The sequence below is a fragment of the Amblyraja radiata genome, chromosome 30 (genome assembly GCF_010909765.2).
Source record: "Amblyraja radiata isolate CabotCenter1 chromosome 30, sAmbRad1.1.pri, whole genome shotgun sequence".
Taxonomy (NCBI): domain Eukaryota; kingdom Metazoa; phylum Chordata; class Chondrichthyes; order Rajiformes; family Rajidae; genus Amblyraja; species Amblyraja radiata.
Window position 1 is genome coordinate 6911460 of NC_045985.1, and position 117304 is coordinate 7028763.

At 45.9% G+C, this 117304-nt stretch overlaps 4 protein-coding genes across 5 annotated transcripts in view; 1 reads left to right on the plus strand and 3 right to left on the minus strand.

The window, feature by feature from the left end:
* Positions 1-4588: 4588 nt before the first annotated feature.
* LOC116990105 (prostate stem cell antigen-like) lies at positions 4589-53141 on the minus strand. 2 transcript variants are annotated; one of them, XM_033047635.1, is made up of 3 exons: positions 53003-53141; positions 5725-5832; positions 4589-5078 (listed from the first exon to the last, which is right to left on the minus strand). In XM_033047635.1, the coding sequence occupies exons 1-3, from the start codon at positions 53052-53054 to the stop codon at positions 4945-4947; spliced, it is 294 nt and encodes a 97-aa protein (XP_032903526.1). In that variant the 5' UTR covers positions 53055-53141; the 3' UTR covers positions 4589-4944. The 2 variants fall into 2 exon arrangements, with proteins under 2 accessions (XP_032903526.1, XP_032903525.1); XM_033047634.1 differs by lacking the exon at positions 53003-53141 and adding an exon at positions 10055-10281.
* Positions 53142-106433: 53292 nt separating this feature from the next.
* On the plus strand, positions 106434-109815 carry LOC116989937 (E3 ubiquitin-protein ligase TRIM39-like; the record flags this gene model as incomplete). The annotated part of the gene is made up of 2 exons (XM_033047490.1): positions 106434-106915; positions 109788-109815. Coding segments are annotated over 2 exons (510 nt in total), but the record flags the coding sequence as incomplete, so codon positions are not given.
* Positions 109816-110376: 561 nt separating this feature from the next.
* On the minus strand, positions 110377-113199 carry LOC116989938 (general transcription factor IIH subunit 4-like). Its single transcript, XM_033047491.1, has 3 exons — positions 113123-113199; positions 111183-111389; positions 110377-110740 (listed from the first exon to the last, which is right to left on the minus strand). Exons 1-3 carry the CDS (start codon positions 113197-113199, stop codon positions 110569-110571), a joined length of 456 nt encoding a protein of 151 aa, XP_032903382.1. The 3' UTR covers positions 110377-110568.
* Positions 113200-114496: 1297 nt separating this feature from the next.
* The window catches only part of LOC116989939 (nuclear factor 7, brain-like), a 209072-nt gene continuing 206264 nt past the window's right edge, over positions 114497-117304 (minus strand). Inside the window, exon 7 of the mRNA XM_033047492.1 lies at positions 114497-114623. Within this exon, the coding sequence (XP_032903383.1) occupies positions 114497-114623 (127 nt within the window). The remainder of the gene's footprint in view (positions 114624-117304) is intronic.

Genomic DNA, 117304 nt, shown 5'->3' on the forward strand with positions numbered 1-117304 from the left:
ACTCTCACTCTCTCTCTCTCTCTCTCTCTCTCTCTCTCTCTCTCCCTCTCTCTCCCCCTCTCTCTCCCTGTCTCTCTCTCTCTCTCTCCCTGTCTCTCTCTCTCTCTCTCTCTCTCTCCCCCTCTCCCCCCCCCTCTCTCTCTCTCTCCCTGAAATCTGTAGAATGATCCCAACTGGAAACGTCACCAGATTGTTCTCCAGAGATGCTGCCCGACTCGCCGAGTTACGCCAGCACTCTGAGCCTTTATTGAAAATCCCTTGTGATTTTGACCATGGGATGGTCTTACAGAGGCAAGGAAAAGACCCAATTACTGATGACTGCTGATTGCTCCCGGCAGTTTGTAACGGGTTATTCGTGTTGTGTAACAGCCTTCAGTTGTGGTAGACTGCCTCGCAGAGATGTGGTCTGTTTCACGAAAAACTAATTGGAAGTCGGAATTGAAACTGAAAGCAGAAAAAGATTATTCGCGTGGTTTGGACATTGTTGAACCCTTGGTTAAATTTGAGAAGACTTGGGGGAAATGTATTCAACACTTTCACACAACATAAATTACTCCCTCTCTATAAAACTATTTTACCTCTATAGGGTGGAACGGACATGACGACAAACAGACTTAAATTGTTGAAATTCTCAGCTCAGATTCTGTTTTGCTTTGTTTTGTTTTTCTTTAGTTTAGGTGGGGTTTTGTTTTTCCCTTTTTTTTTTCTTTTTTTTAATCTTTTTTGTTTTTTTTCTACATATATAAGTTTTCTTTTAAAGATTTAATTATATTTACATAGAGACCGGGGGGTCTCTATTCACTGTGTATTTTGACACTGGACTCATATTTAGGTTATACCTGGTATTAATGTAATCCTGATCCCTCTGTATCAATATCTCAGTCACTCTGTACTCACAGTCACCTGATTCTGCGGCTTTGCCCTGACAATATAATAACTCTGGCACTGGCCACTCAAATCAGCTGCCCTGGACACTTTAATGACAGTTTTTACTGTATTTTAATGTTGCTGTTTTACCTGCTGTTAACTGTTTCATCAGGGATTGTTTTTACTGTTATTATATGTGAAATGTTTAAGATTTATGTGCGATGCTCCGGTATTCCCTGGGAAACGTCTTCTCATTTTGCACTGTACAACTGTTGCTTTGCAAGATGACAATAAAGGTTGATTGATTGATTGATTGATTGATATCTTTGTTATGTTTATCAATATCCATCCATGTTCTCCAGAGATGCTGCCTGACCCACTGAGTTACTCCAGCACTTTGTACCTATCTGTGTTCTCCAGAGATGCTGCCTGACCCACTGAGTTACTCCAGCATTTTGTACCTGTCCATGTTCTCCAGAGATGCTGCCTGACCCGCTGAGTTGCTCCAGCATTTTGTACCTATCCATGTTCTCCAGAGATGCTGCCTGACCCGCTGAGTTACTCCAGCACTTTGTACCTATCTGTGTTCTCCAGAGATGCTGCCTGACCCACTGAGTTACTCCAGCACTTTGTACCTATCCATGTTCTCCAGAGATGCCGCACAGATGGAACAGTTTAATAACAACACATTAAAATCTGCCCTTCGGCCACTCGGCAACCTGGGCTGATCTGATCTGACGACCCTCTCGCTAGCCCTGGGTGGAACACTGTTGACGGGCAGTTTATGTAAATGATATTCCATTGTGACGTCATATGCGGCTAACTGCCAGTGGACACTGCTGACAAGCAATTTATGTAAATGAGATCCACATTTTCTCAAAGTGGCATTTTGTAAAGTTTTAAATGTGAATAACTTGTAAAATATACCATCAATGTGAACGAAACGTGATACACCATACCACAGGAAAATGGCGAGGAAAGTGGTCCAAATGTTTTAGCGCTCTAGTGTACTGCTTTGGTGTAATTCAGGCTAAAGTGGAATAAAGACCTAACTTATTCAACCTATCTCTGTAACTTAGTTGTTGAAACCCAGGCAACATTCTAGTAAATCTCCTCTGTACTCTCTCTATTTTGTTGACATCCTTCCTATAATTGGGCGACCAAAATTGTACACCATACTCCAGATTTGGTCTCACCAATGCCTTGTACAATTTTAACATTACATCCCAGCTTCTATACTCAATGCTCTGATTTATAAAGGCTAGCATACCAAAAGCTTTCTTTACCACCCTATCTATATGAGATTCCACCTTCAAGGAACTATGCACGGTTATTCCCAGATCCCTCTGTTCAACTGTATTCTTCAATTCCCTACCATTTACCATGTACGTCCTATTTTGATTTGTCCTGCCAAGGTGTAACACCTCACATTTATCAGCATTAAACTCCATCTGCCATCTTTCAGCCCATTTTTCCAAATGGCCTAAATCACTCTGTAGACTTTGGAAATCCTCTTCATTCTCCACAACACCCCCCTGTCGCTCCCTCCCTCCTTCCATAACCACTCTCCACTCCCTACCCCCATCCACTCCCTCTCTCTCCCTGATCCCCCACTCCTCACCTCTCCCCTAACCCACTCCACCCCACTAAACACATTGTTTAAATAACATTTCTCCTCCTCCCCTCCCGCACTCGCTCCCTCTCCTTACAACAATTTTAAAAATATCTCATTGCACTGGGTGTAACACTGTTGACGGGCAATTTATGTAAATTAGATCCCATTGTGACGTCATAGCTGCTAACTGCCATTGCAGATGGAAGACATTTTTCTCAAAGTGGCATTTTGTGAAGTTTTAAATGTGATGAACTTGTAAAATATACCATAAATGTGAACAAAATTTGATACACCACACCACAGGAGAATGATGACTGCTACCCTATCCCACTCCGCCACTAAACACAATATTTAAATAACAATTCTCAATCAAACCCATGTGCGGGGGGGGGGGGGGGGGGGGGGGGGGGGGGAGGTGGAAAACGACTCTGCTCACCTCCCCCCATCCCACCTCTAAACAATTAAAATCTCGAATTAATTTTGTAAATGATCCCCCCACACTATTCCACCCCGCCACAATGAACAGCGCAATGTTTTTTAAATGAAACCTCACATTGGGGGTGATGTCCCCCCATCCCACCCCCTCACAGGGATAATTCTAAATGAGATTAGCGATCCCAGATTTGCAATTTAATGAGATTCCATTGTGATGTCATAGCTGCCAACTGCTACTGCACTTGAAGTTATTATTATATGAAGTTAAAAATGTGAATAACTTGTAAAATATAACATCAATATGAAGGAAACTGGGATAAAACACACCACGACAATTGTGTGTAAGGTGGTCCAAAATTGTAGCACTATTGTGTACCGTTTTGGCGTAATTCAGGACATCACATGCACACAGACAAGATGAGTGTTTTAGTAATATGGTAGAAAGTGAGGTTTTGTAAAATTTTAAATGTCTATATCTTGTAAAATATAACATCAATCTGAACGAAACTTGACACAGGACAATGGTGAGCAAGGTGGCCTTTTAGTGCTACAATGTACCGTGTTGGCAGAGTTCATATCATGATAAGCTGGCAAACAAACAAACACGCTCACTCACAGACAAGATGAGATTTACAATTGTACCAAGGCAATGAACCTACAAACCTGGACGTCTTTGGAGTGTGGCAGGAAACCGCAGCACCGAGAAAACCCACACAGTTACAGGGAGAACGTGCAAACTCCATACAGACGGCACCCATGGTCAGGATGGAACCCGGGTCTCTGGCGCTGCGAGGCATCAACTCTACCGCTGCGCCACCGTGCCGCAGAATTACACAGTGTAGTAATAATAACATGTGAGACAGTTTATTAACTTGCTTTGAAGACTTTGATAGAGGCTTTGACAGATTCTTGATTAGTACAAGTGTCAGGGGTTATGGGGAGAATGGGGTTGAGAGGGAAAGATAGATCGGCCATGATTGAAGGGACGGAGTAGTCTTGATGGGCCGAATGGCTTCATCCTGCTCCTGGAACTTATGAAAGAAAGGAATACACTCACATTTTATTTTGAAAATCAGTACTTTATTGAGATGCGGCAACAGATGAACAGAGTAGTAATAGTACACGCTCCAAGTTACATAATTATTATTATTATACAGATCATTAAAATATTGCAAATAGCAAGCATGGTGTATTAGACAAAAGACAATAGGTGCAGGAGGAGGCCATTCGGCCCTTCGAGCCAGCACCGCCATTCAATGTGATCATGGCTGATCATCCCCAATCAGTACCCCGTTCCTGCCTTCTCCCCATATACCCCTGACTCCGCTATCTTTAGGAGCCCTGTCTAGCTCTCTTTTGAAAGGATTAGCTTTGCCTTTGTCAACTTGAAGGAGGTTGTCCATGTGCTGCCATCATAACATGCTTGTCTAGCCTCCTGAGATAAACACAATGTTATAAGATCATGCAGTAGGTGATAGGAGCAGAACTAGGCCATTCGGCCCATCAAGTCTACTTCGCCATTCACTCACGGCTGATCTATCTCTCCCTCCCAACCCCATTCTCCTGCCTTCTCCACATAACCCCTGACACCCGCCCTAATCAAGAATCTATCTATCTCTGCTGTAAAAATATCAATTCCCTTGGCCTCCACAGCCTTGTGTTGGAGTTACTGAAGCTGTATGTATATATATATATATATATGTAACCTGCTCCAAAACATAATTCAAATCAATAACAAACTAAATAGTAAATTGGAAGATTGAGGAATTACAGAACCCATAGAACTAACCACCATCGATGAACTAATCCTGAACCTGGATGAGGGTTACTGATTTTGGAATGAAAAGGATTTGCACATCTGTTAGATTAAGTTGCTCATCTCTTGGAAATCAAGTGTTAAAACTCATTATCCCTGATCTTCAGACAAAAAGCACCCAGAAGATTGCACTGTGCATTATTATTATGCACTTGCTTCACATAAATATTGCAAACCAGACTGAGACCAGAGCAGGGAACAGAAGAAGAGATCATTTAACTTGGTCACTCGCGTTGCAGAGGTCAGTATCACAACAGCTGACAGAGACTGAGGCTCCTGGGACAGTTTGCTGGACATTACAATCAGCAGGGCGAACACATCCAGCGCCGTAAGCCTTTACACCAGCTGGAAAAACAGAATGGACAGTTAAATAATTTCTATATTCATAGTTCATGTATCATTGTAGAGTGTTACAGCGTGGATACAGGCCCTTCAGCCCAACTTGCCCACACCGGCCAACAATGTCCCAGCTACACTAGTCCCACCTGCCTGTGCTTGGTCCATATCCCCCAAACCTGTCTGATCCAAGTACCTGTCTAACTGTGTCTTAAACATTGCGATAGTCCCTGCCTCAACTACCTCCTCTGGCATCTTGTTCCATACACCCACCACCCTGTGTGAATGCCACTGAGTTTTCACATTTCTATGAGTGAATCAGCTATTTATTCACAGAATCGTACAGTCTTAACATCTTTACGAGGATGTTGCCAGGTCTAGAGGGTGTGAGCTATAGGGAGAGGTTGAGCATGCTGGGTCTCTATTCCATGGAGCGCAGGAGGTTGAGGGGGTGATCCTCAATAGATTGGGTAGATACTCAGAGTCTCTTGCCCAGAGCTGGGGAATCGAGGACCAGAGGACATAGGTTTAAGGTGAAGGAGAAAAGATTTAATAGGAATCTGAGGGGTAACCTTTTCACACAAAGGGTGGTGGGTGCATGGAACAAGCTATATCTCTAAATAGAGGTGTGCATCTCAAATTCATTCGTACTTACAAGCCTCTGCAACCAGAAGGAAGCATTGCTGCCCCGCAGTGCAGTTAACAGTATCAGTCACGCATCTTTCCGTTGATCCTGAGCAGGAGTAACACTCCAAAGTGTTACCTGTACATTGAGAACAAAACACAAGAGGTTGTGTGAGAGACACCTGTAGCTCGTTCTGCCGCTGCTCTGAAAACGAGCAACTCCTTTCAATAAACATAGAACAATACTGACACAAAATGCTGGAGTAACTCAGCGGGTCAGGCAGCCGCTCTGGAGAAGAGGTACAGGTGATGTTTTCGTCGAGACCCTCCCAAATCCCAACTGGTTGTAATGGTTTAAAAGTCGTCTTCTCGACTCTCATTGTTTGTAACTCATTCTCACCTCGCCCACAGCTAACAATGGCACGTTTCTTCTTTCATTTTTACTTTTTTGCATATCTTTCATTCATCTATCTTCAATCCATGTATTACTAAAACTCTCGTCTTGTTTGTTTGGATGTCTGCGTGTGAGTGAGACCTTCAAATCACACTAAAATGGTACACGATAGTGCTACAATTTTTGGACCACCTTACTCACAATTGTCCTGTGGTGTGTTTCCATTAAGTTTCGTTCAGATTGATGTCATATTTCACCAGTTATTTCACATATTTTATTTCAAAAATCCAAATGTTTCTTTCTGCAGCTTTGACTTCACAATGGGAATGTAACCCTACCAGCTGCAATGTTGAAATCCCGGGACACTCAGTCCTGCCAGCACTAGCATGTGCAATTGCCATCTACAATATTGCAATCCCTTTTTTATATATTCCTGGCAGCAAAGATTTTTTTAAGAGCAATTACATTTTTTTAAAGTCACAGTACCATGAGCTCAGCCAGCTAGCAAGTGCAATTGCACTTTTTTTAAGTTGTAAATGAGGGAGGGTGAATAAGGCGAAATAAGCAGCCCCTGTGTAGTTGGAGGCTATGGATGAGTAGTGGAATATTGCGTTGGGGGAATGGGTTGTGTGGGAGGACCAGTCCTCCCATCTGACTGGGACCCAACGGGTCCGAATTGGTCTATTATTATATTACTAAATCTATCATTTTGTTTCTATATTTGTGTGCCAGTTTTGTAAACGGTACATGATAGCGCTAGAATTTTTATACCACCTTACTCACCATTGTCCTATGATATGCAAAAAAATAAAATTTGTTCAGATTGATGCCATAATTTGCAAGTTATTCATGATTAAAACGAAAAAAACACTTGAAAAAACCTGACTGCCCTTCAACAGTGTTCCACCCCACAATGACATCACAATGGGATCTCATTTTTTTGAGGAAGGATCAAGGGTTAATGCGTACGTGACCAGGAGCTAAGTGTTGAAACATGACGTAGCTAAATTGCGGAATTATAGAAATTTGAGAAGTAATATCTGGACACAGTACAGGGATCTGGTACGAGAATTGGGAAGTGACACAACAATAGAGATGTACAGAATATAGATAGGTCCACATATGGCCATGTTGGAGCTGATCATAGGACAAATTGTGATTTTGTAAGTAACGGAGGGCGTGACTGAGGATAGGGAAAAGGGGAGGGAGGGAGTGAAGAGAGAGGGTGAAGAGGAGGGAGAGCCACGCCTGCACTGTTGGGGGCTATGGGTGAGTGGTGGAATATTGCGTTGGGGGAACGGGGCCCAACGGGTCCCACTTGTTTGTTTTATATCTCTCTACATCACCGTCTATTTCCCTCCTTCCCCTTTCACCTGACTCTCAGTCTGCAAAATGGACTCGACCCAAAACATCACCTAATCCTTCTCTCCAGAGATGCATGCTGCCAGTCCCGCTGAGTACATAGACGGGACTGGACCTTGGAGAGGAGGGAGAGGGAGGTGGGGATGGAGGGGATGGACAAAAGGGAGAGATGGGTGGAGATGGAATGGGGAAAGGGAAGGAGAGAGGGGGAGGGGAGAGGAGGGGTGAGGGGGGGGGGGATGAAGAGGGGGAGGGGAGATGCGGAGGAAAGAGGGGTGTGGAGAGGGAGGAGGGGTGAGGGAGGAGGGGAGAGGTGGAGGAGAGAGGTGGGATGAGAACAAATATAACCATATAACCATATAACAATTACAGCACGGAAACAGACCATCTCGGCCCTACACGTCCTTGCCGAACAATTATTTTCCCCTAGTCCCATCAGCCTGCACTCAGACCATAACCCTCAATTCCCTTCTCATCCATATACCTATTCAATTTATTTTTAAATGATAACATCGAACCTGCCTCCAGCACTTCCACTGCCTCCACCACATTCCACACAGCTACCACTCTCACCAATGCCTTGTACAATTTTAACATTACATCCCAACTTCTATACTCAATGCTCTGATTTATAAAGGCTAGCATATCAAAAGCTTTCTTTACCACCCTATCTATATGAGATTCCACCTTCAGGGAACTATGCACAGTTATTCCTAGATCCCTCTGTTCAACTGCATTCCTCAATTTGCTACCATTTACCATGTACTTCCTATTTTGATTTGTCCTGCCAAGATGTAGCACCTCACACTTATAAGCATTAAACTCCATCTGCCATCTTTCAGCCCATTCTTCCAAATGCCCTAAATCTTTCTGTAGACTTTGTAAATCTACTTCATTATCCACAACACCCCCTATCTTGGTATCATCTGCATACTTACTAATCCAATTTACCACACCTTCATCCAGATCATTGATGTACATGACAAACAACAGTGGACCCAACACAGATCCCTGAGGCACCCCACTCGTCACCTGCCTCCAACCCGACAAACAGCCATCCACCATTACTCTCTGGCGTCTCCCATTCAGCCGCTGTTGAATCCATCTTGCTACTCCTGCATTTATACCCAACAGTTGAACCTTCTTAACCAACCTTCCACGAGGAACCTTGTCAAAGGCCTTACTAAAGTCCATATAGACAACATCCACTGCTTTACCCTCATCAATTTCCCTAGTAACCTCTTTAAAAAATTCAAGAAGATTAGTCAAACATGACCTTGCAGGCACAAATCCATGTTGACTGTTCCTAATCAGACCCTGTTTATCCAGATGCTTATATATATTATCTCTAAGTATCTTTTCCATTAATTTGCCCACCATGGAAGTCAAACTAACAGGCCTATAATTGCTAGGTTTACTCTTGGAACCCTGGAACCCTTGAACTCTTGGAACAACGTGCGCAGTACGCCAATCCTCGGGCACTATTCCCGTTTCTAATGACGTTTGAAATATTTCTGTCATAGCCCCTGCTATTTCTACACTAACTTTCCTCAATGTCCTAGGGAATATCCTGTCAGGACCTGGAGACTTATTCACTTTTATATTTTTCAAATGTGTCAGTACTTCTTTTTCTTTGAATTTCATAGTATCCATAGCTACTCTACTAGTTTCCCTTACCTCACATAATTCAATATCCTTCTCCTTGGTGAATACCGAGGAAAATAAATTGTTCAATATCTCCCCCATCCCTTTTGGCTCTGCATATAGCTGTCCATTCAGTCTCTCTAATGGACCAATGTTATCCCTCGTTATCCTTTTGCTATTAATATAGCTGTAGAAACCCTTTGGATTTACTTTCACCTTACTTGCCAAAGCAACCTCATATCTTCTTATAGCTTTTCTAATTTCTTTCTTGAGATTCTTTTTACATTCCTTATACTCCTCAAGCACCTCATTTACTCCATGCTGCCTATAATTATTGTAGATCTCTCTCCTTTTCCGAACCAAGTGTCCAATTTCCCTTGAAAACCAGGGCTCTTTCCAATTTACATTTACAAATACATTGATGTTTTATTAAATGGTACAACAAACTGAACAAAGTAGTTCAAACTTCTTGGTATAGGATAAAATCTTAACTGAATACAATATAATATTTCTACATTCATATTGCATTCATATTTCTACAAATATGATATTTGTATTATATTAAAATGGCAATATAGTTTTATTAGCCATGCGAGAGAGGCTATGGCAAAAATATTGTGAAACAATTTCAGATTTATACTTGCACAAGAATTCAGTGCACACACACATTTGTAACAGCATAAAATATTGCAATATACAAGATTTCTGCGCATACAAACTACTAAAAATTAGATGGAACATTGGTCTCGACCTGAAACGTCACCATTCCTTCTATCTGGGACATATAACAATAAAACACTCTGGACTTGACAATAACTAACTCCATATTCAGTAACAAACTCTCTACATGTGAACGAACACACAGCTTAATGTTTAACCAAGAATTCCAATCCCACTTGAGAATCTAAAATGCCTTTCCACAGTTAAACTAGAGGACAACAAAATAGTTATATTTCCTTACCCGGAGAGGCACTGAGAATGAGACCAGCTACCAGGACCACAAGGCAATTCATCTTTGGATTTGAACAGCTGAGCTTCGAGGGCAAGAGAGCGAACTGGAAAAATTTCAAACAGAAGTTTTCAGATTCCCTGAAATCTGTAGAAGGATCCCAACTGGAAACGTCACCAGTCCGTGTTCTCCAGAGATGCTGTCGGACTCGCCGAGTTACGCCAGCACACTGAGCCTTTATTGAAAATCCCTTGTGATTTTGACTATGGGATGGTCTTACAGAGGTAGGGGGAGGAGGCAAGGAAAAGATCGCGTTACTGATGACTACATGATAGAGTAAACCTGAATTACTGGAAGAGATGAGAATGAAACCATAATTGTGAAAGAGATACGCACGAAATGCTGGAGTTACCAAACGGGAGAGAAGGAATCAGGGCAGTTGATGCAAGGAACATCAGGTGCTGGTAACAAACATCTTCCCACAAAGTTCCGGAGTAACTCAGGTGGTCAGGCAACATCTGTGGAGTAACTCAGGTGGTCAGGCAACATCTATGGAGTAACTCAGGTGATCAGGCAACATCTGTGGAGTAAGTCAGGTGGTCAGGCAACATCTGTGGAGAAACTCAGGTGATCAGGCACCATCTCTGGAGTAACTCAGGTGGTCAGGCAACATCTGTGGAGTAACTCAGGTGGTCAGGCAACATATGTGGAGAAAACTCAGGTTGATCAGGCAACATCTCTGGAAGTAAACTCAGGTGTGTCAGGCAACTCTGTGGATAACTCATGTGGGTCAGGCAACATCTGTGGAGTAACCTCAGGCTGGTCTAGGCAACATCTGTGGAGTAACTCAGGGTGAGTCAGGAACCATCTGTGGAGTAACTCGGGTGATCAGGCGACATCTCTTGGAGAACGTAGACTGGTGACGTTTCCGTGTCCGGATCACTTCTTCCAGATCTTAGGGAACGTGGCGGTAGATTGCTGCCAGTTCCTGCTTTTAGCCCCAAATACCCGTTGATTCCATTAGCCCGAAGGAGCCAAATGTCTTGAAGAGCGCAAAAAAAAATTATTATTAAATGTAAAAGCAAACACAAAAAGTAAAACACAGAAACTATCAATAAAGAAACAATACAGAAGAACTCTTACGCCCCTTTGCTATTCGAAAGAAACCTCATCCTGTCCACACACCATGGTCCTAGCTTTTCCTCTCTCTCTCTCTCTCTCGCTCTTTTCTCTCCCCGAAGGTGAAGCTCATGATCTCACGGTAGAACCCTGTATTTATATTATATATATGTTATCTCCAAGTACAACATGGTGAAACCAAACTGTCTCAAAATGGCCTTTATTAAAATCTGACAATGTCCACTTTAACCACATGAGATTTTGATCTCAAATTGTGGAATACAGAAGCAAATAAATAAATAATATCCCAGACATTATATATTTGAGGGTGCTGTATTTAGCTGCAGACATTTCAAACTAGGCTGTGTGGGTTGTCAGCAAAGATACCAGAGAGATACTACGATCTTTGTTTGTCAGTGTTGCAGGATAAGTACAAGTCTCAACATACAAAGTGTAAAAGTCAACAACTACTCCCATCCAGCCTGGGTGTGGTCATATTTCACATGATGAACGGCCAGGTTATTGATTCATGCACATGCAAGCACACAGCAGATTTCAACATGTGCCCCACGCCGGTCGTGTTCTTAAAACCTGTGCGGACCAACTTGCTGGAGTTTTTATGGACATTTTCACCTCTCATTTCTGAGGTCAGAGATAATATATATAAGCATCTGGATAAACAGGGTCTGATTAGGAACAGTCAACATGGATTTGTGCCTGGAAGGTCATGTTTGACTAATCTTCTTGAATTTTTTGAAGATGTTACTAGGGAAATTGACGAGGGTAAAGCAGTGGATGTTGTCTATATGGACTTCAGTAAGGCCTTTGACAAGGTTCCTCGTGGAAGGTTGGTTAAGAAGGTTAAACTGTTGGGTATAAATGCAGGAATAGCAAGATGGATTCAGCAGTGGCTGAATGGGAGAAGCCAGAGGGTAATGGTGGATGGCTGTTTGTCGGGTTGGAGGCAGGTGACTAGTGGGGTGCCTCAGGGATCTGTGTTGGGTCCTTTGTTGTTTGTCATGTACATCAATGATCTGGATGAAGGGGTGGTAAATTGGATTAGTAAGTATGCAGATGATACCAAGATAGGGGGTGTTGTGGATAATGAAGAGGATTTCCAAAGTCTACAGAGTGATTTAGGCCATTTGGAAAAATGGGCTGAAAGATGGCAGATGGAGTTTAATGCTGATAAATGTGAGGTGTTACACCTTGGCAGGACAAATCAAAATAGGACGTACATGATAAATGGTAGGGAATTGAAGAATACAGTTGAACTGAGGGATCTGGGAATAACCGTGCATAGTTCCTTGAAGGTGGAATCTCATATAGATAGGGTGGTAAAGAAAGCTTTTGGTATGCTAGCCTTTATAAATCAGAGCATTGAGTATAGAAGCTGGGATGTAATGTTAAAATTGTACAAGGCATTGGTGAGACCAAATCTGGAGTATGGTGTACAATTTTGGTCGCCCAATTATAGGAAGGATGTCAACAAAATAGAGAGAGTACAGAGGAGATTTACTAGAATGTTGCCTGGGTTTCAACAACTAAGTTACAGAGATAGGTTGAATAAGTTAGGTCTTTATTCTCTGGAGCGCAGAAGGTTAAGGGGGGACTTGATAGAGGTCTTTAAAATGATGAGAGGGATAGACAGAGTTGATGTGATCAAGCGTTTCCCTTTGAGAATAGGGAAGATTCAAACAAGAGGACATGACTTCAGAATTAAGGGACAGAAGTTTAGGGGTAACATGAGGGGGTACTTCTTTACGCAGAGAGTGGTAGCGGTGTGGAATGAGATTCCAGTGGAAGTGGTGGCGGCAGGTTCGTTGGTATCATTTAAAAATAAATATGATAGGCATATGGATGAGAAGGGAATGGAGGGTTATGGTATGAGTGCAGGCAGGTGGGACTAAGGGGGAACGTTGTTCGGCACGGACTTGTAGGGCCGAGATGACCTGTTTCCGTGCTGTAATTGTTATATGGTTATATGGTCTGAGGTTCCCACCTGCTTTAAAAGGGCATCAATAATACCAGTGCCCAAGAAGCGCAAGGTGACGTGCCTCAATGACTATCGACCAGTGGCACTAACGCCTGTGGTGATGAAGTGCTTTATGAGGTTGATCATGGAGCAAATCAACTCCTACCTCGACAAAAACATGGACCCACTGCAGTTCGCTTACCGCCACAACAGATCAACGATGGATGCGATCTCGCTGGCCCTCCACTCCGCTCTGGACCACTTGGACAACAAACACTCATATGTCAGGCTGTTATTCATTGACTACAGTTCAGCATTTAACACAATCATCCCATCCAAGCTGGTTACCAAGCTCTCAGATCTGGGTCTCTGCGCATCCCTCTGCAATTGGATCCTCGACTTCCTCATTCACAGACCACAGTCTGTCCATATTGGTGAAAATGTGTCATCCTCGATAACAATCAGCACGGGAGCACCTCAAGGCTGCGTGCTCAGCCCCCTGCTGTACTCACTCTATACTCATGACTGTGCAGCCGGATATAGTGCAAACTCCATCATCAAGTTCGCCGACGACACCACTGCTGTGGGACGTATCATTGATGGGGATGAGTTCGAGTATAGAAGGGAGATTGACCGATTGACCAAATGGTGCCAGCACAATAACCTGGCTCTCAACACCAGGAAAACCAAGAAACTGATTGTGGACTTTGGGGGGTAGGATAGGGATCCACAATCCCGTTTATATCAACGGGTCGATGGTGGAAAGGGTCAATAACTTCAAAATCCTGGGCGTGCATATTTCCGAAGATCTTTCCTGGTCCCAGCACACTGATGCAATTATAAAAAAAAGCACATCAGCGCCTCTACTTCCTGAGAAGATTACGGAGAGTCGGTATATCAAAGAGGACTCTCTCGAACTTGTACAAGTGCACAGTTGAGAGCATACTGACTGGTTGCATCGTGACTTGGTATGGCAACTTGAGCGACCAGGAGCGGAAAAGAATGCAGAATGTTGTGACCACTGCCCAGTCCATCATCGGCTCTGACCTCCCCACCATCGAAGGGATCTATCGCTGTCGCTGCCTCAAAAAGGCCGACAGCCAACATCATCAAGAACCCACACCATCCTGGCCACACACTCATCTCCCCGCTACCTTCAGGTAGAAGGTACAGGAGCCTGAAATCTGCAACATCCAGGTTCAGGAGCAGCTTCTTCCCCACAGCCATCAGGCTACTAAATACGACATCAAACAAACTCTGAACTATAACAGCCTATTGCAGTTTATCTGTTTATTTATGTGTGTATATATGTGGTCTATGCTATATAGACACACTGAACTATTCTGTATCTGTATTTACAATACTCTGTTCTGCTGCAGCAATCACGAATTTTATTGTCCTATCTGGGACACATGACAAGAAACTCTCTTGACTTTACTTTTTGACTTGAATCTATCTATCTCTGCGGTAAAAATATCAATTCACTTCGCCTCCACAGCCTTGTGTTGGAGTTACTGAAGCTGTATATATATATATATATATGTAACCTGCTCCAAAACTTCATTCAAATCAATAACAAACAAAAAAGCAAATTGGAAGCAGAATAAGGCCATTCTGCCCATCAGGTCTACTCCGTCATTCAATCACGGCTGATCTATATCTCCCTCCTATAACCATTCTCCTGCCTTCTCCCCATAACCTCTAACACCCCTACTAATCAAGAATTTATCTCTGCCTTAAAAATATCCATTGACTTGGCCTCCAAAGCCGTCTGTGACAATGAATTCCACAGGATCACCTCCCTCGGACTAAAGAAATTCTTCCTCGTCTCCTTCCGAAAGGAACGTCCTTTAATAAGCGAACTCGGTATTACAACTGCCCAGGTCATTTCCGATAAACACTCTCGCCAGCTGAGCGACTGTGTGTACGGACCTGCGTATTCATTTCAGTGAGATTTGTAAATAAACTAGACTAAGTGGGACCCGTTGGATCCCAGGTTCACTCGGGAGGGCTGGTCCCCCAACGCTATATTCCACCTCTCCACTAATTCCAATATTGCTGGCCAGTGGGGGGGGGGGGGGGATTCCTGGAGCGCTAGTATGGGTGTTGTGGGCTGAAGGGACTGGTTTCCAGAGGGCTAGAATGGACATTGTGGGCCGAATGGATCCTTGGGCTGGAGGCTCAATCACTCAAGCAAGGTGTGCTGGCAGCTCACTCACTCACGGCTGGTGGGCTGGCAATTGACTCACGGCTATTCCTTGAAATTCCATTTCAGGCAGGGTGCCAGGCCGCCAAGCTCAAGTGAAGTGTTTTACCACTTCAGGCAGTGTGCAAGGCCGCCAAGCTCAAGTGCAGTGTTATACCACTTCAGGCGGGGTGCAAGGCCGACAATCGCAAGTGCAGTTTGATGCCACTTCAGGCGGGATGCAAGGCCGCTAAGCTCAAGTGCACTTTTCAATAAGGCAACACAGCTGTTGCATTTTCAAACCAAAGGCAAAGGCCTCACACTAGCATTTTCAAACCAAAGGCAAAGGCCACACACTTTAGCATTTTCAAAGCAAGCAACACTATAGCATTTTCAAAGCAAGCAACACTTTTCGCAAGCATTTTCAAAGCAAAAAGCACTTTCAGGAAGCATTTTCAAAGCACAAAAAGCAAGCATTTCCAAACCAAAACACACTCTTAGCAATCATTTGCAAAGCCAACAACACTTTTAGCAATCATTTGCAAAGCCAAAAACACTTTTAGCATTTTCAAACCAAAAAACACTTTTGCATTTTCAAACTACATTTTCAAACTACATTTTCAAACCACATTAAGGGAACTCACAGTTTAGTGGAATTGTGTTCAGTGTTATTCACAGCTCAGACTGAGAGACGTGACCCTCTAGATCCCCCCATCTTGCAGAGACTGAATGAGTCACTCAACACTTCCGAGTTTTATAGTTCCCTCCCCCTCCCACCGGAAGGGACGTGGCCTTCATGGCGTGATTGACAGGAGAGAGAATCTCAACTTTATTTAAACATTAAAAAGACTTTTATTTTTCACTGATGGGAAAAATCCTGTTGTCCTGCCCAGCGGAGGGGGACTCTGAGTAAGATGGTCAAAAATCACAGCCGTAAGTGGCAGTGTTTTTTCTAAAATCAATATGCAGTGCAACAGGATGTAGTCAAGATGAGACTTTTAGTAATATAGATTAATCCGTCAAATATGTCAGCAGTCGGCCACAACGTACTGCAGGCTACACTAGTCCACAATTGTATCTATTTAAATTATTGACTCAATATAGCGCCAGCCCTGAAAACGCAAGAATGCCTGGAACGAACCTGTCAATGGTCGAATTGAGTGGTCAACCAATTTGAGACAGTCCTTACATTCCTATGGATTGAAGGAAACGAGGAGAAGGTGCTGTGTGTGTTGGGGTGGTGGGGGGGGGGGGGGGGGGGGGTTGGAAAGTCCAGATTGGATTCCAACAGGCTGGTTAAACTTTCCAGGTGGGTTGGCTTAAATAAAGATGCTGTTGCTTGAACCTCTGTGGTTGGTTCCTCCCTTCGGCCACTTGGTAACCTGGGTTGATCTGGTCTGACAGCCCTCTGGCTAGCTCGCTGCGTGTCTGATCCTAACGCAGGCTTAATTCTGCTTCTACCACTTATTGTGAGGCCACGCCATTTACCAAGTTGCTGCCTCACACCGCCACAGACCCGGGTTCGATCCTGACCATAGATGCTGCCTGTACAGAATTTGTACGTGTTCCCCGTGACCTGCGTGGGTTTTCCCAGGGGGCTCCGGTTTCCTCCCGCACTCCAAAGACGTACAGGATTGTCAGTTGTGTTCTAGAAGGAACTGCAGATGCTGGAAAATCGAAGGTAGACAAAAATGCTGGAGAAACTCAGCGGGTGCAGCAGCATCTATGGAGCGAAGGAAATAACTCCCTTGTCAATTCTTCCCTTCCCTCCCGTACCACCCCCTCCCCGGGTACTTTCCGTTGCAACCGCAAGAAATGCAACACCTGTCCCATTACCCCCCCCCCCCTTGACTCCATTCAAGGACCCAAGCAGTCGTCCCAGGTGCAACAGAGGTTCACCTGTATCTCCTCCAACCTCATCTACTGCATCCGCTGCTCTAGATGTCAGCTGATCTACATCGGTGAGACCAAGCGGAGGTTGGGCGATCGTTTCGACGAACACCTCCGCTCGGTCGGCAAGAACCTACCTGACCTCCCGGTGGCTCAGCAATTCAACTCCCCCTGCCATTCCCAATCCGAGCGGGAAGCCAGAGGATGGGGTAACATTTAAAGAGCAACAGAAGATAACTAAAAAGGCAATACGGGGAAAAAGATGAGGTACGAAGGTAAACTAGCTCGGAATATAAAGGAGGATAGTAAAAGCTTCTTTAGGTATGTGAAGAGGAAAAAAATGGTTAAGACCAAAGTTGGACCCTTGAAGACTGAAAAGGGTGAAATTATTATGGGGAACAAGGAAATGACAGATGAGTTGAACAGGTACTTTGGATCTGCCTTCACTAAGGAGGACCCAAACAATCGTCCTGATACAGTAGTGGCCAGAGGATCTGGGGTGACAGAGGAACTGAAGGAAATCCATATTAGGCAGCAAATGGTGTTGGGTAGACTGATGGGACTGAAGGCTGATAAATCCACAGGGCCTGATGGTCTGCATCCCATGGTACTTAAGGAAGTGGCTCTAGAAATCGTGGACGTATTGGTGATCATTTCCCAATGTTCTATAGATTCAGGATCAGTTCCTGCGGATTGGAGGGTAGCTAATGTTATCCCACTTTTTAAGAAAGGCGGGAGGGAAAAAACAGAATTATAGACCAGTTAGCCCGACATCGGTGGTGGGGAAGCTGCTGGAGTCAAACATAAAAGATGAAATAGCGGCACATTTGGATAGCAGTAACAGGATCGGTCCGAGTCAGCATGGATTTATGAAGGGGAAATCATGCTTGACTAATATTCTGGAATTATTTGAGGATGTAACTGGGAAAATGGTCAAGGGAGAGCCAGTGGATGTAGTGTATCTGGACTTTCAGAAAACATTTGATAAGGTCCCACATAGGAGATTGTTGGGCAACATTAGGGCACATGGTATTGGGGGTAGAGTGCTGACATGGATAGAGAAGTGGTTGGCAGACAGGAAACAAAGAGTAGGGATTAACGGGCCCCTTTCAGAATGTCAAGCAGTGACTAGTGGGGTACCGCGAGGCTCGGTGCTGGGACCGCAGCTATTTACAATATACATCAATGATTTAGATGAAGGGATTAAAAGTAACATGAGCAAATTTTCAGATGGCACAAAGCTGGATGACAGTGCGAACTGTGAGGGGGATGCTATGAGAATGCAGGGTGACTTGGACAGGTTGGGGGAGTGGGCAGATGCAGTGTAATGTGGATAAATGTGAGGTTATCCACTTTGGTGGCAAAAACAGGAAGGCAGATTACTATCTAAATGGTGCCAAGTTGGGAAAAGGGGAAGTACAACGGGATGGGGGTCCTTGTTCATCAGTCTATGAAAGTAAGCATGCAGGTACAGCAGGCAGTGAAGAAAGCCAATGTGTTGACGGTCTGCATCCCATGGTTGGCTTTCATAACACTAGGAGATGAGTATAGGAGCAAAGAGGACCTCCTGCAGTTGTACAAGGCTCTAGTGAGACCACACCTGAAGTATTGCGTGCAGTCTTGGTCTCCAAACATGAAGAAGGACATTTTCTTGCTATTGAGGGAGTGCAGCATAGGTTCAGAATCAGAATCAGAATCAGAATGCTTTATTGTCATTGCCTGTGTCACAAACAACGAGATTACTGTGTCTCTCCATTTAAAAGAACTTCAAACATTCACATACTCATACTTCTTACACTCCCTCCCTCCCCAAACCCACCCATGGATTCACATTTACATAAATTAACTGTATCCCACCCCCCCCCTCCTTCCCCATAACCCGCTCCCGAGACAGAGTTCAGTTCCAAGATTGCTGATGGGTAAAAGCTGTTCTTGAGTCTGGCAGTGCGTGACTTTAGCGACCTGTACCATTTTCCCGAGGGCAGCAGCGTGAAAAGGTGGTGACAAGGATGTGTAATGTCTTTCACGATATTACAGGTCCTGCTGCGGCATCTGGAGTGGTAAATGTCCTCCAGAGGGGGCAGGGGGAGTCCAATGATACCCTGGGCAGTTTTTATCACCCTCTGGAGAGCTGATCTGTCAGCTGCTGAACAGTTCCCAAACCAGGCAGTTATGCAGTAAGTCAGTATGCTTTCTACCGAACAGCGGTAGAAAGACTCCAGCAGTTTAGAGTTCACGAGGTTAATTCCCGGGATGGAGGGACTGTCATATGCTGATAGATTGGAGCGGCTGGGCTTGTATACTCTGGAGTTTTGTGGGATGAGAGGGTATCTTATTGAAACATATAAGACTATTAAAGGTTTGGACACACTATAGGCAGGAAACATGTTCCCAATGTTTGGCGAGTCCAGAACCAGGGGCCACAGTTTCAGAATAAGTGGTAAGCCATTTAGAACGGAGATGAGGAAAAACTTTTTAACACAGAGAGTTGTGTGTGTGTGGTATTCTCTGCCTCAGAGGGCGATGGAGGCTGGCTCTCTGTTGAAATAACTCCCTTGTCAATTCTTCCCTTCCCTCCCGTACCACCCCCTCCCCGGGTACTTTCCGTTGCAACCGCAAGAAATGCAACACCTGTCCCATTACCTCTCCCCTCGACTCCATTCAAGGACCCAAGCAGTCGTCCCAGGTGCAACAGAGGTTCACCTGTATCTCCTCCAACCTCATCTACTGCATCCGCTGCTCTAGATGTCAGCTGATCTACATCGGTGAGACCAAGCGGAGGTTGGGCGATCGTTTCGACGAACACCTCCGCTCGGTCCGCAAGAACCTACCTGACCTCCCGGTGGCTCAGCAATTCAACTCCCCCTGCCATTCCCAATCCGAGCGGGAAGCCAGAGGATGGGGTAACATTTAAAGAGCAACAGAAGATAACTAAAAAGGCAATACGGGGAAAAAGATGAGGTACGAAGGTAAACTAGCTCGGAATATAAAGCAGGATAGTAAAAGCTTCTTTAGGTATGTGAAGAGGGAAAAAATGGTTAAGACCAAAGTTGGACCCTTGAAGACTGAAAAGGGTGAAATTATTATAGGGAACAAGGAAAGGACAGATGAGTTGAACAGGTACTTTGGATCTGCCTTCACTAAGGAGCACCCAAACAATCGTCCTGATACAGTAGTGGCCAGAGGATCTGGGGTGACAGAGGAACTGAAGGAAATCCATATTAGGCAGGAAATGGTGTTGGGTAGACTGATGGGACTGAAGGCTGATAATTCCACAGGGCCTGATGGTCTGCATCCCATGGTACTTAAGGAAGTGGCTCTAGAAATCGTGCACGTATTGGTGATCATTTTCCAATGTTCTATAGATTCAGGATCAGTTCCTGCGGATTGGAGGGTAGCTAATGTTATCCCACTTTTTAAGAAAGGCGGGAGGGAAAAAACTGAATTATAGACCAGTTAGCCTGACATCGGTGGTGGGGAAGCTGCTGGAGTCAAACATAAAAGATGAAATAGCGGCACATTTGGATAGCAGTAACAGGATCGGTCCGAGTCAGCATGGATTTATGAAGGGGAAATCATGCTTGACTAATATTCTGGAATTATTTGAGGATGTAACTGGGAAAATGGTCAAGGGAGAGCCAGTGGATGTAGTGTATCTGGACTTTCAGAAAACATTTGATAAGGTCCCACATAGGAGATTATTGGGCAAAATTAGGGCACATGGTATTGGGGGTAGAGTGCTGACATGGATAGAGAAGTGGTTGGCAGACAGGAAACAAAGAGTAGGGATTAACGGGCCCCTTTCATAATGTCAAGCAGTGACTAGTGGGGTACCGCAAGGCTCGGTGCTGGGACCGCAGCTATTTACAATATACATCAATGATTTAGATGAAGGGATTAAAAGTAACATGAGCAAATTTGCAGATGGCACAACGCTGGATGGCAGTGTGAACTGTGAGGGGGATGCTATGAGAATGCAGGGTGACTTGGACAGGTTGGGGGAGTGGGCAGATGCATGACAGATGCAGTGTAATGTGGATAAATGTGAGGTTATCCACTTTGGTGGCAAAAACAGGAAGGCAGATTACTATCTAAATGGTGTCAAGTTGGGAAAAGGGGAAGTACAACGGGATGGGGGTCCTTGTTCATCAGTCTATGAAAGTAAGCATGCAGGTACAGCAGGCAGTGAAGAAAGCCAATGTGTTGATGGTCTGCATCCCATGGTTGGCCTTCATAACACTAGGAGATGAGTATAGGAGCAAAGAGGACCTCCTGCAGTTGTACAAGGCTCTAGTGAGACCACACCTGAAGTATTGCGTGCAGTCTTGGTCTCCAAACATGAGGAAGGACATTTTCTTGCTATTGAGGGAGTGCAGCATAGGTTCAGAATCAGAATCAGAATCAGAATGCTTTATTGTCATTGCCTGTGTCACATACAACGAGATTACTGTGTCTCTCCATTTAAAAGAACTTCAAACATTCACATACTCACACTTCTTACACTCCCTCCCCCCCAAACCCACCCATGGATTCACATTTACATAAATTAACTGTATCCCACCCCCCCCCCCCTCCTTTCCCATAACCCGCTCCCGAGACAGAGTTCAGTTCCAAGATTGCTGATGGGTAAAAGCTGTTCCTGAGTCTGGCAGTGCGTGACTTTAGCGACCTGTACCTTTTTCCTGAGGGGAGCAGCGTGAAAAGGTGGTGACAAGGATGTGTAATGTCTTTCACGATATTACAGGTCCTGCTGCGGCACCTGGAGTGGTAAATGTCCTCCAGAGGGGGCAGGGGAGTCCAATGATACCCTGGGCAGTTTTTATCACCCTCTGGAGAGCTGATCTGTCAGCTGCTGAACAGTTCCCAAACCAGGCAGTTATGCAGTAAGTCAGTATGCTTTCTACCGAACAGCGGTAGAAAGACTCCAGCAGTTTAGAGTTCACGAGGTTAAGTCCCGGGATGGAGGGACTGTCATATGCTGATAGATTGGAGCGGCTGGGCTTGTATACTCTGGAGTTTAGAGGGATGAGAGGGTATCTTATTGAAACATATAAGACTATTAAGGGTTTGGACACACTAGAGGCAGGAAACATGTTCCCAATGTTTGGCGCGTCCAGAACCAGGGGCCACAGTTTCAGAATAAGTGGTAAGCCATTTAGAACGGAGATGAGGAAAAACCTTTTAACACAGAGAGTTGTGTGTGTGTGGAATTCTCTGCCTCAGAGGGCGGCGGAGGCTGGCTCTCTGGATGTTTTCAAAGAGTTAGATAGAGCTCTTAGGGATAGCGGAGTCAGGGGATATGGGGAGAAGGCAGGAACGGGGTACTGATTGTGGATGATCAGCCATGATCACATTGAATGGCGGTGCTGGCTCGAATGGCCTACTCCTGCACCTATTATCTGTTGTTTATTTAACTAGTCCATGAACTTGAATTACTAGTCCGCTTTTGTTATCATTGAGGTCTTGGCCCATCTCCACGTACGTGACATTTATCCCGCAGCTCTTACCCAGTCTTTTAATGGGAAAAATTACAGGTGTGTCCTGGAAATTGTCCATTGAATTGAAGGTACACTCTGTTCCCCATCGATGTGTGACTAATGCAGAATTGTCAAACCTGTTGAGCACAATTTCCGGGAATAACCGTGATCTTGCCGATTTGCTCAGCGGGGTGGAATGTCGCGCTTCAATGGGTGGGTGGGTCGGCACGGTGGTGCACTGGTAGAGTTGATGCCTCACTGCACCAGAGGCCCGGGTTCCATCCTGACCACGGGCGCTGCCTGTACAGAGTTTGCACGTTCTCCCCGTGACCTGCGTGGGTTTTCCCCGGGTGCTCCGGTTTCCTGCCGCCCACACTCCAAATACCTGCGGGCTTGCAGGTTAGAAGCCGGGTCACTGGCGCTGTGAGGCGGCAACTCCGCCGCTGCTCCACCGTGAGAGGTTGAGGTAACTGTGCCTCCTCAATCTCCCTCCTGTCCTCCACTCCATCACATTAATCTCTCCCTCTCTTTTCCCCTTTATCCCCCCCCCCTCTCTCCAGTTTCTACGCCTTCAAGATACAGCCCATGGTCACTGGAGTCAGGAGATGTGGGGAGAAGGCAGGAACGGGGTACTGATTGTGGATGATCAGCCATGATCACATTGAATGACGGTGCTGGCTCGATGGGCCGAATGGCCTCCTCCTGCACCTATTGTCTATTGTCTACGTAAACAACCCTCCTGGATTGATGGACACGAGGAGAATGTGCTGTGTGTGTGTGTGTGTGTGTGGGGGGGGGGGGGGGGGGGGGGGGGGGGGGTTGAAAGTCCAGATTGGATTCCAACAGCTGGTGAAACTTTCCAGGTGGGTTGGCTTAAATAAAGATCCTGTCGCTTTAACCTCTGTGGTTGGTCCCAGTCTGTGAGGGCACACAGTTGGGAGCCGGGATCGGGTGACCGGGCAGTGATAATGACGAGAATCTGCAACCATTTGAACCGCAGCCAAACTAGAGGCTTCAGTCAGGAGTGGGTCGCAGCTCCCCAGCTGACGGGACCTGTTCTCGCTCTCCTTGAAGGAGGCGCCGCCCGCTCAGCTAACACCTGCACCAAGAGCCTCTGCTAACAAGGGCTGGTGAACTGCGCCGGTCAACATGCACTGGGCGAGATGGCTGGGGAAACGCACCACACCCACCGCAAACTTGGAACACCACACACCCTCCACTCAATCTATCCAATACTAAAGGGCAGGTATTTCACAGTTAAATGTCTTATATCAGATTGGCGGCTCCTTCACAGGGACAACCCTGGACTCAGTTTTCCTCAGAGATGAATCTTTGCCTTAACGGTACATCCACGCCACCTGTAGGTGAAGCAACAGCCCACATCACACTGATACAGTCGCTGTATCAAATGTTTCAAACACAAGTAATATTTCCTTGTTCCAGTAGCAAACACATTAAGGATTAAATGAAAATAATAAATTCTTTAACTCTATGAATATCTCATAATTGCAGATGAATGAACTGAACTAGAACTGGGACTGTGTGAATAGTGTGTGAACAGCAGAACAATAAGGAGCCTGAAGAGGGGTCTCGACCCGAAACGTCACATATTCCGTTGCTCCATAGATGCTGCCTCGCCCGCTGAGTTTCTCCAGCATTTTTGTCTGCCTTCGATTTCCCCAGCATCTGCATTTCTTTCTTAAGCAGAACAAGGACAGGAAGCTGTTGAGTTGACAGAATTCTAGATCACTTCCTTCGTGGAATAGTTCACAATTTATACACAGTTTATACCAAAGATCTTCTAGGGAGGTTTCACGGCAGTCGGGTCACGACCCCATGACCCGTACTGTTGCTACGTTACTCCATGTGGATAACACGCGATGAACCGCAGGTAATAATAATAACTAAAATAACTTTATTTATAGAGCACTTTAAAACAACCACAGTTGCAACAAAGTGCTGTACATGACTGATCATGGACAAGAAATTATTACATAACAATAAAAACATTAAACGAAGGACTAAAAACAATAAACAAATTAAAAAACATTAAAAGCACTAAAAACAGGAGCAAAGGCTCAAGCAGTGTCGAAAGCCAAGGAATAAAAATGTGTTTTAATACTGGTATTGAAGATGGACAGTGAGGGGGCCTGTCTGATGTGCAACGGCAGAGTGTTCCAGAGTGCCGGAGCAGCAACAGAGAAGGCTCTATCCACTCTGAGCTTCCGCTTAGACCTCGGTACATCCAGGAGCAGCTGATCAGCTGACCTGAGGCACCGGGCAGGAGCGTATGGGTGGAGCAGTTCAGAGAGGTAAGGGGGGGGGGGGGGGGGGGGGGGGTGGGTTGGAAAGTCCAGATTGGATTCCAACAGGCTGGTTAAACTTTCCAGGTGGGTTGGCTTAAATAAAGATGCTGTTGCTTGAACCTCTGTGGTTGGTTCCTCCCTTCGGCCACTTGGTAACCTGGGTTGATCTGGTCTGACAGCCCTCTGGCTAGCTCGCTGCGTGTCTGATCCTAACGCAGGCTTAATTCTGCTTCTACCACTTATTGTGAGGCCACGCCATTTACCAAGTTGCTGCCTCACACCGCCAGTGACCCGGGTTCGATCCTGACCATAGATGCTGCCTGTACAGAATTTGTACGTGTTCCCCGTGACCTGCGTGGGTTTTCCCAGGGGCTCCGGTTTCCTCCCGCACTCCAAAGACGTACAGGATTGTCAGTTGTGTTCTAGAAGGAACTGCAGATGCTGGAAAATCGAAGGTAGACAAAAATGCTGGAGAAACTCAGCGGGTGCAGCAGCATCTATGGAGCGAAGGAAATAACTCCCTTGTCAATTCTTCCCTTCCCTCCCGTACCACCCCCTCCCCGGGTACTTTCCGTTGCAACCGCAAGAAATGCAACACCTGTTCCATTACCTCCCCCCTCGACTCCATTCAAGGACCCAAGCAGTCGTCCCAGGTGCAACAGAGGTTCACCTGTATCTCCTCCAACCTCATCTACTGCATCCGCTGCTCTAGATGTCAGCTGATCTACATCGGTGAGACCAAGCGGAGGTTGGGCGATCGTTTCGACGAACACCTCCGCTCGGTCCGCAAGAACCTACCTGACCTCCCGGTGGCTCAGCAATTCAACTCCCCCTGCCATTCCCAATCCGAGCGGGAAGCCAGAGGATGGGGTAACATTTAAAGAGCAACAAGAGATAACTAAAAAGGCAATACGGGGAAAAAGATGAGGTACGAAGGTAAACTAGCTCGGAATATAAAGCAGGATAGTAAAAGCTTCTTTAGGTATGTGAAGAGGAAAAAAATGGTTAAGACCAAAGTTGGACCCTTGAAGACTGAAAAGGGTGAAATTATTATGGGGAACAAGGAAATGACAGATGAGTTGAACAAGTACTTTGGATCTGCCTTCACTAAGGAGGACCCATACAATCGTCCTGATATAGTAGTGGCCAGAGGATCTGGGGTGACAGAGGAACTGAAGGAAATCCATATTAGGCAGCAAATGGTGTTGGGTAGACTGATGGGACTGAAGGCTGATAAATCCACAGGGCCTGATGGTCTGCATCCCATGGTACTTAAGGAAGTGGCTCTAGAAATCGTGGACGTATTGGTGATCATTTTCCAATGTTCTATAGATTCAGGATCAGTTCCTGCGGATTGGAGGGTAGCTAATGTTATCCCACTTTTTAAGAAAGGCGGGAGGGAAAAAACAGAATTATAGACCTGTTAGCCTGACATCGGTGGTGGGGAAGCTGCTGGAGTCAAACATAAAAGATGAAATAGCGGCACATTTGGATAGCAGTAACAGGATCAGTCCGAGTCAGCATGGATTTATGAAGGGGAAATCATGCTTGACTAATATTCTGGAATTATTTGAGGATGTAACTGGGAAAATGGTCAAGGGAGAGCCAGTGGATGTAGTGTATCTGGACTTTCAGAAAACATTTGATAAGGTCCCACATAGGAGATTATTGGGCAACATTAGGGCACATGGTATTGGGGGTAGAGTGCTGACATGGATAGAGAAGTGGTTGGCAGACAGGAAACAAAGAGTAGGGATTAACGCATCCCTTTCAGAATGTCAAGCAGTGACTAGTGGGGTACCGCGAGGCTCGGTGCTGGGACCGCAGCTATTTACAATATACATCAATGATTTAGATGAAGGGATTAAAAGTAACATGAACAAATTTGCAGATGGCACAAAGCTGGATGGCAGTGTGAACTGTGAGGGGGATGCTATGAGAATGCAGGGTGACTTGTACAGGTTGGGGGAGTGGGCAGATGCATGACAGATGCAGTGTAATGTGGATAAATGTGAGGGTATCCACTTTGGTGGCAAAAACAGGAAGGCAGATTACTATCTAAATGGTGTCAAGTTGGGAAAAGGGGAAGTACAACGGGATGGGGGTCCTTGTTCATCAGTCTATGAAAGTAAGCATGCAGGTACAGCAGGCAGTGAAGAAAGCCAATGTGTTGATGGTCTGCATCCCATGGTTGGCCTTCATAACACTAGGAGATGAGTATAGGAGCAAAGAGGACATCCTGCAGTTGTACAAGGCTCTAGTGAGACCACACCTGAAGTATTGCGTGCAGTCTTGGTCTCCAAACACGAGGAAGGACATTTTCTTGCTATTGAGGGAGTGCAGCATAGGTTCAGAATCAGAATCAGAATCAGAATGCTTTATTGTCATTGCCTGTGTCACATATAACGAGATTACTGTGTCTCTCCATTTAAAAGAACTTCAAACATTCACATACTCACACATCTTACACTCCCTCCCCCCCAAACCCACCCATGGATTCACATTTACATAAATTAACTGTATCCCACCCCCCCTCCTTCCCCATAACCCGCTCCCGAGACAGAGTTCAGTTCCAAGATTGCTGATGGGTAAAAGCTGTTCTTGAGTCTGGCAGTGCGTGACTTTAGCGACCTGTACCTTTTTCCCGAGGGCAGCAGCGTGAAAAGGTGGTGACAAGGATGTGTAATGTCTTTCACGATATTACAGGTCCTGCTGCGGCATCTGGAGTGGTAAATGTCCTCCAGAGGGGCTGGGGGAGTCCAATGATACCCTGGGCAGTTTTTATCACCCTCTGGAGAGCTGATCTGTCAGCTGCTGAACAGTTCCCAAACCAGGCAGTTATGCAGTAAGTCAGTATGCTTTCTACCGAACAGCGGTAGAAAGACTCCAGCAGTTTAGAGTTCACGAGGTTAATTCCCGGGATGGAGGGACTGTCATATGCTGATAGATTGGAGCGGCTGCACTTGTATACTCTGGAGTTTAGAGGGATGAGAGGGTATCTTATTGAAACATATAAGACTATTAAGGGTTTGGACACACTATAGGCAGGAAACATGTTCCCAATGTTTGGCGAGTCCAGAACCAGGGGCCACAGTTTCAGAAAAAGTGGTAAGCCATTTAGAACGGAGATGAGGAAAAACTTTTTAACACAGAGAGTTGTGTGTGTGTGGAATTCTCTGCCTCAGAGGCCGGTGGAGGCTGGCTCTCTGGATGTTTTCAAAGAGTTAGATAGAGCTCTTAGGGATAGCGGAATCAGGGGATATGGGGAGAAGGCAGGAACGGGGTACTGATTGTGGATGATCACCCATGATCACATTGAATGGCGGTGCTGGCTCGAATGGCCTACTCCTGCACCTATTGTCTGTTGTTTATTTAACTAGTCCATGAACTTGAATTACTAGGCCGCTTTTGTTATCATTGAGGTCTTGGCCCATCTCCACGTACGTGACATTTATCCCGCAGCTCTTACCCAGTCTTTTAATGGGAAACATTACAGGTGTGTCCTGGAAATTGTCCATTGAATTGAAGGTACACTCTGTTCCCCATCGATGTGTGACTAATGCAGAATTGTCAAACCTGTTGAGCACAATTTCCGGGAATAACCGTGATCTTGCCGATTTGCTCAGCGGGGTGGAATGTCACGCTTCAATGGGTGGGTGGGTCGGCACGGTGGTGCACTGGTAGAGTTGATGCCTCACTGCACCAGAGGCCCGGGTTCCATCCTGACCACGGGCGCTGCCTGTACAGAGTTTGCACGTTCTCCCCGTGACCTGCGTGGGTTTTCCCCGGGTGCTCCGGTTTCTTGCCGCCCACACTCCAAATACCTGCGGGCTTGCAGGTTCGAAGCCGGGTCACTGGCGCTGTGAGGCGGCAACTCCGCCGCTGCTCCACCGTGAGAGGTTGAGGTAACTGTGCCTCCTCAATCTCCCTCCTGTCCTCCACTCCACCACATTAATCTCTCCCTCTCTTTCCCCTTTATCCCCCCCCCTCTCTCCAGTTTCTACGCCTTCAAGATACATCCCATGGTTACTGGAGTCAGGAGATATGGGGAGAAGGCAGGAACGGGGTACTGATTGTGGATGATCAGCCATGATCACATTGAATGACGGTGCTGGCTCGATGGGCCGAAAGGCCTCCTCATGCACCTATTGTATATTGCCTACGTAAACAACCTTCCTGGATTGATGGAAACGAGGAGAATGTGCTGTGTGTGTGTGTGTGTGTGGGGGGGGGGGGGGGGGGGGGGGGGTTTGAAAGTCCAGATTGGATTCAAACAGCTGGTGAAACTTTCCAGGTGGGTTGGCTTAAATAAAGATCCTGTCGCTTTAACCTCTGTGGTTGGTCCCAGTCTGTGAGGGCACACAGTTGGGAGCCGGGATCGGGTGACCGGGCAGTGATAATGATGAGAATCTGCAACCATTTGAACCGCAGCCAAACTACAGGCTTCAGTCAGGAGTGGGTCGCAGCTCCCCAGCTGATGGGACCTGTTCTCGCTCTCCTTGAAGGAGGCGCCGCCCGCTCAGCGAGTGGGCAAACGTGGAGCCCACCCGTAATATGAGTGGGAGCATTTTGTCAATCAGACTTGGTGGACAGTTGGGGTGGGGGATCTGGGAGAGAGAGAGAGAGAGGGAGCTGGCGATGCCGCACAGATGGAACAGTTTAATAACGACACATTAAAATCTGCCCTTCGGCCACTCGGCAAGCTGGGCTGATCTGATCTGACGGCCCTCTCGCTAGCTCGCTGCGTGCCCGATCCTAACGCAGAACCTCCACAAAACCTTTGTGCTTCTGGTAACACCTGCACCAAGAGCCTCTGCTAACAAGGGCTGGTGAACTGCGCCGGTCAACATGCACTGGGCGGGATGGCTGGGGGAAACGCACCACACCCGCCGCAAACTTGGAACACCACACACCCTCCACTCAATCTATCCAATACTAAAGGGCAGGTATTTCACAGTTAAATGTCTTATATCAGATTGGCGGCTCCTTCACAGGGACAACCCTGGACTCAGTTTTCCTCAGAGATGAATCTTTGCCTTAACGGTACATCCACGCCACCTGTAGGTGAAGCAACAGCCCACATCACACTGATACAGTCGCTGTATCAAATGTTTCAAACACAAGTAATATTTCCTTGTTCCAGTAGCAAACACATTAAGGATTAAATGAAAATAATAAATTCTTTAACTCTATGAATATCTCATAATTGCAGATGAATGAACTGAACTAGAACTGGGACTGTGTGAATAGTGTGTGAACAGCAGAACAATAAGGAGCCTGAAGAGGGGTCTCGACCCGAAACGTCACATATTCCGTTGCTCCATAGATGCTGCCTCGCCCGCTGAGTTTCTCCAGCATTTTTGTCTGCCTTCGATTTCCCCAGCATCTGCATTTCTTTCTTAAGCAGAACAAGGACAGGAAGCTGTTGAGTTGACAGAATTCTAGATCACTTCCTTCGTGGAATAGTTCACAATTTATACACAGTTTATACCAAAGATCTTCTAGGGAGGTTTCACGGCAGTCGGGTCACGACCCCATGACCCGTACTGTTGCTACGTTACTCCATGTGGATTACACGCGATGAACCGCAGGTAATAATAATAACTAAAATAACTTTATTTATAGAGCACTTTAAAACAACCACAGTTGCAACAAAGTGCTGTACATGACTGATCATGGACAAGAAATTATTACATAACAATAAAAACATTAAACGAAGGACTAAAAACAATAAACAAATTAAAAAACATTATAAGCACTAAAAACAGGAGCAAAGTCTCAAGCAGTGTCGAAAGCCAAGGAATAAAAATGTGTTTTAATACTGGTATTGAAGATGGACAGTGAGGGGGCCTGTCTGATGTGCAACGGCAGAGTGTTCCAGAGTGCCGGAGCAGCAACAGTGAAGGCTCTATCCCCTCTGAGCTTCCGCATAGACCTCGGTACCTCCAGGAGCAGCTGATCAGCTGACCTGAGGCACCGGGCAGGAGCGTATGGGTGGAGCAGTTCAGAGAGGTAAGGCGGGGGGGGGGGGGGGGGGGGGGGGGGGGTGGGTTGGAAAGTCCAGATTGGATTCCAACAGGCTGGTTAAACTTTCCAGGTGGGTTGGCTTAAATAAAGATGCTTTTGCTTGAACCTCTGTGGTTGGTTCCTCCCTTCGGCCACTTGGTAACCTGGGTTGATCTGGTCTGACAGCCCTCTGGCTAGCTCGCTGCGTGTCTGATCCTAACGCAGGCTTCATTCTGCTTCTACCACTTATTGTGAGGCCACGCCATTTACCAAGTTGCTGCCTCACACCGCCAGAGGCCCGGGTTCGATCCTGACCATAGATGCTGCCTGTACAGAATTTGTACGTGTTCCCCGTGACCTGCGTGGGTTTTCCCAGGGGGCTCCGGTTTCCTCCCGCACTCCAAAGACGTGCAGGATTGTCAGTTGTGTTCTAGAAGGAACTGCAGATGCTGGAAAATCGAACGTAGACAAAAATGCTGGAGAAACTCAGCGGGTGCAGCAGCATCTATGGAGCGAAGGAAATAACTCCCTTGTCAATTCTTCCCTTCCCTCCCGTACCACCCCCTCCCCGGGTACTTTCCGTTGCAACCGCAAGAAATGCAACACCTGTCCCATTACCTCCCCCCTCGACTCCATTCAAGGACCCAAGCAGTCGTCCCAGGTGCAACAGAGGTTCACCTGTATCTCCTCCAACCTCATCTACTGCATCCGCTGCTCTAGATGTCAGCTGATCTACATCGGTGAGACCAATCGGAGGTTGGGCGATCGTTTCGACGAACACCTCCGCTCGGTCCGCAAGAACCTACCTGACCTCCCGGTGGCTCAGCAATTCAACTCCCCCTGCCATTCCCAATCCGAGCGGGAAGCCAGAGGATGGGGTAACATTTAAAGAGCAACAGAAGATAACTAAAAAGGCAATACGGGGAAAAAGATGAGGTACGAAGGTAAACTAGCTCGGAATATAAAGCAGGATAGTAAAAGCTTCTTTATGTATGTGAAGAGAAAAAAAATGGTTAAGACCAAAGTTGGACCCTTGAAGACTGAAAAGGATGAAATTATTATGGGGAACAAGGAAATGACAGATGAGTTGAACAGGTACTTTGGATCTGCCTTCACTAAGGAGGACCCAAACAATCGTCCTGATATAGTAGTGGCCAGAGGATCTGGGGTGACAGAGGAACTGAAGGAAATCCATATTAGGCAGCAAATGGTGTTGGGTAGACTGATGGGACTGAAGGCTGATAAATCCACAGGGCCTGATGGTCTGCATCCCATGGTACTTAAGGAAGTGGCTCTAGAAATCGTGGACGTATTGGTGATCATTTTCCAATGTTCTATAGGTTCAGGATCAGTTCCTGCGGATTAGAGGGTAGGTAATGTTATCCCACTTTTTAAGAAAGGCGGGAGGGAAAAAACAGAATTATAGACCAGTTAGCCTGACATCGGTGGTGGGGAAGCTGCTGGAGTCAAACATAAAAGATGAAATAGCGGCACATTTGGATAGCAGTAACAGGATCGGTCCGTCAGCATGGATTTATGAAGGGGAAATCATGCTTGACTAATATTCTGGAATTATTTGAGGATGTAACTGGGAAAATGGTCAAGGGAGAGCCAGTGGATGTAGTGTATCTGGACTTTCAGAAAACATTTGATAAGGTCCCACATAGGAGATTATTGGGCAAAATTAGGGCACATGGTATTGGGGGTAGAGTGCTGACATGGATAGAGAAGTGGTGGGCAGACAGGAAACAAAGAGTAGGGATTAACGGGCCCCTTTCAGAATGGCAGGCAGTGACTAGTGGGGTACCGCAAGGCTCGGTGCTGGGACCGCAGCTATTTACAATATACATCAATGATTTAGATGAAGGGATTAAAAGTAACATGAGCAAATATGCAGATGGCACAAAGCTGGATGGCAGTGTGAACTGTGAAGGGGATGCTATGAGAATGCAGGGTGACTTTGACAGGTTGGGGGAGTGGGCAGATGCATGACAGATGCAGTGTAATGTGGATAAATGTGAGGATATCCACTTTGGTGGCAAAAACAGGAAGGCAGATTACTATCTAAATGGTGTCAAGTTGGGAAAAGGGGAAGTACAACGGGATGGGGGTCCTTGTTCATCAGTCTATGAAAGTAAGCATGCAGGTACAGCAGGCAGTGAAGAAAGCCAATGTGTTGATGGTCTGCATCCCATGGTTGGCCTTCATAACACTAGGAGATGAGTATAGGAGCAAAGAGGACCTCCTGCAGTTGTACAAGGCTCTAGTGAGACCACACCTGAAGTATTGCGTGCAGTCTTGGTCTCCAAACATGAGGAAGGACATTTTCTTGCTATTGAGGGAGTGCAGCATAGGTTCAGAATCAGAATCAGAATCAGAATGCTTTATTGTCATTGCCTGTGTCACATACAACGAGATTACAGTGTCTCTCCATTTAAAAGAACTTCAAACATTCACATACTCATACTTCTTACACTCCCTCCCTCCCCAAACCCACCCATGGATTCACATTTACATAAATTAACTGTATCCCACCCCCCCCCCCCTCCTTCCCCATAACCCGCTCCCGAGACAGAGTTCAGTTCCAAGATTGCTGATGGGTAAAAGCTGTTCTTGAGTCTGGCAGTGCGTGACTTTAGCGACCTGTACCTTTTTCCCGAGGGCAGCAGCGTGAAAAGGTGGTGACAAGGATGTGTAATGTCTTTCACGAGATTACAGGTCCTGCTGCGGCACCTGGAGTGGTAAATGTCCTCCAGAGGGGGCAGGGGGAGTCCAATGATACCATGGGCAGTTTTTATCACCCTCTGGAGAGCTGATCTGTCAGCTGCTGAACAGTTCCCAAACCAGGCAGTTATGCAGTAAGTCAGTATGCTTTCTACCGAACAGCGGTAGAAAGACTCCAGCAGTTTAGAGTTCACGAGGTTAATTCCCGGGATGGAGGGACTGTCATATGCTGAAAGATTGGAGCGGCTGGGCTTGTATACTCTGGAGTTTAGAGGGATGAGAGGGTATCGTATTGAAACATATAAGACTATTAAGGGTTTGGACACACTATAGGCAGGAAACATGTTCCCAATGTTTGGCGAGTCCAGAACCAGGGGCCACCGTTTCAGAATAAGTGGTAAGCCATTTAGAACGGAGATGAGGAAACACTTTTTAACACTGAGAGTTGTGTGTGTGTGGAATTCTCTGCCTCAGAGGGCGGTGGAGGCTGGCTCTCTGGATGTTTTCAAATAGTTAGATAGAGCTCTTAGGGATAGCGGAGTCAGGGGATATGGGGAGAAGGCAGGAACGGGGTACTGATTGTGGATGATCAGCCATGATCACATTGAATGGCGGTGCTGGCTCGAATGGCCTACTCCTGCACCTATTATCTGTTGTTTATTTAACTAGTCCATGAACTTGAATTACTAGTCCGCTTTTGTTATCATTGAGCTCTTGGCCCATCTCCACCTACGTGACATTTATCCCGCAGCTCTTACCCAGTCTTTTAATGGGGAAAATTACAGGTGTGTCATGGAAATTGGCCATTGAATTGAAGGTACACTCTGTTCCCCATCGATGTATTACTAATGCAGAATTGTCAAACCTGTTGAGCACAATTTCCGGGAATAACCGTGATCTTGCCGATTTGCTCAGCGGGGTGGAATGTCGCGCTTCAATGGGTGGGTGGGTCGGCACGGTGGTGCACTGGTAGAGTTGATGCCTCACTGCACCAGAGGCCCGGGTTCCATCCTGACCACGGGCGCTGCCTGTACAGAGTTTGCACGTTCTCCCAGTGACCTGCGTGGGTTTTCCCCGGGTGCTCCGGTTTCCTGCCGCCCACACTCCAAATACCTGCGGGCTTGCAGGTTCGAAGCCGGGTCTCTGGCGCTGTGAGGCGGCAACTCCGCCGCTGCTCCACTGTGAGAAGTTGAGGTAACTGTGCCTCCTCAATCTCCCTCCTGTCCTCCACTCCATCACATTAATATCTCCCTCTCTTTTCCCCTTTATCCCCCCCCCCTCTCTCCAGTTTCTACGCCTGCAAGATACATCCCATGGTCACTGGAGTCAGGAGATATGGGGAGAAGGCAGGAACGGGGTACTGATTGTGGATGATCAGCCATGATCACATTGAATGACGGTGCTGGCTCGATGGGCCGAATGGCCTCCTCCTGCACCTATTGTCTATTGTCTACGTAAACAACCTTCCTGGATTGATGGAAACGAGGAGAATGTGCTGTGTGTGTGTGTGTGTGTGTGTGTGGGGGGGGGGGGGGGTTGAAAGTCCTGATTGGATTCCAACAGCTGGTGAAACTTTCCAGGTGGGTTGGCTTAAATAAAGATCCTGTCGCTTTAACCTCTGTGGTTGGTCCCAGTCTGTGAGGGCACACAGTTGGGAGCCGGGATCGGGTGACCGGGCAGTGATAATGATGAGAATCTGCAACCATTTGAACCGCAGCCAAACTAGAGGCTTCAGTCAGGAGTGGGTCGCAGCTCCCCAGCTGATGGCACCTGTTCTCGCTCTCCTTGAAGGAGGCGCCGCCCGCTCAGCTAGTGGGCAAACGTGGAGCCCAACTGTAATATGAGTGGGAGCATTTTGTCAATCAGACTTGGTCGACAGTTGGGGTGGGGGATCTGGGAGAGAGAGAGAGAGAGAGAGGGAGCTGGCGATGCCGCACAGATGGAACAGTTTAATAACGACACACTAAAATCTGCCCTTCGGCCACTCGGCAAGCTGGACTGATCTGATCTGACGACCCTCTCGCTAGCTCGCTGCGTGCCCGATCCTAACGCAGAACCTCCACAAAACCTTTGTGCTTCGGGTAACACCTGCACCAAGAGCCTGTGCTAACAAGGGCTGGTGAACTGTGCCGGTCAACATGCACTGGGCGAGATGGCTGGGGGAAACGCACCACACCCACCGCAAACTTGGAACAGCACACACCCTCCACTCAATCTATCCAATACTAAAGGGCAGGCATTTCACAGTTAAATGTCTTATATCAGACTGGCGGCTCCTTCACAGGGACAACCCTGGACTCAGTTTTCCTCAGAGATGAATCTTTGCCTTAACGGTACATTCACGCCACCTGCAGGTGAAGCAACAGCCCACATCACACTGATACAGTCGCTGCCTGCCTCAGATTCAATATATTTTTACACATAAATTATGAATAAAGATAAGAAAATGTTTCAAACACAAGTAATATTTCCTTATTCCAGTAGCAAAACATTAAGGATTAAATGAAAAGAATAAATTCTTTAACTTTATGAATATCTCATAATTGCAGATGAATGAACTGAACTAGAACTGGGACTGTGTGAATAGTGAGTGAACAGCAGAACAAGAAGTAGACTGAAGAAAGGTCTCGACCCGAAACGTCACCTATTCCGTTGCTCCATAGATGCTGCCTCGCCCGCTGAGTTTCTCCAGCATTTTTGTCTGCCTTCGATTTCTCCAGCATCTGCAGTTGTTTCTTAAGCAGAGCAAGGACGGGAAGCTGCTGAGTTGACAGAATTCTAGATTACTTAGTTGGTAGAATAGTTAACAATGTATACACTGTTTATTCAGCATTGAGTTAGCTTGTTCATCCCGAATGACCTTTGGCAAATCCCATGATTCTTTGCGTTTATCGAGATACCGAACTCGCTTATTAAAGGGCGCTCCTTCAGGAAGGAGATGAGGAGGAATTTCTTTAGTCAGAGGGTGGTGAATCAGTGGAATTCATTGACACAGAAGGCTGCGGAGGCCAAGTCAATGGATATTTTTAAGGCATAGATAGATTCTTGATTAGTACGGGTGTCAGAGTTATGGGGAGAAGGCAGGAGAATGCAGTTAGTTGGGAGAGATAGGTCAGCCACGATTAAATGGCGGAGTTGACTTGATGGGCTGAATGGCACATGAAGAAGAATTAGATTTGTGGCTTGATCTTTGTTTTGAGACATTTGAAACAAAATCTTCAGGTCCAATTTCTGATTCTACAACGATCTGATGTATGGCACCTTCAGCTATGGAGTGTGTAGTTTGCTGTGCAACTTCAGATAACCACCTCTCTTCATCTATCTATTATTATATTAAAGTCTCACCTTGACCACTTTGTTAATTGATTTTAGAAAAAACGCTATCTATATCACTATGATTTTATTGCCATCTTACTCGCAGTCCTCCTCCGCTGCAGCAGCCTCAAGGATTTTTCCGATCGCTGAAAAATAAAAACGATTTGCTTGTTTAAAAAATCTTGAGATCAGTTGATTGGTACTCTCACCTGTCAATCACCTTGATGAAGGTAACGCCCCATCCGAGGGGGCCAGCAGTATAACGCCCTGGATGTCGGATGTGGACAGTCACTCTGGAAGATCACGAGGGAGAGTCCACAACTGCAATTCTAAGCTGTGAGCCTACTGAACTGTGAGTCCACTGTACTGTGAGTCTCCCATGTACTTGCAATAAATGATTTGTTAGCCCTTAATGAAAATGAAATGAGTGTTTTGGCCTGCCCTGTGCTTGAAACTGAAATGGAAATGGAAATGAAATGAAAATGAAATGAGTTGTTTGGCATGCCCAGTGCTTGAAACTGAAATGGAAATGGAAATGAAATGAAAATGAAATGAGTTGTTTGGCCTGCCCTGTGAATATATATGTGTGTGTGAGTGAATATGTGTGTGTGTGAATATATATATGTATGTGTGTGTATGTGTGAATATGTATGTGTGAATATATATGTGTGTGTGTGTGAATATGTGTGTGAATATGTGTGTGTGTATGTGTGAATATATATGTGTGTGTGTGAATATATATGTGTGTGTGTGAATATGTGTGTGTGTGTGTGTGAATATATATGTGTGTGAATAGATATGTGTGTGTGTGTGAATATATATGTGTGTGTGTGAATATATGTGTGTGTGTGAATATATATGTGTGTGTGTGAATATATATGTGTGTGTGAATATATATGTGTGTGTGTGTGAATATATATGTGTGTGTGTGTGAAAATATATGTGTGTGTGTGTGAATATATATATATATGTGTGAGAATATATATGTGTGTTTGCGTGAGTGTGTGTGTGTGAATAGGGGATTGCACCGTAAGGTCACAAGGTAATAGGACTTGACGCACGCAGCCGCTCAAACCATCTGAAGACATCCGTCACTTCCAGTATATGTTATTAATGCAAGAAATGCGCACTTTCCTATCTGTTAAAAACCGCCAAAATGTTGAATTTGTGCTCTGAAAAAAATTGTGGAAGTTGGGGTAAGTGTGAGAGACATGTACCCAACATTAGAATTCCAAACGTGAAATGAAATGTAGGTAAAGAGAAGCGAGAATTGAAGGGACAACAGCAGCTAAAGTGCTTGGTAAAGATTGGCTGTGCAGATATCGTAATTGAAAATATTGGGATTATCGTGTTTGCTCGCTGCATTTCATCAACAGTAAGGCATTATTCGTGTTTTTTCTTGATTCCTTTGGTATCTAAAAATTCTCAGAAGTGATAAATTTGGCTGTAAATTTTTCTTCAGATGCGTTTTCATTTTGTACGTAAAAACCCACTGGAGAACCATGGACGATTTATTTAAAAAAATACAGCCAGATTTATCACTTCTGAAACTTTTTAGATGCCAAAGGAATCAAGAAAAAACACAAATAATGCTTCAGTGTTGATGAAATGTAGTGAGAAAACGGCCAATGATCGCTAAGCACTCTGTCTGTTGTCCCTTCAGCTCTCACTTCTATCTACTGTCATTTCTCCTCACTTTTGGAATTCTGAAGTAGGCTAAATGTCTCACATGCTCATCCCGAATTCCATAATTATTTGCAGCGCAAAAATGAACATTTTAGGCGGGTTTTAACGGATCCGCTACGTTCAGATTCAGATTCAGATTCCACTTTAATTGTCATTGTCAGTGTAAAGTACAGAGACAACGAAATGCGATTAGCATCTCCCTGGAAGATGGAGTTGGAAACAATGGTAAGTGCCTACCTGCAGTACATCGCGTGTAATCCATTTGGTGTAGCTTAGCAACAGTACGGGTCATAGGTCGTGACCCGACTGCCGTGAAACCTCCCTCTGTGTGTGTGTGTGTGTGTGTGTGTGTGTGTGTGTGTGTGTGTGTGTGTGTGTGTGTGTGTGTGTGAATATATGTGTGTGCGTGTGAATATGTGTGTGTGTGCGTGAATATTTACGTGTGTGTGTGTGAATATGTGCGTGTGTCTATATGTATGTGTGTGTACATGTGTGTGTCTGAATATGTGTGTGAGTGAATATGTGTGAGCGATTATATGTGTGTGTGTGTGTGTGCGTGTGTGTGTGCATATGTATGTGAGTGCATGTGAATATATATGTGTGTGTGTGTGAAATAATATAATATTTCGTAGTTCAGAGCTTATTTGTTAAGTTTAAGAGTGTGATGGCTGTCAGGAAGAAGCTGTTCCTCAATGTAGATGTTACAGTTTTCAGTTTACATAAGTCGGACGTGACTCCAGAAGTCGGGCATCAGTCAGTCCACAAGCTGTGAGAGTCAGTCCAAAGGCCATGAGTTAATCCCAAGGCAGTGAGTCCACACGTCATGAGTAAATCGCTCACTGCCCCCTCTCCTCCACAGACACCTCAAGACGCTGCCCTCCGCCTGGCTATAGGATGCACCCCCTACTGAAGCCGTCCACATCCCTTGCATGAGGACACCCCACCCCCTTCTCATCAGTTCACGACAACCCCCGCCTGAAGCTGCCCTTGGCTGCACGACATTTACCACCCATAGGGCAGTGTCTTGAGGTGGGGGATGAGTCTGTATATATATGTGTGTGATTAAGCCTGTGTGCGTGTGTGTGAATGAGTGAGTCCATGTGTATGAGTGTGTGTGTATGAGTGTGTGTGTATGAGTATGTGTGTGTGTGTGTGTGTGTGTGTGTGTCTTTGTGTGAATGTGAGTGCCATTGAGTTTGTGTTTGCGTTAGTCTGTTTGTGAATATGTGTATGAGAATGTGTGTGAGTGTGCGAATATGTGTGAGAATGTGTGTGTGTGTGTGAATATGTGCGTGTGTGTGTGAATATGTGTGTGTGTGAGTGAATGTGTGTGTGTGTGTATGAATATATGTGTGAGTGCGTGTGAATATATATGTGTGTGTGTGTGTGTGTGTGTGTGAAATAATATAGTATTTCGTAGTTCAGTTTATTTGTTAAGTTTAATAGCGTGATGGCTGTCAGGAAGAAGCTGTTCCTCAATGTAGATGTTACCGTTTTCAGTTTACAAAAGTCGGACGTGACTCCAGAAGTTGGGCATCAGTCAGTCCACAAGCCATGAGAGTCAATCAGTCTAAAGGGCATGAGTCAATCCCAAGGCAGTGAGTGAGTCCACAGGTCATGAGTAAATCGCTCACTGCCCCCTCTCCTCCACTGACATGCCGCACTTCCGCCTGGCAATAGGATGCACCCCCTACTGAAGCCGCCATCATCCCCTGCATGAGCCCCCCGCCTCCCCCATTTCTCATCAGCTCACGAGAACCCCCGCCTGAAGCTGTGCCCCTCCCTTGGCTGCACGATGTTTACCACCCCACCCCACCCTGACAGCCCCTACCTCAAAACAATGTTTTGCACAAAACTTCAGTGTTCATTAACAACTGAAATTGTCTTTGGGCTGCTTTTTGAACATCATGTCAGGAAATGTTAGAGGTCAAGGTGATGTGGCTATTGCTGTAGTATCCTCTAGCATAGCAGCTACATTTCAGCCTGGTGGAAGAACGACACATTCTCGATTCAAGATACCCATCCAAGTGGCCGAGTATACATTGTGCAACATCGAGAAGAACTCTAAGACGGCACATTTCACGAGGCAAGTGAAAGTCATTGTTTGGGATGAATGTCCAATGATTAGGAGAGAATGCTTTGAAGTTGTGCACAGAAATCTTCCAGATGTCTTCAGCAACACCAAGCATTTTGGTGCCCCCCTGCCAGTACAGGCCTCAGTGACTGAGCTGCCAGCCCTCAGTGACTGAGCTGCCAGCCCTCAGTGACTGAGCTGCCATCCCAAAAATCCATTCCGCCCACAAACTCCGTTCTAGCGCTCTGGAAACCAGTACCTTCGGCCCAACATACTAGCTCAACAGAAATATGAAGGGAAATGTCAAAGGTTTCCTGAAGGATGGAACATCGCCCAAGAATGTTGTCATTAATAGCGTGCTTCGTTGAATGATGACTTCTGAGATATTCTCAGATTTTCCTTCTTAAAATTTGACCGCTGACTTTCTCTATATTAAAATTGTCTCTTTTTATCAATAGGAAATAGTCATCAAGAGGCAGTGGGCAGCAGAACACAACAAGACGCAACAAGACACAACAAGTAAAAACTTAATAAATCTCATCTTTAAAATTTAAATTGTTCTTATATTTTAAGAGTCATTTACATTTTAAACTTTAATAAAACCTTTTTGCACTTTTAATGCTGTGTGTTCTTCATCGCAATAGAACCTAATAGGCAGGAATGGCTGCTCTGTGGGAGAGCCACTAAGAGTGCATGGGGGGGAGGAGATTGTGTGGAGACGCACTGAATGTGTGGGTGGGAGGGGAATGGCAAGGACCAGAGTTGGGGGGGGGGGGGGGGTGAAGGTAGGTGGGATGACTGAGTGAACTGCCAGCGTGCCAGACGTGAGTGACTGCACTGCCAGCCCACGAGCCGTGAGTTAGTGAACTGCCAGCCCAATAATCCATTCAGTCCACCCTCTCCCCCTTCTCTCTCTTACTGTCTGTCACCTGTTTTTGGCACAATTTCTGGCAGTTTCTCAGCCGCCAGCCTGCCAGGTCCGCGTGATTGTACTGCCAGGCCTCAGTGACTGAGCTGCCAGCCCAAAAATCCATTCGGCCCACAAACTCCATACTAGCCCTCTGGAAATCAGTACCTTCGGCCCACAACACTCATACTAGCGCAATAGAAAACCCCACTGGCCAGCAATATTGGAATTGCTGCAGAGGTGGAATATTGTGTTGGGTATCCAGCCCTCCCGTGTGAGGCCGGGACCCAGCGGGTCCCACTTAGTCTAGTATAATCATATAATCCTCCTGGAATTTATGAAAGAAAGAATCACGCTCACATTTTCTTTTGAAAATCAGTACTTTATTGAGATGCGGCAACAGATGAACAGAGTAATGGTACACGCTCCAAATTAAATGATGATTATTATTATACAGATCAGTATTCAGTATTTAATTTAATGTCATTTTAACTGAGTACTTACATACACAGATGAAACGAAAACATTGTTTCTCAATCAGTTCCCGTCAGTGCAGTTAATAAAAACAGAATATTAAAAATTATAATTACCATATCTAAAATAGGCCTAATAATTGAAATAAAAACAGACATTCACACCGAAAAGTGGCTTTACTTTGACTGGTGTCTAGCTGTCAAAGTATGGGCAAAGTTAGATGTGTTGGTGTATGATATATGGGGAGGGGACACAGTCCGTTAACCAGTCTTAGTGCCTGTGGGAAGAAGTTGTGTAGCATCCTGCTGGTTTTGCAGCTGATGCTCCTGTACCTCTTCCCAGATGGCAGAATGGAGAAGATGTGGTGTGATGGATGATAGGGGTCCTTGATAATGGAGATGGCTCTGCTGATGCTCCGCTTCAGGTAGATCTCCAACAGGAAAGGGAGTGGGGCACCAATGATCCTGCTGGCTTTCTTCACTATCCTGTTAAGTTGGTTTTGCTCATAAGCCTTGCAGCTCCCAAACCAGGAAGTGATGCCGTAGGTCAGTATACTCTCGATGGTGCCCCTGTAGAAGGTCCTTAGGTGAACAGTAGGGAGACCTGCTTTCCTTAGTCTCCGGAGAGGGTGGAGCCGCTGCTGAGCTTGTTTGATCACTGCTGTGGTGTTGGTCGTTGAGGTCAGGTCATCCGCCAGGTGAAGTCCCAAGAACTTCACACTGCTGACACTCTCCACAGCAGCTCCATCAATATGCAGCGGTGTGTGATGTAGTTTACCAGCCCTCCTGAAATCGATCACCATCCCCTTTGTCTAAATGATTATTAAAATATTGCAAATATCAAGCATTGTGGATGAGGGTTACTGATTTTGGAATGAAAAGGATGTGCACATCTGTTAGATTAATTTGCTCATCTCTTGGAAATCAAGTGTTAAGACTCATTATCCCTGATCTTGAGACAAAAAAGCACACAGAAGATTGCACTGTGCATTAGTATTATGCACTTGCTTCACATAAATATTGCAAACCAGACTGAGACCAGAGTAGGGAACAGCAGAAGAGATAATTTAACTTGGTCGCTTGCGTTGCAGAGGTCAGTATCACAACATTTGTTAGTTGTGAAAATATTATTAGCTGGCACGTCATTACAATTAGCAAGGGCCATACATCCCGCTTCGTATTTCGTGCTACCAGCTGGAAAAACAGAATGGTCAGTTCAATAATTTCTATATTCATAGTTCATGTATCATTTTAGAGTGTTACAGCGTGGATACAGGCCCTTCAGCCCAACTTGCCCACACCGGCCAACAAGGTCCCAGCTACACTAGTCCCACCTGCCTGCGCTTGGTCCATATCCCCCAAACCTGTGATCCACGTACCTGTCTAACTGTTTCTTAAACATTATGATAGTCCCTGCTTTAACTACCTCCTCTGGCAGCTTGTTCCATCCACCCATTTCACATTTCTATGAGTAAATCAGCTATTTATTCACATAATCGTACAGTTTTAACATCTTTACGAGGATGTTGCCAGGACTAGAGGGTGTGAGCTATAGGGAGAGGTTGAGCAGGCTGGGTCTCTATTCCTTGGATAGGGGTGAACCTATAGAGCTGTATAAAACCATGAGAGGAATAGATTGGGTAGGTTCACAGAGTCTCTTGCCCAGAGTAGGTGAATTGAGAACACGTTTAAGGTGAGGGGGAAAAGATTTAATTGGAATCTGAGGGGTAACATTTTCACACCGAGGGTGGTGGGTGTATGTTTCCGCGCTGTATCTCTAAACAAGAGGTGTGCATCTCAAATTGGTTCTTACTTACCAGTGTTATAAACCCCAAGATAGCATTGTTGCTCCTGCGCAGAACACGTGGAAATATTATTCATGCAATTTATTGCTTGACTGCAGAAGTAACACTTCAAAGAGTTACCTGTACATTGAGAACAAAACACAGGAGGTTGTGTGAGAGACACCTGCAGCTCGTTCTACCGCTGCTCTGAAAACGAGCAACCCCTTTCAATGAACATAGAACAATACCGACACCAAATGCTGGAGTAACTCAGCGGGTCAGGCAGCCGCTCTGGAGAAGAGGTACAGGTGATGTTTTGGTCGAGACTCTCACAAATCCAAACTGGTTGTACTGGTTTAAAAGTCGTCTTCTCGAGTCTCATTGTCTCTAACTCGTTCTCTCCCAGCCCACTGATAACAATGGCCTGTATCCTCGGGAGCCGCGGTCTCTGGCAGAAATCAGCCATTCCAGACACTCCGAGCCGCTGAAGAGTGTTCTCCCGACGCCGAAGCTCCATCATCCGCCGAGAGGGCCTGAAACATCGGGCCGCCATTGCGGCAACTGCGGAGGCCTCAAATAGGCCCCGACTACGGGGTGAACAAGAGGAGTGGACTGGACTGTGTTGCCTTCCCTTACACTGGGAACCATTGTGGGGGGATGTTTTTATGTTTTATGTTAAAATCTTCTTTAATGTGGTGTCTTACTTCTATTGGTGTGCTGCAAATGACAACTCAAATTTCACTACACTAGAAATGGTGTATGTGACAAGAAATGTCCTTTGTCCAATGAATGATGATTTGTTAATCCTTAATGTAGACAGGAACACCGGGAGCACGCGGGTTCCTGCTGGGAGACCGCTTTTCGGGGCTTCCGCAACGGCAACTTCACCCGCCCGAGTTGCGTGGTTGAAGAGTACCTGGAGCGGGGCCTTACATCACCGCCCCGCGCGGCTTGGAATGGCTGCGGGACTTTGCTAGCGCCCGCCCGGGGCTCCAACAACAAGACCCGGAGCGCGGCCCTGCATCGCCCGGCGAGGCGTAAATGGCCGCTGGACAATTACCATCGCCCGCCGGGGACTTTGACTTTGACTCTGACATCGGGAGGGGAATGGGAAGTGCAGGGGAGAGATAAGTCTTTGCCTTCCATCACAGCGAGGAGGAGATGCGCTGTGATGGATGTTTGCGTAAATTGTGTTGTGTCTTGGTTCTTTTTTGTGCGTATGACTGAAGAAACAACATTTCGTTTGAACCTCAATGGGATTCAAATGACAAATAAATTGTATTGTATTGTATTGTTTGGATGGAATAAATGCTTTATTAGGTCCGACTGTGTTTAGTCCAAAGTTCCCGCTCATTCTGTGACTTCCACTTAGTGCAGAGGTCGCACTGATTGCGTAATTTCCGGTGAGTGCAGAGGTCGTGCTGATTGCATAATTTCCGTTAAGTGCAGAGGTCGCGCTGATTGCGGAAGTACCGCTGACTGTGGAACCCCACAGTGGAGAGGCCGCGCTCAGCCGTTTTAGTAGATTCAAGAAAGTTTAGTCATATATATGGTGTGTGAGCCAGCGAGTGTGAGTGTATGCATGTGTGTGAGTGTGTGTATGTGTATGGAGTGCGTGTGAGTGTGTGTATGTGTATTAGTCTATGTGTGTGAGAGTGTGTGTGAGTGTTTGTGTGTGTATGTGCACGAATCTGTGAGTATGTGTGTGAGCTTGTGTGAGTATGTGTATGTGTGTGTGAGTGTGTGTAGGTGTATGAGTCTGTGAGTGCTTGTGAGAGAGTGTGAGTATGTTAGTGTGTGTGTATGTGTATGAATCTGTGAGTGTTTGTGTGTGTGTGCATGTGTGTGTGTGTATGAGTCAGTGAGTGTGCGTATGTCTGAGTGTGTGTGTGTGTGTGTGTGAGTGTGTATGTGTGTGAGTGTGTGTGCGTGTGTGTGCGCGTGGATGTATATGTGTGTGTGTATATGTGTGTGTTTGTGTGTGTGTGTGTATGTGTGTGTGAGTGTGTGTCTGTGTGTGTATGAATGTGTGTGTGAGTCTAGGTGTGTGTGTGTGCCTGTGTGTTTATGAGTCAGTGTGTGCGTGTTTGTGTGTGTGTATGTGTGTGTGGTGGAGGGTGTGAGTGCGTTTGAGTGTATATGTGCGTCTGTGTGAGTATGTGCGTGTGAGTCTGTGTGAGTATATGTGCGTGCAAGTCTGTGTGAGTGTATGTGTGTGTGAGTGTATGTGTGTGTGAGTGTGTGCGTGAGGTGGAGCGTGTGTGAGTATATGTGTGGTGAATGTGTGTGTGATTGTGAGTGTGTGTGTGTGTGAGTGTATGTATGTGTGTGTGTGTGGTGGAGGGTGTAAGTGTGAGGTGGAGGGTGTGAGTGTGAGCCTGTGTGAGTGTATATGTGTGTGTCTGTGTGAGTGTATGTGTGTGTGAGTTTGTGTGAGTGTATGTGTGTGTGAGTGTGTGAGTGTGTGTGTGTGATTCTGTGTGAGTTAGTCAAGTCAAGTTTATTTGTCACATACACATACGAGATGTGCAGTGAAATGAAAGTGTATGTGTTGCTGGGACCCAACGGGTCCCACTTAGTCTAGTAAAATTATAAAAGGACTGGCCAAGCTAGATGCAGGAAAAATTTTCCCAATGTTTGGCGAGTCCAGAACCAGAGGCCACAGTCTTAGAATAAAGGGGAGGTCATTTAAGACTGAGGTGAGAAAAAACGTTTTCACCCAGAGAGTTGTGAATTTGTGGAATTCCCTGCCACAGAGGGCAGTGGAGGCCAAATCACTGGATGGATTTAGAGAGAGTTAGATAGAGCTCTAGGGGCTAGTGGAATCAAGGGATATGGGGAGAAGGCAGGCACGGGTTATTAATAGGGGACGATCAGCCATGATCACAATGAATGGCGGTGCTGGCTCGAAGGGCCTAATGGCCTCCTCCTGCACCGATTGTCTATGTTTCTGTTTTCATTGAATTGAATTGAATTATTTCTCACGTAACATCACTAATTCTTAACATTAACTTTTCATTTCAAAGACAGTTTAAAATTTGCTGTCTTCATTGAGATCAGACCCGCTGTTTGTGTGTGTGGGGGGTGTGATTAGCATGTGTGTGATGCAGCAGGCTCCTCTGCTGAATTCCATAGAGTTGCCGGCAGCTTTCGTGCATGAGACGTGCACGCTTCATTTCCAGTACATTCTGAATGCGTGACGCACGGTTGCATTTCGTTCTCTATGTCTCTCCCCCCCCCTCTCTCTCCCCATCTCTCACTCTCCCCCTCTCTCTCACTCTCTCTCCCCCCCCTCTATCTCCCCCTTCCACTCCCCCACCCCCTGCCCTCCCCCACACTCCCTCCCCTAAACCCCCTTCCCCCTCCTCTACACCCTCCCCTAACCCCTTCCCTCCACCCCATCCCCACCCTCTCTCCCCTCCCCCACCTTTCCCCCTCCCTTCCCCCCCCTCTCCCCTTCCCTTCCCCCCATCTCAGCCCTCTCTCTCTCCCCCTCTCTCCCCCCCTCTCTCTCTCTCTCCCTCTCTCTCTCCCTCTCTCTCTCCCTCCCTCTCTCTCCCCCTCTCTCTCCCCCTCTCTCTCCCCCTCTCTCTCTCTCCCTCTCTCTCTCTCCCCCTCTCTCTCCACTCTCTCTCTCTCCCTCTCTCTCTCCCCTCTCCCTCTCCCCCCTCTCTCTCCCCCCCCCCGTCTCTCTCTCCCCCCCCCTCTCTCTCCCCCCCTCTCTCTCTCTCCCCCTCTCTCTCTCATCCCCCTCTCTCTCTCCCCCTCTCTCTCTCCCCCTCTCTCTCTCCACACCCCTCTCTCTCTCTCTCGCACCCTCCTCTCTCTCCCCCCTCTCTCTCTCTCACCCCCCCATCTCTCTCCCCATCCCCCTCTCCCTCCTCCCCCTCTCTCTCTTCTCCCCCCCCTTCTCTTCCCCCTCTCTCTCTCCCCCCCTCTCTCTCCCCCCCTCTCTCTCAACCCCCTCCTCTCTCATCCCCCCCCCCCTCTCGCTCTCCCCCCCCCTCTCCCTCCCCCCCTCCTCTCTCTCCCCCCCTCTCTCTCTCCTCCCCCCTCTCTCTCTCCCCTCCCCCCCCTCGTCTCTCATCCCCCCTCTCTCTCATCTCCTCCCCCTCTCTCTCTCTCGCCCCCTCTCCTCTCGCTCCCTCCTCCTCTCTCTCCTCCCCTCTCTCTCTCCTCCCCTCTCTCTCTCCTCCCCTCTCTCTCTCCACCCATCCTCAGCCACCCTCTCCTCCTCCCCTCCACTCCCCTCTCACTGTGTCTCTTTCCCTTCTGTCTCTGCCCCTTTCTCTCTGTCTCTCCCCATTCTCTCTCTGCCCTGACTCTCTAGTTGGGGGTTATGCGTCGGTGGATAAGGCGGATATGGGATAAAAGGAGCAAATTAATAACATTAATATAATATCAAGGGGGGTAGTTAGCATGTCTGCAGGGGGGTAGTTAGTGTCTGTGACGCCGCATGCCGCCACCCCCAACACCACCCCACCCCCCCCCCCCCGCAAGCGCACGTTGGGGGAACAGACCCAACCGGTCAGCACTTGGTCTAGTATACTTTTAAGTGCGTGTGTGTGTGCGTGTGTTTGTTTGTTTGTGTGCCATTTTGCCTTTGAAACGTATCTCCTCGAAAACCAGACACAAAAATGGGGAGCTTTTTACGTAGTTCGGTAGCGATTTGCCTTATGATTTCAGAAATCCACTCCTCTCTAAATTTGGTCAATTATTTCCCCAGAATTTGAATAAAATTGTTCACAAAACCCACTTTAAAAAAATATAACCGCCGCTTGCCAGCTGCGGACGTCACAATGCCCACCTGCCTCCTGGCCTCCCCCCCCCCGCCGCTGTGGATGAATGCAGCTACTGTCAATGCGCACGCGCAGTTTGCTACGAGTCATTTTATGCCTCCCCCCCCTTATTCAAAAGCGCAGAAAGAACGAGTCACTCTGGGGAAACCTGCACCCAGTGCAGCGAGTGAAGTCTCGCCCCTCCCTCCCTCCTGCTGTAAACCCAATGCGCTGCCAGTCATGCCGCTCGCCTTTGAAAAAAACATTATGACCCCCCCTCCCCCTCCCTCTCCCCATCTCTCTCTCCCCATCTCTCTCCCATCTCTCTCCCCATCTCTCCTCCCCATCTCTCTCTCCCTCTCTCCTCCCCATCTCTCCTCCCCATCTCTCCTCCCCATCTCTCTCATCCCCACTCTCTCTCCCAAACTCTCTCCCCATCTCTGCTCTCTCTCCCATCTCTCTCTCTCCCAATCTCTCTCTCCCCAACTCTCTCTCCCCATCTCTCTCTCCCATCTCTCTCTCCCCATCTCTCTCTCCCATCTCTCTCTCTCCCCATCTCTCTCTCCCCATCTCTCTCTCCCATCTCTCTCTCCCTCTCTCTCCTCCCCCATCTCTCTCTCCCCATACTCTCTCTCCCCATCTCTCTCTCTCCCCCCACTCTCTCTCTCCCCTCTCTCTCTCCCCACCTCTCTCTCCCTCTCTCCTCCTCCTCTCCCCATGCTCTCTCTCTCCCCCTCTCCTCTCTCTCCTCCCTGCTCTCTCCCCTCCCTGCTCTCCTCCCTCTCTCTCTCCTCCTCTCCTCCCTCTCTCTATCCCCCTCTCTCCCTCCTTCCTCTCTCCTCGTCTCTTTCCCCCTCCCTCTCCCCCTTCTCTCTTTCTCTCTCTCTCCCCCCACTCTCTTTCCCCCCTCTCTCTCCCCCTATCTCCCCCCTCTCCCCACCCCTTTATACTAGAGCACTCTCTCCCCACTCCTCCACCCCCTCCCTTTCCCGCCCTCGCCCCCCTCCTTCTCTCTCCCCCACCCTACTCGCTCCCCCTACTCTCTCCCCCTCTTACTCTCTCCCCCTCTTATCTCTCCCCATCCTACTCTTGACCCCCATACTCTCCCCCCTTACTCCTCCCCCCTTACTCCTCCCCCCTTACTCTCTCCCCCTTCACACTCTCCCGACTACTCTCTCCACCTACTCTTTATCCCCTACTCTCTCTCTCCCCTCCCTCCCACTTTACCTCCCCCTGCTGCTCCTCCTCTCTCCCCTCCCCTCTATTCCATCCTTCCCCACCCTCTCTCCCCCTCCTCTATCCCCCCCTTCCACACCCCCTCTCCCCCCCTCTCTCCCCGTTCCTCTCCCCTCTACTATCTCATCCCCTACCTCCCACCTTTTGCCCCTCTCTCTCCCTCTCTCCTCCTTCTCCTCTCTCCCCTCCCCACTCCTCTCTCGCCCCCTCCCCACTCCTCTCTCGCCCCTTCCCCACTGTCTCTCCCCCTCTCTCTCCTGTCCTCTCTCTCCCCCTCCCCCTTCCCCCACCCCTCTCCCCCCTCCCTCTCCCCCACTCACTCTCGCCTCTCCCCACCCCTCCCCCTCCCCACCCCTCCCTTCCCCCCAATTAATTCCCCTCTCCCTCCACTACCCCCCTCCCCTCCTCTTTCTCCCCTCTCTCCCCTCCTCTATCTCCACCTCCCCCTCCACCCCTCTGCCTTCCCTCCACCCCACTCCTTTCCCCTCCACCCTGCCCTCCACCTCCCACACTTCCTTCCCCCCAATCTCTCCCCCTGCTCACTCTTACCTCCCCCTCTTCCCCCCTCCTCCCCTCCACCCCCCTCTCCCACTCGCTCAACCCTCTCCCTCCCCTCCACCTCCACTTCCCTCCCCCTCCTTTCCCCCCACACCCACCTCTCCCCCCCTCCCGCTCCACCCCCACCCTGTGTATGAGGGGGTGATTAGTGTGTGTGACGACGCAGCCCCCCCCCCCCTGCAACCGCGTGTTGAGGGGACGGGACCTAACGGGTCCCCCTTGGTCTAGTACATTACTAAATCTCTTATCTTGTTTCTATATTTGTGTGCCGGTTTGTACCTATAATTGCGCAGAAATGGTACGTGATAGCGCTACACGTTTTGCACCACCTTACTCACCATTGCCCTGTGATGTGCAAAAAACAGGGTTTTTTTCAGATTAATGCCATACTTTATGTTATCCACGTTTAAAACTAAAAATCTGTTTGCCACTCATCAGCACAATGACATCACAATGGGATCCCATTTTTTGGAGGGAGGGAGTGTGAAGGAGGAAAAGGGAGATCAAGGGTTAATGCTTACGTGACCAGGAGCTAAGTGTTGAAACATGGCATAACTAAATTGTGGAACTATAGAAACTTGCAAGGCTCACATCAGGCTCCGTTAGACCACGAGAGGAAAATCTGGACACACGACAGGGAACTGATACGAGAATAGGGAAGTGACACTAGAACATAGATGTACAGAATATAGGTAGGTTCACATATGGCCATGTCGGGATCTCAGCTGCCAATCAACAGTGTTCCATCCAGTGCAATGAGAGATTTCTTACATTGTTGTGAGGAGAGGTAGGGAGTGGGGAATGGAGGGAGCGGGGGAGGTGAGGAGGGGAGAGAAGCAGGAGGGTAAAGATGGAGGGTGAAGAGGAGGGGGAGGGAGTGTTGGGGGATGAGGGGAAATGAGCCGAGCCTGCGCAGTTGGGGGCTATAGGTGAGTGGTGGAATATTGCGTTGGAGGAACGGGTTACGTTGGGGAAACGGGTTATGTTGGGGGAAACGGGTTACGTTGGGGGAACAGGTTCTTCATATTTAGTCCACACACAAGATTAGAAGTTGTTCAGGCAGAGCTGAACACATTTTTCGGCATCTGCATACAATGGTGTCTGTCTGGTCACTTCTCGTTCATGGTGGTGGAAAGATTTGGTGGAAACAGGGCTGTGATGTGAACGCTCTTTCCTTGAACCCGGGGGAACGGGTGAGTGGTGGATTATTGCGTTGGGGGAACGAGACCCAACGGGTCCCACTTGGTCCAATACATTACTAAAACTCTCATCTTGTTTGTTTGCCCAGATTGTACCTATATTTGCACATAAACGATACACAATAGCAGTACAATTTTGCACCACCTTACTCACCATTGTCCTGTGAGGTCAAAAATAAGTTTTGTTTAGATTGATGCCATCTTTTACAAGTTATTCGCGTTTAAACCTTACAAAAACCCCACTTAAATCCTCCTGTCTGTCCATCAGCAGTGATGCTCCCCACAATGACATCACAATGGGATCTCATTTACATATTGTCTGCCCTCATCAGTGTTCCACACCACAATGACATCAAGGGGGGGGGGGGTAGGGAGGGGAGAGGGGTTTGGAGGGAGGGAGGGAGTGACTGAGGGTAGGGGAAAAGAGAGGGAGAGGTGATGTGGGGAGGGGAAAAAAGTGGCAGTTAGGGGCTATCGGTGAGTGGTGGAATATTGCGTTGGGGGAACGGGGCCCAATGGGTCCCACTTGTTTGTCCTATATCTCTCTACATCACCATCTAATTCTGTTGTTTCCCTTTCTCATGACTCTCAGTCTGCAGAAGGGTCTCAAACCGAAACATCACCTATTCCTTCTCTCCAGAGATGCTGCCGGTCCCGCTGAGTAAATAGACGGGACTGGACCTTGGAGAGGAGGGAGAGGGAGGTAGGGAGGGAACGGATGGGGGAAAGAGAGAGATGGGTGGAGTGGGAATGGGGAAAGGGAAGGTGAGAGGTGGAGGAGAGTGGGGGATGGGAGAGAGGGACGGGAGACAGGGGAGGAGAAGAAATACTCATTGGTATTTTATTTAATGGTACAACAACCTGAACAAATTAATTCAAACTTCAAAGTACAGGATAAAATCTTAAGTGAACACATAACTTCATAAATTGCATTAATATTTCTACAAATATGGTATGTGTATTATATTAAAACATGGCAATACAGCATAAAAGAATACACTATACAAGATTTCTGCGTACACGAACTACTAAACATTAGACGGATCATTGGTCTCGACCTGAAACATCACCATTCCTTCTATCTGGGACATATAACAATAAAACACTCTGGACTTGACAATAACTAACTCCATATTCAGTAACAAACTCTCTACATGTGAACGAACACTCAATTAAATGTCTATCCAAGAATTCCAATCCCACTTGAGAATCTAAAATGCCTTTCCACAGTTAAACTAGAGGACAACACCATAGTTATATTTCCTTACCCGGAGAGGCACTGAGAATGAGACCAGCTACCAGGACCACAAGGTAATTCATCTTTGGATTTGAACAGCTGAGCTTCGAGGGCAAGAGAGAGAACAGGAAAAATTTCTAAACAGAAATCTTCAATTTCCCTGAAACCTGTAGAAAGATCCCAACTGGAAACGTCACCAGTCCGTGTTCTCCAGAGATGCCCGACTCGCCGAGTTACGCCAGCACACTGAGCCTTTATTGAAAATCCCTTGTGATTTTGACTATGGGATGGTCTTACAGAGGTAGGGGGAGGAGATAAGCAAAAGATTGAATTTCTGATGACTACAAGAAAACCTGAATTACTGGAAGAGATGATAATGTAACGGTAATTACTCGAACCAGAATATTGCCATAAATGTGTTAAGGTTCATTTCATTTCAAACAGATAAAAATGCAATAAAATTAGTGATCAAGTAGTAAATCTTTATTTCTCAAGGTGGGTGAGGTAGAGTCTTACACGTTCAAGCTCAAGTTCAAGTTTACATTTATTGCCACATGCACCAAGTGGTACAGTGAAATCTAGGTTAACCATACAGCCATATGAATAAAAAAGAACACAACACACGATAGAATTTAACATAAACATTCCCACACAGCGGAATCAATGTTTCCCACGGTGAAGGAAAGCAATAAAGTTCAGTTATATACAGACTATACAGAGCAACTCTAATCCCCACACAAAGGGGCAGTGTTTAAGTAGGTACTAGACTAAGTGGGACCCATTCGGTCCCATTTTCACACGGGAGGGCTGGTCTCCCTACGCAATATTCCATCTCTCTGCCAATTCCAATATTGGTGGCCAGTGGGGGGGGAGAGGGGCGAAGGGACTGGTTTGTAGAGGGCTCGTGTGGGCATTGTGGTCCGAATGGATTCTTGGGCTGGCAGCTCAGTCTCTCAGGCCTGGTGGCCTGGCAGATCAGTCACTCAGGCCTGGTGGGCTGGCAGATTGGTCACTCAGGCCTCAAGGCCTGGCAGCTCAGTCACTCGGGGCTGCTGGGCTGGCAGCTCAGTCACTCATGCCTGGTGGGCTGGCAGCTCATTCACTCAGGGCTGGTGGGCTGAAAGATCAGTCACTCAGGGCTGGTGGGCTGGCAGCTCAGAAACTGCCAGAAACTCTGCCCAAAACAGGTGAGAGATTCTGTGAGAGAGAAGGGGGAGAGGGTGGAGATTCAATTTTAGACATTTTTCATTTTTTTCTACAGATCACAATGAAGGAGGAAAGTCTATCCTGCCCGGATCTCACAGGGAGCCGATGAAGGGAACATTGAAAGGCACTTTTTCTGGACATTTCCTTGCCTGGCACGGGTGTTTTGGGCCAACATTCTCCTCCATGGCTAATATGGGCATTTTGGGGAAAAGGGACAGGTTTCTGGGCTAATATGGGCCTTGTGGGCCAAAATAAGTGGTTTCAGGTAGGCCAAAGGTGGGCTGGCTGTTGACTCAGTCAGGGCTGGTGGGCTGGCAGTTGACTAACGACTAGTGGACTGGCAGTTGACTCACGGCTGGTGGGCTAGTAGTTGACTCATGGCTGGTGGGTTGGCAGTTGACTCATGGCTGGTGGGCTGGCTGTTGACTCATAAACCCACCAGCCGTGAGTCAACTGTCAGCCCACCAGCCGTGAGTCAACTGCCAGTCCGCTAGTCGTTAGTCAACTGCCAGCCCACTAGGCGGGGGTGAGTCACCTGCAAGCCCACATTTGGCCTACCTGAAATCACTTATTTCGGCCCACAAGGCCCCTATTATCCCAGAAACCAGTCCCCTTTGCCCAAAATTCACGTATAAGCCCAGGAGGAGCCCAAAAGGACCATGCCAGGCCAGGAAAAGTCCAGAAAAAGTGCCTTTCATTGAGATTTCACTCGAATTTTTTTAAGAGCCCTTCGGCCCATCAGGCCTGTACTAACCCAGGAGCTCCCTAAGGCTCATCAGTGAGTATTCCCCCTGTAAGTATTAAACCTCACCGCAGTATTTTTCTCCATCGCTTCATTGGCTCCCTGTGAGATCCAGGCCAGGATAGACTTTCCTCCTTCATTGCTGTGATCTGCAGAAAAAGATGAAAAATGTCTGAAATTGTTTCTCCACCCTCTCCCCCTTCTCTCTCACACAGAGTCTCACACCTGTTTTGGGCTGAATTTATGGCAATTTCTGAGCTGCCAGCCCACCAGCCCCAAGTGACTGAGCCGCCAACACACCAGGCCTGAGTGACTGAGCTGCCAACACACCAGGCCTGAGTGACTGGGGCAAGAATCCATTTGCCCCACAATGTCCATACTAGCCCTCGGGAAACCAATCCCTTCAGCCCACAACAACCATAATAACACTCCAGAAAGCCCCCCCTCCCCCACCACTGGCCAGCAATATTGGAATTGGTGGAGAGGTGGAATATTGCGTTGGGGGACCAGCCCGCCCGTGCGAACATGGGACCCAACGGGTCCCACTTAGTCTAGTTCTTTATTAAAGCAAACACAAGTAAAACACAGAAAACTATCAAGAAAGAAATAATACAGAATAACTCTTACGCCCCTCTGCGTATTCGAGTCTCTCTCTATCTCTTTTCTGTCTCTCTCTCTCTCTCTCTCTCTCTCTCTCTCTCTCTGAAGCTCATGCTCCCATGGTAGAACCATGTATTTATATTATATTTTTTTATCTCCAAGAACAACACGGTGAAACCAAAATGTATACAAATAGCCTTTGTAAAATCTGACAATGTGATCTTTAACCACATGAGATTTTTTTTATTACAGATCTCAAATTGTGGAGTGCAGAAGCAAAGAAATAAATAATGTCCCAAACATTATGAGGGCACTGTATATAGCTGCAGACATCACAAACTAGGCTGGATGGGTTGTCAGCAAAGATACTAGAGCAAGAGCAAGATGGTCCACTCGGCGAAAAAGCCGTAGTAGGTCATGGGTGAATTTTAGCACCATATTGGGAACCGGCTTCGCGATTACCGTCATGCTCAGTATCTTTGCCTGCAAGTACAGAGAACGCAGTGCCATGTTAGTCATGCCAGCGCCGCACATTAATGTTATTAAATTGAGGCACATGAATGGGGAGCCCCATTAGTCTGCAGCCGTGATTAAACGATTCGAGTCAGCTTGCACCATAGCAACAGCGTTCCTACCTCCGTGTACTTAACGCGTTATCCCTGAGGAAGTAATTTCTCCCAAGTTTGGACCATGCAATTAATTTAATTCATTTGACAAACTTTTTTGAATGGGATTGCAGTGAAAAATGCACGCACTCTGGGAGGGAAAATGTGGGAAGTTTCCCCAATCTGTCCTTGGGTGCTTGCATTCACTCATGAACTTTTATTCACGTGTTAAAAAGTAAATAAGAGGCAGGTAGTTTGTTTTGACATTGCACACATTAAGAAACGAAATAGCCAATTGTGAAAATGAACCCTGAATAAGGTTTATTGAAAATCCCTTGTAATTTTGACTATGGGATGGTCTTACAGAGGTAGGGGGAGGAGGCAAGCAAAATATTGAATTTCTGATGACTACATGATAGAGAAAATCTGAATTACTGGAAGAGATGATAATGGAACAATAATTACTGGAGCCAGGGTGTTGCCATAAATGTGTTAAGGTTCATTTCATTTCAAACAGATAAAAACACAATAAAATTAATAATCAAGTAGTAAAATCTTTATTTCGCCAGGTGGATGTGGCATCTGGCCATGAACTCTTACAGTATGTAACATACAGACCATAGGTTCACTCTATGGGGTAATGATTAATCAGCTACTTTTATACCCCAATAATCAGTGATTCAGCAATACTTTATCTTTCAGAGATAAACAGCCTCTGGCCTGCTAAAATTCACAGGTCCTTCCGAGCGATGATGCCGGTGTTGTCCGAGGAGCGCTGACCTTCCTTCCCACCTCCTCTGCCCCCTTTTCTCACTCTCTTGTACGCCTCCCTCCACCACCCTTATCCTGAGCCTCCTCCTCTCCATCCCGCACTGATCCCCATTCCTGCCTCTATTTGGTCCTCACTGATATCCCGTGTGCTCCCCTCCTCATCTACCCACCCCCCCCATCTATTCATCCTGCACTGATCTCCCTATCCACCTCACATTGATTTTCCTGCCACTCCCCATCAATCCTACACTGACCCCCTTCCCATCCATCCTGCACTGCTCCACCCCTTCATCCTGCACTGCACCCCCCATCCATCCTGCACAGATCGCTCCCATTCAACCCCACTGTCATCCCCCGCGCTCTCCCCTCACAATTTTACCTACTCCAATCAACACGCACTAATTCCCCTGCCTCAATCCATCCAATCCACACCGATTGCCTTCTCAACCCCCCCCCCCCCCACCAATGCCATCTATCCATGCTGCATGATTCACACCCCACCCCCCCCTCCCGACCTTATTGTACTGGAAATGTCTTCAGAGCGAACATAAACTATGTTTGATAACAGAATGCAATCAAATATGTTTTAATTCCCAATGTTATTATTTGTTTTAATCCATAAAGATGGATTGATTAAATTGTGAACACTTGAAACGTTAAAACCGCAGTGTTCGATTCTCACTGCTACCGTTGACACGTTATTACAGAATTAATTTTAACGGCAAATCAATGCTCTTAAGTATCAGTACTGTTATTTTGATGAGCAACATTCACAACTACACGTTGGATTTATCCAGGTTTTACTTCTACGGGCGGTCATATACATCACAAATTTGGTCAGGAGATATTTCAGTTGAAATTTTAACGTTAATTCTGAAGTGGGAATGATGGAAAAAGCGTTTATCAACAAATTTTTTTAAATTTGTTGCTTACAAACCGGGTATTTTCATTACTGTTCACAACATATACATCTAATCTGAATGTCCGGTAATGTGGCTTTTTGACACCTTTAAATATATTACCAAATGAACATTTGCTGCATTTATGTCCTTTGGCCATCTCTTGTTAGTTAGTGTAATGTTTAACCTGTCAGATGGGTATAGTCTGTTTTAACAGCTATTATCATAAAATGCCTTTAGAAAATTCCTTGCAACCTGTATATTTTGTTGTGGATAAATTATGTGGGAAGCGAGAGTGTTTCTGCACCAATAGCAATAACGACCCGTGCTATGGCCATGTCATGATAATTTTCGGCCCTTCACAGAAAACATGCTTGCATCAATCTGTAGTGTGCATGGTTAAGCATATATGTTATCAAGGTCCAGGATTTATTGACACAGGTTGCTCATACGCTGAATAATCCACCCACATTTTTGTTTGGAAGTGGAAATAATAGAAATTGCAGTAATTGCAACGTGTAAAAAACGTATTATAATTTTGCTGCATGTCATTGTGGTATATATCATGTCTTGATTGGTGAATATGTTTAGTTTGTGACTTTATTTGAAGCAGAAATAATATGTGAATGCTTCATTGAGTATAATTCCGACTGGTAACTACGCACTTCGTCCGAGCACATTATCGCACGCGTCATGCAAGCCATCTTAAATGACCACCTAAACTGTCATTTGGCAACTTAAAAAGCTGCCAAGGTTGCCCAGCTAAAACAGGGGGGAAAAGTTAAGCGAGAGCCCTGACATACATCCTCCTGAGTGCAGATGCGGCGTAGACGGAGGAATTGGGAGGAGGGGATGGAGTCCTTACAGGAAGCAGGGTGGGAAGAAGTGTAGTCCAGATAGCCATGGGAGTCAGTGGGTTTGTAGTAGATGTTATTCTCCCGTGGCCGTAGGGATGGACGTTTTCTCCATACGCGCAATTTCCATGTTTAAACTAGTATCTGCAATTCCTTCCTTCAAATTTTTAGAGCAGTTTGTTTCAAGAAAGAATCCTTCTAAAATTACTCAAACTTGTTGCATTTGCCTCTTTAACTTGAGATGAACCACATTACGATTGCATCTGAGAAAGGCTTAACTCGCTTTCCAAAGAAAACCAGGACAACTCAATGAAGCTGCATCAACTCAACATTGTCCTGCATTGAATGTTTGGTTTGATTGAGCTGCATCACTATCTGATCCGTGCCCTCAGAGGGGATAGAGCCTTCTCTGTTGCTGCTCCGACATTATGGAACACTCTGCCGTTGCACATCAGACAGGCCCCCTCACTGTCCATCTTTAAAACCAGTCTTAAAACCCTTTTCTATTCATTGGCTTTTGACCCTGCATGAGACTTTGCTCCTGTTTTAGTGTTTTTAATGTTTTTATTGTCTTGTAATAATTTTTTTGTTCATGATTAGTCATGTACAGCACTTTGTTGCAACAGTGGTTGTTTTTAAAGTGCTCTATAAATAAAGTTATTATTATTATTATTATTATTATTCCCTTGGAGTTAGTAATAACCATATAACCATATAACAATTACAGCACGGAAACAGGCCATCTCGGCCCTACAAGTCCGTGCCGAACAACTTTTTTCCCTTAGTCCCACCTGCCTGCACTCATACCATAACCCTCCATTCCCTTCTCATCCATATGCCTATCCAATTTATTTTTAAATGATACCAACGAACCTGCCGCCACCACTTCCACTGGAAGCTCATTCCACACCGCTACCACTCTCTGAGTAAAGAAGTTCCCCCTCATGTTACCCCTAAACTTCTGTCCCTTAATTCTGAAGTCATGTCCTCTTGTTTGAATCTTCCCTTTTCTCAAAGGGAAAAGCTGATCCACATCAACTCTGTCTATCCCTCTCATCATTTTAAAGACCTCTATCATGTCCGCCCTTAACCTTCTGCGCTCCAGAGAATAAAGCCCTAACTTATTCAACCTTTCTCTGTAACTTAGTTGTTGAAACCCAGGCAACATTCTAGTAAATCTCCTCTGTACTCTCTCTATTTTGTTGACATCCTTCCTATAATTGGGCGACCAAAATTGTACACCATACTCCAGATTTGGTCTCACCAATGCCTTGTACAATTTTAACATTACATCCCAGCTTCTATACTCAATGCTCTGATTTATAAAGGCTAGCATACCAAAAGCTTTCTTTACCACCCTATCTATATGAGATTCCACCTTCAAGGAACTATGCACGGTTATTCCCAGATCCCTCTGTTCAACTGTATTCTTCAATTCCCTACCATTTACCATGTACGTCCTATTTTGATTTGTCCTGCCAAGGTGTAGCACCTCACATTTATCAGCATTAAACTCCATCTGCCATCTTTCAGCCCATTCTTCCAAATGGCCTAAATCACTCTGTAGACTTTGGAAATCCTCTTCATTATCCACAACACCCCCTATTATCTTGGTATCATCTGCATACTTACAAATCCAATTTACCACACCTTCATCCAGATCATTGATGTACATGACAAACAACAAAGGACCCAACACCGATCCCTGAGGCACCCCACTAGTCACCTGCATCCAACCCGACAAACAGCCATCCACCATTACCCTCTGGCTTCTCCCATTCAGCCACTGTTGAATCCATCTTGCTACTCCTGCATTTATACCCAACAGTTGAACCTTCTTACCAACCTTCCATGAGGAACCTTGTCAAAGGCCTTACTGCATTTGATCAAGGTCTGGCATCAATCATTGAAAGGCATTACTCACTGAAAATGAATTGTTAGATCACTGTAAAATTTTCCATTAAGATCTGACTAATCTTCAACATTTCACTTCTGGCACTCAGACCAAACCCACGAGTTACTCATGAGTCACTGCGGTAAACTCACGGGCTACTATGATATTACAACGAGTTTAAAAGTATCAACATTTTCCTTCAAGAGAATATTAGACTCGTGGAAACCTTTCAACATGTTTAAAAATGTTCACGAGTTAACACGTTTCCCGAGTACCTGCCGTTAGCGTTACGAGTCGCTAAGTTACGTCCACGAGCTTCGACGTTCCCGCTACGTTCATTCTACGTGATTAAAACAAGTTTGATTTGTTTTTAACTCAAGATAACTCGTGGGTGGACCCGCACCGTGGGACAGGGGTTTAAACCTACGCTGCACTCTCTCAATAGCAAAATGTCCTTCCTCAAATTAAGGGACCAAAACCGCACACAATACTCCAGGTGTGGTCTCACTGGGGCCCTGTACAACTGCAGAAGGACCTCTTTGCTCCTATGCAGAAGGACCTCTTTGCTCCTATTATTGAATAGGTCGGCGTTATCGGTGAGGGGGCGATAGTCACAGAGTTACCGGTGAGGCAGCGAGGATCGGCGTCATCGGTGGGTGGGTGAAGTCGGAGGCAGCGGCCACGTGGAGGTCAGCGACGGCGGCGTCTTCGGTGGTCCGGGCCTGTAGCCTTGCTAGTGCAATGGAAGAAAAGTGCGACCAGGCAACTTTGGTCATTTAATGTGGTACAAGTTTATATTATCATTTGTAACCATATTTTGGTGATGGAAATATAGGTCTTTTTATGCCTTTTTTTTGTAAATAAAAGTCTTTGTCATGCCTTTTTAGTAATTTTATTATGCCCTTTTGCCTGCCTATTTCAGTTTTTTAGTGTCTAAACATCCTGGCTCTGGTAATTACGATAAAGAAACGCACGAAATGCTGAAGTTACCAAACGAGTCGACTGCAGAAGGAATCAAGAAAGTTGATAAAAGGAACTGCAGGTACTGGGAACAAGCATCCTCCCGCAAAGTTCAGGAATAACTCAGGTAGTCAGGCCACATCTCTGGAGAACATAGGCTGGTGACGTTTCCAGTCAGGTCACTTCTCCAGATTTTAGGGAACGTGGCGGTAGATTTGCTGCCGTTCCTGCTTTTTCCCCCAAATCCCTTGATTCTTGAAGAGCCAAATGTCTTGAAGAGCACAAATAATTACTTATTAAAGCAAACACAAGTAAAACACAGAAAACTATCAATAAGAAACAATACAAGATAACTCTTACGCCCCTCTGCGTATTCCAGTCTCCTGTCTGCACATCATGGTCCAAGCTTTCCCTCTCCCTCTCCCTCGCTCTTTTCTCTCCCCGAAGGTGATGCTCATGCTCTCAAGGTAGAGAGCACTGCCCCTTCTTCTCACTCTCTTGTACGCCTCCCTCCACCACCCTTATCCTGAGCCTCCTCCTCTCCATCCCGCACTGATCCACATTCCTGCCTCTATTTGGTCCTCACTGACATCCCGTGTGCTCCCCTCCTCATCTACCCCCCATCTTTGCCACGTTAGTCATGTCAGTGCCGCACATTAATGTTATTATATTAAGGCACATGAATGGGGAGCCCCATTAGTCTGCAGCCGTGATTAAACGATTCGAGTCAGCTTGCACCATAGCAACAGCGTTCCTAGCTCCGTGTACTTAACGCGTTATCCCTGAGGAAGTAATTTCTCCCAAGTTTGGACCATGGAATTCATTGTGCAAACTTTTTTCAATGGGACTGCAGTGAAAAATGCACGCACTCTGGATGTGAAAATGTGGGAAGTTTCCCCGATCTGTCCTTGGGTGCTTGCAATCACTCATTAACTTTTATTCACGTGTTAAAAACTAATTAAGTGGCAGGTAATTTGCTTAGACATTACACACATTCAGTAACAAATTGGCCAATTGTGAAAATGAATGCTGAATAAGTTCTTATCTACTTCTCATTTAAGATTGAGAACATATAATGTAGTTATATTTAATTTTGTGAATCAAACCATATGGAAAAATGGAATTTAAATTTTAAAACTTCGTCAAGTATAATTTAGACAACATAGATGCTGCCTCACCCGCTGAGTTTCTCCAGCATTTTTGTCCACCTATGATCATGATATATGTTACATTCAAAACTAAACTATGGTAGCAATGTACATTATTCATGTCTAAAGCTAGCCCTTCCGTATCAGTGTAGGTATGTATACACTACATTTTATTACACTAATATAGAATGAAAAAATATCTTGCCATGCGTTCATGGATATTTTATTCACAATATTAGGATTTCATAGAGAGAGAGAGATGGATTGAAAGAAAGGGGTAGCTCAACAAATAATTAGAGGAAATCACAAGAAAGAAATTAGAGAAACACACACATATATATATATATATATATATATATATATATATATATATATATATATATATACATGTGTGTGTGAGCGTGTGTTTATATATATATATATAATTTTTATAATATTATAATATATACATAATATATATATATATATCACATATATATATATATATATGTTGTAGCGGGGACTTGCAGCAGTCCAGCCAAAAGCCAAACAGACACAAGTGGCCAAAAGCCAAGCAGACACAAGTGGCCAAAAGCCAAGCAGACACAAGTGGCCAAAAGCCAGACACAAGTGGCAAAAGCCAAGCAGACACAAGTGGCCAAAAGCCAGACACAAGTGGCAAAAGCCAAGCAGACACAAGTGGCCAAAAGCCAGCCACAAGTGGCCAAAAGCCAAGCAGACACAAGTGGCCAAAAGCCAAGACACAAGTGGCCAAAAGCCAAGCAGACACAAGTGGCCAAAAGCCAAGACACAAGTGGCCAAAAGCCAAGCAGACACAAGTGGCAAAAAGCCAGCCACAAGTGGCCAAAAGCCAAGCAGACACAAGTGGCCAAAAGCCAAGCCACAAGTGGCCAAAAGCCAAGCAGCCACAAGTGGCCAAAAGCCAAGCCACAAGTGGCAAAAGCCAAGCAGACACAAGTGGCCAAAAGCCAGACACAAGTGGCAAAAGCCAAGCAGACACAAGTGGCCAAAAGCCAGCCACAAGTGGCCAAAAGCCAAGCAGACACAAGTGGCCAAAAGCCAAGCCACAAGTGGCCAAAAGCCAAGCAGCCACAAGTGGCCAAAAGCCAAGCAGACACAAGTGGCCAAAAGCCAAGCCACAAGTGGCCAAAAGCCAAGCAGACACAAGTGGCCAAAAGCCAAGCCACAAGTGGCCAAAAGCCAAGCAGCCACAAGTGGCCAAAAGCCAAGCCACAAGTGGCCAAAAGCCAAGCAGACACAAGTGGCCAAAAGCCAAGCAGACACAAGTGGCCAACAGCTTTCCCTCTCCCTCGCTCTTTTCTCTCCCCGAAGGTGATGCTCATGCTCTCAAGGTAGAACCATGTATTTATATTATGTTTTTTTATCTCCAAGAACAACATGGTGAAACCAAAATGTATACAAATAGCCTTTATAAAATCTGACAATGTGATCTTTAACCACATGAGATTTTTTTTCTATTACAGGTACAAAGCTCAAATTGTGGAGTACAGAGGCAAAGAAATAAATAATGTCCCAAACATTATGAGGGCAATGTATTTAGCTGCAGACATTTTAAACTAGGCTGGGTGCGTTTTCAGCAAAGGTACTAGAACAAGCCCTAGTAGGTGATGTGTAATATTTAGCGCCATCTTCGGAATCGACTTTGCGATTAGTATCTTTGCCTGCAAGTACAGAGAACGCAGTGCCATGTTAGTCATGCCAGCGGCGCTCATTAATGTTATTAAATTGAGGCACATGAATGGGGAGCCCCATTAGTCTGCAGCCGTGATTAAGTGATTCGAGTCAGCTTGCACCATAGCAACAGCGTTCCTAGCTCCGTGTACTTAACGCGTTATCCCTAAGGAAGTAATTTCTCCCAAGTTTGGACCATGCAATTAATTTAATTCATTGGGCAAACTTTTTTGAATGGGATTGCAGTGAAAAATGCACGCACTCTGGGAGGGAAAATGTGGGAAGTTTCCCCAATCTGTCCTTGGGTGCTTGCATTCACTCATGAACTTTTATTCACGTATTCAAAAGTAAATAAGAGGCAGGTAGTTTGTTTAGACATTGCACACATTAAGAAACGAAATAGCCAATTGTGAAAATGAACACTGAATAAGGTTTATTGAAAATCCCTTGTAATTTTGGCTATGGGATGGTCTTACAGAGGTAGCGGGAGGAGGCAAGCAAAAGATTGAATTTCTGATGACTACATGATAGAGAAAATCTGAATTACTGGAAGAGATGATAATGGAACAATAATTACTGGAGCCAGGGTGTTCCCATAAATGTGTTAAGGTTCATTTCATTTCAAACAGATAAAAACACAATAAAATTAATAATCAAGTAGTAAAATCTTTATTTCGCCAGGTGGATGTGGCATCTGGCCATGAACTCTTACAGTATGTAACATACAGACCATAGGTTCACTCTATCCCCACACAATGGGGTAATGTTTAATCAGCTACTTTTATACCCCAATAATCAGTGATTCAGCAATACTTTATCTTTCAGAGATAAACAGCCTCTGGCCTGCTAAAATTCACAGGTTCTTCCGAGCGATGATGCCGGTGTTGTCCGAGGAGCGCTGACCTTCCTTCCCACCTCCTCTGCCCCTTCTTCTCACTCTCTTGTACGCCTCCCTCCACCACCCTTATCCTGAGCCTCCTCCTCTCCATCCCGCACTGATCCACATTCCCGCCTCTATTTGGTCCTCACTGACATCCCGTGTGCTCCCCTCCTCATCTACCCCCCATCTTTGCCACGTTAGTCATGCCAGTGCCGCACATTAATGTTATTATATTAAGGCACATGAATGGGGAGCCCCATTAGTCTGCCACCGTGATTAAACGATTCGAGTCAGCTTGCACCATAGCAACAGCGTTCCTAGCTCCGTGTACTTAACGCGTTATCCCTGAGGAAGTAATTTCTCCCAAGTTTGGACCATGCAATTCATTGTGCAAACTTTTTTGAATGGGATTGCAGTGAAAAATGCACGCACTCTGGGAGGGAAAATGTGGGAAGTTTCCCCGATCTGTCCTTGGGTGCTTGCATTCACTCATTAACTTTTATTCACGTGTTAAAAACGAATTAAGTGGCAGGTAATTTGCTTAGACATTACACACATTCAGTAACAAATTGGCCAATTGTGAAAATGAACACTGAATAAGTTCTTATCTACTTCTCATTTAAGATTGAGAACATATAATGTAGGTTTATTTAATTTTGTGAATCAAACAATAAATGGAAAAATGCAATTTAAATTTTAAAACTTCCTCAAGTCTAATTTAGACAACATTTAAATGGTTTAATGGGACTTCAAAAAATCAAGATCATGATATATTTAAGAAGGAACTGCAGATGCTGGAAAATTCAAGGTAGATAAAAATGCTGGAGAAACTCAGCGGGTGAGGCAGCATCTATGGAGCGAAGGAAATAGGCGACGTTTAGGGTCGAGACCCTTCTTCAGACTGAGGAAGGGTCTCGACCCGAAATGTCGCCTTTTTCCTTCGCTCCATAGATGCTGCCTCACCCGCTGAGTTTCTCCAGCATTTTTGTCCACCTAAGATCATGATATATGTTAAATTCAAAACTAAACTATGGTAGCAATGTACATTATTCATGTCTAAAGCTAGCACTTCTGTATCAGTGTAGGTATGTATACACTACATTTTATTACACTAATATAGAATGAAAAAATATCTTGACATGCGTTCATGGATATTTTATTCACAATATTAGGATTTCATAGAGAGAGAGAGAGAGAGAGAGAGAGATGGATTGAAAGAAAAGGGTAGCTCAACAAATAATTAGAGGAAATCACAAGAAAGAAATTAGAGAAACATATATATATATATATTTGTGTGTGTGTGTGTTTATATATATATATATATATAATATTTATAATATAATATATACATAATATATATATAGGGTGATTTCACGAAAGGTCACTGGATCATAGTGGAGCAGTGGAGCAGGGGAGGTGAAAGCATGGAACTACCAGGCAGAAGACACATGCAGCTGTGGAGCAGTACAGACAATGTCCCACCTACTGGAGTGTGACGACGCCCCCCAATGCAGCCCCCAGGACCTGGCTGAACCGACCCAACCAGCTGTGACCTGCGCCAGATACTGGCAGAACGACATCTGAGATTGCAACGGACTCGAAGAAGAACTGGATCATAGATCCTCACCCACGTGACCGCAAAATCCAACTGGGGTACAAACGTTACTTCCAGCACATGTTATTGATGCTGAAAACGCGAACTTTCAAACCCGTTAATAAACCGCGAAAACAGCCCGTTTTTGAGCTGTAAATAACTGTGCCAGTCGGGGTGACCGTGAGGCACAATTATCCTACTTTACAGTCCAGAAGATAAAGAAAAACGAAGGTAAATACAAGAGGGAGCTGAAGGGGCAACAACAGCAGAAGTGTTTAGCGAACATTGGCCGTGGAGATATAAAGATAGAAAATATCGGGAATTATCGCGTTTGCTCACTGCATTTCATCAAAAGTAAGGCTTATGTTTTATCACTTGGTCCATATCCCTCCAAACTTGACTGATCAATGTACCTGTCTAACTGTTTCTTAAACATTGAACTACACTTAAACTACCTCCTCTGGCAGCTTGTTCCATACACCCACCGAGACCAAGCGCAGGCAGGTGGGACTAGTGTAGCTGGGACATGTTGGCCGGTGTGGGCAAGTTGGGCTGAAGGGCCTGTGTGAATGCCACTGAGTTTTCACATTTCTATGAGTAAATCAGCTATTTATTCACAGAATCGTACAGTCTTAACATCATTACGAGCATATTGCTAGGACTAGAGGGTGTGAGCTATAGGGAGACGTTGATCAGGCTGGGTCTCTATTCCATTGAGCGCAGGAGGATGAAGGGTGATCCTATAGAGGTGTATAAATTCATGAGAGGAATAGATTGGGTAGATGCTCCGAGTCTCTTGCCCAGAGTAGGGGAATCGAGGACCAGAGGTCATAGGTTCAAGGTGAAGGTCAAAAGATGTAATAGGAATCTGTATCTCTAAACTAGAGGTGTGCATCTCAAATTCATTCGTACTTACCAGCCCCTGCGAGCAAAAGATAGCATCGCTCCCCGGCAGAGCAGTTAATAGTATTAGTCACGCATCTTTCCGTTGATACTGAGCAGGAGTAACACCGCAAACAGTTACCTGTACATTGAGAACAAAACACAGGAGGTTGTGTGAGAGACACCGGCAGCTCGTTCTGCCGCTGCTCTGAAAACGAGCAACTCCTTTCAATAAACATAGAACAATACCGACACAAAATGCTGGAGTAACTCAGCGGGTCAGGCAGCCGCTCTGGAGAAGAGGTACAGGTGATGTTTTGGTCGAGACCCTCCCAAATCCCAACTGTTGTACTGGTTTTAAAGTCGTCTTCTCTTTTATTCCAGTTTATTCTATATCCAGAAAAAGACCCAAATTCCTCTATTAAGTTTAATAAATTTGGTATGCTCGTTTGTGACTTTGTAATATATAAAAGTATATCGTCTGCATATAATGAGATTTTATTCTTTGAGTCTCTGGTATTATAGCCCTGAATATTCGGATGAATTCTTATACTTTCAGCCAGGGGTTCTATCATAAGGGCAAATAGCAGGGGTGATAGTGCACATCCCTGCCTATTACCCCTTGATAGTTGAAAATTTTGAGATAACATGTTATTAGTTAAAATTCTTGCCATCGGTTTATCATATAATAATTTTACCCATCTTATAAAATTCTCTCCCATATTAAATTTTTGTAGTACTTTATATAAGTATTGCCACTCTACCTGATCAAATGCTTTCTCTGCATCCAAAGAAATAATTGATATATCTTCTTCCTCTACTTTATGCGAGTACATTATATTAAACAGACGTCTCAGATTATTAAATGAGTATCTTTTAGGTATAAACCCCGTTTGATCAGGGTTTATCAATTTACTAATATATTTGCTTAATCTTCTTGATAAAATCTTTGCTAAAATTTTCTGATCTGTATTTAAAAGTGATATAGCTCTGTACGAGCCCGGATCTTCTAAATCTTTATCTTTTTTTGGAATAAGTGTAATAGTTGATTCTGTTAGTGTTTCAGGTAGTTTGTTTTCTTTAAAACATGGGAGTATAAATTAAATAAATAAGGGGTTGTTATCTCCTGAAATTTTTTATAAAATTCATTATTAAAACCATCTGGTCCCGGTGTCTTACCATTTTTCAGCGATTTTATTGTTTCACCTATTTCTTTGATTGTAATTTGAGCTCCTAATTCCTCTTGTTCCAAAAGGTCCAGTATTGGAAGATTACAATTATCTAGAATTTTTTTTATTTTACTATCTTCTCTTTTAATTTTAGATGTATATAAGTTTTGATAAAATTGGGCAAATCTATTATTAATATCTTTAGGTAGTATTATTAATTCTGAATAAACTGGAATAAAAGTGAAATCATGACATTAAAACCTCAAGAACCTACACACTTACTGAAGTTCCCCTTTAAAATCGCAACAGAAAAATTTAAATATTTGGGTATTCAGATTACTAGAAAATATAAAGCATTATTCAATGCTAATTTCATGCCTTTATTAAATAAACTTAATACGTTGATTAAATTTTGGAAAACACTTCCCTTATCATTATTAGGTAGAATAAATGCAATAAAAATGATCTTCCTACCACAATTATTATACCTATTTCAATCTATACCGGTATATATACCAAAATACTTTAAAAAAAAATTAGACTCTAATATTACTAATTATATTTGGGACTATAGATCACATAGAATCACAAAAAAACACTTATGTAAACCAAAAGAGGTCGGGGGACTTTCACTTCCGAATTTTATGTATTATTACTGGGCAGTGCATATTAAGAATATGATTTATTGGTTGGATAGTGCTACCCAACAGACAGAATGGATAAAAATGGAGAAGGAGGATTGCCATCCTAGTAATATAGGAACGATCCTCTTCTCCCCAAAAAAACTGAATAACACAATATATAAGAAGAACCCAATTATATATGGTACAATAAGAATTTGGAAACAAATAAAATTATCTTTAAAATTAAGAAATCTATCACTGTTAATGCCAATAGCGAATAACCCTTTATTTAAACCATCTCTTATTGATAAGACATATAACCAATGGGAAAGTCTCGGAATTAGAAGGATCGGGGATATGTATGAAATGGGAAACTTACTATCATTCCAACAATTACAATTAAAATTTAAATTGAAAAACAACCAATATTTTAAATATCTTCAGATTTGCGATTTCGTGAAAAAATATATACAAGGATATCAAAAAGTAACTCCTGACTTATTGGAAGAGGCAATGAATATTGAAGCTGACTCACAAAAATTAATATCATATTTATATAATAGTATTCTAAATATAGACCTACCATCGACAGAGGTACTTAGAGAAGAGTGGGAACGGGAACTAATGATAAAAATTACGAAGGTTAAATGGGAAAAATACCTGATATATATTCACAAATGTTCAATTAATGTAAGACATAATTTAATTCAATTTAAAATTGTACATAGATTATATTACTCAAAAACAAGATTGAACAAATTTTATCCAAATATATCCGCCACTTGTGATAAATGTCTAGCCCAAAAGGCAACTATAACACACTCCTTAGTCTCCTGCATAAAACTTTATAGATTCTGGAATGATATTTTTGAAATATTTACAAAATTATTCAAGACAAGAATGGAACCTAATACTGAAATGATTATATTTGGCGTAATGGAAGATGGGAATAAATTGAACACATCTCAAAATCTATTCCTTAACTATGGTTTAATAATAGCAAAAAATTAATTCTTAAATTTTGGAAAGGTACATCAATACCAACGCTTAAAATGTGGATTGCAAGTATGTTGGACACCGCTCATCTTGAGGAAATGCGATTCCTCCTAATGGATAAATCAGACCAATTCATAACGAGTTGGTCTCCATTCGTCGTTTTTTTGGAATCATATGGTGCAACACAATTGTAAAAAATAACTGTTTCAGGACTGGACGAGGGTTGGTCAAGACTATAAATAATGATCTCCTCTTTTTTTCTTTTCTTCTCTCTATTCTCTCTCTCAACTTTTTTCATTTACTCGTTTTCTTTTTTCACACACTATATATTTCACATCTTTCTATCCTTTACTATCTAACTTCTTTTTCTTATTCTAATCTTTTTTCAGTGTAACAAAAAAAAAAAAGAAGTTGTACATAAAATGTATTATGAAAATATATATTAGGCACTTTGGTGCCATATGACTGTACTTACTTCTAATAAAATAAAATATTAAAAAAAAAAAAAAAAGTCGTCTTCTCGAGTCTCATTGTTTGTAACTCATTCTCACCGCGTCCACAGCTAACAATGGCCTGTTTCCTTTGTCATCTTTTCCTTTCTGCATACCTATCATTCATTTGTTGAATATCTCTCGATATCACCGTCTATCTCTCGTGTTTCCCTTTCCCCTGACCCCCAGTCTGAGGTAGGGTCTCGACCCGAAACGTCACCCATTCCTTCTCTCCAGAGATGCTGCCTGTCCCGCTGATTTACTCCAGCACTGTGTGTCTATTTTTGGTGTAAACCCACACCTGCAGTTCCTTCCTCCACCGTCCACTGATGTTTACAGCATGTAAACAGGCCATTCGGCCCATCGAGTCCGCGCCGACCAGTGATCACCCCGTACACTAACACTATCCTACACACTGCCAAAGTAGTATCTAAACTACCTATACATGTATAGTTTTGCCTTTGGACTATTATTGTTTGTTTTATATATATATATATATATGTGTGTGTGTGTGTGTGTGTGTGTGTGTGTGTGTGTGTGTGTGTGTGTGTGTGTGTGTGTGTGTGTGTGTGTGTGTGTGTGTGTGCGTGCGCGCGCGCGCGCGTGTGTGTGTGTGTGTGTGTGTGTGTGTGTGTGTGTGTGTGAAGGAACAGCAGATGCTTGTTTACACCAAAGATAGACATAAAATGCTGGAGTAACTCAGCGGGACAGGCAGCATTTCTGGAGAGAAGGAAGAAGGGTCTCGACCTAAAACGTCACCATTCCTTCTTTTTTTTTTTTTGAAAATATTTTTTATTGGAGATAGGTACATAACCTATTACATCATTACAGTCTTACATTTTTAAATTGATAATATTGTCAATTATTATTACATTGTCTCCAATACCTTTTGCCTTTTTCTCCCTTTTAAAAAAAAAACTAGATAGAACTAAAGAGATAGATGAAGTAAAGAAAGAAAAGAAAGAGAAGAAAAACAAAAACAAAAAACAAAAAAAAAAAAAAAAGGAAAAAAATAGTTAAAGAAGAATGGAAAAATGTATTAAAATAAAAAACTTCATTCGAGATATATTCGTACATTTCAGAGTATAGCATTTCATCCATTCTTTAGCCCGAGTGCTAGTCAGGTTCCTGTGCTGAACTATTCTGACCCTTTAAGTAATCAATAAAAGGAGACCATGTTCCAACGAATAATTCCTGTTTGTCCAACAGGGAAAATCTGATTCTTTCCACGTTTAAGGTCTCCGTCATTTCTATAATCCACATTTTGATTGTGGGCCGTAAGGCCTTTCCAAAATTTTAGAATTAATTTTTTTCCTGTTATTAAACTATAATCAATAAAGTTTCTTTGTGTTATTCTAAATGTTTGATTTAATTCTAATATTCCGAGTATTATTAATTTTGGATCTGGGTCCAATTGTGTGTTGGTTACTTTAGATATTATACTGAAAATATTTTACCCAGAATTTTTTAATTTTTATACAGTTTGCAAACATATGAGATAATGTAGCTTCTAAATGTTGACATTTATCACATATAGGTGAGATATGTTGAAAAATGTTATGTAGTTTTGTTTTTGAATAATGTAACCTATGTATTACTTTAAATTGTATTAGAGAATGTCTGGCGTTTAGTGAACACTGATGTATGTGTTGCAAACTTTCTTCCCAAGTATCTTTCGTTATTACTTGATTTAATTCTTTTTCCCATGTTTGTCTGTGTAAGTCCGTCGAAGGAATGTCACTGTCTAATAAGATATTATATATATAAGATATTAATTTTTCTGTATTAGGATGTTTGTTCCAACATTCATCAAGAATTTCTGAGTTTCTAATTCGAAAATTTTGAGAATTCGATTTTACATAATCTCTAAATTGAAGATATCTGAAATAATCATTTCCTCGAAGTCCATAAGCCTGTTGCAACTCCTGAAATGTCAGAAAAGTGCCTTCCTTGTAAAGTTGTCCCATATTTTTAATTCCATAATTCTTCCATTGTGTAAAACCCCCGTCCAACCATGAAGGCTTAAACAAAGGATTATTCACAATTGGAAGAAAAAGTGATAAATTATCTAATTTTAATGTCAATTTTAATTGTTTCCAAATTCGTATAGCACTAAATATTATAGGGTTTTCCCTATAAATGTTTTTGTTTAATTTAGACGTAGCAAATAATATCGAACCGATATCAAAAGGTAAACAATCTTCCTTTTCCATTTTTAACCAGTCTGGTTGATGATCTATTTCTTCCAACCAGAAATTCATATTTTTAATATTAACTGCCCAGAAATAAAACAAAAAATTAGGTAAAACCAAGCCTCCATTTATTTTTGATTTACACAAGTGTCTTTTGTTTATCCTATGATTCTTATAATCCCAGATAAAATAATTAACAATAGAGTCCAATTTAAAAAAAACGTTTTTTGCCAGATATATCGGAATTGTCTGAAAAAGGTATAATATTTGCGGTAAAAAAATCATTTTTATGGCATTAGTTTTGCCAACCATTGAGATAGGAAGTGTTTTCCAGTATTGAATATTCTTATGTAGTTTGTTCAGTAATGGGGGGAAATTTGCTTTAAATAATGATGTATATATCTTAGTTACATAAATACCTAGATATTTAAATTTTTCATTTACTATTTTAAATGGAAATTGTTGTATTATCTGTTTTTTAATTTTCCCTTATTGGCATAATTTCGCTTTTATTCCAATTTATTCTGTATCCTGAAAGTGAACCAAATTGGGTTATTAGCTTTAATTTCTGGTTTTGTAATGTAAATTAATACATCATCTGCGTATAGAGAAATTTTATTCACTGTGTCCTTTGTGTTATACCCATGTATTTCCGGATGCCCCCTAACTCTTTCTGCCAGTGGCTCAATAGCAAGCGCAAATAATAATGGAGATAACGGGCATCCTTGTCTACAACCTCTAGATAGGCTAAATTTAGATGACAACCTTTGGTTTGTAAATATTCTAGCCGTGGGATTTGTATATAACAGTTTTATCCATGTACAGAATTTCTCCCCTAGCTGCATCTTTTCCATCACCGAAAATAAATAAAACCATTCGACCTGATCAAATGCTTTTTCAGCGTCAAGTGAGATTATTGCTAGATCTTCATTAATAATTCTCTTGGAATATATAATATTGAATAATCTTTTTAGATTATAATATGAGTACCGTTTCTGAATAAAGCCTGTTTGGTCAGGGTGTATTAATTTATTCATCACTGTACTTAATCTATGCGCTAGTATTTTAGTTAATATTTTCTGATCTGTATTTAAAAGTGCAATTGCTCTGTATGATCCCGGGTCTACCGGATCTTTATCAGCTTTAGGAATAAGTGTTATTATAGATTCATTTAAAGTGTCTGGAAGTTTCTGTTGAGTATAGATATACTCATACAGTCTTTGTGAACGTGGGCAAAGCAAATCATAAATTTTTTTGTAAAATTCGGAGCCTAAACCATCTGGTCCTACTGCTTTACCATTTTTTAAAGAGCCAATAGACTCCTCATTCCTTCTAAAAACACTCTGGACGTGACAATAACTAACTCCATATTCAGTAACTAACTATCTACATGTGAACGAACACACAGCTTAATGTTTAACAAAGAATTCCAATCCCACTTGATAATCTAAAATGCCTTTCCACAGTTAAACTAGAGGACAACAACATATTTATATTTCCTTACCCGGAGAGGCACTGAGAATGAGACCAGCTACCAGGACCACAAGGCAATTCATCTTTGGATTTTAACATCTGAGCTTCGAGGGCAAGAGAGAGAACTGGAACAATTTTCAAACAGAAGTCTTCAAATTCCCTGAAATCTGTAGAAGGATCCCAACTGGAAACGTCACCAGTCCGTGTTCTCCAGAGATGCTGCCCGACTCGCCGAGTTACGCCAGCACTCTGAGCCTTTATTGAAAATCCCTTGTGATTTTGACTACGGGATGGTCTTACAGATGTAGGGGGAGGAGGCAAGGAAAAGATCGAGTTACTGATAACTACATGATAGAAAAATCCTGAATTACATGGAAGAGATGAGAATGAAACCACAATTCTGAAAGAGATACGCACGAAATGCAGAAGTTACCAACCGGTTCAGCCAGCATCTCTGGAGTACAATAGACTATAGACAATAGGCGTAGGAGTAGGCTATTTGGGCCAGCACCGCCACTCAATGTGATCATGGCTGATCATCCACAATCAGTACCCCGGTCCTGCCTTCTCCCCATATCCCCGATTCTGCTATCTTTAAGAGCCCTATCTCCCCTCTGTCGAAGGTATCCAGAGAACCGGCCTCCCTGAGGGAGTGAATTCCACAGTCGCTGATCGATCCAAAGGAACAGCAGGGCCGTTACAGTTTGGCACCAGCGCCATCGTAGGAGCTGCCAGAGCGAGGTTGTAGACAACGACGAACTGCGGTTACAATGCCATTGTGAAGTCATAGCTGCAGAGGGAAGAATTTGTCTCAAATTTGGATTTTTTAAATTAAAAAAGTGAAATAACTTGTGAAATATCACATCAATCGGAACGAAACTTGATACAAACCACCACAGGACAATTGTGAATAAGGTGGTGCAATTTCTTTAGCGCTATTGGGAACCGTTTTGGCGTGGTTCCGTGATCACAATTACACAGACACGCACACACACACATAGAAACAAACAAGATGAGAGTTTTAGTAATATACTAGACCAAGTGCAGACCCGTTGGGTCTGGTCCCCGAACGTACTTCGGTCTCAGGGTACGGGGAGGGGCGGGGGATGGCCCACTCCTGCACCTATTTTCTATGTTTCTGTGTTTCTATGTTTCCTTCCCCTCTCCTCCTCTCCTCCTCCACTCCCTCATTCATCTCTCACTTCCTCTCCTTTCCCGTGCCCTCAATCACTCCTTCCATCCCTCCAGGCGGCGGCGATTTCCAAGAGAACGCCGCCACCTACGACCGTCATTTTTGGACACCTCGCTCAGAGACCCCTCCGCCTTCCTGGACCAGAGGATTTTTCCCATCGATGAAAAATCAGAGAGATATTAATGTTTTATTTAAATTCCCCATTCTCACTGCTGCCCCCCTATAAAACCCGGAAGTGTGGTGCCTCAGTCAGTCTCTGCCAGACCCAGGAAGCGAGAGGGTCACGGCTCTCTGAGCTGCGAATAACACTGAACTCCACAGTGAGTCCCCTCGATGCGACTGTAAGGTGGCTGCAGCCCAATTGTTTGCCTCACCTTTTTAAAAAGGTTTGTGTTCACAAAATGAATTTTGGTTGTCAGGTGTGGCTGCAGCCCAGTTGTTTGACTCGCCTTTTTAAAAATGTTTGTGTTCACAAAATGAATTTTGGTTGTCAGGTGGCTGCAGCCCAATTGTTTGCCTCGCCTTGGCTTTTAAAATCGTTGCAACAGTTGGCTACCGGTCCAAGAATCCATTCGGCCCACAATGTCTATACTAGCCCTCTGGAAACCAGTACCTTCGGCCCGCAACACCCATACTAGCGCAACAGACAGCCCCCCCCCCCCTCCCCACTTGCGAGCAATATTGGAATTGGTGGAGAGGTGGAATATTGAGTTGGTGACCAGCCCGCCCGTGTGATGCTGGGACCCAACGGGTCCCACTTAGTCTAGTCCAATACTAAAATGCCAAGTAACTTCAGAACATGGTAAACATACAGTGTGTAAACCGAATGATTCAAACGTTTAAAGCCTCCTGTAGAGGCTGCTGCTGCTGAAGCAAAAAGTGCTTTAAATAACGTCCAACAATCCCACTCACCATAGACAGAGCAGACAGCTCTCTTGAATTATTCAATGGCGTCTTCAATCTGTGCCTTTTGCAGTCAGCGCCATCTTGCCACTAACCGGAAATGACGCTCTCAGCTCCATCTTGCCGCTAACTGGAAATGACGTCATCGCCGCCATCTTGCCACTAAGCAGAAGTCACGGAATGAGCGCCAATTTTGCACTTAAACCCAGTCCTGATCTAATAAAATATTTATTCACGCTTTATCCATCCGAAAACTGTTGCAACGATTTTAAAAACCAAGACAGCCAATTTGGCAAACACTTTGCAAGCACATCGAGGGGACTCACCGTTGAGTAGACGTGCGTTCAGTGTTATTCGCAGCTCAGAGAGCCGTGACCCTCTCGCTTCCTCCGTCTCGCAGATACTGAGTGAGGCACGACACTTCCGGGTTTTATAGTCCCTCCCCCCTGCCGCCAGCGGGGGCAGCAGAGAGAATGGCGGCATTTTAAAAAACATTAATAACTCTCTGATTTTTATTCAATGGGAAAAATCCTCCAGTCCAATCCGGCGGAGGGGGACTCTGAGCGAGGTGGCCAAAAATGACAGCCGTAAGTCGCGGTGTTCTTTTGAAATCATGCAACAGAAAGTCAGAAAGCGGTCAAGATCTTAGTTTTAGTAATATAGATTGGAAAATTATCACCAATGCATCCACGATTTCTAGAGCCACTTCCTTCAGTGCCCTGGGATGCAGACCATCAGGCCCTGGGGATTTATCAGCCTTCAGTCCCATCAGTCTACCCAACACCATTTCCTGCCTAATGTGGATTTCCTTCAGTTCCTCCATCACCCTAGATCCTCTGGCCACTGGTACATCAGGAAGATTGTTTGTGTCCTCCTTAGTGAAGACAGATCCAAAGTACCTGTCATCTGCCATTTCCTTGTTCCCCATAATAAATTCATCTTTAAGTCTTCAAGGGTCCAACTTTGGTCTGGACTATTTTTTTCCTTTACACATACCTAAGAAGCTTTTACCATTCTCCTTTACATTCTTGGCTAGCTTACCTTCATACCTCATCTTTTCTCCCCTTATTGCCTTTTTAGTTATCTTCCGTTGCTCATTAAACATTACCCAATCCTCTTGCATCCAGCTCATCTTTGCTTCATTGTATTACTTCTCTTTTATTTTTATGCTGTCCCTGACGTCCCTTGTCAGCCCCGTACTCCCCTTGGAATCTTTTTTCCTCATAGCTAAAGTTCTCAAAGGTCGTTGTAATGCATAAGGTATCGACATGAATATAGAGTCTGTAGCTTGTTTCGGGTATGCACCAGTCACCTCTGCTGCGGTAGAAAGAAGTTTTTCACAACTGAAGCATATTCTGTCTGGCAGATGGCATGGTTTAACACCAGATAATTTGAAAAAAATGCTAGTAATTATGTGCAATCAGGCAACTTTGGTCATTAAATATAGTATACCTTTATATTATCATTTTTAACCATATTTTGGTGGTGGAAATACATGCCTTTGCTTGTAAATAAATGCCTTTTTTGTGATTTTTATTATGCCTTTTTGCCTGCCTATTTCAGAGTTGTTTAGTGCCGAAACATCCTGGCTCTGGTAATTACGAAAGAGATTTGCACGAAATGCTGAAGTTACCAAACCAGTCATATGTGGAGAGAAGGAATCAAGGAAGTTGATACAATGAACTGCTGGTACTGGGAACAAATATCCTCCCACAAAGTTTCGGAGTGACTCGGGTGGTCAGGCGACATCTGTGGAGTAACTCGGGTGGTCAGGCGACATCTGCGGAGAACGTAGACTGGTGAGGTTTCCGGTCGGGTCACTTCTCCAGATTTTAGAGAACGTGGCACAAGATTTGCTGCCGTTCCTGCTTTCCCCCCAAATCCCTTGATTCCATTAGCACAAAGAGCCAAATGTCTTGAAGAGCACACATTATTATTTATTAAAGCAAACACAAGTAAAACACAAAAACTATCAATAAGGAAACAATACAAAATAACTCTTACGCCCCTCTGCGTATTCGAGTCTCCTGTCTGCACATCATGGTCCAAGCTTTTCCTCTCTCTCTCTCACTCTCTCTCTCTCACTCTCACTCTCTCTCTCTCGCTCTTTTCTCTCCCCGAGGTGAAGCTCATGCTCTCATGGTAGAACCCTGTATTTATATAATATTTTTTATCTCTAAGAACAACATGGTGAAACCAAACTGTATCAAAATGGCCTTTATTAAAATCTGACAATGTTCACTTTAACCACATGAGATTTTTTCTATTACAAATCTCAAATTATGGAGTACAGAAGCAAATAAATAAATAATGTCCCAGACATTATATATTTGAGGGTGCTGTATTTAGCTGCAGATATCTCAAACTAGGCTGTGTGGGTTGTCAGCAAAGATACCAGAGAGATACTATGATCTTTGTTTGTCAGTGTTGCAGGATAAGTACAAGTCTCAACATACAAAGTGTAAAATCCAACAACTACTCCCATCCAGCCTGGGTGTGGTCACATTTCACATGATGAACGGCCAGGTTATTGATTCATACACATGCAAGCACACAGCAGATTTCAACATTTGCTCCACGGCATGCAGCGGGTAGAGCTGCTGCCTCACAGCGCCAGAGTCCCGGACTCCATCACGCAGTGGATGTGAAAGTGGGGCAACATAGAACTCGTGTCAGAAGGTCATAAGGGATAGGAGCAGAATATGGCCATTCGGCCCATCAAGACTACTCCGCCATTCAATCGTGGCTTATCTATCTCTCCCTTCTAACCCCATTCTCCTGCCTTCTCCCCATATCTCTGACACCCCTACTAATCAAGAATCTATGCCTTAAAAATATCCATTGACTTGGCCTCCACAGACGTCTGTGGCAATGAATTCCGCAGATTCACCACCCTCTGACTAAAGATATTCCTCCTCATCTCCTTCCTAAAGGAATGTCCTTTAATAAGCAAACTCCGTATTCGAACTGCCCAGGTCATGGGCCATTCGGGATAACTGAATGATTCATGACTCCGCTATCTCTAAGAGCCCTCTCTAGCTCTCTCTTGAAAGTATCCAGAGAACCGGCCTCCTAGGCTCTATGAGGCAGAGAACTCCACAGACTCACCACTCTCTGTGTGAAAAAGTGTTTCCTCATCTCTGTGCTAAACGGCTTACTCCTTATTCTTAAACAGTGGTCCCTGGTTCTGGACTCCCCCAACATCGGGAGCATGATTCCTGCCTCTAGCGTGTCCAAACCCTTAATAATCTTATGTGTTTCAATAAGAAACCCTCTCATCCTTCTAAACTCCGGAGTGTACAAGCCCTGCCGCTCCATTCTCTCAGCATATGACAGTCCCGCCATCCCGGGAATTAACCTTGTAAACCTACGCTGCACTCCCTCAAAAGCAAGAATGTCCTTCCTCAAATTAGGGGAACAAAACTGCACACAATACTCCAGGTGTGGTCTCACTCGGGCCCCATACAACTACAGAAGGACCTTTTTGCTCCTGTACTCAACTCCTCTTGTTCTGAACATGCCATTCTCTTACTTCACTGCCTGCTGTACCTGCATGTTTACTTTCATTGACTGATGAACAAGGACCCCCAGATCTCGTTGTACCTCCGTTTTCCCAACTTGACACCATTTAGATAATAATCTGCCTTCCTGTTTTTGCCACCAAAGTGGATAACCTCACATTAAACTGCATCTGCCATGCATCTGCCCACTCACCCAACCTGTCCAAGTCATCCTGCATTCTCATAGCATCCTCCTCGCAGTTCACACTGCCACCCAGCTTTGTGTCATCTGCAAATTTGCTAATGTTACTTTAAATCCCTTCATTCAAATCATGGATTTAATGCCACATGATGACAGCCTCTGCCTACAGTCTGTTTGTTTTTCTAACTTTTTAAAATTTTTAGTTTGTTAAAAAAATGTTCTGGAGGATTGTTTCAGTATTTCTATGTGGGGGAGGGAGGTAGGGTAGGGGGGAAACCATTTCCAAGTCACTTCCTGGCGAGGAAGCGACTCTTTTCAGAATCTGGTCCTCGCCCCCCTCTCGCGACCTACCAACTGGATTGGCGAATCCTTTCATGCCGGGGACCGGAGACCGGAGAACCGACCAGAGCCACAGCGGCGGCGCAGCACTGGATTCATCGTGGAGCAGGCGATGCCTTACCTGGATCGCCGTTTGAAGCTCCGGAGTGTTGGGCCTGCTGCCACTGTAGTTTGCGGTGCTCCCAACACGGGCGGCGCTGACCAACACTCTCATGAGTCCTGGGAACCCTTTGCCGGGGATCGCCGGCGTTGAATCTCCGCCTGTGGACTTCGGCAACCGCGGACTCCGGTAAGAAGTGGCCGATTCGGAGGTCCAAGCCGCTGAGGATATTCTTTCGTCCCGACATCGGCGTTCCATCATTCGGGCGAGCGGGCCTGACCATTGGGCCACCCATAGCGGGGACTACGGAGGGCTCGGGGCCCCGACCACGGCTGAACAACAGGACAACAGAGGAGGTGGACTGAACTTTGGTGCCTTCCCTCACTGTGGGAAACTTTGATTCTGCTGTGTAGGGATGTCTATGTTAAAGACTATTTTGTTCTGTGTTCATTTTTATTCGTATGGCAGTATGGTGACCACAAATTTCACTGTACCAATTGGTACATGTGGCAATAAATGTCTATTTTCTTGTCTTGATGTATATTGTAAATAGCTGCGGTCCCAGCACCGAGCCTTGCGGTACCCCACCAGTCACTGCCTGCTCTTCTGAAAGGGACCCGTTAATTCCTGCTCTTTGTTTCCTGTCTGCCAACTAATTTTCTATCCGTGTCAGCACTCTACCTCCAAAGGAACTCTACTTCCTAAAGGAACGTCCTTTAATAAGCGGACTCGGTATTAAAAATGCGCATGCCCAGGTCATAGTTCATTCGGGATAAACATTCTCGCCAGCTGAGCGACTGTGTGTGTACGGACCTGCATATTCATTTCAATGAGATTTATAAATAAACTAGACTAAGTGGGACCCGTAGGTGATGTTTCGGATCGAGACCCTTCTTCAGACTGAGATTCAGGGGAAAGGGAAATGAGAGAAATAGACGGTGATGTAGCGAGATATAGAACAAACAAGTGGGACCCGTTGGGCTCCGTTCCCCCAACGTAATATTCCACCACTAACCCATAGCCCCCAACTTTTCAGATGTGGCTCATATCCCCTCATCCCTCAGCACTCCCTCCTCTTCCTCTTCACCCTCCCTCTTCTCTCCCCTCTCCTCCTCCCCTAACCCGCTCCGTCCCCTCTCCTCACACCAATGTAAGAAATCTCTCATTGCACAGGATGGAACACTGTTGATTGGCAGCTGAGATCCCAACATGGCCATATGTGAACCTATCTATATTCTGTACATCTATGTTCTTGTGTCACTTCCCTATTCTCGTAACAGTTCCCTGTCCTGTGTCCAGATATTACCTCTCGTGGTCTAACGGAGCCTGATGTGAGCCTTGTAAGTTTCTATAGTTCCACAATTTAGTTATGCCATGTTTCAACACTTAGCTCCTGGTCACGTGAGCATTAACCCTTGATCTCCCTTTTCCTCCTTCACACTCCCTCCCTCCAAAAAATGGGATCCCATCGTGATGTCATTGTGGGGTGGAACACCGATGAGGGGCAGACAGGTTTTTTTGTTTTAAACGTGAATAACTTGCAAATATGGCATCAATCTGAGCAAAACCTATTTTGTGCACATCACGAGGACAATGGTGAATAAGGTGGTGGAAAGATTGTACCACCACCGTGTACCGTTTTTGCGCAATTATAGTGACCAAGCTGCCAGCCCACCAGCCCTGAATGACTGAGCTGCCAGCCCACCAGCCTTGAGTGACTGAGCTGCCAGCCCATCAGGCCCGAGTGACTGAGCTGCCAGCCCAAGAATCCATTGGGCCCACAATGTCCATACTAGCCCTCTGGAAACCAGTCCCTTTGGCCCACAACACCCATGCTAGCACTCCAGAAAGCCCCCCCCACCCCCCAATGGCCACCAATATTGGAAGTGGTGGAGAGGTGGAATATTACGTTAGAGGACCAGCCATCCCGTATCCCGTGCGAACATGGGACGCAATGGGTCAAGTCAAGTCAAGTTTATTCGTCACATACACATACGAGATGTGCAGTGAAATGAAAAGTGACAATGCTCGCGGACTTTGTGCTAAAAGACAAACAAACAAACAACCAAACAAACTATAAACACAATCATAACCACACACATATTCTTTTACATATTAAATATTGTGGGCGGAAGGAAAAATGTTCAGTAAAGTTAGTCCCTGGTGAGGTAGGAGTTTACAGTCCGAATGGCCTCTGGGAAGAAACTCCTTCTCAACCTCTCCGTTCTCACAGCATGGCAACGGAGGCGTTTGCCTGCGTAGCAGCTGGAACAGTCCGTTGCAGGGGTGGAAGGGGTCTCCCATGATTTTATTGGCTCTGGAGTTGCACCTCCTGATGTATAGGTCCTGTAGGGGGGCGAGTGAAGTTCCCATAGTGCGTTCGGCCGAACGCACTACTCTCTGCAGAGCCTTCTTGTCCTGGGCAGAGCAATTCCCAAAGATGCAAGATGCTTTCCACAGCCGCTGCGTAGCACTGGAGGATCCTCGGAGACACTCTGAATGTCCTCAATTGCCTGAGGTGGTAAAGGCGCTGCCTTGCCTTACTCACAAGTGCTGCGGCGTGTGATGTCCATGTCATATCCTCAGAGATGCGGACTACCAGATATTTAAAACAGCTCACCCTATCCACAGTATCCCCATTTATCCTCACTAAGGTCCCACTTAGTCTAGCATTACAATAAAACACTCTTGACTCTTCTCTTGACTATTGTCTATTGTCTATTGCAAGCTCCAAATACAGTCCCCTAAAGGCTCAAAGGAATCACAGCTTTAGTGAGACTGCATTTTGCTGGGCTGGGTTGGAATCGAGGTTATTGGCTGCATCCATAACGGCGGATCCGAATACGTTCAGACCGTCGGGGTCACCTATGTAGTGAGACAAAATGTAAACTACACGAGCATCTGAAGAGCACAAGCTGGACAACTGACCACTGTCAACAGCCAGGTTTACTTTCACATGACAGGGTTCCGGCCTATGACGAGGGTTCTGTACAAAGTGACGCCATCTGGAAACTTGAAATGTTCCATCAACAATGTCTTCGAAGCAGCTAAAATAACTGCTGGGAAACCCACGCAGGTCACGGGGAGAATGTACCAACTCTGTACAGACAGCACCCGTGGTCAGGATGTAACCCGGGTCACTGGCACTGTGAGGCAGCAACTCTACCGCTGCTGCACCGTGCTGCACTTAATCCCCTTGTATATCTGTTCAAGTGTAAAAACAAGGTGCAGGACGGAGATAGATTGCTTCCGGCAGCTTGGAAATGTGTTATTCGTGTTGTGTAACAGCCCTTCAGTCAAGGTAGTCTGCCTCGCGGAGATGTGATCTGTTCCAAGAAAAACTAATTGGAAATCTGATTCAAAACTGAAAGCAGCAAAAAGATTGTTGACGTGGCTTGGGATAAAAGACATAAAGTGCTGGAGTAACTCAGTGGGTCAGGCAGCATCTGTGGAGAATGTGGACAGGTGACTCCAGCACTTGGTGGAGTCAGAAAAGGAGTCTTGAACTGAATTGTCTATCCATGTTCTCCAGTGATGCTGCCTGACCCACTGAGTTACTCCAGCACTTTTTACCTATCCATGTTCTCCAGAGATGCCGCACAGATGGAACAGTTTAATAACGACACATTAAAATCTGCCCTTCGACCACTCGGCAAGCTGGGCTGATCTGATCTGACGGCCCTCTCGCTAGATCGCTGCGTGCCCGATCCTAACGCAGAACCTCCACAAAACCTTTGTGCTTCAGGTAACACCTGCACCAAGAGCCTCTGCTAACAAGGGCTGGTGAACTGTGCCGGTATACGTGCACTGGGCGAGATGGCTGGGGGAAGCGCACCACACCCACCGCAAACTAGGAACACCACACACCCTCCACTCAATCTATCCAATACTAAAGGGCAGGCATTTCACAGTTAAATGTTTTATATCAGATTGGCGGCTCCTTCACATGGACAACCCTGGACTCAGTTTTCCTCGGAGATGAATCTTTGCCTTAAAGGTACATTCACGCCACCTGTAGGTGAAGCATCACACTGCTGGTTGGCAGACAGGAAACAACGAGTAACATAGAAACATAGAAAATAGGTGCAGGAGTAGGCCATTCGGCCCTTCGAGCCTGCACAGCATTCAATATGATCATGGCAGATCATCCAACTCAGTATCATGTACCTGCCTTCTCTCCATACCCCCTGATCACTTTAGCCACGAGGGCCACATCTAACTCCCTCTTAAATATAGCCAATGAAGTGGCCTCAACGACCTTCTGTGGCAGAGAATTCTAGAGATTCACCACTCTCTGTTTGAAAAATGTTTTCCTCATCTCGGTCCTAAATGATTTCCCCCTTATCCTTAAACTGTGACCCCTTGTTCTCGTCTTCCCCAACATCGGGAACAATCTTCCTGCATCTAGCCTGTCCAACCCCTTAAGAATTTTGTAAGTGTCTATAAGATCCCCCCTCAGTCTTCTAAATTCTAGCGAGTACACACCGAGTCTATCCAGTCTTTCTTCATATGAAAGACCTGACATCCCAGGAATCAGTCTGGTGAACCTTCTCTGAACTCCCTCTATGGCAAGAATGTCTTTCCTCAGATTAGGAGACCAAAACTGTACGCAATACTCCAGGTGTGGTCTCACCAAGACCCTGTACAACTGCAGTAGAACCTTCCTGCTCCTATACTAAAATCCTTTTGCTATGAATGCTAACATACCATTCGCCTTCTTCACTGCCTGCTGCACCTGCATGCCTACATTTAATGACTGGTGTGTAGTGCGTAGGTCTCAAAAGGAAGCACGAAGTCCAGTGTTTTGAGAGGCACCTTTTATTATGTTCCTCCCGGTTGTAGGGAAGACCAAACAAGAGAAAGATGGCACCCAAACCCCTGCCTTTAAACCCTCTGGCTAAGGGCCGCCTCCGGACTGAACCACTCCCGTGCCGAGGGATTCGACAGTATGATGGCACGACCCTTGGGAGCCGCCACAGGTGTACCATGACACCCAGGTCTCATGCATCTACATCCACACCACCTGTAGGTGAAGCAACAGCCCACATCACACTGATACAGTCGCTGCCTGCCTCAGATTCAATATATTTTACACATAAATTATGAATAAAGATAAGAAAATGTTTCAAACACAAGTAATATTTTCTTATTCCAGTAGCAAACACATTAAGGATTAAATGAAAATAATAAATTCTTTAACTTTATGAATATCTCATAATTGCAGATGAATGAACTGAACTAGAACTGGGACTGTGTGAGTAGTGTGTGAACAGCAGAACAAGAAGGAGTCTGAAGAAGGGTCTCGACCCGAAACGTCACCTATTCCTTCGCTCCATAGATGCTGCCTCGCCCGCTGAGTTTCTCCAGCATTTTTGACTGCTTTCGATTTATCCAGCATCTGCAGTTCTTTCTTAAACAGAACAAGGACAGGAAGCTGTTAAGTGGACAGAATTCTAGATTACTTCCTTCGTAGAATAGTTCACAATTTATACACTGTTTATTCAGCATTGAGTCCGCTTGTTTATCCCGAATGACCTTTGACAAATCCCATGATTCCTTGCGTTTATCGAGATACCGAACTCGCTTATTAAAGGACGCTCCTTCAGGAAGGAGATGAGAAGGAATTTCTTTAGTCAGAGGGGGGTGAATCTGTGGAATTCACTGCCACAGAAGGCTGTGGAGTCCAAGTCATTGGATATTTTTAAGACATAGACAGATTCTTGATTAGTACGGGTGTCAGAGGTTATGGGGAGAAGGAAGGAGAATGTGGTTAGGTGGGAGAGATAGATCAGCCACGATAGAATGGCGGAGTACTGATGGGCCGATTGGCATTATTCTGCTCCTATCACTTATGACCTTCTGTCACGAGTTCTATGTTATCGCACTTTCACATCCACTGCCTGATCGAGCCCGGGGCTCTGGCGCTGTGAGGCGGAACCTCCACAAGAGCTTTGGGCCTTGGGTAACTCCTGCACAATATTGTCACCTTTTATCTTTGAAACTTTGAACTAAATGGCAAATTATTCGATTAATAGAATAGAATACATTTATTGTCATTGCATAACAACTGTACAACGAAATTCCATTGCATCTCCTTCGGTGTGTACATAGAAGACACGGGATAAAAGATTAAAAAAGAACAAAACACAACAGCCATTGACTCACATATACACAAGATCAGTAAAGAAAATAATAAATAGGTATTAAAAATATTTTAAAAGAATATAGCGCATTATCTTGCACCCCAAATTATATTGTGCTTCCCCCAGTGTTCTCTGTTAGAGTTAAGTTCTTGGTTTCTTGGTCCTCCAAAATATTCCAAGTGGAATTTAAACTGGAGGTGGTGAAGGGAGAGCTTAAGCCAGAAAGGGTTATTGGGAAGAAAGAGCTACTTTAAATTTAGTTGCATCTGGTTGGGTAACTATAGTTGGGTGGAGGCTATTCCATGCTTTAATTGTGCGGGGGAAGAACGAATTGCTGTACACATCTGTCTTTGTAGCTGGGATCACAAATTGGATCGAATGCCCTCGTCTGCTCCTAATTGGTTTGGGTTTGGTGTAGGTCTTGTAGTCTTTTATCGCACATGGGTAGAAACTATTTTTTAGTCTACAGAGACCTGTATCGCCTCCCAGAGGGTAGCAGAGTGAAAAGGTGGTTGGCAGGGTGGGATGTGTCCTGCTTGATGTTTGTGACCCAACGCAAACATCGGGCCCTGTATATATCATCCAAGGAGGGCAGGTTAGCGTTTGTAATGCTCTGTGCAGTTTTTATAATTCTCTGCAGCGCCCTCCTCTCAGCCACAGTACAGCTAGCAAACCACACCAGGAAGCCATAGGAGAGGATACTTTCCACGGCGCATCGGTAGAAGGACAACAGCAGCGGCTGTGAAACGTTTGCTCTCCGCAGAGACCTCAGGAAATACAGCCGCTGATGAGACTTCTTCAAGAGAGTGACGGTGTTCATTTGCCATTTGAGGTCCTGGGAGATGTTTATTCCCAGGAACTTAAAGCCAGTGACTTTCTCCACCATGTCTCCTTTGATGTATAAGGGAGCAGGTTCCTCTCTCCTCTTCCTCCTGAAGTCAACGACCAGTTCTTTTGTCTTTGATGGGTTTAGTACCAGGTTGTTTTTGGTACACCAGACAGTCAGTTTTTGGACTTCATCCCTGTAGGCAGACTCGTCGTTGTTGTTTATCAGTCCCACCACAGTCGTGTCGTCCGCAAACTTGATGATCCTGTTTGTACTGTGTGTTGGTATACGGTCATAAGTGTATATTGTATACAAGATGGGACTCAGCACACATCCTTGTGGCGCTCCTGTGCTGAGCGTCAGGACTGGGGAGTAATTGGACCCCATCCTGACAGTCTGTGGGTGGTCTGTTAAAAAGTCCTTAATCCATCCACATGTGTTTGCATTAACACCCAGATCAGACAGTTTGTCCACCATTCTGCTGGGGATGATGGCATTAAATGCAGAACTAAAATCTACAAATAACATCCTCACATATGAGCCAGGACGCTCCAGATGTGCCAGTGCAGAATGTAGAGCTATGTTGATGGCATCCTCCGTTGACCTATTAGCTCTATACGCAAACTGATGCTGATCCAGGGTGGATGGGAGTGAGGACTTAATGTGGGCCAGGACCAGCCGTTCAAAACACTTCATCACCGTCGAAGTGAGAGCAACAGGTCTATAGTCATTCAAGCTCGTAATTAATGTTTTTTTGGGTACAGGTACGATGGTAGCAGTCTTAAAGCATTTAGGGACAGTGCACGTTGACAGAGAGAGGTTAAAGATGTCGCTAAAAACCTCCGCTAACTGGTCTGCACAGTCCCGCAATACTCTCCCTGGGATGCCATCTGGTCCAGCAGCCTTCCTGGGGTTGACCCTGCGGAGTGTTCTTCTGACGTCCTCCGTACTCACAGCGAGTGGTGGGTTGTCAGTGCTGGGTGCGGCTGCAGGTGCATGCTCTGCCTCATTCAGCTCAAACCGGGCGAAAACATGGTTGAGCTCCTCAGCTAGCGAGTTGTTACTGCTGCAGATGATCGCCCCCTTGCCCTTATAGTTTGTGAGTTGCTGAATGCCCTGCCAGACATGCCGAGGGTCCCTCTCGTTGAAATACCCCTCTATCCTTCTTCCATAGGCTGTCTTTGCCTCCTTAATGGCTCTCTTTAGTTTAGATCTGGCAGTGCTGTACAATTCATCACTGCCAGATCTAAAGGCTGAGTTCCGTTCTCTCAGCAGGTTCCTGACATCCCTGGTCATCCATGGTTTATTGTTTGGGTAGCACCTGACCTCCCTGTTGACAGTGCCGTTGTCAATACAGTTCTGTATATAGAACATGACTGTGGATGTATATTCATGTATGTCCTGGTTTGCAAACAAGTCCCACTCGGTGCGCTCAAAACAGTCCTGAAGTTGGGCGGCAGCGCCCTCGGGCCAAGTCTTTATGCTTCTCACACTGGGCTTGGTTCTCATAATGAGAGGTCTGTATGCCGGGGTGAGAAAGAGTGATAGATGGTCAGACTGGCCGAGGTGAGGGAGAGAGGAGGCGTTGTATCCATCCCTAATGTTGCTGTACACGTGATCCAGTGTATTTTGACCTCTCGTCGGACACGTGACATGCTGGTGGAATTTAGGGAGGATAGTTTTTAGATTAGCCTGATTGAAATCTCCAGCCACGATGAAAATCCCATCAGGATGCGCAGTCTGTAATTTGTTGATTGATGCTAGCAGGGTGTTCAGTGCTAGCTTGATGTTGGCACTTGGTGGAATATAAACAGCCAGAATAACAACAGCTGTGAACTCCCGCGGCAGGTAGAAGGGTCGACATTTCAGTGTAATAAACTCCATGTCTGGTGAACAATGTCTCTCGACAACGTTTACATTCGTACACCACTTGTCATAGGAGTAAATACATAGCCCCCCCCCCCTCCCCCCTCCCCCCTCTGCTCTTACCAGAGTCACTGCTCCTGTCGGCCCGGTATGCTGTGCGACCTACCAGACTGATGGCCTCGTCCGGGATCCCAGCGTGAAGCCAGGTCTCAATTACCACCATGAGAGAGCAGGTATTTAAAGTTTTGTTTTCTTCAGTGATCAGCTCCAGCTCGTCCATCTTGTTGTTGAGCGATCGGGCGTTCGTCAGAAAGATGCTGGGTAGCGCTGGTCTGTAAGGATCTTTCTTTAGCCTAGCTTGAATGCCGGCTCGACAACCGCGCTTCTGCCGCCTCTGCCTGCGCCGCCTCCCGCACCGTCCTTTCGGTAAGATGATCCACTCGGACTTCGCTGGGCGGGTGATTTCTGCCGGTATATCGTCGTTGTGGGAGCTCCTTGCGAACTCTAGTTCGCTACACAGCGTCCCAATCCTCAGAAGGTCCTGCCGGTTGTGTATTGAGTCGCAGGTCCTCAGACAGACGGACAAGACAGACAAAAACAACAACATCCACACGGGGGAGAGCAAAGCCGCTGCATTCAGGTGCGCCGCCATTTTCCCAAACACCTCCTACATTCACATCCAAGCCATGAAAACATAAAATAAACAGCAATGGTTGCTGCACCGATCTCTGCTGCACTCCAGCAGTCACAGACCCTCCCGGCAGAAAAATCATCCTTCAACCTCCACCTTCTACTTCCAACCACGAAACCAATTGTGGGTCCATTTTACCAACTTGTCTTTGATCCCACCTGCTGGACCAGCCTTGCATGCAAAACATTGTCAAGTCCCTCAGTGAAGTTCATATATTGCTTCACAATGAGATTATAGTGTTCTTGGTTGTACAGACGCATCAAACCACCCTACACTAAAGAAAGCAAGTAAATAGCAGTAGATTGCCTCACCTGTCCAGTCCCCTCCCGTTCAGTATGATCACGGCAACTCCACCACACATCTGCCTTCACTAAGGAGGACACAAACAATCTCCCTGATATAGTAGTGGCCATAGGATCTAGGCTGACAGAGGAACTGAAGGAAATCCACATTAGGCAGGAAATGGTATTGGATAGACAGATGGGACTGAAGGCTGATAAATCCCCAGGGCCTGATGGTCTGAATCCCAGGGTACTTAAGGAAGTGACTCTAGAAATCGCGGATGCATTGGTGATATTTTTCCAATGTTCTATAGATTCAGGATCAGCGGAGTGGAGGGTAGCTAATGTTATCCCACTTCTTAAGAAAGGCGGGAGAGAGAAAACAGGGAATTATAGACCAGTTAGCCTGATATCGGTGGTGGGGAAGTTGCTGGAGTCAATTATAAAAGATGAGATAGCCGAACATTTGGATAGCAGTAACAGGATCGGTCCGAGTCAGTATGGATTTACGAAGGGGAAATCATGCTTGACTAATCTTCTGGAATATTTTGTAGATGTAACTAGGAAAATGGACAAGGGAGAGCCAGTGGATGTAGTGTACCTGGACTTCCAAAAAGCATTTGATAAGGTCCCACATAGGAGATTAGTGGGCAAAATTAGGGCACATGGTATTGGCGGTAGAGTGCTGACATGGATAGAGAAGTGGTTGGCAGAAAGGAAACAATGAGTAGGGATTAACGCGTTACTTTCAGAATGGCAGGCAGTGACTAGTGGGGTACCGCAAGGCTCGGTGCTGGGACCGCAGCTATTTACAATATACATCAATGATTTGGATGAAAGGATTCAAAATAACATTAGCAAATTTGCAGATGACACAAAGCTGGGTGGCAGTGTGAACTGTGAGGCGGATGCTATGAGAATGCAGGGTGACTTGGACAGGTTGGGGGAGTGGGCAGATGCATGGCAGATTAAGTTTAATGCGGATAAATGTGAGGTTATCAACTTTGGTAGAAAAAACAGGAAGGCAGATTACTACCTAAACGGCGTCAAGTTGGGAAAAGGGGAAGTACAACGGGATCTGGGGGGTCCTTGTACATCAGTCTATGAAAGTAAGCATGCAGTAACAGCAGGCAGTGAAGAAAGCGAATGGCTTGTTGGCCTTTATAACAAGAGGAATCGAATATAGGAGCAACGAGGTCCTTCTGCAGTTGTACAGGGCCCTAGTGAGACCACACCTAGAGTATTGTGTGCAGTTTTGGTCCCCTAATTTGAGGAAGGACAGTCTTGCTATTGAGGGAGTGCACCGTAGGTTTACAAGGTTAATTCCCGGGATGGTAGAGTGCTGACATGGATAGAGAAGTGGTTGGCAGAAAGGAAACAATGAGTAGGGATTAACGCGTCCCTTTCAGAATGGCATGGGATGTAATGTTAAAATTGTACAAGGCATTGGTGAGACCAAATCTGGAGTATGGTGTACAATTTTGGTCGCCCAATTATTGGAAGGATGTCAACAAAATAGAGAGAGTACAGAGGAGATTTACTAGAATGTTGCCTGGGTTTCAACAACTAAGTTACAGAGATAGGTTGAATAAGTTAGGTCTTTATTCTCTGGAGCGCAGAAGGTTAAGGGGGGACTTGATAGAGGTCTTTAAAATGATGAGAGGGATAGACAGAGTTGATGTGGACAAGCTTTTCCCTTTGAGAATAGGGAAGATTCAAACAAGAGGACATGACTTCAGAATTAAGGGACAGAAGTTTAGGGGTAACATGAGGGGGAACTTCTTTACTCAGAGAGTGGTAGCGGTGTGGAATGAGCTTCCAGTGGAAGTGGTGGCGGCAGGTTCGTTGGTATCATTTAAAAATAAATTAGATAGGCATATGGATGTCAACGGAATGGAGGGTTATGGTATGAGTGCAGGCAGGCGGGACTAAGGGAAAAAAGTTGTTCGGCACGGACTTGTAGGGCCGAGATGGCCTGTTTCCGTGCTGTAATTGTTATATGGTTATATGGTGGGACTGTTATATGCTGAGAGAATGGAGCAGCTGGGTTGTACACTCTGGAGTTTAGATGGATGAGAAGGGATCTCATTGAAACATATAAGAATGTTAAGGGCTTGGACACGCTAGAGGCATGAAACATGTTCCCGATGTTGGGGGGGGGGGGGGGGGGGGGGTCCAGAACCAGGGGCCACAGTTTAAGAATAAGGAGTAAGCCATTTAGAACGGAGATGAGGAAACACTTTATCTCTTAGAGAGTGGTGAGTCTGTGGAATTTTCTGCCTCGGAGGGCGGTGGAGGCAGGTTCACTGGCTAGATAGGGCTCTTAAAAATAGCGGAGTCGGGGGATATGGGGAGAAGGCAGGAACGGGGTACTGATTGGGGATGATCAGCCATGATCACATTGAATGGCGGTGCTGGCTCAAAGGGCCGAATGGCCTACTCCTACACCTATTGTCAATCTCTACATCCTCATTAACCATTTGTATTTACAACTCACACCAGTCTCCTCATCTGCCAATCTGCCTCTCCCTCCCCAGCAACTGGCAAGATATTGGAATACCCGCCTCATTTCTCCATTTTCACCCGCAATGTCCCGTTCATCCTGACTTTCCGCGTTCGTTTTCCCCGTCCGCATGCCTCGCCCCCTGCCCTTCCCGATAACCCGCAGAATTTCCGCTCTCCTGCCCGCTTAAGAAACTTGGGGGAAATGTGTGTGTCCATCCGATGTTGTTGTGGGTGAAGGGTTCAGTTGTCCGCCCGCCTGTGCCTGAGGCCGAGCGGCTTCTCCCCGGGACCGCGCTGCCCGAGCCCCCACCAGTCTGAAGAAGGGTTTCTGCCTGAAACGTTGCCCATTTCCTTCGCTGCATAGATGCTGCTGCACCCGCTGAGTTTCTCCAACATTTTTGTCTACCTTCGATTTTCCAGCATCTGCAGTTCCTTCTGAAACAAATAACATTCACCAAAGATCCTATAGCTCCGCTATGGGATCTTTGCTGCCGCATGGAGTCAGTCGCATACTGGTGGGACAGGCCTCGTAAACACTGCCTCGTTAACCTGCCGTCACTCATGAGCGCGCTCCAGTTAAAGCTCCATTCACAAAATCCTTTGTTCTCTCTGACATCACCGGCCCGCCCACTGACGCGAGATTGGCCGGTCCAGATCGCTATGACCCGCCCACTGACGCGTGATTGGCCGGTCCAGAGCACGATGTCCCGCCCACTGCCGCGTCATTGGCCAGTCCAGATCACGATGTCCCGCCCCCTTAAGCGTGATTGGTGGATCCAGATCACCATGTCCCGCCCACTAACGTGTGATTGACCGGCCGAGATCTCGATTGCCCGCCCCCAGATGCATGATTGGTCGGCCCGGACCACAATAGCCCCCCCCCCCCCCCCCCCGTTGACAGCGTGATTGGCCAGCGCCATCACTTCTCTCCAGGGATGTCAAGTCAAGTCAAGTTTACTCGTCACATACACATACGAGATGTGCCATGAAATAAAAAGTGACAAATGCTCGCGGACTTTGTGCAAAAAGACAAACAACCAAACAAACTATAAACGCAATCATAAACACACACATATTCTTTTACATATTAAATATTGGAAGGAAAAACGTTCAGTAAAGTTAGTCCCTGGTCCTTTGGAACTGCCCTGAGATACTGGAGGAGGAGCAGGAGCAGCATCTTTAGCTGGGACAGCCCTGAGATACTGGAGGAGCAGCAGCAGCATCTTTAGCTGGGACTGCCCTGAGATACTGGAGGAGGAGCAGCATCTTTGCTGAGACTGCCATGAAATACTGGAGCAGCATCTTTGGCTGGGACTGCCCTGAGATACTGGAGCAGGAGCAGCATCTTTGGGACTGGCCTGAGATACTGGAGAAGCAGGCGCAGCATCTTTGGGACTTCCGTGAGATACTGGAGGAGCAGCAGCAGCAGCATCTTTGCTGAGACTTCCCTGAGATACTGGAGCAGGAGCAACATCGGCATCTTTGCTGGGACCAAAGATCTTATAAGATCTTTAGCTGGGACTGCCCTGAGATACTGGAGCAGGAGCAGGAGCAGCATCTTTGTCAAGTCAAGTCAAGTCAAGTTTATTCGTCACATACACATACGAGATGTGCAGTGAAATGAAAAGTGGCAAATGCTCGCGGACTTTGTGCAAAAAGACAAACAAACAAACAACCAAACAAACTATAAACACAATCACAAACACACACATATTCTTTTACATATTAAATATTGGAAGGAAAAAGTTCAGTAAAGTTAGTCCCTGGTGAGATAAGAGTTTACAGTCCGAATGGCCTCTGGGAAGAAACTCCTTCTCAACCTCTCCGTTGGCTATTGCCATGCCTGACCTGTCCCGCTGAGTTATAGACCCAGAGACAGACAAAACAAATAAACAACCGTGCAAGCTATTCATTCACACATAGTCAGTATCTGTACATTTAATAGTGTTATTTATTCATGCGGTGACTTCGACTTCTGTACATTCATCACCTATCGTTCCAGAGAGTACTCGTGGAAAAACGTTAAAACGCGTGCAAAGGTTGTAATTTGTCTGTACACAAAAAAGCTGGAGAAACTCAGCGGGTGCAGCAGCATCTCTAATGAGCGAAGGAAATAGCCAACGTTTCGGGCCGAAACCCTTCTTTACTCTGATAGTGGGTGGGGTGCGGGGAGAAGAAAGGAAAAGGGAGGAGGAGGAGCCCGAAGGCTGAGGGAGAAATAGGAAGGGGAAGAGACAGCAAGGGTTAACAGAATTTGGAGAATTCAATGTTCATGCCCCCAGGATGCAGACTCCCCAAGCGGAATATGGTCTCAGACTCTGCACAATAACATCACTTCAATACCACAGACACTGCAATGAAGAAGGGGTCTAGTCCCGAAACGTCACCCATTCCATCTCTCCAGAGATGATGCTTGTCCCGCTGAGTTACTCCAGCTTTTTGTGTCTATCTGCAGTTCCTTCTTATACGCTCGATTTTTATTTAATAATCTCATGTGTATACTTGAATTTAATGATTCAATTATACTCTATTGTCACGTGTACCTCGTGACTGTGGGATTATTTGCTTTTGCATGCAATCCGGTAAAATACAGACCAGAGTGAGTCCCACCGCAAATCGGAGGAGCAGCACCTCATATTTCACTTGCGTAGTTTGCACCCCAGCGGGATGAACGTTGACTTCACCAATTTCAGGTAGTCCTTGCTGTCTCCCAGCTCTCTCACATCCCACTGTCTCCGCCTCCTCCTTTCTTCTCCCCCCCCCACCCCCATACCAGTCTGAAGAAGGGTGATAACATCACTTCAATATCAGACACAATAACATCACTTCAATACCAAGTTCAAGTTCAAGTTCAAGTTCAAGTGAGTTTATTGTCACGTGTCCCTGTATAGGACAATGAAATTCTTGCTTTGCTTAAGCACACAGAAAATAGTAGGCATTTACTACAAAACAGATAAATGTTTTGAAGAATATAATGAAGAAGGATCTCGACCCTAAACGTTACCCATTCCTTCTCTCCAGAGATGCTGCCTCGCCCGCTGAGTTTCTCCAGTATTTTTGTCTACCTTCGATTTTTCCAGCATCTGCAGTTCTTTCTCAAACAATCATACTCTATTGTTCAATGTACCTCGGATCAGTGAAATGCCTTGTTTTTGCCAGTAACCCGGTACAGACCTGACCTGGGCGGTACAGTGGGCGCCGGTTAGGTTGCGAGAAGTTCATGGAACAGTCTATATTTCCCCGCAGCGGTGAACCAGGCCCCGCCGCACCAGGCCCCCGCGCCGGCTCCCCCTTCGTTCTCGGCTGCCCCCCGCCGGGTTGCTCTCGGCTTGGAATGATTCAGGGCTATTTTCCCAGCGTGGAAAAGTCAATGACGGGACGCCATAGATTTTAACACAGTAGCGGGATCTTTCAAGGAGATGTGCGGGGCATGTTTTATCACACAGGGTGATGGGTGCCTGGAACGCGCCGCTGGAGTGGTGGTCGAGGCACATACGGAGGAGGCATTGCAGTCTGATGTGGGCTGAAGGAACTGTTCTGGTTCTATGTGGCCGTGAACAAACCGAGAGGTTCATTAGAGCTCCCATTCTCAGCTCCTTACCCACAACCATTAGATTCTTGAACCGACCTGCACTGCCCGCGTTTGGCCCACATACCTCTAACCTGTCCTATCAATGTACCTGTGTAAATGCTTCTGAAACGTTGCGATAGTGTTCGCCTCATCTACCTCCTCCAGCAGCTCATTCCATACACCCACCACCCATTGTGTGAACAAAGTTACCCCTCAGGTTTCTATTAAACCTTTCCACCCTCACCTTAAACCTATGTCCTCTGGTACTTGATGCCCCTCCTCTGGGCAAGGGGCACTGTGCGGCTACCCGATCTGTTCCTCTCATGATTTTTTTTACATCTCTTCTAAGATCACCCCTCATCATGGAAAAGCAGCCAACATAATCAAATACTTGTTCTACCCCGGTCATTCCTTCTTCTCATTGTTCTTGTCGGGCAGAAGGTACAGAATCTTGAAAGCGCGTACTACCAGTCCCAGGAACAGCCTCCTCCCCTCTGTTATCAGGCTTCTGAATGGTCCTTCCATAAGCTAGACATTGTGTGTTGAAGGGCCTGTTCCTGTGCAGTATTGATGACTACTTGTTTTCCCTGTTGAGCGGCAGTGCAAGGTTGATTTTCTGACCAGAGTGGAGCTTACTTTACTTTAGAGATACAGCATGGAAGTAGGCCCTTCGGCCCACCGAGTCCACATGGACCATCGATCACTTGGTCTCTGTTATCCCACCTTCCCGTTCACTCCCAACATATTGGGGCAATTTACAGAGGGCCAATTACCCTAGAAACCCGCATGTCTTTTGAATGTGAGAGAAAACCGGAGCACCCGGAGGAAACCCACGCGGGTCTCTGGCCCCGTGAGGCAGTGGTTCAATCTGCTTCTCCATATTACCTCAGAAATATTAACCCTTCCCTTTCCAGATACTGTACACTGCCCGACCTGCTGAATGCCGACAACGCTTTCTGTTTTTTTGTTGGCACTTTATGGTCAGACTCACGTTCCAATCACCCATTTAACTGGAAAACCTTTAGTTTCAGGGAATAAAATTTACCCGAAGCTGATTACAAAAGACATCGGCTTTCTGGTCAGGCTGTGATTGACGGGGCTGAGCTCCGCCTCCCCTCAGTCGTGCCCCGCCCCTTTCATTGATGTTCCACAGCTCCGGGCTCCCCCGGGTCCTAAACCCGGCCCACACGTTGTTGTCCAGCCTCATTGACCTCCTCTGGCAGCTTGTTCCATTTCCCCACGACCTTCTGTGTGAAAATATTGTTCCTCAGGTTCCGATTAAATCTTGCCCCTCTCACCACAAACCTGTGTCCTCTAGTTCCCGACTCCACTACTCCGGGTAAAAGACTGTGTATTCACCCTATCCATTCACCTCTTGATCCCATGCACTTCAGCCTCCGGCGCTCCAATTAATTGCTGCAGGGCGTCAGCAGTTTCGGCGAATGGGAATGCGTTTTGAACCAGGAAGTGGAGGTTAAAATGGCTGCGAAAGACCCTGTCGAGAGTTTAACCGAGGAGGCAGTTTGTCCCATCTGCCTGGATTTCTTCACCGATCCGGTTACACTGGAGTGTGGGCACAACTTCTGCCGCTCCTGTATCACACAGAGTTGGGACAGGGAGGGGAGAAACTCCTGCCCGGAATGTAGAGAGGAATTTACAGACCGCACCCTGAGGGTGAATCGAGCCTTGGCGAGACTGTCTGAGAAAGCTCGAACACTGAGCCTGAATCGGACAGAGAAGGAAAGTAAACTTCAGTGCGAGGAACATCAGGAAGAACTGAAGCTGTTTTGTGAAACTGACAAGAAGCTGATCTGTGTGATTTGTCGAGATGCGCGGGAACACAGAGATCACCGCTTCTTGCCGGTTAAAGAAGCTGTTCAAATGTACAAGGTAAATGCAAACCGATTTTGATCGCATCATTGTTTAATTCCATCTTTATAATCTAACATTTGTATTCTCTGATTTTCAATCACAATCCCAGGATCAGACGAAATCTTCCATCCAGTCTCTTACAAAAAATAAATCAGAGATCCAGCGAATGGAGCAGCAACAGAAACAGAAGATTTCTGTAGTTCTGGTGAGGCTTTTAAGTTTCGATTTCCTGATCTTGTGTAGATTTGATCCCTGTGATGCGTGTAATAATAGGGCAGCGCAGTGATACAAGTAGTGCTGCTGTCTCCTAGTTCTGGTGAGCGGGTTCGATCCTGACCTCGGGTGCTGCCCGTGTGGTTCACGCCTTCTCCCTGTGACCGCGTCGGATCCCTTCCACGTCCCCCATACACGCTGGTTCAATGGTCAATCGGCGACTGTTATAATCCCTGGGAAATTGGGTCATGGACGGATGAATGGGATTTAATGGGCACGTGAAAAGGAACAGGCAGCAGGGAATTGTATTGGGGGTAGAGGATTGATGGGTTATAAAATTACACTCACGACATTTCAGAAGCATTTAGACCAGGGGTGGGGAACCTGCGGCCATTAAGTGCGGATTTTTGAATGAATCCAAATTTTGTAGAACAAATCCATTTATTTTTATTAATATGTTTTTGTTTGACTTTTATTAATTTTATTTTAATCTTAAAATGAACGTATTTAAAATACCAAAGAGTAAAAGAAGATTCAACTAAATAATCCTCCCCGACTGACGGCCGCAATTAAAACATTAGTAAGTCATGAGGGCGACTCTAGAATGTACGTTAACCTCACTGCCTAATTGGCGCCACCACCGCCTGAGGCTGGTTGACCAGAGGGAAAATGTCTGGGAGAGTCCGCTGGCCGTCCAGTCTTCAGTATTATCAACTTTTGATAGTGGTACACGTGCCTTTACGTTTGAAGTTGAATTTGGGAATAGTTAAACAGCGTATTTGTACGACTGTATTTTTAAAAATTATGTCTGATTAACAGCCCATCATGTAAAAAAAAAATACGCAAAAGAACGCTGAGGGAAGAAAAAAAAAGTTTTTAATGAGTATTGCGAACTGCAATATTATCAAAGCAAGAATTTCATTGTCCTATCAGGGACACATGACAATAAACTCCATTGACTTGACTTGACTTGTTTCTGCTCAAGTTAAGATGATTTGCTTGCTTTGTGATACTGTAATATCAACATTGAAGAAATCCAATGCTCATCAGCATTATGCCAGTCCTAAGGACCACAAATATTTCAACTTAGAGTGTGAGGTGCGAAAGGTTGCATTGCAGAAATTAAAAGATGAAAAGCAAAGGCAGTTATTTCAAGCAGCGGCAAGACCCGGAAATAATGCTACTGAAGCGACTTGTATACTGGGGGGGGGGGGGGGGGGGGGGGGGGGGGTGAAGGGAAGCCATTTAGCGATGTAGAAACCGTTAAAGAATGCATTGTCGAAGTTGAAGGATGCTTAGACCCCGATAAGGTTTCACAGTCCAAACAACTGCCTCTTTCAAGGAGAACTATCATTGATCAGCAGCATGAATTAGGCCTCAACGTCACAGAACAACTTCACGCAATACTCCAAAAGGAAATTATACATTAATCAATCGCTTTGGATGAATCAACTGATACTACTGACTCGGCGCAGGTTTTATACTTCATTCGGGCCATAACAGAACATGTTCTTTGCCACGAAGAGTTAGTCGCTTTGGACACTCTTACAGGTAGAACACGAGGAATAGATTTCTTCAACAACTTTCAAGATAAATGTCGTGAAGTTGGACTGGATTTGGTTAATTTAGTGAGTGTATGTACAGACCTTCCATGACAGGAAAACGTGAAGGGTTTATTACACAGATTTAAAAAAAGGTATTATCAGATCCAGATGCTCTAATTTCATTTCATTGTACCTTGCATCAGCAAAATCTCTGTGCTAAATCTACTATTTTAAGTGACACTTTGCAACAAGTTATAAGTATTGTTAACTATATTTGTGCAAATGCAACATGGCATCGTCAGTTTCGTAATATGCTAAAGTTGGACGATGAGGCATTCAGTGTGGATTTACCGTATCATTGTAAAGTGCGTTCGCTATTGCAGGGACAGGTGTTAGCAACATTTTCATCGTTGCGAGAACAGGTAGTTAAATTTCATGAAGAACAGAATCAGCAATGTGAATTATTGAAAGAAGATTTCTATAGAAATACTACATTTCCCTGTGATATCATGTCAGAGCAAAATGATTTGAATGTTTCTTTGCAAGGTAAAACTATGTCTATATATGATGTGTGGCAAAAAGAATCCAAGCATTTTGAAAAAAGCTATCTTTTTTCAAAACTCTTCAAAATTAAATTTCAGGATAAACATTTCCCCCAGTAAGTGAAGGTCATTGATGAGCAGGAGGATTCATGCAAATTATTTGAAGAATACGCAGCTGTTATAAACGTATTAATTAAAGAATACAATGAAAGGTTCACTGACTTTGAGAATCAAGACATCACACTCAAATTAGCATTTCAACCTTACTGTTGATGTCTCCGTTATGATACTGTTGTGGCTATAGGGATCAGGGGGTATGGAGAGAAGGCAGGTATAGAATACTGAGTTGGATGATCAGCCATGATCATATTGAATGGCGGTGCAGGCTCGAAGGGCCGAATGGCCTACTCCTGCACCTAATTTCTATGTTTCTATGTCTCCAAGGCTCCTAAAGAACTATATATGGAATTGATTGAGCTCTCAGAAGATGACATTTTAAAGTCCTTTTTTAACGCTAAGAAATATCCGATTGAAACATGGAAAAATGCAATAGAATACCCCAACATGCACGAAAAATGCTTTCTTGCTTTACAACCACTTATTTCTGCGAATCTACATTCTCCTACCTAATACAAACAAAGACACCCTTAAGGTTACAAATGACGGATCCAGAAGATCAGCTGAAACTGCGTACCTCCATGTTGCAACCAAATATTCAATGCTTTCCCAAAAAAAGCAGTTATAACAAAGTAATTAAAAGTTTAGTTAACTTTAGAATTCACAAATTGTTTTCATTTTCTTGAAGTTAGTACATAGTAGTTAGATTTTTACAAAACAATGTACATTGTGAAATATATATAATTGAAGTTTTTTGAATGCAGCCTTATTAGATTACAGCTAACTTAATGTGGCATTCCAACATGAAAAGGTTCCCCAACCCTGAGTTAGACAAACTGTCTAAATGCTTTGAAAGTCTGAAGTAGGGTCTCGACCTGAAACGTCGCCTATTCCTTCTCTCAATAGATGCTGCCTCACCCGCTGAGTTCCTCCAGCATTTTTGTCTACCTTAGACAAACTATTGAATTGTCAAAGCAAATAAATTGCACAGGCCAAATGTCACCGTTAAAGTCGTGAGGAAACACAATAAATATTGTTCTTCACCTCTTATTTCACAGGAACAATCACACAACCTTCAGTCCAAGATCACATCCCAGTATGCTGAAATGCACCAGATTCTCACTGAGAAAGAGCAGCGCACACTGGCAGATATCCGGGAGGAAGAGAAGAAGATTCTAAATACAATGGAGAAAAATCTTGGAAAGATTCAAGAGAATTTAAATTCCATTCAGGAGGAACTCTTAAAGTTGCAGCAACAGATGGATCAAAAATACAGTGTGGTGTTTCTGAAGGTGAGGGGTTACACTACAGTTTGGTGAAGTGAAAGTGCAGTCACAAAATGGCGGGTGACATTTCAGAAATAAATGCTGCATTTACCAGTAATTCGGAACTGATTAAATGTTCCCTCTGTTCCAGCTGTTGTTGTTCAGAAACTAATTGGCCTCCCGCTGAATCTATGGGATCTCAGGACTGTCTGGCCGGAATGTAGAGAGGTGTTTGTATTATGTGGAGTTTAGAACAATGACAGGTGATCCTATATCTGATCCCAAGCTCCACGAATGGACAGAGGGCGGTGAATATCTGGGATTCTCCAACCAAGAGACTCTGAGAGGTTTTACATGTCAGACATATTTTAAACCAGAGGAGGATACATTTAAAAAAATCGGGGAATTGTAATCGATGGGAATGGGGCAAAGAGGAGGAGTTCAGTCCTGGGCTAGATCAGCCATGACCACATTGTGGGGATTAACATTGAAATCTAGAACGTGGCGCACACATCAGATTGATCATCTATATCCGGTTCCCATCAGCAGTGGGTGGTCACCTTGGGGGAATTTGCTCTGTTTGTTTTGTCCATCTTGTTTCACCATAGAATGACATCCCATTCTACATCATAGACAGGCCATTTGGCCCATCCTATCCAGCCAAGTTTTCTGCTCCACTCATCATCCCTCCCATCTACTCTCCACACACGGTAACAATACCCCAAATTCCAGGAGCCCTAATGTGTTTATCCCGCTTGCACTTAAATTTATCTCAGCTGTTGGCGTCAGTCCTTCCATTGCAAGTGAGTTCCATGTTCTCATGACTGCAATCCTTTCGGTATTTATTGAAGACCACGTTACATTTCAGCTTTGATTATTAATCTCCCCTTCAATTTGAGATATTATTTCATCCCCACCCATTTCAATCCACCGATAATATTAAATTCCCTCTCATCATTCCTGACATCCTCTCCAGATGAAATCCCACGACCTGCCCCGTCTTTTCATTAAGTTCCATCCTCTCAGTTATGACGTCATTCTCATGAACATTCCTTGTGCTTTCCCCCATCGTTCTACATCTCTGCGGCAATATCCGCTTTCTCTCTGCATGACAGTGGCGATAAGAGTTGGGAAATGGGAATTATCAGAGGGTTGTAGAAATGTGGTGAAATTCCCACTATCGGGATGAGGATGGTCCATCTCAATCAATTGAGATTTGTGCTTTATTTCTTTCAGGAGGAAGCTGGTCGCAAGCGAAGGTAGGACATTGTCTTGACGGAAACATTGTAAGTGTTTTGTGGAACAGCTTAAAACATTTCTAATGCTCAGTTTGTAACCAGCTGTTCAATATTTGCAGGGTTCGTGATGAAGCCAAACCACTGTCGGTGGTAGATGAAGCCTTGCCTATTGAAAAGTTTAATTGCCCTGTTTCGTTCAACACGGCATTCAAAGAAACATCTGATGACTTCAAGCAAGGTAAAGCTTGTACCTTTTCCATTATTCCTTCTGATATCTTTAAGCAATACCTAGATGCAAACATTAATAGTATTGTGGACTGAAGGGAAATTGGAGATACCACTAAACCCATCAGTTGGGAAGCATCACAGAGTCAGACGTTCATACTCCTGCTTTGGGTGAAATACTGTGGCTATTCACCCTATCTGTGCACCTTATATAGATCTTATACACATCTATAAAAGCACCTGGATGGGCTCCAAAGACAAATGTCCCTCCCTGTCCAACGTCTCCTTATAACCCAGCCCTTAAGACCTGATGAAATTATCATAAATCCTTTTGCACCCTCTCTAATTTGCTAACAACCTTATTTTGTCAAACGTTGTATTTAATATCCTGACCTATGAAAGCATGAGTGACAAACACATTCCTCACCACCCTGCCTGTCACTGTTGCATCTTCCATGGCACTGTGTACCTGCAGCCCGAGATCTCTCAGTTCTATAAAGTTCCCCGTTGACTGTGTATGTCCTGCCCTGGTTTGTCTCAGCAAAGTGCATCACCTCACCTCCACATGAATAAATCCCACCTGCCGTTCCTGAGCCCATTGGCCCAGTTCACAGGGATCCCATTTACTCTCAGATAACCTTCTTCACTCTCCACAATGTCACCAATTTTAGTTCCATCTGCAAACTGACTAACCGTGCAACCTACATACACGACCAATCGTGTATATAAATAAGGAACAACTGTGGACTCTGTCTCCAGTCTGAAAAACAACCTTCTACAAACATCCTCTGTCTGCGACCTTCAGGTAAATGTTGTATTCCATCGCTGATGCTGCTGCACCCGCTGAGTTTCTCCAGCTTTTTTGTGTACCCTCTACCAACATCCTCTGTCTGCGACCTTCAGGTAAATGTTGTATTCCATCGGCTAGTGAATATCTGGAATGTTGTTTCCAAGGTGGTGGTAAAAGGCTGAGTTATTGGATATGTGCAACTTGGCTACAAATAAATATTTGATAGATCGAATATTTAAGATTATGGGGAACTCACACAGAAGAGGAATTGGTGGCAGCTTAGATCAGCCATGATCACATTGAATGGAGGGGCAAGCCTGAGGAGCGGATCCTAATCCTGCTCCTGTTTTCTTGTGTTCCTATGCTCCTGTGTACCGATAAATTGACAGACTTGACACAGAGGAAATGCAGCAAAGATTAACAATACTTGTTCCTGGGACAATGAGTTTGTTGTGCGGGGTGAGATTGAGTAGACTAGGCCGGTGTACTCAAGAGTTCGGGTGTATTGGGGGCAGATCTCAGTGAAACACAAAGTTCTTACAGGGCTCAGTGGGCTGGATGCGGGGAGGATGTTTCCCCTGTCTGAGGGGTGTGGAGAACGGGCACCCTCTCAGAATGTGGGCTGCACCATGTAGGACAGAGATAAGGAGACATTACTGCACGCAGAGACTGGGGAACCTTTGGAATTCCCTGCACAGGTGGCTGTGGAGACTCAGTCATTCAGTGCTCTTGGAGCTGAGAGCCATGGTTGTACATTACAGCGTCAGGCCCTTCGGCCCATCATGCCCATGTCCACCTATTTCCCAGCTTTACTAATCGATTTGCCCACATTACATTGGTATTCTTCTGCACCTCGCCTAGATAAGTGCCTCAAATATAATGATTAGATCTCACCACCGCCTCCTCTGTAGCATGTTCCAGATATCACCCACTCTCAGTGTAAAGAAAACTTACTACTCAGATCCACTTTAAAATTCCTTGCTCTCAAGATAAACCTGCACTCTTGATTTGATATCCCTGCTGCAGCACCGATCTCTGCTGCACTCCACCAGTCACAGACCTCCAAGCAGAAAACTCATCCTTCTACCGCTACCTTCTACCTCCAACCACCAAGCCAATTGTGGATCCATTTCACCAGCTCGCCTTGGATCCCACCTGCCTTCACTTTCTGGACCAGCCTTACATGCGCAACATTGTCAAGTCCCTCAGTGAAGTTCATATATTGGTTCACATAGATCAGTGTGTTCTTGGTTGTACACACCCATCAAATCCACCCGTGAATCACTTCTCTTTCAGCGACCCTACAACCACAAGTCTCCACCCATTCTGTCCAACACCCGATCATTCAACCTCTGCTTCCTTCCATGGTCCAAGCCACCCCTCCCTCTCTCACCCTCCACTCAAAGAAACAGGGGCAGGTCATCTGGCCCCTCATGTCTCCCCCCCATTCACTATGATCATGGTGACTCCACCCCACACCTCTACCTCCTCTTTAACAACCTCAAACTACCACTCACCTCAATATCCTCTTACTCCGATCTGCCTCCATATCTGAATAGCCCGCCTCATTCCTCCATCCCCACCGCAATCTCGCAAGTCTCCTCATTCTCCGCACTCGTCCTCCCCGTCCACCCTCCCCCACCTCACAAAATTCCCCTCTCCTTCCCTGGGTAAGAACTATGGGAAAGATGTCTGTTGCCAACCGGATGTGGTTGGGGTGAAACCCCGGGCAAGATTTCAGTTGTCCGCCGGCTGTGGCTGAAGCCGAGCGGCTTCTCCCCCGGTCCCGGGGCCGCGCTGCCCGAGTCTCTCCCTGACCCCCGGGGACTCTCTGATTCTCTGCTTCTCCCCCCAGTCTCCGTCACCCTGGATGTGGAAACAGCGCATGCGGAGCTCGAGGTGTCTGAGGATCGGAAGAGGGTGAGACGGATCCTGGACCGGAGGATTCTCCCTGACACCGGGAAGAGGTTTACAGACTGGCTGTGTGTGCTGGGATCGGAGGGATTCACATCGGGGAGACATTACTGGGAGGTGGAGGTGGCGGGGAGTGGGCGTTGGAGTCTGGGAGTCGCCGCAGAGTCTGTGGAGAGGAAGCGTCTAGCCCCACTGACCCCGGAGACTGGAGTCTGGAGCATCGGGCGGCAGAGTTGGTGGGGGGGTGACGAGTTTCAAGCATTCACCTCCCCTCCATCCCATCTCCCCGCCCGTCCCATCCCCGGGAGGGTGGGAGTTTATCTCAGTTACGAGTCCGGGACAGTTTCATTTTACGACGCGGACACCAAGTCCCATCTCCACACCTTCACTGGGAATAAATTCACGGAGAAACTTTATCCTTTCTTCTGGACTGGGTATGTAAACAAGTGGCTGAGAATCTGCTCCGGTTCCGCTCCGGGTGTAAAAAAAAATGTAAATGTGGGAAGAGTGAAATAAACAGCAACTGAAATCAGAGCTGTCTGTCTGTCTGTCGATCCGTTCATTTTAACGCGTTAACCGCGTCCGGCAACGGAACAGAAATTACTTTAGTGAAAATATAAAGATTGAAACAATCTCCCTTCCCGCGGGTTCAGCAGCAGCCGCGGGTGGGCGGCGGGTCCTGAGCTCCGGGCTCCCCCGGGTCCTAAACTCCCCCCGAGTAACAACGCGACACAAGCGGTGTTGGTGCGGAATTCAACAGCGGCGTAAAGGCGAGTTTGGGGATAGGTGGAGATAGATGGGCGGAATAACATCGGAAGTGGTCAAGATCTTACTTTTGATATAGATATAAACTAAAATGTATTTACAAATAAGATCCGACATAATATTTATAGCGGATAGATGGATAGAGGTGTTTTAGAAATTGGTATATATGAGGGAGATTGAATTGAGTTACGCGAAGTGCGTGTAGGATGGTGTTAGTGTGCGGAGATTGTTGGTCGGCGTAGACTTGGTGGACCGAGGGGCTCGTGTCGTCAAATTAAACAAATTGCGAGCAATTTCGCAAAGTGCAAAGTGAGTAACTCAGCTGGTTTCCCCCAAGAATGATACCCAAAGCGTTGAGTTACTCCAGCACTTTGTATCCACAAGTACATCCACTTCCTCCCGAATGAGGAAGTTCAAACAGGCTGCCACCTGGCGTCACCTCGTCCGTTACTCAATTCTCCAACACATTGCACAACACCGTATCATGCAAACTATTTGTGCGTATCCTTCATTCATTGTTCTATATCTCTCTACATCACCGTCTATATCTCTCGTTTCCCTCTCCCCCCGACTCTCAGTCTGAAGAAGGATCTCCACCCGAAACGTCACCCACTCCTTCTCTCCACAGATGCTGCCTGACCCGCTGGGTTACTCCATCACTTTGTGTCTATCCCTCGAAACCTTTCCTTGGTGAGGGGGGGGGGGGGGGGGGGGGGGGGGGGGGGGGAGGGGGGGGGGGGGGGGAAGCGGAGAGGGGAGGAGGCGTGGGGGGGGGTCAAGAGAGGTGAGAAAGGAGGGGAGGGAGAAGAGGAGAGGTTTAGGGGAGGGGGACAAGATGGGATACATCGATAAATAGACAATAGGTGCAGGAGGAGGCCATTCGGCCCTTCGAGCCAGGACCGCCATTCAATGTGATCATGGCTGATCATCCACAATCAGTTCCCCGTTCCTACCTTCTCCCCATATCCCTTGATTCCACCAGCACTAAGGGCTCCATCTAACTCTCTGTTGAACGCATCCAGTGAATCGGCCTCCACTGTCATCTGAGGCAGAGAATTCCACAAATCGGTCACGGTGGCGCAGCGGTAGAGTTGCTGCCTTACAGCGAATGCAGCGCCGGAGACCCGGGTTCGATCCCGACTACGGGCGCTGTCTGTACGGAGTTTGCACGTTCTCCCCCTGACCTGCGTGGGTTTTCTCCGAGATCTTCTGTTCCCTCCCACACTCCACAGACGTGCTGGTTTGTAGGTTAATTGGTTTGGTGAATGCACAAATTGTCCCTAATGGGTGTAGGATGGTGTTAGTGTGCGGGGATCGCTGGTCGGTGTGGATCCGGTGGACCGAAGGGCCTGTTTCCGTGCTGTATCTCTAAACTAAACTATACTGTCTGTCCCACTGAGTCTGTCTGTTTTTACTTTTTATGTCGGTTTTTTTTGTCTAGTTTAGTAATTTTTTTGGTTATTAGGTGGTGTTATGTGTGTGGGGGGAGGGTGAAACAGAGCTTTCTGTCTCTCCCTTCGGGGGAATGCGACCTTTGTCGTATCCCCCTTCTCTTCCCCCGTCTGCGCTGAGGCCTAATGGCGGAGCTGGCGGCCTCCAACCTGCGACCGACCTCGAGGGTCCGGAGGTAGAGCCAGCCAGGACTCACCAACGCGAGGCTGGCCGTCTTCGAGCTGTGGCGACGTCCGGGTAGCGGCACGACTCGGCGCTCCGGTGAGGGCGAACGGTGCGGGGCTGAGACACTCCTGTGCGGCCGGCACGGCTACCGGCTGGAAGGTGCTTCCGTGGGGGCAGCCCGGTGCGGGGCTGAGACACTCCTGTGCGGCCGGCACGGCTACCGGCTGGAAGGTGCTCCCGTGTGAGCAGCCCGGTGCGGGGCTGAGACGCTGCCTTGTGGGCGGCCCGGTGCGGAGCGGAGACGGTGCTACGGCGGCTGAGGCGGCGGCGACCTGGATCCTGGGCTCGGCCGCGGGCCGGTGGAGGACAATGTCGGGAGCTCGCAGGTCACAGGCTGGTGCCTGTTTTCCGGAGCACCCGTTGCAACAGCTGCGGGCAGCTTCGACCACCCCCCGGGGCGCCATCGCCCGGTGGGGTATCGCCTCGGCGCAGAGGGAGAACAGGAGGGAAGAGACAGTAACTCTAAGACTTTTGCCTCCATCACAGTGAGGAGGTGTTTGGTGAACTCACTGTGGTGGATGTTAATTTGTGTTTATTGTGTTTTGTTATTATTACATGTATGGCTGCAGGCAACAGCATTTCGTTCAGACCGAAAGGTCTGAATGACAAATAAAGGATTCAATTCAATTACTCCAGCATTTTGTGTGTGTGTGTGTATCTGCGGTTTAAACCAGCATCTGCGGTTCCTTCCTGCATAATATGAATGTGTTGAACGCTGGGCGCTGGTGTGTACACGTGAATACTTCTGTGAATTAAGTTTTATTTTACAAAGTGTTCTCTGCTCTCTGGGATGGCGTTGGCAACGTGCACTGAGACAGACTTCTCTTCATCCACCTTTTATTAAGAAAATGCAAAAACACACAGAAACAGCGGCCGCCTCTGTCGGTGGTGAATCTTCGCCGGTCCCAGGATCACGCGTGGTCGGGAGGGTGGGACGGTTCCCGCTGCCCAGCCCAACTTGGGGAGGGGGTGCTGGGGACTGGACCCAGTGGACACCCCCCCACCCCCAACAATCCTCCCCGTGACCTGGGTGGGGGGTAGGGGAGGATCCAGGCAGCATCTCTGGGGAACATGGACAGGGCACAGAGTGCCGGAGTAACTCAGCGGGAGAGGCAGGTCTGAAGAAGGGTCTCGACCCGAAACGTCACCCATTCCTTCTCTCCAGAGATGCTGCCCGTCCCGCTGAGTTACTCCAGCTTTTTGTGTCTATCTTTGTGGAATGGAATCTGGTGGAGATGGAGACAAAGTGCCGAGTAACTCAGCGGGTCAGGCAGCATCTCTGGGGAACATGGAGATGACACAGAGTGCCGGAGTAACTCAGCGGGTCAGGCAGCCTGAACGCGTGTCAAGGGTTATGGGGAGAAGGCAGGATAATGGGATTAGGAGGCAGAGTTCAGCCATGATTGAATGGTGGAGTGGACTCGATGGGCCGAATGGACTAATTAATCTCCTATAACTTGTGAGCGTCTCTGAAGAGAAAGGAACAGCTGACGGTTTGGGTCGAGACCCTTCTTCAGACTGAATGTGCGGGAGGGGGAGACAAAGCTGGGAGGGTTACTCTAGTCTGGGCTTTGGGGGGGAGGGGTGGGAGGCGGGAATGGGGGGGAGGGGAGGGGGCGTGAATGTGGGGAGATTCCCCGGGTGGTCAGTTGTGTTTCTGCCGTTTCCAGAAGCGTTTGACGTCGGGGTGGCCGGTGGGGGTGACCACCATCAGCCGCTTGGGGGGATTCTCCCACACCAGCACCCCCAGGTCCCGCGCATAGTCACGCAGCAACTCAAAGTCCACCTGCGACAGGAACTGGTTGTACAGCACACCTGTGGGGGGAGAGAGAGATGGGGGGGGAGTGAAGTGGGTGGGGGAAGTAAGGAGGGGCACAATGAGAAGGGGGAGTTCACCCTAAACTCGACCGTGAGATCTCGAGGCTGCTTTCTGCCCGTCCCTTCTCTCCCCACCCCATCTTCTCCCCACTCCCTCTCACCATCCGCCTCCCCTCACCCCCCCGTCTCCCCTCCCCCTCCCGTCTCCCATCCCCCCGTCTCCCCTCAGCCCATCTCCGCACCCCTCCCCTCTCCCCAACCCCCCTCTCTGCCCTCCCCCATCCCCATCCCCCTCTCTCCATCCCCCCCATCCCTCTCCCCGCCCCCCACCCTCCTGCCCCGCGCTCCCCCATCCTTGACCCCCCCGCCCCCCCAGTCCCCTCCCTCTCCCCATCCCCCACAACCTCTCTCCGGTGCAGCCACCACACTGTGAACTTGCATTCGGTGAACTGTAGCCGGTCACGTTCGAGTTCCCAGAGCCGCACCTGGTCGGTGATGGTGGGGGGCAGCACCGGGGTCTGTGGGAAACAAACACAGACCTGGGTCAACGGGGAAACCACAGAGACCTCCACCCTCACCGCACAAGATCCTGGCCCCTGCAGCACCGGCCGTGACCTGTAGGTGGTGGTGTCGCTCCACGGACAGAGCCTGAGAGAACACACTGAGGGTCATATTGGATCTTCTCAGTCCAACATAGAAGCTTCCCTCACCCTCCACCGAGGAAACCAAGCCACCAGGAACTGCAGGCGCTGGACTCTGGAGCAAAAATCACAAAGTGCTGGAGTAACTCAGCGGGTCAAGTAACAGGTGACGCTTCACATAGCGCTGGAGTAACTCAGCGGGTCAGGCAGCATCTCTGGAGAGAAAGGACTACGCAGTTGCAGCATGGGACCCATACACAAATAAAAACACCTCTTCCATCGAACGTGTCCAAAGACAGGCAGCTCGATTTGTTACTAACACCTATGAGAGAGAAGCGAGTGTCACCAAACTTCTGAATTCTCTGGGGTGGAAGGAACCCTCTCCAAGACAGATGTGAAGCTCACCGTTTGACCTGTTTTTACAAAATGTTAAATGGTCAGCTCGACATAGACTACAAGACCTACACCAAACCCAAACCAATTAGGAGCAGACGAGGGCATTCGATCCAATTTGTGATCCCAGATACAAAGACAGATGTGTACAGCAATTCGTTCTTCCCCCGCACAATTAAAGCATGGAATAATCTCCACCCAACTATAGTTACCCAACCAGATGCAACTAAATTTAAAGTAGCTCTTTCTTCCCAATAACCATTTCTGGCTTAAGCCATCCCTTCACCACCTCCAGTTTAAATTCCATTTGGAATATTTTGGAGGACCAAGAAACCAAGAATAGGTGACGTTTCAGGTCGAGACCCTTCTTCAGGCTGTAAGAAGGAACTGCAGATGCTGGTTTGTAAGAAGATGAAGGGTCTCGAACTGAAACGTCACATCTCCACGTTCTCCAGAGATACTGTCTAACCCGCTGAGTTACTCCAGCACTCTGTGAAACGTCACCGATCCATGTTCTCCACAGATGCTGCCTGACCCGCTGAGTTACTCCAGCACTCTGTGTTTCTCCAGAGACGGGGAAAATACGGGCAGGCCCTTCGGCCCATCTCGCCCTCGATGCCCCACTGCTGATTCCATTTGCTAGCAATAAGTAGAACTGCAGATGCTGGTTTACAAAAAAATACACAGGCACACACACACACACACAGACACACAGACACCACACACACACACACACACACACACACACACACACACACAGACACACATCACACACACACACACACACACAGACACACACCACACACACACAGAACAACCACACACACACACAAACTCACACATACCACACAACAGCACACACACACAAACCATAAAACACACCACACACACACAGTCAGACACACAGACTCACACACAACTCACACACACCAACACACACCCCACACACACCCACACACACACCCACACACACACCCACACACACACACACCACACACACACACCAAGATCATACACACAGACTCACACACAGCGCCACACACACATAGAATCCAAACCACAGCACACACACACATAGACACACACACACAGACACATACACACGACTCACACACAGACATCACACACACACACACACACACACACACACACACACACACACACACACACACACACACACACACACACACACACTCTCACACACACACACGCACGCACGCACACACACACGCACACACGCACGCGCGCGCACACACACACACACACACACACACACACACACACACACACATTAACAGCACAATGTATTACTCAAGTTAGACAACCAGGTAGCTCTTGCGGTCTCACCTGTTCGTTTCTCTCGTCATGTCGGATTGTGTCTCAGTCACCGCCGCTGCTCCCACGTCGATGCCGGCCTCCAGCATCGCAATCTGTTCATTCTCTCTGCCCCAGATTCACCATCCCCACGGGCATATCGGCCGATTCCGCAGTATCGATTTTTAGCACCAGGTGGGGACCCTGCGCCGCGCAAGCATTTAGACAGCTCGGATGAAGACACAAATGCTGGAGAAACTCAGCGGGTGGGGCAGCCTGAAGAATGGTCTCGACCCGAAACGTTACCTATTCCTTCGCTTCATAGATGCTACTCACCCGCTGAGTTTCTCCAGCATTTTTGTCTACCTTCGATTTTTCCAGCATCTGCAGTTCTTTCTTAAACATTTAAACAGCTCGGCATCAGTTGAAAGCGGCACTGCAGCGAACTGAACTGAACTGAACATGCATGAAATTTGTGCTAACATTCTCGACGTGCTGCATATTTTTAAACCATATTCTGCTATTTTTAAGTTCTACAAACATGTGATTTGTTTAATGTAATCATTTATAATGCTTGGGTCATCGTTGTTGATGTCCAGAATTCACTGGGACACAAGAGTCTGCAGATACGGCGCATGCATGAGGTGGAATAGTGGAGAGACCCTCAATGCAGGAGCGAGAAGTGAACTTCTGGTAGAATTTAATTGATCAAGAAGCATTTGTGGAAGCTATGAGCGGATCCTCTTTGAGGGTAAAGACCCCCTAAACATGACGAATTGATACATTAACAGATTAACCCCCCTTTGTTGAATTTGGATAATTCGCACAACCAGTAAAATGCACAATAACCTAATAGATAAGATTTGTTTATTCGAATTTGGTGCCAAGTGCTTTCAGTGTTTAAATGAAGTAAACCCCAAACTGTATGGACTTTAGAGCTTGGTTTTAAAATCTGGTAGAGTGAAAAGCTTTTGTTGCGTGCACTCCAGTCAGCGTAAAGACAATGCATGATTACAATCGATCCATTACAGTGTATCATAATCATAATCATAAGCAAGGCCGCCAGCTCCATGATGTTAGGCCGCAGAGCGACCGGAGATATGATCCGGAAAACAATCGCATCTCCGACAAGGTAAGAGATTGAAAATAAGTTTTCCCCGACCCCTCCCCCACCCCCCACATAAAATACACCAGAGAAGATTAACCCACAATTTTGAAACACACTGAAATAACAAAAAAAAGACGAAAAGACAGACAGGCTGTTGTGTGATGCAGATCTACCAATGAGGTAGATAGTAGTTCAGCTCTCTGGTTGTGGGAGGATGATTCAGTTGCCTGAGAACAGCTGGGAAGAAACTGTCCCTGAATCTGGAGGTGTGCATCTTACTAGTGTCTTGTACAGTTGTATCAAATCCTGTACTTCATACCCTCACGGACCCAGCAAATGTGCCAAACGCCTTCGTCACCACCCTGCCCATCCCTGGTGCAATTGTCATGGAGCTGTGTGGCTGCATTCCAATGTCTCTCTAGTCTGCTAAAAATAACACAGGGCGTAACGTTTTAATGTGTATAATGTGCCCTGACCTGTTTTTCCAACTTGCATCACATTTGTCCGAGTTAGATAAATCAGCCTTTAATCCACACATTGGCCCAGTTCATAAAAATCTTGTTCCATCCCAGACAAATGGATTCACTCTCCAAAATGTTACCATAGAAACGTAGAAACATAGAAATTAGGTGCAGGAGTAGGCCATTCTGCCCATATTAACCGCTGATCATCTGAATTCAGTACCCTCTTCCTGCTTTCACCCCATATCCCTTGATTCAGTTACAAGCCGAGTCTATCCAGTCTTACTTCATATGAAAGTCCTGCCATCCCAGGAATCAGTCTGGTGAACCTTCTCTGTACTCCCTCTATGGCAAGAATGTCTTTCCTCAGATTAGGAGACCAAAACTGTACGCAATACTCCAGGTGTTGTCTCACCAAGACCCTGTACAACTGCAGTAGAACCTCCCTGCTCCTATACTCACCACTCTCTTGTGGGCTCCATTTTTCCTTGGACATCGGGACATTGACCACAAACGCACTCACTCCAACAGCTACCCAGTCTGTGCCTCCTCCAGCCCAGCCTCCTGTGAGGATGCCATCCCCTTCTCTCAGTTCCTCCGTCTCCGCTACATCAGTGCTCTAGATGAGGTGTGTAGGAAGGAAATGCAGATGCTGGTTTAAACCGAGGATAGACTGGGTTACAAAAAGCTGGAGTAACTCAGTGGGACAGGCAGCATCCCTGGAGAGAAGGAATGGGTGACGTTTCAGGTCGAGACCTTTCTTCAGACTGGTTCAGGATCACAGAGGGGGAGCAGCGAGAGGTCTTCTACTCCAAGACATCGGAGGTGTCCTCTTTCTTCAGGAAACAGGGCTTCAACTCTACTGCTATTGATGGTGCCCTCACTTGTATCTCCACCACTATCTGCACATCAGATCTCACCTCGCTCCCCTCCAGAGAGAATAAGCGTAGAGATCCCTGGTCTTCATCTTTCACCCCATCATCCCATCCCCAGGCGCTTTCCCCTACAACCCACCAGGGGAGGCGCCACTCTGTCCCTACACCTCGACCCTCACCACCATTCAGGAACACAAACAGCCCTTTCATGGGAGGCAGAGATTCACTTGCATCTCCTCTATCCTCGTCTATGGCACTCGGTTCTCTCGATGTGGCCTCCTTTACATCTAAACGCCTCTACTTCCTCCGAAGACCGAGGAAGTTTGGCATGTCTGAAACTTAGAAGAATTACGAGTCCGCTGAACCAGAGTGAATGAATTGGTGTTGATGTTGATCAGACGAGGACAGTACAGGTCTTATTGAGGATATGTAAATGGGAGCAGGGAATGAAATTGGAAAAAATAATCCATGAGAGGAAAATAACGTTGAATTCACTGAACTTATCGCAACTTTGTCGGCGCTAGAAACGTGGCGACTCTCTCTGTACTGCCTGGGTGAGGTCTGTATTTTACTGGATTACATGGAAAAACAAAGAATTTCACCGTCCCTTGATACATGTGACAATAGAGTATAATTGAATCATTGAGTTGAATTCAAGTTTGCACATGAGACTGTTAAATAAAATAACAGTGTTTGCTATAGAACGAATATTATTGTGCAGCCTAATTTAATGAACAATTCACGAGAGGAAACACGGATGTATTTAGTTTAAGGGAATGAAATTTACCCGAAGCTGATTACAAATGACATCGGCTTTTTGGTCAGGGCTGTGATTGACGGGGTTGAGCTCCGCCTCCCCTCAGCCGTGTTTCTGCATCTTCACACTGAACACTTGCAGCCGAATTACATTCATTCCCCGAGACGGCTGCGTGCGCAGTGTCAGCAGTTTCAGCGAATGGGAATGCGTTTTAAACCAGGAAGTGGATGGTTAAAATCAAATGTTAAAATGGCTTCGAAAGACCAGGTCGAGAGTTGGACCGAGGAGGTAGTTTGTCCCATCTGCCTGGATTTCTTCACCGATCCGGTGGCACTGGAGTGTGGGCACAACTTCTGCCGCTCCTGTATCACACAGAGTTGGGACAGGGAGGGGAGAAACTCCTGCCCGGAATGTAGAGAGGTGTTTACAGACCGCACCCTCAGGGTGAGTCGGGCCTTGGCGAGACTGTCTGAGAAATTTCGAACACTGAGCCTGAATCGGACAGAGAAGGAAAGTAAACTTCAGTGCGAGGAACATCAGGAAGAACTGAAGCTGTTTTGTGAAACTGACAAGAAGCTGATCTGTGTGATTTGTGCAGCTGGGCGGGAACACAAGTCTCACAGCTTCATGCCGGTTAAAGAAGCTGTTGAAACCTACAAGGTAAAAGCAAACCGATTTTGATCGCATCATTGTTTAATTCCATCTTTATAATCTAACACTTTTATTCTCTGATTTTCAATCACAATCCCAGGATCAGGCGAAATCTTCCATCCAGTCTCTCACAAAAAAGAAATCAGAGATCCAGCGAATGGAGCAGCAACAGAAACAGAAGATTTCTGGAGTTCTGGTGAGGCTTTCCAGTTTCGATTTCCTGATCTTGTGTAGATTTGATCCCTGTGACGCGTGTAATAATAGGGCAGCGCAGTGACACAAGTAGTGCTGCTGTCTCCTAGTTCTGGTGAGCGGGTTCGATCCTGACCTCGGGTGCTGCCCGTGTGGTTCACGCCTTCTCTC

Coding starts and splice junctions, on each gene's coding strand:
- LOC116990105 (XM_033047635.1), bottom strand. CDS start 53,054: ATGAATTACCTTGTGGTCCTGGTAGCTGGTCTCATTCTCAGTGCCTCT. Junction 5,833..53,002: donor CATTCTCAGTGCCTCTCCGG/GTAAGGAAATAT, acceptor CTCAATGTACAG/GTAACACTTTGGAGTGTTAC. Junction 5,079..5,724: donor CCTTCTGGTTGCAGAGGCTT/GTAAGTACGAAT, acceptor CTGTTTTTCCAG/CTGGTGTAAAGGCTTACGGC.
- LOC116989938 (XM_033047491.1), bottom strand. CDS start 113,199: ATGCTGGAGGCCGGCATCGACGTGGGAGCAGCGGCGGTGACTGAGACA. Junction 111,390..113,122: donor ATGACGAGAGAAACGAACAG/GTGAGACCGCAA, acceptor GTGTTCTCTCAG/GCTCTGTCCGTGGAGCGACA. Junction 110,741..111,182: donor GACCGGCTACAGTTCACCGA/ATGCAAGTTCAC, acceptor CTCTCCCCCCAC/AGGTGTGCTGTACAACCAGT.